Source organism: Melopsittacus undulatus, chromosome 6 (assembly GCF_012275295.1).
Source record: "Melopsittacus undulatus isolate bMelUnd1 chromosome 6, bMelUnd1.mat.Z, whole genome shotgun sequence".
NCBI lineage: Eukaryota > Metazoa > Chordata > Aves > Psittaciformes > Psittaculidae > Melopsittacus > Melopsittacus undulatus.
This window is the reverse complement of record NC_047532.1, coordinates 84,925,346-85,069,524: the sequence shown is the minus strand read 5'-3', so window position 1 is coordinate 85,069,524 and position 144,179 is coordinate 84,925,346. Positions and strand designations below refer to the sequence as shown.

Here is a 144,179-nt window from a genome sequence, read left to right as displayed (position 1 = left end):
CCACTGTGCTTCAGCTGGGCTTGGTTTTAGGGTGCTCTTGGCATCCATCTCTGACTCTGACACATGCATGTAGGTTTCACCTTGAGCAAGTCACTTAGCTTGCCTCTTCTTCAGGTTCTTGACCTCAAAACAGAGTCTGTAGCTTTTTGTATCTAACAGATCTCTGGTGAAGATTCACTTCTGAATGTTCTTAATGTGTTCAGGTTTTATTTAGTAGTTACTTTACAGACTAACATCACAAATAGTATCTGGATCCTTAATGTGTTGAAATGGAGTTGTTTACATTACATCTATCTTGACTCCACATCTGGACAAGGCTGAGGTCCTACACAGCCCATACTCTTATTTCCCTGAGACAGAAGATCAAGAGCATATGCTTCAACACAACCACGATGTGCAATGCGTGTGGGTGCACCATGGAGTACATATGCCCTGATACTGTGAGGTGAGATGCTGTGACATGCAACACCATTTGTCTTCTCCTGAAGCTTGTCTTGTCAAGGACCTTAGCAGCTTTGTTACTCCAGGCCTGGTGGATCCAGAGCAGTCCTTGGGGTAGTTCTGCGGAGGCTGTGGGTCCTGCCTACATGGTTGCCTTCAGCAGCAACATGATAAGCAGCAGCTTGTGGCACCATCACACCCTCCCACACTGGGGATGACTAGAATGTGCAGTTGTCTTCCTTGTTTCCTAAACTAGTACATGATTTTATAGCCTGCGCTGGTCCTGGACAGGCATATGGATCTCACACACTTACAAAGGAAACCTTGGGAAATGCTAAATGCCCGTAACTTAAGCAGAGTTGCTAGTGAATTTCAGCTCTCAGAATTTAATCTCTTCTTTAATTCAAATATGAAGTATGCAGCCATTTTGCATTGAAAAAAGACTTTTGATTAGTTTTTGTTGTTGTTGTATGTCGCATTGGCTAAAACCATTGTCTAAACACACAGATGTTTATAGAGTTTTTACCGTGATTGCTTTCTGCAGTTTTGAAGCTGTTATTTTTAGCTCTCCATTTCTACAGCAAGACCTTTTGGCATCTTTGTGGAACAGGAGCAGTGTCCTGATTTAGCACAGCCCCACGATACTGACACTGTATAACCGAAGGAAGGAAATAGCTCCCTCGATACGTACTTTTACTGTAAGCAGCATAGGGATACTTGTAGAGGTTCACTGAAGAGCAGAGACTGTAAGTTGTGGAGTACAGTAGCTTTCCAGCAGAAGACAAGGGTATAGAGGTTCCAAGGGAAACAGACAGCCTTTTTAATTCTCATAATGCTTACTATTCTTTGCTTCCAGATGAGCAAAGCAGCAAATATCAAGCAAAGGATGATGATTTATATGCACAGCAATTGTTGGAATAAAGATCAGTTGCAGACCCCAGTGGCTGTTGCCAGCCTTGTTATGGTGGTAGAGATGTGAATGCACAGAAAGTAAATACAACTTAAAATTCAGGATACCCGTCACATTGTGACTCCAAATAGATCATTCTCCTTTGCAGAAATGACTGGAAAGCTTCCATGGGCAGTTCCCACAGGCAGCAAGGGAGCAGGACCTGTGGAACTGTGCTTGCATAAGGAGCTGTATCACCAACCCTGAGATGCAGCTGGCATTTTGTTTGTTGTTAAGTAACACAAGAATCTATTGCAGAGAAAAAGAAAAGGAGCACTTTGTATCACTGTAGATGCCAGTCTTGCATTAATAAAACAATAAATTAAATTAATAATTTATCCATGGCTGGTTTTACTTTCTGGGTGGCTTTTGGGTTTCTCTTTTTAAACACTAGTAGAAGGACATTTCCATTCAGACTGAACTGGAGTGAAATGACTTCTCCTATAGATAAAACATATTCAGATGAGCGGCATGCTTTCCCCACAAAGCTAACTGCAATCCCAATTAACACTTCTCAAAACTGATTTTATTTTTTTCCCCCTACTTCCTAATGAGGTTTTTTCCTCCCTGCTGTCTTGATACAAAGCTTTATGCTGTATGAGTGTGTTCATATGGTGCTTGAGTGCGTTATCTGACCTTGATTGGTGTTTTGGGAGCCAGTTAAATAGATTACATAGAGGTTACCTTGACAACTGTCTTTGCTGATTTAGCAATGCAGTTCATTCTTGGGCACAAGACTCTCAGCAACTGTGGAATTCCACTGACTTCATATTAATCATTAACACAATGTTCCAGGGAGGCTCTGCAGAGCTAGCAATAAGGACTGTATTGAAATTAATTTTTTTACTGGGTAAATGTTATAGACCAAGATATGTTTACAATGTGAAATGTTGTTCACCGTCATAAAATGAAAATATACGTTCCTGCTTATTTTTTCTCTCACTTCTAGTTTCAACAATAATATTGGAATACTAAATCTCCTGTCATGTCTGATGAGAAAAGATGGTCGTTTAAATGAAACTCTTTCTTTAACATTGATCTTACACCATACCTTCTTTTAGGTCTATGCTGTAACCTCGCAGGCATGACAGATAGTTAAATTCAGTGTGCAAAAGCCTATGAGCCTGGAATCTGATCTCTATTAACTTCAAGGAAATAGCTTCTGATTTACATTGCTGTTACATATCGGTCAGAATCTGGCCCTTGTCAGAAAACGTTTGAAGGAAAGACAGCTACTTCCTTTGTCAAAACTGTTGTCAAAAATTGTTTAGGATAGTCTTAAACATTAAAGATAGTGTGCAATCAGGGCTTAGGGCTTTGACTTTAAATTAGTCTTTTTCTTTCATGTTCCCAGCTTGACCAGAATCTTGCAGGAGGACGTCAGGATTCTGGGGCTGTGTTTTGCAAGAGACTGTAAACCTTGTGGAAATTAAAGTTTTTTTAATGAATTAAATATGAAAATTAATAATGTAGTCAGAGCAGGGGCCACACCATGTCTTTTCCTTCTGATATGATATTCAGTGTATCTTGTAATGTCTTGTTTGTCCTCCCCAGTTCTATGTGCAGTGCTGTACTGCAAATCGAGCTGGTTTTTGGGTTGAAAGTACATAGCTGTGTCATAGAATCATAGAATCATAGAATAGTTAGGATTGGAAAGACAAAATGTTGCGTACACAGTCAGTGAGGAGCACAGTTGAGGTCTGTAGCACATGTGGAGGGAGATTGTATGGAATTTATACATAGACATATTAGCTTAATACTTTTGTTAGTGCTATCAGGTAGTGCAATACTAAACTTTAAATTGCCATCATTAGGTTTCAGGGTTAGTGCATTATAAATTAGAGTCACTTGTATCTCCTAGAGCAGTTGTTTGCAAACTCAGAAGGACACAATTAATCGTAGTGTCTTCAACTCCTGATTCTGAAATTAATGTTTGCCCAGTTTGAGAAATCTTTTCTTTCAACTGAAATTAAACTGAAGAGTAGTTCCTCTTAGCCTTGTTCTTCCTTTATTTTAGTAGTTTGGTGCTGGGCCAGTACCACCGGCATGAGCCTGTATTCTGTTTCTGGTGAGGTCAGGACACACATGGCTAAGATGGGAACTGCTGTGGACCCTGTGGCCATTGCAGCTACTGATGGTAGCTCAATGCTACCAAGCATTGACACTCAAGCAGTGTCTGGGAATGGTCTTGTGCTGTCTGCAGTCAGGAAGGACCTTTCACTTACTTCAGTGCGGAGGACTCCATTTGACCACTCAAAGAGGCAGCGCTATCTAAAGGGATTCCAATTTTTTGGGAGGCAGGTATCTACTATCATTCTGTAAGTGGCTTAGTGAGGCATTACAGTTGCCTTTGTACTCCTGATGCTGCATGCCCAGTGCTGCCTTGGCACACTGATAGTACTTGAAACAAAACTATTCCACTGCAAGTGGAATTGCTTATGGACTGCTTAAGGAAAGGAGCAAAACTTTGTTACTAGAGATTCTAATCTGTCACTTTAAAAGATAGTGAATGTTTCCAATATATGCTCCAGGGTGTTTCACGATTGGCAGAGCTGATGTATTTTGGAGGCCTGTAACCCTGCAAAAGTTCAGAAGTAACATGCCTGGGGCTTCTGACTTTAACTTACAGGGTTCAGGTGATAGAGGTTTCCTTGACATGGTTTCTCTCTTATATTATCTGGGTTTGACTATTGAGCACAGGGGTTCTGATATTGACCTTCCTGGAGAAGGGGCATGGAATAGATAAAGCATAAAGAGAGAGAGGGTTGGTGGTGGGGTTTGTGGTTTTTTCTTTGTTTTTATTATTATTGCAACTAGGACAAGGCACAGGTTCCATGAAAAGAAGCTACAAGCATGAAACATGTAGCTTCTGCTTCCAACTGCCTTTGACTCATCTGAAAATCCAAGGATCAACAAAAGTCTTATATTAGAACGAGATCTATTGCCGACTGCTTTTAGCCTTATGTCATTTTTACACCCATGTACTCTTCCTGCATGCTGTGACCTCATGTGATCAGAATCAAACCCATTTCTCCCATCTGCCATTCTAACCCTGCAGGAAAAACAGGGAGATATTTTTATCTTTCACAATAAATATCTCCTTGCTCATCTGTGAATCTTCTGCGTAAATCTGGTAGCCCCATGCACTGAAATTGCCACATTCCAGCAGTTATAGGAAAAGGGTTTTTCATAAATATCAAATTTCCACTGGTAAATAAGAAAATGTAATCTGATGTCAAGTGTCTGCATATCAAAGTTTAATGACTAGTCAAGACAAACATCTGTGGTAACATCTGGGGCATATATCTGCTTTAGCCATTTAACCAGTCGAGTCAGGAGTTTCAAGGTAATGTCCACTGGGCTCGAGAAAGTTTTTCCAAGGTTACTGGATGCAGTTTGAACAGACCATCTTCTGGGATTAATGGATGTTTATGGGGTTTTAATTTCTGCAGAGGAGCAAAAAAGCAGACACTTCATAGACTTGGATATTATAAGAGTAACTCATTGATTATCAGGAGGATATTTTGACTAGATACTATAGAATTGTTAAATTATGAGCAACAGCTCATACAGTATAGTTTCACAGGGGGTGCTCAAAGCTACTGAACTATTGAAGTTATGCAAAGAGTTAAATAAGGCTTTCTCTGGGCTGATGAAGCAAATGGCTCTGGAAACTGTTAATTCTTTTCCCAGAGAATATTCCTGTAGTATTAGGGCATGGTTCCTAATGGGCTTTGGACTAGAACAAAAGACATGTTTAGATGCTGATGTTGAAGACTGCTCTAACTTATGCTTGAGGACTGTCTTAGCAATTAGCTTGGGATCAAGGGATTTCAAAAGTCACCTTTGCACCTTCTGTTTTGAGCTACAGTGTGCATTTTTATCTTGTGTCCTACATCATACCAGGGTAGGTGATTGGAACAGTAATTTATTGTATTACTTTTCCTTACACACCAGTAAATAGAAAACATTTTGTACCTTTCAGTGATTTACTCTTTTGACATAACTTCAGAGTTTAGGATTTGTACAGTGTTTGGGAGGAGGACACCTTTGCAGGCTTTTGCCATTATATATACTTTTTCGAAAGATCCTTAATGGAACAAGGTAATTCCACCTGCGTGTCATCATTCAATGTAAGGGAAAAGTTGTCAACAGATTATACAGGGAGATGAGCAGTCTGATCCCCTTCATATTAAAGTGAGATGTATGTGTGCTATTTCCTTACATGTCACCTGGAAGGTTTCCCCTGAGTATTACCAAGTCATGCAATTAACGCTGCTGAATTACCCAAGAGAAGCTGTGCTTCTAATTTTCTACTACACTAAGACTGCTTTCAGCCCCAGACTAGCTTCAGTACTGGCTAACAGTGGAAGTACAGAACACTAGGAAAACTAATGTATGTGTATGTACAGCAAAGGCTCTACCAAATCAAGACAAAGCACTAGCTTAGAATAAAGAATGATTTCTCTGTCTCCCCTTTATTGTTTTCTCTTTTTTAAGGGGGTTGGGAAATGGGAAAGAAGAACCTCTTAGGTCAAGGTTGAAGACTTTGTAACATAGAATGACAAAGCTTGACTGTGATGATCTACAGAGCACCTGTCCTGAGGATCATAGAATCATAGAATAGTTAGGGTTGGAAAGGACCTTAAGATCATCAAGTTCCAACCCCCTGCCATGGGGGTTAAGCATGGAGAATAAGCTCTACTGCTGCACTCAGTGGTCTTAAAGGTCTTCTCCAACCTGAATGATTCTATGATTCTAAGCTTGCTGGTGTCCTGAGAGTTATTACTGACTACAGCTAGGCTCTATCTTGATCCCACTGGAAATCCCTAACAAAATTCCTATTTATTTCCATTGCTGCACAAATTGGCTCATGTAATTGTTTCAAGATTTATTTGATAATCCTAGGAATGATAGAAACATCTCTATGCAAAGAAAATGTGTGTGTTTATGATTCTCCTCTGGGTTCTAATTTCTCTAGAATCAAAGTCCCTGTTCCCACTTCATGATGGGAATCAAGAACCTAAATCTTCATTTCAGCCTCACTTCTGTTAACACCATGGAGAATTCCCTGACAAGACAGATGTCTGCAGCCACCAGGAGCCGTAAACTGAACACTTAAAAATAGAAAGCTGCAGAATTTATACATATTTTTGCAAATCAACCTTTTCTAACTACCCCTCCTTTCATAGCGGTGGTGGTTAGCATTGAAATCCAAGTGTACTTCAGCAAATGATAAAGCTGACCAAGCAGCCCAGGAAATTCTGCAGCGTTCTGCAAATTGCAGGAGGCCCAGGGAACGAAATCACTGCATGCCAAATTTTCCCACTGATTTCTGTTGTCTCTACTTATCATCTGTAACGTTAGGAATCCATTGTGGGGCACAGTATCTTCCCCACAATTCTTACCTAGCTAATAGCTTGATTATGTGTTATGACTTTGTATTCTCGTTCAACATAATCTACTCTTGAGTTAGAAAATATGACTGTGCCCAGAGAAACATCCAGCCCTTTGTTCTCCTTGTTCACAAATTAGTTTGGAGAAGGATCGCCCGGTAGTGTAGAAAACCTGAACAAGATCTGCTAAGATCTCATCCTATTCAGATATGCTTTCTGTTGCTGGAGGCTACTCTTGATATTTATTTGGAACGAAATAGTGTTCATTCCCTTAAAAAAGAGATCATTGGTTCCATTCAGGACTTCCATGAACCTCAGACAGTGTTTATATAATGGGTATTCAAAACATGACAGCTACTTCTTAACATCGTGTAGTTTCTCTTACCATGGGCTGGGCTTCTGTTTTACCAATCAGAGGTCTTCTGTTAACCTGGCATCTTTTGTTGTTCTTTTATATATTTCTCTGTGCAGTCATTTCCTTACCTGCCTAAGTAAATATTGAAGAGGAAAACCTGCAGAATTTTCCCTTGCAATAAATTCCTTCAGCTTGTCTTCCAAAGACTCACTCCTGCCCCATTCCTCACACCTCAGGTTTGGATACACCCATATAACTCTTGACAAAACCCAGTGCTCCCTTCTCTGCTTCCCTAATGCCAGCATATGGACAATACTGTGGAGTCCATGAGCAGGTCCCTGTAGATGATTTCCATTTATATCTGATGGCTCAGTAACCCTCCATCTGGGGACTTCTCTCTTGTGTATCCCATAATCTGTTTCTCTCTGGTCTCACATTGCTACTAGAGGGATCTGTAACAGATAGGAACAAAGTCAGGGGACTCTTTAAAGTTACTCATCCCTGAGTAATTACTGAAATGGCTTCAGACTCCTGCTCTTTCACATCAACATGATTCCATAAGTCTCAAGGTTTAAAAGGGTTATGGTTCTAGATTGTAAGTACTGGGAATAGAAATTATTTACATGTGGGTATCTAAAAGCTGCAAACTTTGTTACACTGCCTTTGCGCTGTGCCATTTTCACAGGCCCTAACCATGCTGGAAGCTCTCCTGTCTTCAACACTGCCAAAATTGATACATCAGATTTCAAGTAGGCTAAAATACTTATATCTAGAACTGCTGTTTTCAGGCTCTGCACAGATATAAGTGCATTTACTTTTAATGCTGGTAAGTTCTGCTCAGACTTTAACTCAAGTATGCCAAATGTTGAAAAGCCACAGAGGATTATTATTACTTTAGTTATATAGATCCATTTCTCGTGCGCACAGAAGAAAGTAGAGAGAAGACACATTCCAGAGGGGGTAAGAACTCCTTCACATAGTGAAAGCCTTGCCGAGTGCAAAGTTGCCTTTTCAGCAAACTTCTGTCTGCATTCTGTGAAGATATAAATTTAGGATTTTCAGGTTTTCACAGACTAAATGTATGTAACCATGGTCTAAACTAGTGCCCTTTCTTCACATTTAACTTAGTGCCCTTTCTTCTAAACAATGTTTGCCAAAGGAATGGAAACATTGAAGGAAACTGGAGGGTAAAATATTGGGTAAAGGTGAAAATGCAGAATTATTGACACCCCTGCCCCTCAGGAAAACAATAACACTAAAACAAACCACAGCAAACCCACGGCATGGCAAACTGCCAAATAAACAACTGCACAGATGCACCTTCCAGGTGTTGGAGACGCTCCAGAGAAGGGCAATGGAGCTGGTGGAGGGCACGGAGCACAAGGGTGATGAGGAACGGCTAGGGGACTGGGGGGGATTTAGTGTGGAGAAGGCTCAGGGGGAACATATCGCTCTCTACAGCTACCTGAAAGGAGGCTGGAGGCAGGAGGTGCCTGGTCTCTTCTCCCAAAGAACAGGAGATAGAAGAAGAGCAGCAACCCTGAAGCTGCAACAGGGGAGTTGCAGGCTGGAGATTAGGAAGCATTTCTTCACTTCAGGTAAAGTCAGGCATTGAAAGAGTCAAGGGAAATGATGGAGTCACCATCCCTGCAAGAGTATACACGCCAAGTAGTCGAGGCCCTCAGTGACATGGGTTAGTGGAGGTATTGGCAGTGCTGGGGAAGGATTGGATTGGATGATCTGTAAGGTCTTTTCCAACCTGGTTGACTCTATGATTGCCCAGAGCAGCCACGGTATACCCAGTGGCCATGGGCACAATGGTGCCACCATGACAAAGCCTCAGTGGTCACTGGAGATGCCAGGCACTGTTTGGGACTGTTTGGGACCAGTCAAGGGACTGGGCGTCTCCATGGAGACAGCCGGGACTTTGGAATGTATGGGGGCTCCCCGTGCCCAAAAACCATTGTGACGTGGGGGGTGTGTGACACCATGGTGACCGTGGGGTATATAAGGAGGCAGAGCCCTGGAGTAGCTCAGTCCAGAGGAGCAGCCTCCCTGAGGAGGCAGCAATTTCCCTGGAAGCCTCGGGCAGTTCAGCGTCCCAGGACGTGGAAGATGTCCAGCGGTAAAGAGGCGAAGGCCCGTCCCCAGCCTGCTGAGGGCAGGCCAAGCCGGAAGAGAAGGCGCCAGGTGAGGGGCCGCTGGGAGCTGTGTCGGTGCCAGGGCCGGGCTTGCCGGCACTGTGGGGGTCGCTGTGCCGAGGCAGCCGCCTCCGTCACACACCTCTTCCTCCTCCTCCTGCCCGCAGGTGGCCCACAGGCAGCCTGAGGAAGCGCCGCAGGGCAGCACGAGCCGGGGGGCGTCCCACCATGGGACCGCGCTGCCGCCGGTGCGCTACCCGGAGAGGTTTCGGCCGATGCTCACCCAGCAGGTAGGGAGCCCCAGGGAGCCCCAGGGAGACGGGGCCGAACGTCCTCCTGAGCCCGGGAGCTGCTGACGGGCAGGCGGGAGGTGCAGCAGAGAGCAAGCAGAGCATCCCCGTGCCGTGCCCCGCAGGCTGCCCGGGCACGGCGGGGGTGCACTGGCCAGTGGCCGTGGGCTGCGGGTGGCCAGCCCTCTGCACAGCCAGCTCTGGGAGCAGGCGGCAGCTGCCTGGGCGGCTGAGCCTTGCCCTGCAGCTGGCAAGGGAGCCCAGCTGCCCGAGCTCAGACAGCTGGGACCTGGGCTCAAGGGACACTGGCACGCAGCCACTCTCCTCTGCTTCTCTTGCAGATGGGCAGCCTGCGGCACCAAGTGGTGCTGCCCCCCATCCCTGAGGCGAGGCAAGAGCCGAAACTGCATCTACCACCGTTGGTGAATTTTGCACCCCGGCCACCACCTCTCTCAGCGAAGCCAGCCGTCCGCTCGTGCAGGCTGCCGCCTCTGACACCGCCAGGCTCTGCAGCTTGTGGCAGGACCACGGTCAGGAACATCAGCAGCGCAAGCACCAGCCCACGGCAGCTTCGCAGCGCTGCTGCTCAGCACAGGGCACGTCTCCCTCCTCTGTCACCGGCACCAGACTCCTCTGACCTTCACAAGTGGAAGGCACCCACACATGCACCTGCCCTGCACAGCACCAAACCAGGCACGCTTACGCAGGTGACAGCCGTGCGGAAAGAGAAGAAGCCTCTGGGCCAATCTGTCAAGTTGGCCCAGAACACCAGCCCGCAGCAAGTGAAACGTGACAGATCACCCAAAAGCTGTCGTATGGCAATGTCGGCTACAAGACCTGACTCTCATCTGGCTGCAGTAGCTCAGGGAAAGCACAGCAGACCCACTGTCTTCCCAAGAGCACAGCAGGAACAAAGGGAAGCTGCACTGACGAAGATCCGTGGGACAGGAGTTGGAACACCCCACCTTGCCCCAGGAGCAGACAATAGAAAAGCAGCAGCTTCTCCCTTGGCTGAGTACTCCCAGCACCCAGTGACCAAGGTACACGCGGCCGGCACCAGGGGTCCTGAGACACTGCAGGAAGACGCAGATGTCAGCATGCATGTGGGAGTGACATCCCCGCTGTCCCTGAATCCTCTGGAGGAGCAGGACAGGAGAAGCCCAAGCTGCAGACGGTGGAAGGTGCCCAAGGAAAGGCAACCCACGCCCGAATGGCTAACTCACTTGCCTTGGGAATGGAAGCTCTTCCATCTGAGAAGAGACAATCAGTGCTCCCATAGGCTGTGCAGATGGTTTCGTCAAGTCATGGGTGGACTGGTGAGTGTCAAGGACAGGATGGGACAGCACAGGGGGATGAGCCTCCCTCAGCTTGGGGACAGCTACTGCGCTGCTGAGCTGCAGCACGCTCATCCCCTGCATCTCACTTGCGTGATTACAGGAGGAAGTGGAGGTCTCGGTAGAAGAGGACGAGGAGGAGCATGAGAAAGAGGAGTGGAAAGATGCCAGCAACAAAAGGCATCAGGAAGAGACTACAACAGAAGACATCTGCCCAGCTGCAGAGAAAGAGGAGCACCTCACACCTCTCACTGCAGTAGCACAAGAGGAGGAGGCACCAGCACCACTGCCCCCTGACTTTGATGAGCAGGAGTCAGAAGCAGAGGAACAGAAAAAGGCATTTGCCCTGCTCAGCCCCACTGCCAGTGAGCTGGTGCTCCAGGAAACAGCCAGGCGCGTAGCGAGCGACGTCCTGCGCAAGGCTATGGCTGTCATCCAGGAAATGGATGAGCAGCCTCAGGAACAGGGGGACACCGACAAAAGCCGTGTGGATGTGACAGTGCCAGCAAGGAGGCCTGCAGCAGTTCAGGGCACTGAGTCTCCCGTGCCTACACAGCTTCAGGCAAAAGCCAGCAAAGAACATCTCCTAACAGTGGCATGTGAGGGTGAAGAAGACGTGGCATCTCCCATGGCTGGAGACCAACAGGAAGAGGCCAGCAAAGCCACTGTCTCCCCCGCAGCAGGCGAGAGGAAAGGCACAGCTTCACTGACAGAGATCCCTGGGGCAGAGGCTGTGACACCGCACCTTACCCCAGGGACAGACACAGGAGATGCCACCGCTTTTCCCTTGGATCACGTCTCACAGCACCTGGTGACCGAGGACTTTGTGACTGTCACCACCGACCCTGAGGCGCAGGAGGCAGGTGCCTCCCAGTCGCTGAGTCTGGCAGGGAGATTCGTGGTGCTCCCCATAACAGGGCTCGTCAAGGAGCAGGTGAGTGCCAAGGACAGGATGGCACAGCACAGGGGGATGAGCCTCCCTCAGCTTGGGGACCAGCTGCTGCGCTGCTGAGCTGCAGCACGCTCATCCCCTGCATCTCACTTGCGTGATTACAGGAGAAAATGGGGGTCTCGGTCGAGGAGGAGAAGCAGGAGCATGAGAAAGAGGAGTGGAAAGATGCCAGCAACAAAAGGCATCAGGAAGAGACTACAGCAGTAGACATCTGCCCAGCTGCAGAGAAAGAGGAGCACCTCGCACCTCTCACTGCAGTAGCACAAGAGGAGGAGGCACCAGCACCACTGCCCCCTGACTTTGACGAGCAGGAGTCAGAAGACGAGGAATACAAAAAGGCATTTGCCCTGCTCGGCCCCACTGCCGCTGAGCTGGTGATCCATAAAGCAGCCAGGCGCGTAGCGAGCGACATCGTGTGCAAGGCTATGGCTGTCATCCAGGAAATGGATGAGCAGCCCCAGGAACAGGGGGACACCGACAAAAGCCGTGTGGATGTGACAGTGCCAGCAAGGAGGCCTGCAGCAGTTCGGGGCACTGAGTCTCCCGTGCCTACACAGCTTCAGGTAAAGGCCAGCAAAGAACATCTCCTAACAGTGGCATGTGAGGGTGAAAAAGACGTGGCATCTCCCATGGCTGGAGACCAACAGGAAGAGGCCAGCAAAGCCACTGTCTCCCCCGCAGCAGGCAAGAGGAAAGGCACAGCTTCGCTGACAGAGATGCCTGGGGAGCAAGTGAGTGCCAAGAACAGGATGGCACAGCACAGGGGGATGAGCCTCCCTCGGCTTGGGGACCGCTGCTGTGCTGCTGAGCTGCAGCACGCTCATCCCCTGCATCTCACTAGTGTGATTACAGGAGGAAGTGGGGAGTGAGAAGGACGAGGTAAAGGGGAAGGAACAGGAGAAAGAGCAGGAATGGGAAAAGGACATGGACCAAGAGGTGTCCCAGCTGAATGATCCAAAGCTGGTCACCAACTGCACCATCAGGATCAAAGCCTTGGTCCGGGAACAGGACCTTTCGACCATACAGGACATTAATGTCAACCCTTTTGTGCCACAGCTCTTGCAGGTCACCCCCACGCGTTCTCAGGAGGGGTCCCATGGCTTTGATGAGCAGGAGCCAGGTACGTCCCTGAGCCAAGCGGCACCCAGGCTAGGCCGGCAGCAGCCTGCGCACAGGCTCGGCCGTGCCCCGGCCTCCCCTCCCTGCACCAGCGCTGAAAGCCTTCGCTGGAAAGCCCCCAGGGGAAGCCGTCGGTGGCGGTTGCCCGCTGGTCCCCCAGCCCCGACCCTACAGCTCTCCTTTCCCCGCAGGCACCTCCGCCCCCCCGGACAAAGGAGCATCCCAACAGCCACGACCATCTCGCTTCAGAAGGGCGCTGAAGACTCTGCGCAGGGCTTTCCGCTGCTCCTGCATCAGAGCACGAGTGGACGAGTAGTGCTCCACTGCCAGCTCCAGGCCCGAGGGAGCTGCGCTGAGGACATGGAGCTGCTGCCTGCGCTCGCTCGCTGCGCACACTTGCTCGGGCCAAGAAATCAGATCCCTTTCCCCCCAGCTCTCGCCTCTGCCTGCTCCTTTTCCCTCCAATTTGACTCCACTTAAATCAATAAAGATTCTTTAGGCAAAGGCTCTTCCCAAAAGACTTCTCTTTATGCCCCAAGGACTTTGTTTCCCTCTCAAATGCCAGACTGAGTGCAATTGCCAAATGAACAATTGTGCAGGTGACGCGGCATGGCCATAAGAAACTTTATCCCCTTCTACAGTATGTGAAAGTTCAGCCTGGGCTGGGCCAGCCCTGTTGCCAGATCCTCCGGTATTCACCAGCCAGGTGGCTTTTGCTAAATGTGTATCCCAGGCTTTGAAAGTCCCACCACCCATTGCTCCCAGTGTAGTTTTGAACAGCCCGTTGTACCCTTCAGTTTTCCCAGAGCCTGGTGCATGGTAGGGGATGTGATATACCCACTCAATGCCGTGCTCTTTGGCCCAAATGTCTACAAGGCTGTTCCAGAAATGAGGCCCATTGGCTGCCCGGGCACGGCGGGGGTGCACTGGCCAGTGGCCGTGGGCTGCGGGTGGCCAGCCCTCTGCACAGCCAGCTCTGGGAGCAGGCGGCAGCTGCCTGGGAGGCTGTCACATGTCATCATGGACATGTGTGTTTTCATAGTAGGTGCTGTGTTCCCGCAGCCCTTTGAAAACGCACTTATTTACACAGCTGACAACCTGGTCCACAGGTCATTAAATGCTATTCATGACTTTGTTTCCTAGACTGACAATAAAATAACTTTGATGCACAGTTCAGTGTGCATCAGTCCTGTTGATGTAGCCTTAAGGGTGTTCTGTGTAATTTCTATCTTTCATCTCTCCCAAAAGAATCTCCTTTAGAGCTTTAGTTTTTGTTACTGTTTCTTTAATCAGATCGGCACATTCGCACTCTCGTAAGCTTGTTATTTCATGTATCTCTCAATTTCCTTAGCTTTTTTAGTCACTGTGGTGTAAGAATAAATAATTATTATCAAAGTGCTTTCATAAAAATGATCTGTAGGGTTAAATCCTTATTAGAGCAGCATTATCAGTCATGATTATTATTACTATTACATATTAATTATTAGTACCAAGATAGTGCAGCTTCCAGAATTATCTGAAGTCAGTTAAATGTGGAAGTTTGTATTTTCAATGGACATAGGACGTGATAGTGCGATTATACTTAATCTTATATATTCAGTTCAGCACCTGCAAAGAGCTGACGATGTGCTCAGTGCTGTGCACGCAGAACTTGCTGCCTCCAACATCCTTTGAGAAAGGGAAAGGAAAGAGTTGCATTAAAATAGGCCTTTTTTTTTACCCTTGCTGCTGGGATCCAGGAGTTCAGTCTTGTTTCTAGCTCTGCCATTTCCTGTGTCTATTAAATTTTGTGCTTTGTCATATATTTAATCTTTCTCTGCCTTAGTTAATTGATGTGCATGAAGTATGTTACATGAATTAACCAGTGTGAAAGATTTTGAATTACAGGGATCATATAAAAATGGATATTCTTTTACCTCACCTGAGAGGAAGCTGTAGTTTCCATGGGTTGCCATAGCATATGGCTGTGTAGTTTGTACTTCTTCATAGATGTGTTACCTGTTTGGTTAATGTGACTGGGAGGTGACATGCTGGGCAGACTGTGTACAGCATACTTCTCTCTTTTTCTTTTATCTGAAGTGATACTATTACTCCTTCCCTTTGATGCAGTAACTTAGTCAAAGCTTCAAGAGACATAGGATGAGAAAAGACTGACAAATGAAACATTGTTATGGCAGGTGTCATGAGATAGTGCTCCTATATAAAGTCTTCCAAGTTGTTTTTTCCACCTTATTATGTGAGCAAACGTTCAGTCTTGGGAAGACATGCTGCGTTTGTAAATCTTCTTTTGCAAGGTCTTGGATAGAGAAAGTCAAAGAAATAGATTGCTTTGTTGCCTGAGCCCCTGGATGGTGTTATTCTGGAGACAGTCCCTCCCCAATAGACAGGCATTAGTACTTGGCTAAATTCCTGAACAAAGTCATTCCTCTGCTGTTGCCGTCTCTTCCAGGTCTAATTTTGCTTGTTGCCTTCCCTCTTTAGGTCATGCCTCAAATTTATCATCCCAGGCTTTTAAGAGCAAAGGCTCTTCATAAAATACAGAAATCCAACTTGGGCACAGACTATACCTGCAAAGCAGGAGGCAGGCTGGGTACTGAAAAAGGACAGTCCCGGGAGCCAGCATAGTGAAAGGGAGTTAGTGAGGGAGCTGCAAGCAGGTGCCCTGGGAAAGAACAGCTTTTCAGTGTGGCCTCTGAGTGCAGAGGTATCACCTGGGGTGCTGCCATTCTTCTTGAAGGTCTGTACTCAAAAGAAGTTGACCCTTCCCTACCAAGTGAGGGAAAGAGCCTTTTTTCTTCTGTTATTTGGGCATTTTCTATGGAATGGGAAGATAATGTCCCTCTGCCGGATCTGGAGTATGGAGTTAAATGTAGGTATCCCATTCTTCACAAAGGCTTTTTGAGCCCTGTAGGCTCTTCCAGTCTCTCACGGTGACACTGTTCCAACTTGCACACCAGTAAAATACCAGCGGTTGAAAGAATTGCCTGATGATGTGTCCCAGCTTTGTCATCTGCCATGCGAGTGATGTAACCATTGGTGCACAGGATCTTCCTGTCATAACTTTTCTGTCTTAAAAAGAGCCCAACACTTAAGAGATGGAAGAGATCCGAGTGAGGTAGAGTAGGGTTTGAAATGCTGATCACCCAGATAACAGGCAAATACTGTAGCTCCTAGAACATGATTTTTAGTACATGTTTACGAGGTATCTACTAAATTGGTCTATTTTGGTTAGTAAATAGAAGATCCTAAAGTCTGCTGTGCTGAGTAATCTGATCTATATGCTTGTCATTATTATGCCATGGGGGGCTTGACATATTATGGACAAAATGGGTCTTCCTTTAAGGCACCAAACTCTTCTTGTATTCAGCAGCATTTTTTGGACATGCAAGGAATGCCAGAGCAGGCTGCTGAGAACAGCAGCTAGTCATTTTAAACAATCTGAACTTTTTGCTTGACTGCCCTATTTAAAATGGGTACCAGTGGAGCAATAGATTGGCATCTGATACTAGGAAAAAGTCCTCCGCACTTAAGTGCTACAGCAGCAAAGTGGTTTTTGTAAATCTCTGGAATTAATAACGACAGCTATTTGAGAAGAGAAACAGTATCATTCATACTGGAAAATATTCTCTTCCCTCCCACAGGGGAAGCCTGTGTAGGTGTGGAGCTGTAGTCTGGGAAATTAAAACATGCAAATTAAGAAATGCAAATGTAAAAGAGAGGCATTGCTTGCTGCAGTGCTCTGAGGGTTGTCTTGAATAGCAGCAAATTAAAGGAATGCTATGTAATCAAAGTTTATATCAAGCCTGTGAAAGAAAAGCACCATTATCTCTAAATATAGTGATAGTACTCTCTGCTCCTGATCTTTTACATTGTGTACATATTACCAGTAAATTACAAGGATACTGTATTATAGTTTTCAACACATCCTCGATGAAAATGCACATTACCATTTTATGTGCCACTTTAGTCTGTTGTATTGAAACGTTATGATTAGGTAGGAAACAGTAGTTGGGCTACCTTCTTTTTCAACCCAATTCCTTCAAGTTTCTTCACTCCATTTCCCTTTGCTGCTTCCCAGTTGCAGCTGTTCGCTGCTACTGTTAATACAGTTTAATTACATAAGCTGCACTGATCGTATGTAAGTTCAGGTAGTAGATATGTTCTGTCTTGCATATCCCCTCTCAACTTATCCATATGCAACCTACACACCTTTTCTCCACTTCACACCAACCTTTTTGTGGTCCCATTTACAATATTTCCCACAAAAGACCAAGATAGGCCATCAAGGGAAAAATAAATGCACTTATTATCTGTTCAGTATTTCAGGGTAAGCACAACACATTATGGGAAGGAACATAAGCCACATGGCTACTTAAGAACTTCCCAGCATAAGGGTACCCTGGGCAATGTCCAAATGGTTTGACAGAATAGAGAGTGAGCAATGTGGCTGAGAAACAAGAGAGAGAATCAGGCAAATGGTGCATCGTCATGACATCCAGGTAACCTGTTGGTCTCCAGGTCAATATGTAACTGGTTTGGAGCGTGGTGAGATCATTGCCAACTGAAATGAAAAGTAAGCTAAGATGGTAATTACAAGAAGCCTCACTTCCTACAGCAGAACCAGTCGGGCACAACTAAGAACAGAGGCACAACCATAACGCGTGTAGCTGGGAATTTCACCAAAGGTAAGTTAATGCTATTTAAGTTTTGATTCTTTTGAAGAGTGTTATTGCATTATGGTGTGATGACTTCTCAAGTTTCGTTATGTTTTTGTGATTCTTAGTATTCTTCTTTGACAGAGAACTCACTGGGGCCAGAGGTTTGTACATAACTATCTCTGGGCTCCTGCAGACATTAGGGGGAAAGTCGAATATAAATGGAAGTTTCATGGAGCCTTCTTTCCTCCAAAGTTTCAACGGAAGCTCATAACCACAGCAGGCCTTAACATGAATGCTTGTGATGAGTGAATTCAGAGTCTTTCAGCTAAAAAGGTACCTGCAGCTTAGCTGTACACAGAATGCAGGTCTGTGGATTTGGCAGGTTGAACAAATAAAGACTTCAGCAGAATCTCTAGGCACTTGAAGAAACTAGGCCAAGCACACCCAGGTAGATAGGCACTGAATAAAACACCTTTTTAGACCCCCATTTTAATTAAAATAAAGTGTAACTACCCTATTGTGACATCAGTAGAGTTTACAACTCTTATCCTCATTTATTTAATCAGTTGAAACAGATAAATCAACAAAGAGCCTTGCAAAGTCTCCTAGATTAAGAGATGAATCTCAGGTAGCCTTCACCAAATATGTTAATAAAACAGAATTAGCAAAATCCCCCAAATACCTCTATGGATGAAATATACTAAAGCGGTTTGAAGACAGCTCTTAACAATAGTTGTAACTAGCATATATCTTTCATTTAATACTGTTATGTAGATGATGCTGCTTACTGCGCTTTCGCATTAGACAGTGGATATTTTAATTCAGCCCTGGACTGAGATACCCTGCAGTAGAAAACAGGTGGCATTTTCAGCAGCTGTTATCAGATGATGTGGTGGGGTGAGCAAAGATTCCTCCAGGGCTTCTGCTTGAGCTCCATCATATTTCAATGACTTTCCTTTTCTCTTGGTCTGCAAAGAGGGAAGAAAACCCAGAATTGTGTTTGGGGTGGGTACAAAACACTCACTGTTAGGACTATGAATATCACTTATGATGTGATCTTTACTACCTCTGAGTGATGGGGAGGTGAACTTCTCCAATCCCAAATCAATTGCTGGAAAGAACAATCATCATCACTGTTTCTTTACTCACATACTGTGTCTTAACAGACATTCCTAACTAGCCTAGCTCTGCTTCCAGAGTGGCAGATCATTAGAAAAGGACTTGTTTCCATGATCATTATCCCAACTACTTCACAGTACAACACATGAAATGCAGGTCTACTTCTCCTTTGACATTTTAATAGTAAATGGAGATGAACACTCAGATTTTACAACCATCAGTGTCTCTATAGAGTGCATTTAGTAGCCTTGAATAATTTCCAAATTGTCTGGCTTTAGCTTCTCAGATGATTCCATTACTCTCAAATTCAAATACCATCATAAAAGCTGCTGTAACATCAGGGGTCCTCAAAAGGTCTTTGTCCGATTCACCTAACATTATCAAAGTGCTTGTAACTGGACATTTATGTTATATTCCTAACTTTAGTCTATTTTTAATGCAACTGGAGCTGTGAAAAGATGGGAAATTTCTCAAGGTCTTAAAAGGATCTAATATATCTTTTCTATTGGGTCTTCTGTTCTTTTCACATTGTCTCTTGCTCCCGACAGCTAGAGTCAAGTCCTGCTAACAGTAGTTACTGATTTTATGGGTGTCAGTATTTGCTGTTCTGCTGCCTTTAAAACTGCTGAAGAAGTTACTGTAGTTATTATCATTTCTGAGGGACAGCACAGCCAAAACAAACTGAGGTGTCAAGCTTGTCATTTTTAAACCAACTAAATCATATCTTCCTGCCCTGACACAATTGGAATTACCCATGTTTCCTGTATTTTAGTGCCTTGTTGATTTCAGGAATGCCTGGCTTGTGTTTCTTGCTAAAAGCGATGTGCTGAAGCACATCAGCAGGCATTGAAGCAAGCTTGCATTGAAGCACCTACTTGGTGAAAGGATTGAAGAACTTCTGCCTCTAAAGCTATTAATCTTGTAATTCCCAAGCACAGAGAAATCAATGTTTTGGAAAGTCAAATTGTTCATAACAGAAATGTGGGTGGTGTCAGTGCAAAAAAACCCATATTTACTGGAAAATGCAGACAAATGTATGTATTTATGTGGTATTGGGTGGCACGTATCAGAAGTGTAACAAATACCTCTAGCAAGAAACACAAAGAGACTTTTGTAAAAGCCTGCTTGACCAATGAAAGGGGAAAACAGATCTAAAACCAGAAGAAGCAGAACTGTAAGAAACAATAATCAAATACACACTAACTAGAGCTGAGCTATAGTGCATAACCTTTTCCTTCAAATGTGGATTGAAATACTTCCAAATATCAATTAATCCCTAATCTACCATGCATTTCCTGGTTGCTTCCTGTGCATTATTAATGGACTGGTCACCCTGAGATGAAGGTAGGAAGTAAAAGCAATTAAATTCCTCTCCCATCCCTGCAGATACAATTGACCTAGAGGATTCAGCTAGAAGTAAAAATGGAAAAGGACCAAAAAGGAATAAACATACCCTTCTTGCCTGAGCCAGACTGTGTAGGTTTAAGAACCAGTATGCAAGAGCAACAGCAAGCTCCCTTTATATGAAACATCAAATCCTAAGATCCAGGGCTGATCAAGGAAAAGAGCAGGTGCCCACTCTGATTTTCTCCTGATGTTGTTCTGTAGCTGAATGAATACTTTGAGCCAGAACTCCAGACACTGATTCATTTTTCAGTGTAGAAAAGCAAATCCCATCTGTCTCTTGAGAGGCATTGATCCCATTTGAAGAAACAATTTTAACTTCATGTTTTTGTGCGGGGTGATGGCCACAGAATTCAGTAAGGCTCCTGACTGTATAATGTGTTTAAGTCTGGTCTGAGAGGGATACAGTCATCGTAGCCTGCAACTATCATACAAATCAGTCAGCAAGGATAACAAGGAGAGCTCTGTGGCTGCAGTTTGCACTCCAGTGTTAAAGATTCGTGTTTTTTTCCACAGTGTTGTAATGCCAAGGTGAAAGTTTATCCTTTTGCCCTGTTCAGCATCACTGGAGATAACATATTAAGCTGAAATAAGCATCTTTCCAAATCACACTGATTATCATTCTTTTTAGGAAAAGTCTCCTACCTTAACAAAGATTATGTTACCTAATTCAGGGTGTAGGAAGAACTAACTGGTAAGGGAAGAAGGAGAAAAATACTGACAGTGCCTACATAGCACAGGGAAGAAAGTGGAAGGAGCATCATGCAATTTTACTAATGCAGAGGGCCAGTTCTAGAAGTCTGTGAATGAGGTCCTTGCCTATAGCCACCCCATATGTGACTGGAAGTATTATGTCACTGTTTCTTCTCCCACTATTTCTTTCTTGGTCTTTTAGAACCAAAAAGTCTTTGGGAGCACAGTAGCTCATTTGAATGGCAGGGAGAAGAGAGAAAAGTTAGAAGAAAACATAAGCTAGACTTCCTTTTATGCTTGAGATCTAGTAAGACAGCTGGGCTTTTTTATGATAAGAGGTCTCAGTGGGGTGGCAACAGGAACACAACCGTTAGAACCAGAACCAGTGGCACTGCCAAAAGAGATCCTTGATTTTCTTGAAGCATTATTTTGCTGGCCATGATAAAGGTTTTGACATCAATGTATGGTTCTCTGAACCTGTGCTGGTCTCAGGTGGGTCTGTCGCACACAGCACCTGCCCTTCTGGATGACTCTTGTTTTTGAATTGAAAACAAATTCATTTGATTTGATTTCAAATGAGCACCCAGCAGTTTTGCACAGGAGCCCAATGTCTGCGTGAAAAGGAATGTTTCAAATACAGTCATTGTGGGATGGATAAATCTAGAAACTTCAAGATTAGGAAAAGCAAGGCTTTAGGGTCGTTGTAGGACTCTGACAGGGAGGAGGAGATCTATGTCCAAAGCAAAACCAGGGAGCAGTAGAGCTAGGTAGGGGTAAAGTGAAGGAAGAATGTTCCTAGAAAGCAGCCAGGGCTTTGCTGAGCTATTGGCTTTCCACATTGACATATTTATTTATTTTGTTACAGTTCATACCTACCAGAAAAAGACATTTTGAGTAACCAAAGTTGGCATTTCTTTTCCATTTTCTCATTGTATGCATTTTTTCAGAACAATTTATGATACAAAGGGCAAGGTTTTATGAACAAATTAGTTTCTGCATAAAGACATCAATTATTTGGCCTCATTTAATGGGATTTCACTAGCTCTTTTGGGATATCCAGATGTTGCATTAAGATACACAGTGACTGAACTAAGTACGGCTCTCCTTGACATGAAATCCTGATGCAGTCAGGAAAGCTCCATGAGTAGAAATGAGAGCTGACTCATGCCGAAAGGGTGAGTTGTGCTCACAGTGGAGTAGTTTAGTATGACTGGAATTACTGGAAATGGGAGGTGTTTGAGTTGCATTGTAATTAAGAATGGCAATGGAAACAGGGAGTGCAGAAAGATGGGCTAATAGCTGAGACTGAAGTGACTGAAAAACCACAGGCAGGGTGCAAACTGGTATTGTCATAAAATGCTCAAACAGAATGATACCAGATACTGAAAACTATGCTTACATGGCAGCAAGACCAAAGTAAGAACTGAAGAAAAGCCACATAATATGAAATTTGGTTGATTCTGTGCCTTTTAATGAGATCATTGTGTCTGTTCTTCATAACAACATAAATTAAGAAGAAACTGTACACTCTAATGTTTAATTTCTGTATGTTTCTCAAACTGTTTCTATAGCGATTTTTTTCCCTCTTTTTCTTTTAAAAGGACAAAAAGAAATTGAGATCATGTTATATTCTAATCACTTGTCAAAATTCACTTTTATAAATCATAGCTGTTTAATATTAAAGAATCCTTTTTATGCATATACAGTACTATGTTTTACTGATTTAAAACTGATTTTATTAATATTAGCAAAAATGTTCTCATAGACAGACTAAGCTCTTGTGCTGTAACTCATATCCCAGCTAATTATGGCTCAGCTCTAAAGTTATAAGCCCTTGAAAAACAAGGTTTATAAGAGAAGTATTGACACAGTCTTAACTATAGCCATGTGAATGGAGCCACTGTAATATTGTTTGGAAACAGTGCTCTAAAAGAGAATCTTTTATGAAAAGAGATGCCAGCTGTTCACTTTGGAAACATTTATTTCATTGGCTCATGATAAAATTTGCTGTGGAAGATATTCTGAAACACAGCAACTTCTTAATTTCATTACAACCTGCAGTCACTGAGAAAGACATGATGCCTACGAGCTGTGAGAAATTACTGTCACCATGTCTTTTCTTATATCACTTTTCAATAAATATATGCATTTCCTTAGAATAATCTAGGCTGGACATCTAGTATCCCCTGCAGAAAACACATGATAGACCATTTTTATTTCATTTCTGAAACAAAGATTTTCTTTCTATTTGAAAGAAAAGAGGCTTAAGAAAGCTTGCTTTTTAAAGATAATTTTTGGCTTTTGGCAATGATTTGCCAGACAAGAACTTCTTACTTTGATGTGAGGAAGCAGAAGCCTACAACCATGGCTAGAGTCTCCTGCCAACCCCAGCTGAGCTACACAGTTCAGGATCACACTAACCACAAGAACCCAAAATCTGAAGGCAGAGGTAGGAAAAATACGAGTGAAACAGAGAAGAGTGGGTCCTTTTGACTGGCTCATGATCTGCAACATGGAGTCCCATTTCAGAGTCAAAAAGGTTTGCTGGTCTAGGAATGAGATCAAGTCTGGGAGTGCTGGCAGGAGAGATGCCACAGCTGAAGATGCTGCTCCAGTGGTATTTTTCTATAGAGAACCTAACACGAAATAATTGTCTACCCTCAATAATAAGCTCTGTCTGTTGTACATTAAATGAAGCTTGCTCATCTCACAGCATCCCCTTGTCCCATAATTAAAGGATAGTTATTGAGTTGTATAACTCTCTATATGCCCTCATACACCTGGGTATGTTGTCCTGAAACTATATCCTATATATACTATATTCTATATATATTATGTCCTATTATAGATCATATTTTAATGATGCAGTGCTTTGGAGATGCAGGGGAAGAAACAACTTCTGTTTACCTGCGTTATTTTTCTTTAACACATGGTGTACTGCTGACACAGACCAGTGTGCATTCGTTCCTTAATGCTGCATCTACTTGTCCTTGAATAGTGCTGATGAACTTCTCCTACTGGCCAGAGTCTGCTGCTGTTATTGACTACAGCCTCTATCCTCTGCCATGTCATTGAACTTCCATCACCATTGGCTTCATTAGCAATTATTGTTTTGGTATATAAAAAAAAACCTATGTCACATAATATGAAACCAAACATTCCCATAAGGGTAATCTAGCCATAATATATCAAAGTGCTGAGAAAATATCCTTTGTCTCAGGTCATGTAACCAATGTGGCTGTTAAATGTTAAAAGCAGTTATATAACTGACATTTAAAATGTTTTATTGAAAACCCTTAATGCTACTGTAACTAAAATGACCTTTAGTGGAGTAAAACACATCACACCTTAAAATGGGATTTGATTAAAAATATCAAATGTTATAATGTGCTCATGTCTGTACTTGGACCATCCTCTCATACCAACCCCAGAAGCAGATGCACATTAGCTTTGGCTTATGAATGTTAGTTTCAGCTTAAACTTACAACCTAGTTACCTTACAAAGAATAACTGTTACAGACCCAAACATGCCTGCAAATATTTGACATATAAGCACTTTATTATTGGTATTTTTATGAACATCTGGTATCTTTAAGGCAGATGTTCCCAAACATTTGATCTAGGGTGAGTTGGCTGATCAGAGGATTTTCACTGGCTTCTTGTCTCTTCCCATGCCAGGATTAGATATTCCCAAGAAATAAAAAACACATCCATTAATCTGCACTGTAATAGAAGAAACCATAGAATGCAAGAAAGTAGAGAGGTGGGTTTACATGTTAATACAAAACCAGATAGCCATGAAAATCATTTTCTCTTAAGAGACTGCTCTTACTAGAAGTGATGTTAAAGGCCTCACAGAGCAAACGTGCATGTAAAAATATATTAAATGTCATGTACAAGTCATATACTGCTGATGTCTGGAGTTCTGAAACACAAAACCATCTGAACAGTGAGAGTGGAAATGCTTTTGAACTCAGGATAACAGAGGTAGGAGTAGAGCAGATACACAAGGCGGGGGGAGAAACTAAAAGATTCTCTGAATGACAATGGAAATGAGAGATACTCTAAAAACAGATAAATGCTCTCACTGAGTCTATCTGACCCACTGAGAAAGATAATCCTTTTTTCACTTTCAAGTACTCTGAAGAGGGGTCGGTCAAAAAACCCACTGCAACCTATGAAAGATCTTTTTATCTTTCTACCTACTTACGTGTCTGTAGCTCTTTCCCCACAGCTTCATGACTACTGGTCATTCCAAACAGATTATTACCCTCATTATTTTACAGTTAAGAAGTTGAGTCATATAGGAATAAAGCAAAGTATCCAAGATCACCAGGAAAGCCTGTGATAGATAGAATCAGGAGCTGAACAGAGTCCCTGACACATGCTTTCATTACATCAATACTTTCTGCACCCTATACTCCACCCCCAGTGCCTATGCAAATATCTCACCCATATTGACCTGATATCTGCAGGATGGGCAAGACATCTGTTGTATACAGAATTGTCTGGAGCAGGATTCAGGATCCCAGAGGATGAATTTATTACCAAAGAAGATGATGATTTGCTGATAATGTGGATGTGTTTATAAGTGAAGTGTGTGACAAAAACAGACATACAGCTTTGAAAAGTCTATACAGAGATACTGGGAAAAGGTTTATTAGAGATATTAAGGAAACAATGGACTATTAACAAAGCTTTATTATAAAATAAAACCAAAAGAGATTTAATAACATCTCCATATCTATTCATACCTTCAAAACTCATCTCTACCCCAACAAACTTACAAGATGCAGCCTTTTAAATACATTGGTGGACATCTACCTATTGATCATTCAAGGCTTCAATTTAGCAACAACTGTGGCAAATTAGGGAGAACCCTGAAGGGAAGCACAGCTTTGGAGGCTTATTAGGTACTGTGTGGGAAAGAGGTTGCAGGTGTGCAAAGGTTAAATAAGAGGAAGAGCTTGGGGGCTACAAACAATCCAGAGTATTGGAGGAGTCTGGAATGGCAAAGAGGAGAGATGGGAAGCACAAGGTAAGAAACTCTAGTAAAAAAGTATTGTAATGCAAGTTGTTTGAGAAGTGATGCTTCAGGTATCAGGTTGTTTCTCTGGAGCTGGCATTTGACTGTGAATAGTATGGAGGTTGACTGCATGAGTTATTACTAGAGCTGCAATACATAGAAGGGGGTGATCTTTGGAGCTGCTGGGGTGCCTTAGGAAAATGTTTCCAACTTGCAGGAAGCTGAGTCCTGTTAAATATGCTTAAAAACATAGGGAAGGTTCTGTTGTTGAACAAAATTTCTGGAATTTAAAACCAATCCAGTGCAAGAAAGAGGGAAACATAGGAGAAGCTGAAAATAACTCTACTTGTGAGGATCATACTGAAGAGTCAGATCAGCATTTGTGTTCACTCAGACCAGGACCTGTCTGACAAAGACTTTCTTTTTGCAAAGTGAGAACAATGGAATCATGCATGCAAAAACTGATTGTTTGTGGAGCAGAATGTTGTCTCTTGACCAACAGGAAAAGGCAGATGTAGGGAGTGTGAACTAAATGATGCTTAAAACTGGTATGTCTAAGCAAGAAGAAATAGGAAGAAATAGAGAAATGGAACAAGCAGAAACAATAATATCCATCAATAAACAGCTCAAAAATTCCCTGGATAAAATAGCAGTTATAAGGGTGGTGGCTTCTGTATGTATGAGGTGCTTGGTTATGGTTGAGATATGAGCTAGGTTGCAATACGTTACCCATTTTGGTGTCTTTGTGATCACCTTTAAGGTCCTTTCCAACCCTAACCATTCAACAGCTCTATAAATGAGCAGTAACAACAAAAGAGGAACAAAATGCATGTAAGAAATGTCAGTGTGGAGCTGGGGAACCCAGCAGCTTTCCCATGGAACTTCTCCTAAAAGGAAAATGTGAAATAACCCAGAGAACAGTAAATCCTCATAAATGTTTATATGCTAAACTTCAGTCTCTCATGTGCACTTCAATCCTCCTCCACTACAGGGCCCTAGGGTGGAGCTGGCAATTAATCTACAATTGCCTGGGAGGGAGCAGTTCACAGCTGAAGGGGCTCTGTGGATTGTAAATTTAGCAAACAAAGTGGAAGTCAGAGAGCTGGTAATGAAGGAAGTGCCAATAGTTAAAGCTATAATCATCAGAACTCTAGGGCAGATAATCGACACCTATATGGCAATTCTCAGTTCAATAAGTGAAGCTACCAGAGTTGCCTACCAATGCTGTTGAGCTGTGACTGCAACTGGCAGCATCATGTAACTGTGACAACCAGATGAGGGGGGGGGAGAGAGAAAGGGAAATGCATATATATTTCCTGTCTTAGTTACTGAAGGAGTCTGGGGGATGGAGCCCTATATTTGAAAGCTGCAGAGAGAGCGTACAGTCCATTTTGGATACTCCTCATCAACACCCCAGGGATCTGCACACACATATGCATACAAAAGGATTAGACAAAGGAACTTCTCTTTCCTACCATGCAAGTGGCACCAGAACCATATTCCTTCTGTTCTTTAAATAATGAAGTCCAAGTACACATACAGAACCTGGAGGCATGGCTAGCCTCAGTTCTAGCCACCAGTGTGGAATTCTGCACTGCAATGTTCACATGCTCACATTTTTACCATAGCAACCTCCACATCAAATTTAATACACAGAGACATCCCTTCTCTTGCCTGTTTAAAGAGCCCTTGTTAAGTGGTTTTGCTGTATTTTAGATGCCAAGATGTCGGGAAGATTGATGGAAGGGTGCACAATCAAACTTGCAAGGCGAGCCTAGCATCTAGCTCATTATGTAAGAGAATTAGCAAGGCAGTTCTTTTGACATGACAGTCCATTATGGCAGCTGTCAATCATACCTCAGCATATGCTTTTTTGTCCTCTGCAGTGATTTATGGTTTTTTTTGGGTTTTTTCCTTAAAGAAAGGTTGTTCCCTTCCTGTTCATCAATAAGGCAGAGTATAAATGCTTTGTGTGCATGCACGGTAGCTAATGCAGATCTCGATGGGCAGTGCTTTCTCCACAGTGATTGCTGGGTGAACATATTATTATGCATGCATGTGTAATCCTTACTCATGTGGCTCTTTGTCCCAATTATATGTGCACAGAGGCTTGAATCTGCTATTGCTTCTCATCTATCTAGCTGTTTTGGCCCTTTCTTGGGAGATGTCTTGTGCTTTGGACATTTTGGTGCAGAAAGTCTAGGTTTACTGCCTGAGGAAGATCCATCTAGAAGGGCTGTGTATTTATTCATTCCTGCTTTAGGAGAGGCAAGAAAACCTTGCACCAACAGTTGTCTTCAAATGACAGTGATACCAGAGTAATATAATTTTTCATAACAATACTTCCATATAATGACCAACACTCACATAATGAGCTAAGCCTAGAAGATGGTTCAGTGTTGTAGTGGTTGGTAAGTGGGGAAATAAAAGTGTGGGGAATCTCGTTTCTGACTCTAGTTTTATATCCTTCCTGAAGTATTCTACAACTGAGCTATCTCCAGTTAGAAAGGAACTGGGATGGAAAGGAAATCATTTCTAAAGAAGTCTCTTTTCATCTCTAAAACAAGATCTGAGAGGTGGGAGGGGGAACTAGAAAGACAGATTGCCTTTGAAAAGTAAAGTTCATCTGTAAAGCCACATCTTGACTGGAGTGCTCATTTGAGAGAGATGGTAACTGGCAGTAATGCATACAAGGGAGCCTGGGAAGTTAACATCTATCAAACAATAGCACATTTGCAAACATAGAATATGTGTTCAGTTAGCATTATCCTTTTGTGTTCTTTTTAAGGAAAATATCCTCTGCATTACAAGGCAACTCGTGTAAGTTTTACCTAAAATCTGGTATGCTGGGGAGGGACTATTCATTAGGGACTGTAGTGACAGGACAAGGGGTAACGGGTTAAAACTTAGATTGGGAGGTTTAGATTGGATATAAGGAGGAAGTTTTTTACTGTAAGGGTGCTGAGGCACTGGAATGGGTTGCCCAGGGAGGTTGTGAATGCTCCATCCCTGGCACTGTTCAAGGCCAGGTTGGACGAAGCCTTGGGTGATATGGTTTAGTGTGAGGTGTCCCTGCCCATGGCAGGGGGGTTGGAACTAGATGATCTTAAGGTCCTTTCCAACCCTAACTATTCTATGATTCTATGATTCATACATGTAGACCAAGCAGCACAAATGAGACTAGGTACACACTTTACTAAATGTGGTTACCTTTATGGTTTCAAACAGATAAATTGGAAAAGAAGCTTCTTTCCCACACATCCATCTTTCTGCCGCTCCTTTCTTAGTATCTGTCTCTCTTCTGCCCACATAAAACTAGAGTCTTCTAGTTTTGGGCAACATGAAAAACAACTACAAACACAAAGCTGCAGCAATGGGAAAGAGGTAGCACATCTATGCCAGTAAAGATGAACCTCCAGCAGGTTAGTTGACTGAGAAACCAAGGTTCAACACAGTAAAATGCTCTTTTATCTTGGTTATCACTTTTATTAGGGTGAGTGGTAAAGTGGGATTGCACTCGAAGAACACCGTAGGAAGAAACCTTCCCAAACATTTGCTTTCTCAAAGTAAATGTTTTCTGAAAAGTCCTTTAAAATGTTCTCCAGTTTCTCTCTTATTTTGTCTGGAAAGGAAGAATGTGTGATTTATTTAAATAATCTGCTCAGTAGCCTTGAGAGAATTTATGTGTTGCTTGTTTTTAATGCTGTTATAATGGTAGGTAAGACTGGGGCATCCTTGTACATATACAACATATAAATATAGATAAATTACACCTTCTGCCCAAGGATCATAGAGATCAAGGCTTCTGTCCTGGAAGCTGCTGACTGAGGCAAATACTCTGGCTCATATACATTGACAATGATTTCAGGGGGCTCTCCATAGCCAAAGTTTAAGAGGCTGTCCAGAAAGAAGAACACATCTTGGACAGTTGGTATCGTATGTACTGGCCTTAGTCTGGCATTTCTGCACAAATGGATTGAGCATCACTGACTTCATTGGTGCTTCTCAGATGTGCAGTTGTGTGCAGGTGTTTGCTTCTGACCTAACATTCTTTTCCACTAAAAATAAATAAATGGTGTCCTGAAATATAAACCAGGAGTCATTCACATTATTCTAGCTCATTGTAGGTTAGATTTTTTTTTTCCTTTTCATTTATTATTTGATATTCCTTAGATACTTTTTTTTCTTTTTTTTTTTGGGGGGGAAGGGGGTGTAGGTATATATATATATATAGATATACATATAGATATATATATATATGTATACATGCAACCTGTTAAACAACTTCAGGGATGCTTCGTACTACTATTTCAACCTGAGCCAGCCATGTGGCGACTCTTCTTCTAAGCCAGTCTGCAATGAAATCAATAGGAAGTATTCTATTAAATTTGCTTGGCTTCTGATCAGATGCTGCCATTGAAAACCACAATACAAGTGGCCTGGTTTTTGTGATATCTACCATAATGGCACAGTGTGGTCCCAATCCTGCAGTCTTACTCTGGGAAAATCCCTGTTGACTTCAATGAGAGCTTGTCTTAACTAAAGATTTCACAATCAGGTATGAGAAGCAATGAGCATACGCTGCCCTGTCTATTAGATCCTGCAGTCAGACTACTTCTGATAGGCTTCTATAAAGTGATTTTACTATGGCAATCTGTGCTTGCAGAAGCACCTGCTCTGTTAGTCTCTCAATTCTTCGCTTAACAAAACAGCTTGATAGCACAGGTGAAAGAATCTGAAATGTTTTAATTAACTAGCTTGAGCACCGTTTGATTTCTTTCTCCCTAGGTGTTTCAGATATTCTAAACTGCTCTGTGACTGCCATCAAACAAGATCTGAATGTATGAAATAGGCTTCTGTAAGAGTAAAACATGCTGAATATATACTGGAAAGTTTACATGGGGCCCCCTGTAAACAATGTTTTTATACAGCTCATTATTGTTGGGAGATCTGACTGGCAGTATTTCTTAGGTTGCAAGAATAATTCTAGAATCATGGGCCAAATCTTATAGCTCTGAGTTAGTCAAAACTCCAATTGATGTCGGGACTTTTGGTTTGGGGCTCATCTTGAGCTTTAGAGAATGAAAGAAAAGTTCAATGGGAAGAGCAACAAAAAACCCACCTGGGGTGGGGTGTGTTGAAGTATTCATCTTCCAGGTAATATAAGAATATGTGTTTCAGTGGGCTGATGTACTGAAGCAATTGGAGCTCCCAGTCATAAAGGAACCTCTCGGTCATACACTGGGACAGTTACTGCAATGTTGCGGCCACATTAGCATAGCTCAGTTTAGCAGGTCAGTGCTGTGCACCTACTGCTGCACAACAGGGATCAAAGGCAGGACACACGACGGAGCACCAGCAATCTTCCTGTGACAGCCCCCACTACTGCCACACCTTCCCTGGCTGTGGAATGGATGAGCAGGAGATAAGGGCTTGTTGTCTAAGATCATAGATCATAGAATCATAGAATAGTTAGGATTGGAAAGGACCTCAAGATCATCTAGTTATACCTTTAGTAAAAAGGTAACAACTAAAATTCTCCTGTAATAACTTGCCTCCATAGCCTCAAATATCACAGTGCTTATAAAGGGATGAATGCATAACGATCTTGCCTGTACAGCAGCAAAGCCACAGTGTACATTTGTGGAATCCAGGATTTGAATGTGACTTGATCTATATAGAAGAAGTTTTAAATGTTCTATACATACTAAGTAGTACCAGTTACCAAGAAATCTTCAATAATCAGTAAAGTGCTGATGGGATTTAAAAAAATCAGATTTGTTAATGAATAATGTTTCTCTTGCAAAATATATATTATGTGCATTAAGCTCTTAACTGTGGAATTGCTCCAAGCCCTGGATAAAAAGTAGTATGCACTGAAGATGCTGAAGAATCCACATCACAGCTGGGCTCCTGCTCCCCCTTGCTCCTCAGTGTAACTCCTGCTGGCTGGGTACTGGACCTGGTGAGCCCATTCCAGTTTAGAGGAGCTTTGCCATGTGCTCTGAGCAGGGGAGACATTGATCTCCTGCTTCCCTCTAGTTCTTGGTGGGACTCCAGTAGGAGGAGCAAAGAAGATTATTTTTCTGGGGTGGGTTTTTGGGGTTTTGTTTGTTTATGGTTTTGTTGTTTGAGTGGGTTTTGGGGTGGTTTGTTAGGTTTTTTGGTAACTTGAAACGGAGGGTAAAAGGATGTTGACTCCTGAAAACAACAATTTAAACCTAATAGTGTTTCCCATATTGCTGATTACTGATGTGTCTTTCCCTAATGGTACCTTGTTTCTTTACTTCGGTATTTTCACCCTTCAGCTTAGCATTATAAGAAATTAACCAAAAATTGGAAGTTTGCTGTAGATCTACAGTTAATTTATTTAGTCTTGAGCTGGTTTAGCCTGCTATTTCTTAACACTTATTTTCATCTTGAAGTTCCCTTCATGTCTTTTTCTTGAGTGGATTTACGAGTCAAATACATGTACAGCTGAGCATCACAATTCTCCAAACTGGCCGGTCTTTTCTACAGTAGTACAAGCTAGCTTTTACAATCTGACTAATGATAAATCACAGTACTGTGTATGAAACCAGTCATTTAATTGCAATGTAGAGCAGTGGGACAAAAGTAGGAAGTGAGGTTTTATTTCTCTTTGAAGTTCAACCCTCAATTTCTCATTTTCTTATCAAGTTTTCAGTTTCATCTGCCTTTGAAATACAGCAATTATATAAAACACTGGTTTGAACTATGTCATAGAAAACTGTGTGCCAAATTCTTTTAAGGCCTGGAAGTACATATACAAATAAGATGTGAAACCATATCTAGCTTGAGGGGGGTGGAATGCAAACTAGAACATTGAATCAGAGTTAGGCACTTAAGGAAATAATGAAATCTAGAATTTACCAAGTAGGAAATCAGGTACTGAATCCAGGTATTAGTGGTCAATTCCTTCCTCAATTTGGATGGCAAGACACTTGTGCAATGTTTTTAATATATCCATTTTCTTCCACAGTGATTTAAGATGTTTTTCTTCTCAGGGAAGACTATTATGGTCTCAGGTTGGACTATCTGAAAGTGTCTTCCTTAAACCACTGTTTCACTGCTGTGAATTGTAACTTTTGTTGAGTCATTCTGAAATCTGCTTGACTTCAAAGAAACAAGAGACATGCCTCACTGGGGTGGTTTTCCCTGCGGTGCCTTTGCTGCTGGGCTTTGACCCAGCAATCTGAGCAACCCGAGGGCTGTGCCCATGCAGGGTGCAGGCAGGCTGACAGCAGGCTTGAACTATCAAAAGCACCCAAGCTAGTAAGCTGAGCTCAGTGTTTGCTGTCCCTTGCCTTGAGTGACACCTGGAAGCAGAGGTGGAGCTGGGTGTATGTGGGGACCCACTCGTGAGAGCCACCATAGACTTCAGTTACCAGCACATTTCCCCTTTGGTTCTGTTGCTCTGTCCCCCCTCCAGCAGTGGAACCATTACCTCCTGATCCCTGAGCATTACCTGGACAGCAGGTAATGATCCTCTGCTGCCTGAGTGTGATCAGAACCTGTGTACACACAGCTGGCTGGGGAGAAAGCAGTCTCAGGTGAGAGGTGATGCTAACAACCAGGACTCCTGGCAATATTCAGGCAGGCTCTGTAGTAAATGCTCTTCTCTGCTTGCAGTCACTCACTCCTGCCCTTTCCCAGCCAGTGCTGGGAATTGCCCTGCTCAAGTGGTGCTAATGCAGGAGTACACTGCTGGCACGCTAGCCCAGGTCTGTGAAACAGCCCTGTGGGTTTTTTCCTCTTAAAAAGAATAAAATGAGATTCCTTAGGGCTCTCCAATGGTTCCACAGGTCTGCATCAGCTAGTGACACCGCAGCCATGTGGCACCAGGGTGGCATGGCTGCTTCCCAGGCAGGGCTCCAGCACCAAGCACTCATCCAGCTAGCAGGGGAGCCACTGGCGTGTCCCCATGGCAGAGGTGAGGAGCAGCACTGCTTGTGCAACCAGGCTCCTGCTGACGCCTTAGCAACGTGCACAGTGAGTGAGGCTGGGCATAGGGCCAGCACAGAGCAGGGTCAAACGCATGCTGCAGACGTCACCGTTACTGACTGCTCTTCTCCTGGCCTGGAGCTCCTTCCTGGTGTTATTTATTCCTTGTGGAGCACACCAGCTGAATGCTCTGGTTTATCCCCAGCAGGACAGGGCACATCCCGCGAGGAGGAGCAGAGAGTTCACTGCAGCTCCAGCCAAGCTGGGAGTCTCTATGGGGTTGCTGTCAACAGTAGCTAGCAGGGCTCATTTGACCAGGGAAATATGACAAGTAAAACTTAAAGAAGGGGGCAGAGAAAAACCTGTCTGCTCTGTCCGAAGCAGAGCTACGTAAAACTGCTGTTTATTGGGTTACACCGGCTGCCAGAGCCCCTTTTTCCTACTGTAAAGGCACATAGGAACCAGATTGCAACTAAAAACCTGATCATGAGTTTACTGCTCTGAAGTCAGAAGGATGGGCATTGTTGAAATGAATGCATATGTGATGGATTACTTTTGTTGTGTGTACTTCTCTGATGTTGATATTTGGGTGGCACATTGAGTATCTTGCACAGATTCTGCAGTTAACTTCCTTCTGCTCTGAGATTTCTGTGCAAGTTTATTTGACTACTCTTCCTAATCACTGTAAGGCTTTTATTTAGCACCTGATACTGTGTCAAGTTATTTCTATCTTCTGTCTTCCATATACACTGCTCTTGAGAACAGATACATAATGCCCCCACCTCAAGAAGCGCTGCAGCTTGTCCTTCAGGTAGTTGCTCTGCAGCCTCTGTGCCACAGAAAGGTTTTCAGCATGTTGCTAGACTGATACCAGTTTTCTGCAAGCTTTCCTCATAAATCCAGACTTGGAAGAAGTCCATTCAAGATAACTTCTGACCCCATGTAATGCTTTATAAATACTCAAGAGGCAGGGTTTTTCAGGAGAGAAGTCACACTACCTATTATTAAGTGTATGAGCAGTCAGCTCTGACTGCTTTTTACTCTAGTGTTAGGCGCTTCTGAAGTCTTATGTTGGTAGAACCAGGATTTCACGTTTCTGGTAGACAAAGGATGCTTTCAGCTGTTCAGTTCATGTTTATCAGCATAGTCACATCCATACCAAAATTACATGATTTCATTTCTTAGTCATGTTCTTGCTTGCAACAAGATGCCTCATCCCTAATATTCCTTGGGTAGCTCTGGAATCTTTATGTACAGTCTAATTTGCTTTCTGGACGTAGCGCTGAAATACAAGTAGGTGCCAAGCCATAGTGCCAAGCTGTAAAGTGCATACAAAGAGCAGACTAGCTCCTCAGCACAGTAACTAGTACTAGAGCCAAGAGCCTGTGTACAGATTACATTTTTGTGTGGACTGAACTATGCTATAAACACACAAGAAAAAAATCCCAGGTCAATGAGAATACTGTTACATAAATAAAGCCATATTTATTTCTTTGCCCTAAGAAAATGTTGTGAAAAAACATTGAGGGAGATCAAAGAGGCGAAAAAACCCACCCTAAATAAAGCAGTTATAATTGGTGAGCCCAGCTTCCCTTGTATAAACTGGTCAAATGGGAAAGAGCAAAACAAGTTCTTCAGCCCTTCAGTAATCACAACTGAAATAACTAGCTCCAGAGCACACAAGAGGGGAGGCTATTCTTAGCTATGTCCTAACTAACATGGACACCTTAGCTAAAGGTATAGCTATAGCTGAACTAAGCAGCAGTGAGGTCAGTGAGTGGTGCTGGGTTTGTTTGAAAGCAAAGCTTCCTCTTTTGTTAAGAACAGATAGAAATACCTGAGAAAAAATGACTTTTAGAGTACTTTAAGAAATGGGCAAATCAGATCTGACAAAGTAGTGATGTGTACGACAGTGAATGCAGGACAAAAGGTACATTGGGGAGTTCTCAAGACATCTTTCATCAAAACAAAGCCAAACCCCTTGCAATATATAGAAAGATGTTTTTCTTTCAAGCTATGGATATTTCCTACTTCCCCCTCTCCCTTTTCCTGGCACGCTTTTCCCAGTCAGAGGAGTGGGAGCCTCTCCTCCATCTGCTTGCAGCTCTGGGGTTTGCTTCCACAAGACTAGCAGGGAGTAAAGTTGCTTAGAGTTCATACTTGCAAACAGAAAGTGTTTTCTTTCAGCCCATGTGTGGAACAAAATATTGAGGTCTTAGTGGTGTTCAAGAAAGGACAAGTAAGTGCTCAGAAACAGGTCATGAGCTTATCTACACTGATATTAACTAGGATAAAAATCTTAAGAGATTTAAATGCTTATGATTCACAGCATATGTAAGTACTTGATTGATGAGACTTAAGGAAGTATTTCCCTTTAGGGCAGGCTTTTCCATAATCAACCGTTACAAGCACACTTCTGGTCCATGATATCAGCCTACAGGGATAGCTAGTATGATCCAGGATGGCAGTTCCCATGCTCCTGCCAGGTGAATCCCTGTTCTGAGACATGCTTACTGCTAACCTAGAGTCCATTTTAGGGTTTCCTCAGGCAATATGATTGCTTTCCACTTACTACTTTTCCCATTTTAAGCTCCTGCCCAGGTAACCTCTTTGAGAAACCTCCAGAATTACTGTATGGATTGACTGTTGATGTGATGCTTGCACGAGTCACTGGCTAGTAGGGTGTGACAAGGGGTGTTTGCATACATGTGTGTTGCTTTTAAAGACCAGGCTGTGGACTATACAGAACATAATGTCAAGAGGAGATCCCAGTTAGCCTGAAAAAAAAATCTTGGCTGTATTGGGAGGTTACTTTAGTGTCATAGGATCAGGTAGGTTGTATCATCTACTTTGGGCAGGGGCTCACTTCTGTAGTTGTCACTTGCCTTACTTCAAGAACTGGGACTGGCCGGAGAGCACATATGATTTTGAATTAGTATGGTGCTGTTAGATCAGCAATACAACCTGTCACATAAGATAGAGATCCTGTCAGGCTGCTGCTTCTATGCTGTGAAACTAACGTATGGATACGTTACTAGGGTTGTTGGATACAAGCAAGTAGTAGGGGATCAGCAGCTGGTGCGGACACCCACATCTCACACATCTAAGGAGTAGCTTTGTACACTAATTGAAACAGTTCAGCATCCACAGCAATGTGATCTGTAACAAGTCTCCAGAACCATGAAGATATTAAAGGTTAAAATCAACTCTGTTTTCTGTTTACCGATCTCTGTGATCCTCTCACTGGGAATACCAAAGTCTGCAGTTGAAATGGAAATAGAGTTAAGAAGTATGCTTTTGTCTGTGTTTTCCTTGGCTAGAGGTTGAAGTGAGTACAGTGTGCAAGTGTGATGCAGTAAAGGAGGCTTCAAGAAAGAAAAGAGCATGCAGTGTGTATGTTAGGGATGTAAATATCACTAGAGAGCTGTGCTGCAGAATGAATTGAAAGGGTTATAATGGGTTTCTGTCAAGAGGCTGCCTAATGGTTAGAAAGGCAATACATGGTTCAGATTAACAGTTCAAGTGTAGAAATGGCAGCGGATGGAAAAGTATTGATTTATATTAGTGACAGTAGAAAAATAAAGGAAATAATTAAGCTACTACAGCTGGTTTCGTGCTAAAAGAGCAGTGTTCACTTTCTAGTTACTTGCTGCTACTGGGTGTCAGGGTGGCAGCAATAGAAATGCCTGTATTTCAACCACTGATTTGCATCTTTGAGCACCAAATTATTTAGTACCTATCAACACTGACTTTAATGGCATTATTTTGTATTCACCTAGTGCTACTGGAGGCAGAATTTTGTCTTAATGAAAAAAAGAAACAAAAATCTATATTTCTACTAGAGTCTCTCTAATAGCCTAATTCTACTCACCAAAGCAGGACAAGATGTCAAAGATGAACCATAACCAGCTATATGCTGATGAGTCTATACTGACCCTGGATGGCTTCAAATGATCGTGAGATCACTCCAGTCTGTACTGCTAGAATAGAGTTTACGTGAAATGGTGACTCGCTAGGACAGGGGATTCCAAATACCTGTTATTTGGAATATATTCACCTGATATTTCCATTTCTGGTCACTTAAAGCACAGTGTGTTCCTTTGTGTGACCTGTACAAGATCTGGCTTTCTGATTTAGGATTTGTAAGTCACCTGTATGGGGACTGCATGTAGACTGAAAGGTTTAGGGATGCTCCCAGTGGGTCTGAGCCCCCCAGTCACCCAGAGTAATGACCTTCTGCACAGGCAGCTTCCTGAGAAATCATGAGGGTCAACAGTGTGTTGCTGGGTCTCTGCTTTGATTGGGATAGCAAGACATCTGAGGCATGAATCTGAAATGGGAATGTGTTCCTGTATCTCCCAGTTGAACCTGAGTTTGTGGCATAACCATCAGTTAACCTCTAAGCTGAAGAGCTGCACAAGGACTGACCTCCTGCTCTCTTACTCCCATTCTCTCCATCAATTTCTCACCTCCTTCTTGAGAAAAAATGCTGATGTGAAGCAGGCCAGGTTCCAGTTTAGCTTCATCTCCCCCAGGGCAGCGTTCTGCCTTCTGTTTCTTGGAGTTTGGACAGAATTTGTCTTGCTTAAATGCAGCATTTCCTATGAGTGTAGTTGCATGATGGAGAGGTGTACCTGAATGCATCTTGATGTCCCTTAGTCTTGTATTTGATGTCCAAACCAATAAAGGCTTTGTAAATTAAGGTTAGAACTTTAAATTCAATCCAGAAATTATTCAGGAGTCAAAGACTGTGAATCGTGTTGTGCAAAACTATGTGATACCTTCATGAGCTTTCTTTCCATGCTTTACCAGTAAGATAGCTGCATTTATGCTGCAGTGATGTTGCTTTCTGGCAGAAGGAGGCCTGAAGGTCCTTCCTTGTTGGAATACATGGGGTGTGCCCAGTGCTAGGAGTGTTGCAGGCAGGCATGCAGCTGACGTGTCCTGCCATTTTCCACCTGCCCATCTGTCCCAGTAAGGGGCAATGCAAAGCAACAAAGATGACTGGGATTTCTGGGGGACCCATGTTTCTTCCTAAAGGAATACTAACACTGGCTGCTGTGAGCAGATGGGATCTGTAGGAACCCCAAGCTCCATCTGTTCACAATAGACTGGATGAGCCCAAGATCCAGGGCACAGCTGAATAAAGTGGCTGGCCCAGCACTGTCAGCTGGAGGTGAAGAACAAGTGGGTCACAGCAGCAAGATTAGAAACCAGACAGTAAAGCCTTTTCCCACTAGGAATGGCAGAAAACACTTTTCACCGCTGCTGAAACAGACTGGTAGTTGAACCAAAAGTCCAGCAAGGCCACCTGCTAAATACAACTGCATAGCCTTTGAGCAGCCTGATTTTACCTTCTCAGTTGCCTATGGTTGTGGCTGTGCTGAACAAATCATCTCACCGGCTGCAGCGCACAACCTTCTACTTAGTGGGTGGAGCTGGCACAGCAGTATTTGTAACCTCAGAAGCTTGAATAACCCAGTTTTTAAATCATAGTACTCACCAGCCTATGCAAAGAACATATAATTAGAGCAGCCCCGACTATTTCTGTTGAAACAGCCCTTGCAGCTTCTTGTTAGTTCTGATAACAGGAATGTTGCTGCTTCTGCACTAATTGCTCTAACAATCTTCTGAGGGCTCAGTCTTGCAGTCAGTACATACAGTTCCTGCTGAGCATGCTGCTCTTAAAGCAAAGGGACTGTGAGCCCTGGCAAGAACAGGGAGCAGCGCTGGCCTATGTGCTGCAAGTCTTTCTTATGTAAGAGGTAGGAAAGACATTACCATTTATTATTGGTACACGTCTTCACCCTCAGACATCTTCGCTTCCATCAGGATCTCCACAGCTAACTTCTATCCATGCTCATGAGCTCAGGAGCAGTCTTTCTCTACTGCAAAAAACAAAAATAAGCCCCCTTTTCATTCATGTAAGATTGAACCTCTTTGCTCATTTACTTATTACTTCATATGGAGAGAAGATGCTAAAGCTACTTTAACTCTACTACCTGTGACATGTTTGCAGGTTGGGAAAGCTTATGCCTTATTTTGGTAGTGATTCTCAGTTCACACCTGGTATTTCCATTGCTGGAGCACCAGGGCACAGTTTGCCTCTCCATAGCATAAATTCCTAGGGCTGCTCAACCTCCAGTGAGGCCACATTTACAACTGAGCTAATCATCTTGCCACAGCAATCTCAAACTGTAGTTTTGCATGCACAGAAGACATCAGCTCTGTACCCTGCAATGCCTAGAACCATCAGAACTTTGCACACAATAGGCAAAGCTTCCCTTTTAGAGCCTTGGCTGATGGTAGGGTCAGGCTAATGCATTAGTAAGCCAGGATGCTGCCCATGTAACACAGATCAGAGTGGTGTATTTGAAATACTTTAACGCTAATTTATCAGTAGCTCTGTGTGGGGAATTTGCCTGAGATGTTGCAATCATCTGGATATTTTAACAGAGTTTCAATAGATGTGTGTCAAAATCATTTTGCCATCATCTTGACATAGTAATGTAGTCCCCGGTGACTGCAGTGACATTATTTTGCCATCATCTCGATATCATCTGTTACAGCATTGTGGTCCCCATGCTCTGGCATTGCTTAGTGCTTTGCCTCATTATATTATTTTCATAAGCTTGTTCTGAAATTAGTGCAGAATAGCTGTGCTTTTCCTAGCAAGTTACATGCATAGGGGGAGTTCCCTGAAATCAGAAAAGATATTTCAAGTATACGGATCCACTATTTTAAGAACACTCCAGATTTTTAATGTTTCTCCTTTAAATGACCAAAATGTTTAATTTGTGCAAAACTGCCAGAAAAATGTTCATTTAGGAGGTAAATTATATTTTACTTGGAGTTTGGCAGTAGTGCTGAAAACTGGTTCCAAATCATGCTTTGTTCAGTTCTCCATCATTAAAAGCAACATCAACTTCCTCTTTCTGGGGTGTACACTGGAAGAAACATTGCTCATTGCAGCCTGAAACAGCCACATTTGTATGTTTATGATCCAATGACTCCTGTGTTTAGGACCCAGCTTTTGAATAAGCTCAGTCCTTAACTATATAATTTGAAGTCCTATCACAAGCATATCCCGAATATCTTCAAAGGCACAGCTGATGTTAGAAATGTGTGTCCCTGCCCATGACAGGGAGTTTGAACTGGATGATCTTTAATATCACTTCCAACCCAAACCATTCTATGGTTCTGTGAAATGGAGAGTCTTGTTCAACTGTCTTGGATAGGGAAAAGCTTGAGTTTGGGCTTAACCTGGCCAGATCTAGCCAAACCATCATAAACTCAGACATTTGTTGTGGTTAAGTCTAACCACAAAAAGCTTCTTCAATGGGATTGTTCATTTGAATATGAAGTATGCAAGTAGGTACTTGGAGAACCAGAGTGCAAGAGACATGTAAAGATTCCCACTGACTTTAATGGCTTTAAAATGGCTTCAGTAGCTTTACATCAGGTCCTTAGAGAGCATCTATGTATTAATACTTGTAGAAACAGGAGGAAATGTTGCGCTCAGTGTATCAGTCAGTGCACAATGCTAAGCCTCTGGCAATCCTGCAAGTATTGGAGTTTGCAGCTTAAGCATGGAAAATGCTGTCTGCAGCATTTCAGCTCTCTGTGAGCACTGGAAGTGAGGAGGTACAACACTGACACAACCAGAGAGCAGCTGATGCAGGACCTGATGCCAAACAGCAGTTTGTATTTTGCAACCTTTTGTAAATTGCTGTAGGGTACCTGCTTCTTAACACCCTGCCTTGGTGTTGCCATGTCTGTGTTCCACTGGGTGTCTTTTGCCTTTTTTAGTTAACTACATTTTCTGAAGAAAACTGAGGTTAAAATAGGCATTAATCCTTTCTTTCCTCCTTCACAAGAGGCCATCAGATTGTAAACATGAAGTTGAAAAAACTGAGTGATTATTTCTTAAACACTGGCAAAAATAGCTGGGGTTTCTTGTTTTTGCTATTGATGTTGCCCTTTTCAGAAGTACATACATAGCAGGAGTTTTAAAGTGTGTTGTCTCGCATTCCAGGACTGATCCTTGCTGTATTGTCTCTTCTTTGGCTGCCTTTTCATTTCTCTTCAATTACAGCTCCCTCAAAAGCTGCATAGAAAAAGATGCAAAGGAATAACACAGTCTATTATTCTAGGCTTTCAGTGGTGATAGACTCCACTATAGCAGATATTCAAATAGTGACTGAACTATCACTTCCCTCAGAAGCTGTTCTAACAAATCATCACCACCAAAATTCATGGAGTTAGTTAATGTTTAATTGTGACAAATTATGGGATGATATGGAATCACTTTTTATTTGAAACTAGAATAACCTCATGGCTCTGTTAGCTGTATTAAATCTTTATTAGTCAAAAAATGAGATTGAAATCAGGCCATTCATACCCTGACATCTGCTGCGCCTGCAGATGAATACAACTTTGTGCTTCTTCCCTACATTCAGTGGGTTGGCAAACAAATAATTATTTTCTGTTTCTATTTTGTTCATACAAAGCCACCAAATCTTGGTGTAAATACATGCGATAGTAAATCTCCCATTGTCTCTAACCAGAGCCATGTCTGGGTCTATCTATATGCGAGTTAAGTCTGTCTTGAAGAAAGCTGCCCAGTAACCCTGTTAGTTTGCCAGCAATCATAAATGTGGTTTATTTTATGGAGCGTGCTGAAAAACTATTTGTGCTAGGGAAAAAGTTACTGACAGAAGCAGCTGCTGTCCCCAGGATGAGAAAGCAGGCATGGCCATTAGCAATTCCTTTGTCAGTAGAAGGAGCAGCTTATCTTCATAAGGCAGTCAAGGGAAGTCTGAATTACTATCGGGAAAGCAGGCGAGTAGCTACTACAAGCTGAGTGGGAGGAGAAAGAGAATGGGGGAGTAGGTCACAGGGACTCTCATCTTCTGCGGGTAGTGAGAGGGGAGTAAGAAACTATGGAAATAGGGTCAGTGTCAAAATGAGGATGTTTAAGAGGCAGCAGCAGTGGAGTGAGCAGGGGCAGGAGGTAAGGGGATGGAAGATCACATGAGATAAAGGAATTGGGGAAGGGAAAGTAACTCCAAAACTCAAGGGTCATCTTCTGGTTCTATAGGGTTTTGATAAGGAGAAGCATTACTTCTGGACAAGAACCTGTGCAATGCTTCAGCAGTTGTGTTGGTAGGAGGCAGGTGCTGCAGGAGGAGAATCTCAGAGGGTTTTACTGCTCCTCAGTAAGGAAGGGGTACCTTAGGGAGATGGGCACGGCTGCTGCAGGGGAGGAGAGGTTTGCATGAGGAGCACTTCTTGTGTTTCAGTGTAGGTGAATAATTGTCACAGTGGGGACAGGCAAATAGAGAGCCCCAAAGGCAGGGAATGCCTTTGTGAGGCTTTGTGCTCACTGGTGAGATGAGGTGTGTGAGGAGCGGCTCAGCATGAAGGAAGGAAAAAGGGCTTTTGCCCTGGGCCCCAGGGCTAAAGCAAAGCACAGTGTTTAAAATGCTTGGCCAGGTTCTGCTCACGTCTTTCATTTTAAAACAATGAATTATGGTTATTCCTAATTTATTGCTGGACTCTCAGAGCTGACAGATGACCAGTGTTGTTTCTTCTCTCTTGGACTAACCCAGGCAGCTCTCTCTGTATTTCCCTGAACTACTGCTGCCAGTGTCATTGGTTTGAATCCTGCAGCACCAGCATCACTGCAGTCAGTGCTGATGTTGAGGCAAATTTAACATGTTAAAAAACCCACCGTAAGCCAGTGGAGGGCTGGGTGGCACTGTGAAATCAGGAGCAGACACATCCTGCCAGCAGCTTCATCATCTTCTTGTTCTGTTGTCTGCATGTCTGCATGCTCATGAATTGGGGCTTTCCTCTTGCCTGCTACAAGTTTAAGAAACTTGGCCTGATATGCCCTAAAAATCATATACTGAAACAGCAAAATACCCAATGCATCCTCTTTATGTCTCAAATCCACTACAGGGTAAGCAGAATGGAGGAAGGATTTATGATTAAATAATTAGTTTGACATATCCTTAGCACATGTTTTATTAGTATTTAACTAAGTATTATTAATTGAATGAAATACATTGTGTAACAGAACGCACCTCCTTTACAACTGTCACCCTAAGAAATATATCAGTGGTTGTACATGAGGGAATGCAAGAATTCTTGTACAATTTTCATTTGCCAGCATTTAATTTTCTCTGCTGCCTTCTGACCTGCACCTCAAAATTAGTATTATTACACCATTGTCAACTCATACTGTATATGTTCACCTACATTAACTTTCTCATTTATTGGCAGCTGTGGCTTTCTACAGCACTGTGTCTTCAATATGCAGAGATAAAGTTTATCAGGAGCTTCTGTGGGTGGTAAGAACATGAATATCTTTGTGACTGTGAACTTAGGGATCAAGATTTTGGAGACAATTGTAATAGACTCAACAACTGTGTCATTCAGTGTGCTCTGCACGTGGCTAGGACCAGGTTTAAGTGCATTTGTCACAGGGTTCAGTTCTTGGCTAGTGGCCAGTGATGCAATGTCTGCTTCATGTGTGTTACCTACATAAAGATCATGCTGATGCTGGAGCAGGGCAGGAGGTATAATGGGTAGGACTTGATCTGCCACATGAGACTGTAACTTGTGCTTCAGCATTTCTGGGGTTTAATGACAGTGTTCAGTACTTTCCCTTTCCCTCTGAAATGAATTCTTAGCTAGAGCATGGAGTGCAGGTTATGTTTTCTCCCAGCTGTTAAATGTCTGGGAGCATGGAGCAGAACTGTGCATTGACTAAAGCCCTCTGTGGCCTTCAGAAGAACTTCCAGGCTGAGCCTGTGGCCACAGGTACAAGCAGTGGATGGTAAATCCTGGAATCTGTGCTACAGTTTCATAGGGAAAAGGCTGCCAGTTTAGCCCCTGGTTCAGTAAAGCATTAAAATGTATATTCAGGTACATTCAAGAAATTCCTGCAGGAGGGATCACCTCTCTGCTTGAGGTGGAGCACCTGCTTAAGCACACAGCTGAGGCTGTGACACCATGAGAGGGACAGGATGGGGACTGACATCCAGGCAGGGATTCCATTTTACCAGAGTGAATTATCCCTTCAAACTGGTGGAAAAATAGTCCTAGTGAAGTGCATTTTGAGAGGTCATCCGAGTCCATCTGCAGCTATAAAAGCATGATTTCTGGTAAGTGTGAGTCTCACATACTCCTGAACACTTCCAAGGAGGTAGGCTCTGCAACCTCCCCAGGCAATCTTTTCCAGTGCTTAACTACCTGAGTTATTACCAAGTGTTTCCTAATATATAACCTAAATTTCCTGTGCTCCTGTTTAACCCACTTCTTACTCCATCCACAGTGGGTAAGGAAGACTGCTTACTACTTTAGTGCATATGTATAACGTGTAGCCCTTCTCAGTCTTTTCTGCAAGACTATATGGGAACATTCTTCCCAGTTCCCTTGGAGCTTGTGCTTCCTATACCTCTGGTTGCTCTGTGTTCTCTGCCAGATCTTTTCTGTTTGGTATCTTCCTTTGAGGCTGAAATGTGTAACCCTAAACTGGATATGCTGCTCCAGGTGTCAAAATTGCATTGTATTCTAAGCAAACCTCCTCAGGCTCACCTACCATCACCCACGTGGCCCCTCTCTATTTTACTGTGTGTGGAAAGTCAGTCACACAGTTCTAACTAACAAGACTGCAGTAGAAGTATTGCACAGAAGCAAATCCAGGGCAAATGCCTGCAGAAAGGCACTTACCAGGCTTCCAGCTTGACAGAGAGTTTTGTGAGTGGAGGAAGACTGTATTTTTCCCAGCTCACTTATGACCATGAAGAGGCTGATACTGAAAAGCTTTAATAATATTGAGATTTATCTATTGCTTGTCTCCTATTCCCACTGAAGGAAATGAAACTGGTTTAACAAATTAGTGTTTTTGACAAAGCCATGTCAGCTGTTACTCATCTCCTTGTTATTTCCTGAGTGGTTACAAATAATGTGATTGTTTCCCTATTTTTCTGAAAACTGACCTTCACTCACTGCTGTTTAATTCCCTCTTACAATCTTTTCTCTCTCCGTAAGGAAACGCACTATGTGCTATTTTTCTGTCATTGGGATATTCACCCATCTTCAGTAAGCTCTCAAAGATAACTAGTAACAGCTCTCAGATTGCTTCAAACAGACCAGTAGGATACCTCAGGACAAGCTGTATCTGACCCAGCCAATTTGAAAGGTCTAATTTATCTAAGTGCTATTTAATCTATTTTTCCCCTGTTTTTCACATGTGTTTCTGCCCCTTTGTCACTACTGCTGTTTCCTGCCTGATCTCATTTGGCTTTTTTGGTAAAGATTGCAGAAGAAAAGCTTTAAGCACCCAAACTTTCAGCATCACCTGGCAACAACTTTCCCTGTCTTGTTAGATAGCAGGCCAGCACTTTCCCCTCATCTTCCTCTTACTATGAAGTCTATTTGCAGCGTGTTTTCTTGTTATTCTTTCTGTGCTGATGTGTTCCCTGTTCTCACTTGACCTCCTTGATTTTGGCCTTACACAGTCTCGTCTTTCATACTGGTCTTCAGCAATCTGACCTAAATTCTACTTTCTAAGCATTTCTGGTGTTGGAGGTCAGTGAGGGGTTCATGATTTAGCTAAGGTGGTTTCTTATAGCACTTCTGATGGTTTTGCTGCTTTGGGATAATTTGCACTTGTGCTCTTAATAGAACTATTTTAAGGAACTGTCAGCTACTCTGAGCTTGTTCCCTGCAGAGTATTACTTACCAAACCTGTGAGTTAATCTAAGCTGTATTTCTTCCAGGCTGTTTTCTAGTTTGCTGTTAGTTTTGCTTTCCAGGGCCAGTGGGTTTTCTCATTCTGTGATAACTATCACCCAAATCACCTTCTATTTTCCTGTATTTCTAAACCTGTTTCTCCTGATTCTTAAGATTAAGCAGCCTTCCCTTCAGTTGCTTCTCCAGCCTTGGTAGAAGGACATTGGCAGCATGGAATTTGTGTCCTGGGGTACCCTGTGTCCCAGCAAGTTCTCCTCTACCTTCCCTGCCATGTGCCTCCATCATCTTCAAGCCCATTGCACTCTATGTATGATTCATCTTCTTGCCCTCCAAAACAAGTAGCTCTGTCCATCTGTTCATTGTGGCTTTACTATAGACACCCCACACCCCCCATCGGGACAGCACCTGCATTTGTTCCCCCCTGTTGTTATTAGCTAGGGATTTTCAACTGGTTCATCTCTTTCCACATTTTATGCTGTGGAGTGAATGTGTCTATGGACAGTATTTCAGCCCTCTTCTCCCTGAACAAACTCTGTTATCTATATTAATATTCTAGTCATGTGAATTATCCCAACGAGTTTCTCTTGCCAATTAATTCGTAATTTTGAGCACGTATTAAAACTTCCAAGTCCTCTTGTTTATTCCCTGTATTTCTTGCATAAGTTCTTGTGATTACTTTTTGTGATTGCCCCCAGCTTGTATCAGAAACAACTCTGAAGCCAACAGGTCATGTTTCACTGTCATTTATATGACTGTCAATCCAAGTGATCCCACTGTCTGGCAAGAAGTTATTTCAGATTTACTTGCGTGAGAGTAAAGGCAGAATGTGGCCCATTGTAATGAGTTCTGTGTGAAATAGGTCTAGGGCAGGAGGATTAAGCATGTTTCTCTAATTGCTAGATGTGTTATATTGTATGTAATCAGTGTAGTGGCAGTAAAATATGATTGCCACACCCAGGATATTTCATCACGGAGCCTTTTGGATCCTATAATTGTCCTTCCCTCGTTACTGCACTCACATTAATAAGATGCAGGGTTTTGCATAATTGGGAATATAAGTTTGGAAAACATTAGAGAACTTTGAGGTGTGCTCGCAACCAGGCGACACCACGGAGCTCGTGCTACAGCAAAGCAGAAGGATGCAAGGTAGACAAAGTTGGCTTTTGAGGTTTTACTACTTTTGCTGTGTGATGACTGGCTTTGAGCCCACTCATTTCTTGAATACACAATAGGGAGTTGGGCAAGACTGCAGAAATAAATTTTATTAACACACAATCACTGCAGCACCAGACAGAATAATCTCCTTTAGTCTCCTCTAGCTGGCAGAGTCCTCTTTGTACCAGGTCAAGTCAATTAGCAGTATAATGTATGACAGGTTTTATTCAAAAAGGGTTTAATTAAAGTTTTGTTACAAAGCTCATACAAACTAACAATCTGTCTTTTAGGGATATGTATTATCTAGAAATTGATTTTTAACTTAAACACTAATTTACAGACTGTCCCCTTTAATAAGTGTAATTCCTTGGAAGATATTAAGGTCCTCCTGCCCCAGATAAATTCAGGTCCTGATTCAGCAAAACACATAATTACTAAGGACTTCAATGAGGCCACTCATGCACTAAAAGCTGGAGGTGTGCTTCAGCACTTGGCTGAATTGGGGCCTTTCAGTATAACCACTGCCCTGATTGCTCACATTGTTCAATTCAGCCATGTCTTTACAGGGAAAGATACTTAAAAGAATTAGTGATGTCTTTAAAATATCTCATACAAGCCATTAAAGATGGGAACTTTTCCTTCTGCTAGGTGTAGGTGATTTGTCACTAGTCCTGGCATCTTCTCAGTTCTTACATCTAAATACAGTGGTTTACTCATCACCTGGCACAAGAGATCACAGGCTGGCTCCCCAGAAGCTGTAGCTAGGTATAGCTGCATTAACTTAAATGGAGCTAAGTCAGTGTATGCCAGTTGCACCCCAAAAGTTTATTGAAGTACATTATCTTAATGAAAACTAGCTTTGTTATTCTACTGATTGCTAACGAAAAACTTTCAGCTTATTCTTATCCTTATAAATTAATAATATTCCCAAAAGCTGAAGAATATGTCACATTTTAGGATAACTTATAAATCATTATTGTATATGACCTATTTATTTTTTTGTTAGTCACAAGCTATATCATTTAGAGTAACAAATGGGTGGATAGAAAGGATTTCTGTGTAGAAAAGATCCGAGGTGGTTTTCTGTGTCTCTCCTGGGCAGTGTGGTTATATTACATCCAAACCTCTGGATAATTAGTTTGTTCCATGGCCAGGGAGGCAGGCATGCTGGGTTCTGTAGTCAGCCTCAGAGACACCACAGAACCTGCTGCATGTTGATAGGATGTGCAGGAGCCAGGAGCGATGGACTAGATCAGACACTGTCCCTGTGCTATGAGCAGCACTGGGACAGACCCAGAAGCACCCAATTTGTCAGCTTATACCTATGGAGCCACAATGATGCCCAGAGATTCCATGAAGCCTTAGAAGGCAGCTGGTTTGTCTTTGAGAAAGTTGTGCCTTTTTGTTGTGATGTTTATTACCAAAGCAAAGCCCCCTCATTTGTTATTTTTACTTTCTAAATCTCTGAGACACATAGAACAGCAGGTCAGGATTTGCTTTGATTAATCTTCTATCTGGTTCTATTGAGTTCTTCCCCATAAATCCAGACTGCAGCTTGTAGGGGGTTGTATGCTTTTAAGAAACAGTCTCAGCACCAAAACACTCAAAGCAGCAAGCTTTTGTTGCCCTCTTCTAAGTCTGAATAGTCTGAACACCAAAATATAATTCAAATGCTACTATTTTGGCCACCTTCTGCCTGAGCCCAACAGAGATGAAGCAGGGAAGGCAGGTGTGTATCTGAAATGTGTGACTGAAGAGTGAAATGGGGGGCAAGCAGAGGGAAGGGGAAACAAGTGCATTCAGAACTGTAGAAGGGAATAGAGAAATCCTGTGTTACAAGTCCCACACTGATGGCTGCTGTCACAAGTCACTTGATTAGCCTTGGGTGATATGGTTTAGTGTGAGGTGTCCCTGCCCATGGCAAGGGGGTTGGAACTAAATGATCCTGAGGTCCTTTCCAGTCCTAACTATTCTATGATTCTATGCTTTCAGTGAGGCCTCTGACACAGTAAGCTGCACAGCCTATTTCATCTAGATGGCCTTACTTGTTTTAGCAAGGCTATTGGGTGGGGATGACTGGCCCTAATATACATCACAGGCTGCCTGCAAGCTAGAAGAACAGGCTTGCTCATTTAAAACTGAACCAAGCTTTGAGCTTATGTTTGCAACAGGGGAACGTAAGAAATTAAATAGTTTGAGGGGGAAAAAAATCTTAAATCTTATAAATTCTCAACCCAAACTCTTCAAGGCTTGTCCAAGTGATTCTGTGAAGATGAATGCTCAGTTGTTCCGCAAGTTAAATGCGTGTCACTGAAGGCATATTTTATAACACCCAAAAGTGCCTATGATTTGTTCTGGAGGTCTGACCCATGCAATTAAACAGGAATATTTTCACTGATTGGATTTATTGTTGGTCAGTCAAGAAGTGTGGGATTCCTTTGCATGCCATTTTACAAGCTTGTGTGTGACCCTGTTGTTGACAGTATGTGGGATTAAGGGAGAGATGAGTATTTAAGGATTTAAGTGCTATTTCCCTGGCTCTGTATATACACACACACAACTAGCTGTAGTGGAACGGCTGTGTTTGAGTGTGTGCAAACCCCTATGAGTGTGAGCACCAATGGAAGGTGGATGCTGAGCAGCAGGGTGTTGGGGATCAGCTTCTGTGCTGTCTGATGTTGCAAGGTGCTGAATGCCAGCCAGTGCCAGGTGACTAAGCTTTCAGGTACGTGAGTAAGCTGCAAGGTCCCACTGTGCTCACAGACACTTAAGTGTGTTCTTAAAAACACAGTTGGGTTTGGGGCCACATAGATCAGCATTGGAAGGGTTCAAGCCCAGAACTGTAAAGCAGAATAAACCTCCATGTGCCTCATGCATTAGCCCACTCTTTCATCCACCCTTTCCTTCCCTCCCCTCCAGAAACAGTCTCACCCAGTTTTACTGTACTGTAATGGAAAATAAGAACCAGAACAGGCTTGGGCTTCCTTTTCCGCTTTTTCAGTGTCCAAATAGGTCCCACGGAGCTTCTTACTGAGATTTCACTTCTCTCAGCCACAATGGGATGAAATGCACACAGCATGAACCCTGAAAGACAAAGTACAGCAGAAGGCAGAGTTGCAATGAGAATTAGAATATCTGCAAATGAATTTAGCATCCACTGTCCTTTTAATGTTCGGAGTGATCTTCCTCTGGAAAAAAGAAATGGAGGTCGACACACAAACTTCCTCTGCTTCCTGGAATTCTTACATATTTTCACTATGATAACATGATTTGTGTGTGTGTAAATGCGGAGAGCCCCCCTCCCCCTCGGCCCTGGGAGGATGCCTGCAGCATGAGCTCAGCTGCTGGGCGCCAGGCGGGTGTCACACACTTCCACGAGCAAATTCACAGTGACATTAAGAAAGGAAGATCTGGGGCCCTGGTCTCAGATGTGTTCGCAGCGCCCGTGACACTGCTCCGGCAGAAAGGGCTGTTTGTTTGGTGCATTAGCACATAGGTACCCATGGAGAGGGGTGGAAATACGTGAGCAGTCCTGGGGTCTTCTTTGGTATGGACACAGAAATGGGTTTGCTTTTAGGTTAGCTTTGACTGAAACACAGGTCTTTGCAGTTCTGCTTGTCCCTGCCTCCTCCCTCATATATAAATACCCTTGGAAAAATAAGGTAGCCCGCAATTAACCATAAATTAAGTCCTTTACAGGTTTAAAATAAATAGTTGATGGGAGCTTAGGAGGAGGATCTGGGCACAAAGCATGTCTGCATGGCATGGTGTGCATCTGAGAAACAGAATTTAAATGATTTGCATATGGCCACCTAAATATTTAATGGGTTTGCAGTTTAGGAAAGCAGGCTTAAAACAGCGCTGTGCAGCCTGTCGTCTTATCTGGCTCTGCTGGCTATGTTAGGTCAAGCATGTTGTTATTTTTAGGCCTGATCCTGGAATTCCAGAAGCTGTCGGGAGCTCTGGGCACCATTTTAAAGGGAGGCTGCTCCGCGGTGGTGTATCTGCTTGCAGCTGCAACCAGTACACAGACTTCTAAAGCTGCTGGAGTATTCGAGGCTCTTTCAGCCTGAACCTGGCCATGCTGTTCCCTTGACAAAGGAGTTTCACACTAGCACGGCATCAGTTCTCAAGCTGCCTTACAGCCCCTGCTTTCTTTCCCCATCCCCCATGGCCCACTATGTACATGCTCCCAAACTCAGCTGAGCATTGGGTGAGCGTGCAGGGCTGAATGCACATTCACAGGAAACAAAACCCTGAGATACTTTCAGACACACACAACACTTGTGGATGGCTGCAGGCAGGTGCAGTGTTTACGCTTCAGATGCCCATCCAGTTCTACAGTGCAGGATGGGGGCATTCTGATGAGGCTGCTCCCGAAGGCCACAGTGAAATATTAACTGAATGGGAAAGCTAAGTAAAAAGAAGCAGCTCTTCTCACTGGAATTGTAGCATTCTCTCCTCTTCACATTCTTTTGAGCTCATTCATTCCTTTGAGCTGCAATAACAAGTCAGTTCTTTGTATACGGTGATACTTGTAATGGAGAAGAGAGAGAAATTCTCTCAGAAGCAAAATCCTGTCCTGCTGTACTTTTTGCAGTGATCACTACACTTTTCCCCAGCCACAGACAGGTTTCTTCCCCCTCTAGGCAGGCTAACTCTTTGGCACAGATACCTGATCCCTGTGGTTTAGAGATCAGGTCTCCCATTGCAAACATGCATCCAAATACTCAGCATTTCTGGAGCACTCGCTCCAAGTACTCCATCATCCAAACACAGAGGGTGAGGAGGCAAATAGCCCTTGGGTTTCTTAGTATCATGTAGAGTCAGGTTTTACTGGCCCAGTCCTGGTTATCAGAAATTCCTGTTGACACCAATGGGAATTTCAGGTGCTTGAAAACCTCTAATATGTATGGATCTCTTCATTCATCCTTCAGCTGCAGCCTTGTCTGGACAGGAAGACAGTAACCTTTAAAGAGCAACACTTCACAACCATTAAGCAACTACTATTTTATGCATTTGTATCACAGTTGGCTCCAAAGCCAACCTTGGCAAGTGTCTGGGAGTTTCTCTTGAGAATCATTTTGTCTGTTCATTCTGCTGTTCTGTTTAAGGTGTTTAAGCACTGTTTCCCTGATCCTTCTTCATTAGAGGTAATTGAATTGTTTCAAAGCCCGATCATTGTTTGGCCGAGTCCTCCAGTCAACAACCCACTGATTGAATAATTGCTCATGAGATAGGGAGACACAGAAAGAGAAGTTTAGCACCATTTTCTAGCAGTCAGAACATTGTCAAAGTGCTTGGCAGGCCACTGATTACATTGTTATAAACAGCTAAGGATTCAGATGGTGATTTCAACTTCCCTACAACTTCACTGGTGACTTAAGCAACAACATCCTTTGCACAGGCTCCTCACTTGGGGGAAAAGTATTCCCTGTAGTTGATTTGGAAAGAACTGTGCAACCCCAGGTGCCAGCCCCTTCCTGCAGGCTGCTGAGCAGCTCTGCACTTGTTCTGTGCTAAGAGATTTCCTTTCACCATCCCCAGTAAGACAGCATTTACCTTCTGCCTCAAGCAGAACTGCAGCTCAGCCATGCCAATTATAAAAGATGTCTCCCAAATATGTATTCTTGGTTTCCAGAGTGACTCTGAGGTGCTACCACACCTATGGTTAGAGTGGCTAAAAGTTACCAAGAGGCAGTGTGTGGTCACAGAGTCACATACCGTGGTGATGAGCGTAACATGAATTGCTAACTAGACAATCAGGAACACTTAGATTCTCAATCCAGAATCCCAAACTGACAAAGGAAAATCTCTTTCTTGTGTGGGTGAGTTGCTGTTTGGCTCTCCTTGTGTTGCTGGGAAGTATCATACCTTGCTTCTCTCATATATTTTATGCCCAAAGATACACTTACCTGCTGTTCCCCCTCTTTGGACTGCATCGGCAGTGCTTGGAGGATCGGTTGGTCAAGCTGAAGGGGTGGGTTCTCAGTGGCTGTCAAACAGGGATCATTAATACTGAAGATGTGAACTATCATATTCAAAGACAGGACTTTCTGGAAAGGAATGTGATAAGTTAACATTGTACCTACTGTGTTTATATCACAGCTTAGCTGGCTGTATCAGAGGTGAGCCCCAACTGAATAAACTGCTCTTAGCTGCATGCTGTTCAATTTCATTGCTGTTAACTTCAGTTTAGCTGTCTGGAAAATACTTTCTCATAGGCCCTACAGAACTTGTGATCTGTGTTCATACTCGTATCTTACAAAAGCCTTTTAAGATAGTGTGAATCCTGGTGGAGCTGCTTTCATCCTAGGACTGCTGCCTCCCCAAAGCTGCAGGATCATTGCACCAGGAACTGTTACAAGATCTATGATAAGTGACCAGAGGGCAATGCAGCTAGAGCAGTGGCAAGAGCGCTGCATACAGGGAAGGGAGTACAATAATTTGGCTAGCAGGCTAGGGTTAGGGTCATCTGTGCTATAGGTATTTCAAATTCATCCAATTAAATAATATTAATCAGTGGGGGTTCTGTTTTCTGGAATAGTTGTGGCTGTTCTTCCTTGTCTAATAATGGATGAATGCCACCAGCTTCAAAAGTGATTTCTAAGAACTGATTAAGGAATATTGGTCAATTTAAGGAAGAATGAAGTCCTACGTATATGTTAATACATCCCCACAAGCACAGAATGGCTTTTTGTTGTTCTCTGTCTGGAGTGTGAGCAATTTATAGTCTCTTACTGCATCTGATTAGAGGATCTGATCCTTAAATTGCAGCAGTAGAGGCTTGCGATTAAGTCCAAAGTTTGCAGGCTCTATCACTGGATGGATAAAAAAGAAGTCTTCATCAAAGACTCAAGAGATGCAACATTTAAAATCCAAAGTCAGATACAGCCAGAAGAAAAAGGCGCGATCTTAAGCAGATGCATGCCTGTCTTGGTTCAGATTCACAACACAGAATGAAGGTAAACTGCATTCAACATAGATATGTGGGAAGAACTTGGCCCTGTACAGCTCCCTCCTTGGTACTAACCAAGATAAAAATACACCAGGATTACCAGCATCTAGGAAACCAGCATATGGTGCTACTGCAGAATGTAATACTAATATTTTTTTTCTCTTTTTGTGCAATTCCCCATTAATCTAGATGCCATTCATTCTCTGCCTGGATTTGTCCCACATTTTTCCCATTGAAAGAGAGGATATGCTTGAATCAATTTAATTGCCAAATGTTTTGTTCAAATAGCTGTGACAGAAATAACTTTTAGTAGCCAGGTTAAATAGTCCCCTTCACTGCAGCAGTTAATGCTTATTGTTGCTGTCAGCCCCTCTGGATTGATTAGGGATCATACTGCTGTTAGTGGCTTGGGGATTTGCAGTGCTTCCTTTTCTCCCTGACTCTGTCCTTTCTGTTTTCCTGCAAGAGCAAGATCTTGCTGTAATTTGGGAATAAGTATTTTCAAATACTTTTGGGAAAGCCGGAGTGCTCACAAGGAATTGAGGCTCATTTCTAAGCCAGCTGAAAGGCTTATTTGAATGAGCATGTCTGATCCTTCACTAGTGTAAATAGCCATGCTTACATGGGGCTATACTGCTCCCATGAAGTAGGCATCAGCCAGGTGACCTCCCCTACAACTGGAAATCATCCACCCACATTTTCAGTCCTCCCCTGGCAAAGCACAACTTCCCTCAGTTTAATGCATAAGCTGCAGTTGAGGGTGCTCTCGATAGCAGCTGGTGCCCGAGAACTGCAGAGCAGGGTGATCATCATCACCCTTCTGATGGGGAAACACCTTCTTTGGTCCAGTCCCAGCTGCACTAGAAGGTAGGGAGAGAGGCTTTTCATGTACCTCACAGTCTTTACCTGCAAAGGTTAGACTGGCTGCTCATAGGAGGGATCCACCCTTTTCTGTTGTTCCCTGCACTGTACAAAACCAAGTGAGGATGAAGTGACAAGACAAAAGAAAATGCAATGTGTTGATTCTGTCATTTCTGCCACTGCTGTCAGCCCTGAAGCTTTTGTATTTTAGTAAACAGAACGCATTATGACATGCAAGTGACTGGAGAAAAGTGATGGCAAACAGAGATTTCTTTTAGGGAGAAATACATAAAATCAAAACCATGCTCTGAACAGATATAGGTATGCACCAGAGAGAGCGTGCAGCAGAACTGTCAGGGTCCCTCATCAAATCCTACAGATGCTATTGAACTTTCATAAGCAGATAATGACTGAGCCGTAGATGTCCAAAACCTCCTGGGCTCTTGTGTTGGTCTGTAAAGTCCTTGGTCAGTGGACAGATAACCACTGCTGAGCCCATGGGACAGTACAGCAGGTCCTGGTCACACTGGCATTCAACAAGCAGTAGGGCAGAGACAGACCCACCTCCAGCTGGGAGTGTTCCCCTTGGGGGAGCAGCAGAGTGAGTAGCTGGGATTGGAGGCATGAGCATGGCAGAAGGACCAAGAGAATGACTTAAGGAGTAGGAGGGACAAATGAAACACTGTGCAGTGATGTGTGAGGTGACCAGGAGCAGGGGATGAGCAGTGGAACATCAGGATGCAGGGGTCAGGCTGAGAGGACATCCATGCCCAAACTCCTAATGGCTGACAGTGATATTATCCTTTCTTTCTAATCTTTACAAGTGCTGACAGTTCAACTATTACTTGCAGCCCTAATGAACTGAGTTACTATACCCACCATCCTTTTGCACTTGCATGTTGTGTAACTTGCTCGTGACACATCTGTCCCTAAAAGTAGTTAAATTCAAGCTGTTTGAGAAGCTGTATGAGGGTGTACCTGTCTCCTAATTTAAAGATGCTCCATGAAATCTTTAGAGTAATTTCCTTTTAGGGGGTGGGAGAGCATGGTGCAATTGCCTTCTTGTTAATTTTAATAACGTATATTTCTGCATGGGTGCCATAGATGTGCAAGCTGTCCTGATATCATATTGAACATAAGAATGCATCTTAATAGCTGGTACTTGTTCCTGCACTGAGGGGATGCAGGGCTTTATTTTTTGGCTCAAGAAGCCTGACACTAGTTGAGACAACACACATTTCTGTACAAGGCAGCAGCCACTAGCAAATGGATGCATATTTATATGACAGGATACGCTCAGTAGCCCTGGGAAACCAGGATTTGAAATCAATAATTTCTAGTAAATCACAAACTGACATTGGCAGCATTCTAGTCTGACTGACTCTGTATCATCACAGACACTCTTCCTTAATAAACAGAACACACGATATTTCATGCATTGGTTTTGCATTTTCTTGACAACTGCATAAAAGTATAATTTCCATGCTGGATCCAAGGGATCTCTGACAAAGAGAAGAGGGTAACATTTGTTTCTGTGGGCTTATGCTTGTGAATCTCAGGGCCAATTCTGCCATCAGGTAGTTTATGAATATTCATGTAAATTGTTTTGAGTTGAAGAATATGTAACTTTGCCATGTATCTGGCATGGAAATGATAGTTTGACAGTCATGAAATAGAGAATGCTTTAAAAAATAGCATCAGCTCTAGCAAAGAGGACAACTCTAGGAATGAAAGGGGAAATTAAGGGAGAAGGATGTGTGTTCTGTGAAAGAAGCAGGATTATGTGATCCTGTCTTAAAACCAGTGAATATAGAACCATTTTTGCAGACTTAAATATTTAAAGCACTTGGAATCTCTTGTATCAGGTATGGGCCAGAATCTGACTTTCTGTGGACTTCTAGAGGAGTTGAGGCAGGTCCGCAGGTTTCTGATCATTGCATATGTGCATAAACTGTATGATCCAGCAGTGAGAAAGCAGCAAAGCTAGAATTATTACTAAGCCTTTTTTGCATTATCATATCTTCTGCATGGTGCCTTACTTGCAGTCAGGTACCGAAGTCAAATAAGTGTCATATTGCCCAGGCCTATTGCTAACTGGGAAATTCAGAAAGCAATGCCTGTCACTGTTTGCTCCTGATCCAATAGCCCTTCCATGGGCTGGAAGCTGCTTTTGTGCCCACTTGGCTGCTGGAGCTCTGCAGCAAGTGACAAATGTGAGAATGCTACTGAATATAACACTTGGGAGAAAAGGCATCTCCTGGGTAGTGACAGGCATTGCGAATGCAGGCTCATTTAAATGATGCCTGTGTACTTGCACGTATACTTCCAGTTGAGCTTATGATGTCTTTTAGTCTTAGATGGAACAGAGGCTGCAGGTGAAATGTGCTGCAACCTCAGCCCTGCCACCCCATGCTCCAAAACCCCAATGCTGTCACTGGGAAGGCCAGCGCATGGTCTGTGGTAGGCAGAGCCAGCAGCACCCACACAGGGAGCATGCTGTATACAAGGGAAGATGTTTTGTGCACAAGTCAGAGCTGGAGAAATATCATTAATTAGCAAACCTTTTCAATGTATCATGGCTAAGAATACAGCTATTAAATGTGATCCTATGTTCACTTGTACTGTCTTCTGTATTTTAAATGGAAAATCTTATTAGTTGCAAGACAATCAGGACTGAAATGACCCAAAGCCCCATACAAAGTCAGTTAAACACATTGGTCATCATTCAGCCTTTCTATAACAATTTTTTGGGCCTTGATGAAGGTTTTGAGTAGTGGTCTTCAGTTTGGGATGTCAGTAGGACTGGGATTTTTCCGCATGCAGGACTAGATCACACCAGTGCTGATGGTTCTGATGTATGTGTGCTTACCTAAGCACTCCAGTAATCCCTTCGGTTTCTGAGAGTCATACAGAATGTTAAGCATGTGCTTAAGTGTATCTCTGAGCTGTGCAAATAATTGATTTCTGTATTTAAAATATAAGTGCTGAGTAGATGGATTTGGAGCAAGTATTTGGCAGGTGGACAGACATTAACAACATGATTTTACATTTGGTAAAAGCTACATACTTTATGCTATGTACCTTCTTATGAAAATTACTAAGTGTTATCTCTTCATTGCTAAGCACAGAGATTCTGGTTAGATCTATGTCTGGTTTTCTGTACCACAGACAAAATCAGCAATCACTTTGATTTATATGATTTCCTTATTTAGTTCATGTACCTACTGTTAGCATGTCAGTCCATCCTCTGATGCTTTCATATAGATGTTCTTCCATGGACACTCATGTAAATAATGACCTGCTGAAGGAAGAGTTGATCCGGAACTCTTTCATGTCCAGATCAACAAAAAGCCATGCTTCAACCCATTAGCTAACTACTCACAAACCAAAGCTGTTTCCTTGAAGCTTCCTATTTTCCTAAAAGTAACATTTCTCTAAAAAGTTAGAATTGATACATTAACAATTATACATATTTTTCTATATGACCTAGGAAGTTACTTAATGTAGCAAGCATTATTGAGGAAATGCAATTTGTTTATTGATGCAGTTTATCTGTTTTCAGGCATTTCCCATATGCTTTTACTAGGTAACAAAGAACATCCGATTAAACACACTAAAAAATGACCTGAGATATTTTACTCAACACACGGTGTTACTGATGGTATAATGGGTTTCAGAAATGAATTGAAATTTTGCATGCATTAGCAATCTCATCCCCAGTATATTATAGTGTACGATGGGGGAAGTACACAAAGGACATGAGAGCCCTTCTGGTTCTAAGTATCAGACAGTTACAGACTGAGCTTAGAAACTTAATACTTAGATACTTGCTAAGAGGCTTGCACTGCTCCATGCTATTTATCCTGCAGTCATTCAGTAAAGGTTTCTTTTCTATCTTTCGAAGCATCAGCTCTTCCCCATGGTCAGAGACAAGATACCAGGTTAGGTAGATCACTGATCTGGCCTAGCATAGAAAAGCAATACTGACCAGTCAAACTGAAGAAGGTTTACCTAGACCCCTATCTCTGCCTGAAACCAGTTGCTACTAGATCCTTAGGGAAGAACCTGCTTTGTACACAAGACATGGGCAGGGAGTGTCCATCCTCCCCTCAGGTCCCCTGCCAGCCTCCAGCAGTTAATGGTTCAGAACCAGAGGTCACATCCAGACCTTTGTGTTAAATAACCCTGGATTAATTTGCCTACCATAAATACCTCCAATCCTTTTTGAACCCATTTACTCTAAAATGTCCATTCATGGGAATGATATCCTCTGTGTAATTTAATGCTTTCTGAAAATGGGTATCACTGATATCTCCAAGAAAATACTGTCTAGGTGCATCTTTGACCTGATAGGAATTCTTACATTCTTATTTATAGTATACTGACTTGTGATTATGCCACAGTTGTCTCTGTTCCTTGAAAGCAAACACATTTACTGTGTTCTTCTATCAGCAGAATAATTTCTTTATATATATATATATTTTTCCTTATCATCTTTACATTTGGTCTAACAATTACCTTCACTGTGGAATGGAGCTGTCCACATCCCAGTTTGTATGTATCTCCCTTGAATTTTACACCTCATGCTCACATGATAAGGGCTTGTGTTTGGGGTAGAATTAGGACAAACTCACATTTTAGCTTATGAAGACTTGTGTGTATTTGTTGCGGTTCGTGTGATTTTACTCCCTGGAGCTTTGCTTTCCATTTCAGCTCCCTGTAAGCACACATACTACAAGTGTATTTCAGCCAAAGCCATCAATTTCACCTGATTTCAGGCCAAACACGTGCAAGCAACAAGCATCACATGCTTTCCATTCATCTGATTCTAGGTAGCTGACAGATTTGTGAATCCTTCAGTGACTCCATGATGAGTCCTTGCCCTGCTCAGTTGTTGCTCCCCTTCAGTGCACAAGCCATGCTGCAGAGCAGCCCTTGTCTGCTTGAACTTCTGCTGTCCTTCCTGATGTCAGACACAGCCAGAGGCCAGCTGGGAGCCAGGCATGGCTCTCCTGGGAGAGCAGAGTGCCAGCATGCAGGTTACCTGGATGCCTGGTTTGAGCATGTTTAGTTCACACCAACCTGAAAGATGCAGATCTGTTCTCTAGCCCTTGGCCATCTTCACTAGTGCCTGTTGCTCACACAGCTTGTCAAGGTTGTCTTGGAGTCTGTGATCCTTTCACTTGGTGAACATAACACTTGGCAGTTATTTGGCACATTGCAGCTTTCCAGATAGTGGCTCTCTTTTGGTAAAAGGATACTGCTTTTTCAAAGACTATGGAGTGCAGGACAAGCATTGGTCCAGTCTGGGTGATGGTGGGAGGGAGGAGGGAGAGTATTGGTGAAGAGTTAGGGTTTAATTGTTTGGTTTGGAGTTTGTCTTGAGAAAAGAAATAGTTCAGTGTGCTCTTTTCATCAGGTGCTTATTTTATATCCAGTTATGACTTCCCACCTTGCAGACTGGCTTTTGAATGAGATCTCTCCACTTGGAAAGAAAGGATGCTAGTTTTGTTAGAGAACAAAGCCAATTATGTTTTCTATTGATATTAAAGATGCTAAGTGAAATATGGCAAACTACTGTAAAACTGATAAAGAACAGAACTAATCCCAGGCAGTCAGGCCCAGGTTTGATGCCCAGACTTGGGGGAAGTGTTCAAGGTACCTCAGTACACTTTAGCAAGCCTCAGGCTGTGGCCGTAACAGCCTTGATATCCTTAGAATTGCCTCTTCTCTGCAGAATCCCACAGCTCAGCTCTTCAAAATAAGACAGAAGCACAATAATACAATAATAAAATAATCTTCAATTTGCTTAGGGTTAAGCCTAGCCTAGGAAGATAAAATACTGCCCTGAAGAAGGCAGTGAAAGTTTAGTCATTGATTCCAGAGCAGCCAGGGATTCCCCCAGGTCAGCTGTAGTAAAGATGCTTAAAGAAAGGGCTCATAATTTAATCACTGAAGACAAGAATTTCAGCTCTGCAATCCCCTGTTTAGCCATTACCCATTGCTGAACACAAGTGATGTCTGCAAGGGTGTAACTTTTTGTTAAATGCTTATACTGCCTGGAATTAGGCTTCTGTGCACACCTAGACCTGTCCTTGTTGTGACACTGTTGAGCATCCCAGTACAGACCTTGAACCTTGGCCTGATCAACCCAGAGCTTCCTTTTGGAGAAGTCATTTTGTTTGGGTTTTATGAAGTGACCAAAGCAAATGACAGTCCTTGGGAAATGCTGCCAGAAACTTCAGGTGTCTGGCAAGAGTCATGAAAGATGTGGTTTGTCCAAAACTTCTGGACAGGTGACTGGTGTGCTCCATAGGGGCTGCATAGAACAACCGACATGGACCTACAATGTGTTCATCATCTGATCATGGTGGTGTTGGTAGGACCAGTATATCTACAGAATGTGGGAATCCCAGTGTCCCCCACGTGTTTCATACACATGTATTTTAGTCCAAATCCCTTCAGGCTGAAATAAGGGAGCTCTTGCATACACACATCTATCATCAGGGGAGTGTTCGAGGCACTGTGTATGGGGCAGACAGCAGCACCTCCTTGCAAGTGGAGCTTATGGTGCGCCTTCACTGAGCTTGCTTATTCTAGGTGACTCCTGCTCAGCATGTTGGCTCTTTTAGATCCCATGTTGATGCTCTAATGCTGTGTTTGAGCCTTGGCATTTCACGCAGGGTTATAGATTTGATCTGGGCAGCCCAATGATACACCTCCCCATAGACACTGCCCTCAGAAGTTCGTACTCCCACAAATTCAGTACTTTTTACTACTTTTTCTCAACAGAAAAAAAAATACATCAGAGTAACTTTAAACACTATACAAGACAAAATCAACAGAAAAGAAAACCTCTTCCAAATGATGCAAACTGAAGTAACACCAATGCTGCTCAGGGGAGCCAGCCTGTTGTTACAGCAGTGACAGAGAAGTTGGAGGCCTCAGCAGAGGTGAAAAACAATGTCCCTCTGCTAATGAACTGGTATTCCTGATATTTATCAGCTCAGAGTTCAAAGATGGGTTTGGTCTGTAGGTTAACTGCAAATTAAAGATGACTGCTGTCTGGAGAGCTTTCAGGAAAGTGAGGCCGGATTGTGGATCCACCTGTATGTACTTGGCCACAGTAATTGGGCTTTATTCAAATAACTTCTTAATGTTATAAAACATAACTTACTAACATTAATATTTTAGGAATTATTTAAAAATGTAGATACTTTATTAGAAATGGTTCTGTGGCTTCCACATCTCATCCATTGAGTCAGTGTAGCAGGATGGGGTTTCTAGCATCTCCAGTGACAGGAGTGACAACTGTCCTGATTTAGCAAGGTTATTTGTTTCTGGCCCTGGTGTGCTCTCCTAGCTGCCTGCAGCTTCCTGTTCCCCATCCTTTCTGCACACCCAAGGGGAGGTTGGAACAGGTTCTGAGCTTTTGATTGATGGTCTGTCAAAATTCATATTCAGAGATTGTAGCAAGCATGTTTATAGTCATATGAGAAGTGTGTGGTTTTATGGGAGGTCTCCTTCAAAGTTGTATCTGTCTTCAAAACTACAGGTACATAGCCCAAAAGGTGAGAATGAAACAACTCTGCTGTTTCCTTCTCAGTAACCTGGGTTCACCTGTGCGAGAGGATTTTAACCCTTTTATGAGTGTTAAAAGTATTGTATTGTAATGTCATAAAGAGACAGGAAACTACACTTTTAACATGTAACTTAAACCTTTTCATGTCTTGGGCTCTCTTTGCGGTGATTTGTACACTTCAACTTGGAAGAAAAAGATATATATTACCCATTGACTGCCTGTCTTTTTGGGGTATACTCTACTTTGGAGTAAATGAACATGAAGCTCTGCAAAGAAGGTGCTAAACACGCCAAGCTGCTGTTTGCATGCTAAATACTGTCCACGGGCTGCGTGGTTTTCACCTTCTTGAACAGAAGGAAAAAAGTAAGATCATTGGGTCTGTGAGGTTTCCAGCTTCTGAAGAACGTGTTACTTCCCCTTTAAGCTCGGAGCCGGTCGTGTGTGTGTATGTGTGTGTGAGTGTGAGTGTGTGTCTCCTCCTCTTTGAGTGACACAGCACTTAGATATGCCTATCAGTAACTTAAACCCCACAAACTCCACCTTCTAAGTGAGGAAGCTGTGGGTTGATGGAAATGTAGTGAGCAGATTGAGACAGACAGTGAATCATTAGCAAACTGCAACGCCAGGATGAACTTGTCTGAAACCTAAAAGGAGAAAACAGCCGGAGAGTCCTTCGCGGTGCTGGGTTTTGCTTAATACAGCCAAAGTGGATCTAAAAGCCGGTTGATTCCCAGTCCAAGATGCTGCTGGTTTCCCAGCGGGTAGAAGCACCACGCATGGAGCCTCATATTCCAGTAAGTAGCATTTGCAATTGATACGGTCTGGAAGAGTAGGAGTTGATTTAAAAGGACTGAAGCACTCGGAGGAGTCGCTCGCCCAGGCGCTCTCCGCCGGGCGAGTAAAGTTTGGAGACCCGGTTCGGGGCATCGGCCGCGGCCGTGCGGGGCTGCGGAGGGCTCGGGGGGGACGCGGCCATGGGGTGAGGATCCCCCCTCCTTTCTAGGGAGGGTTGGGGGCAGCCCTGGAGGGGGACGGGGTTCGTGGGGTGATGTGCGGTGTGGGCTGCGGGGGGGACGCTCCGAGGGTCTGTGTCATTGCTCGTATGGCGACGTGCGGGGCGGATGCTGCTGGTCTCGGCCGGTGGGACCGGGGCTCTGCTGGCCCATGGGTCCGTATGTGCGCGTTGTCGGGCGGGCAGGCTGGCTCAATCCGGGGCGGGGGTCCTTTAAACTCCCATTAAACAGGGAGGGAAGGACAAACCCAGCGTCGTAAGGGGACTCCGCCGGGAAGGTGTCACACGCAGAGGGGCTGGTGTTGGTCCGTATCGTGATGGTTTATTTAGTAACTCCCTGCCGGGTTATTCGGGGAGTGTGAAGCGCGTGTTGTAGAGGCAGAATGTGGAACAAAAGGCTCCGCCGAGCCCCGGAGGAGCCTTGGGTTGTTCCCGAAGGGCGAGCGGAGCCCGGCGTGAGCCTCCCAGTGCCGGTGCCGAGCGCGGCTTCAGAGGCAGGGGACGGAACGAACGCGGTGCGTTTTGCTGCTCTCCCCGCGACCGCGCGTGTGTGTGAAATAAAACGCGTGCTGACTCACGGTTTAAACTGTTTTGGTTTCTCATCCTGTGATTAAGATCGGGGCTTAGAGCGATTGTCGGGTAAACAAGGCGCTCGTTGACTCGGTCCTGCGTCTCCTTTCAGAACCCCGCTCAAGAGGCGAGCCCTGCGCCGCCGCCTGCCCCGGCCTGTTGCTCGGCCAAGGGGCACCGCGGCTTTTGTTCGGGTTGGGCTGGCAGGGGGTTGTCACCAGGGTGACTCGAAGGGATCCCGGGGGGAACGACAGCTTCTTGGAAGCAACCAAAGCTTCGGTTTCCTTTCACACCGCCCCCCCCGGCAGAACAATAAATTAAAAGGCCGCTTTGTTTTCCGCGGTGCTCCCGACGGGGGGAGGCGGCGGGGCCGGGAGGCGCCGCGGAGCCGTGCGCGGACGCGTGGTCACCTCGTCCCTTCGGAAGCGGAGGAGCTATCGGGGACCTGCCGCTTGCACGGAGCCTCTCCGCACGGAGCTCACCACCGCCTCCGGCCCCGAGAGGGGGGGGAACCGCTTGGTCCCTCCCCCGACCGCCACTGGGGACGTTAAACTGCGTCTGGCCCCATCGTCGCGTTGGGGGCGGAGGCACCGCCCCCCCACTTCCACCCCCCCACTTCCACCCCTAGCTGCCGCCGTGCGGCCGCCCCGGCTCGGGCTTGCTGTGTGTTCGGTCGGGGTGTGGAGCGCCGGGAGGAGCGAGCTGCTCCCGGTTATATAACGCGAGTGTTTCCCTGCCTGGCTCTGTAATCCCACGTCATGACGAATACCCGGGGGTTGGAGGGGTCCCGGAGCTCCCCTCCGGGCGGAGTTGATGGGGAAACAAACCTGCCGATGTGCGGGATGGGCCATATGGTGTTTCTGGGGGAGAGGAGATGGAGCCGGAATGGCCTTGAACCTGCGGGACCCGGCAGCGGTTTGCCAACCCCCCCCCACACTCATGTGGGCATCCCTCTGTTGAGCGTGTCCTTGCTTTGAACGGTACCCCAAGCCCGGTGCCCGTCGGAGCGTATTCACCGTGCGGCGGGGGCTGCGGCCGCGCTCCACCCGCTACAGGCGGCAGGAGCAGAGGAGGGACACGCCAGCACCTAAAACACAGCGACATGGGTTTGGCACTGACCATTTTCAGTCCCCGCTCCTTGCCATATGTTTGGAAGGAGGGGGGAGGCAGTTTGGGAAGGATGCTCCGAGCTGCAGGGAGGCGGTGGGCTGGGGGAGCGAGATACGCGGAAATTCCATGTTAGGAAAGCATTAGCAAGGGGTGACTTCTAATGTTTTCCTGCCACTGACGTTGACAGTGACACACATGTGTGGGTTGAAATTGGAACGTCACTGAGTTTTTAAACTCAACCAGGAAATAGGCTGTTGCTCAGGGATAAAAAGCAAATAGTGTATATTGCGAGACAGGTAACAGGCAGTTAGCAGCTTCTCTTGAGTGAGGGAAAAGCTGTTTAATGTTTAGAATTGAGCAGCTCCAATTGAATTGAGTTTTTTACTTTCAGAGGGTTTTAGTATCTTTTTAACTTGAAGTTTTCAATCTCTTGATTTTGATCCTTTTAACTAATTCTTCGGAATCAGAAAAGCAAATATTGACAGGGCTTCACTTTTAGTCCCTTGTAACTAAGTTGTTTGAAGACGCAGAGTCTCTTGGATTTGTTTTAAAGCTAAGGTTTGGGGGGTTGTTTTAAAGCTAAATGGTTTGGGGTGAATAGTAATTGCAAGAGACTTTTAAGCTCTTTTTCGTTGTTTCCTGTTACACATGTAGGGGTATTTTATAAATACGGTGTTTGGTTTGGGTTTGAGTTTTTTTGTTTGTTTGTTGGGGGTTTTTGGTTTGTTTTTTACTATCCTTGTTACAATGTGGCAGCATTCAGAGATTTAAAGTTGGATTAGGGAGCTGTTGTGCTAGCTGCTTCCTGAACCTACAGGAAGATTTGGCAGGAGTTCATGATTCAAGGTGTCAGGCTGACTTAAATCGTCCCTAACCTGCCTGGAGGCAAGTGTAGGACTAGGTTCGACCTAGGAACTGGCTTCATGAGAGAGGAAAAAGTTAGGAAGGCAGAAGGTAACACAAGGGCAACAGTGAGTAAAATCCCTGAGTTGTCCTGTAGGTTAAGTAGAGTGCAGCTCACTGGTTCCCAGTCATTTAATCAATAAATGTTCTATGTTACTTGCTGTTCCGATGAAAGTCTCCTTAAAATAACTTTTATGAGTACATAGCCATGGGAAAGTGAAGTAAATCTTGCAGAAGCTGTGACAAAGGGACTTATCCAAACCGGGGAATGGAGTAGTAGCAGATTGTCTGAGCTCCTTAAATAGGAAAGAGCCAGGATCCCGGGTTTTCATTGTTCCCTTGTGCTGGCTGCTTCCGAACGTCAGCAGTTTTCAGCATTCAGGTGAAGGTGACTGTAAGTTCCAGTTCATGAGAGATAGGTATGGTCTCCAAATAAAGATAGCTAAATCAGTTTAAATGATGCTGGCACCTCTTCAAGGAGCCCTCTTTATATCTGATACATTTGCCACTCACTTCTTTAAGGAACAAGTAATGTTGCACACTGCTGTTTTTCCTCTATGGGAAGAGCAGGAGGGTAACTCCTCTGAAGCTTTTTTATTCTACCTGGTGTTCCAGTTTGACTTGCTATGTTAAAAAAGAAGTATTTTGAGCTGAAGGAAGCAGACACACCAAGGCGATCCGCTGGACTGGTTTATATCAGTATTGATTTTTTAAGGGGGGTTGTGTTATAAAAGGGGAGCTTTTATCCCCCTGAGCTCTTTGGCAATTATCTTCTTGCCATAAATGTTGATACGAACATAATGGATGTAACTAAAAAATCTCCTTATCCCAGCAGAAAAAGCTGACTGTTTGTTGGAGCAGAGAGAATGCTGAGAGTGTGAATAGACAAACCCATATGTCGCTGGTGAGAGAGATAAATGATGGACGAACAGGAGTTGGTTACTATGGATCAGCACAATAAACCAATTCCCGTCATACACCTCTCTTAATAATATACCAGTTTCAATGGCATTGACGGGTAACCTAGGTAGCACCAGTCAACTGTAAGTTTTTCAACTGTTCTTTTATACATCTCAAAGAACAGTTGGGACTGTTCTAATTTTTTCAGATGTTGAGTGCTAAAATTATGCAAAACTTCCTCCTTTGCCAGGGATTTTGAAGGGGAACTTTAGAGCATTGGTGTAAGATGCCTAATGCACACAATGCTGTTGTGTACTCACAGTCAGTTTTGGTTTGTGCACCTGTGTAAAAAGGGCTCACTCAAAAAGGCAATTGCTTATCAAATGCATGAAGAAACTGTTTAGGCATTTAGTAACAACCTCATTAGTGGTGTTTCAGATTGGATCGGATATTGGAAGATTCTGGAGTATTGTTTTGAAGTGAAAATAGCTAAAGAACAATGCTGGTTTATTAGGAAAAGAACAATCAAACAACAAAACAAAACCCAGACCCTGACCCTGTGGAATAGGCAGTGATCAATATCACAGTTTTAACTTGCTGTAGCCCATTTCAGATCTGCCAGCTGCTGAAAGGAAACTTTGCAAGACAGTCTGTGCTTGCTTTGTCTCCTTCCTGTGTTCTTTACTATTACTGCTAGTGCTTCACACAGAAAACTGGAGTCTTTGTCAAAGGTTTCACTTTATGGGTTTGTCTTTTGGTGTATATTTTTCACTGCAGTTGCTGTGGACCAGCCTGTTTGTTCTCTTCAAAATGAAGGTATAGCTCAGGGTGACAGCATAAGCGGGGCTCATGGCTCAGGGGATACAACTCCATCTTTTTCCAAGTCACCAGTTGTGCTACCAGAGCAGGATGCAGTCAGAGGATAGCTAGCAAATGTAAATGAGCTATGGAGAGTCTTTATTCCTCTTGGGAAGCCTCCTCACTGATAATGATTTCCCAGTTTTAAGTGGAAGAAAACGTATTGCTAAGTCATTATTTGCCTTCAAGGGGAAAATACTTATTTTGTGCAGCATTTACTTGGAAAGTTGCAGGAGCTGTTTTCAGAGCTGTTGACTTTGGTGTGCATCTTGGGTGAGCTGAATGGTGTTTGTTAGACTGGGTGGTAGGAGAGGATACCAGCCTTTCTCCTACCAACACCCAGCAGTCCTTTTCTGTTGTGCCCAAAGGGTAGAGCAGGGAAAAGAGTTGTGGGTTTCCTTCCTATTGCAGCCCAGCCAGTGACACAGGCTATGCCCAGGGAGCCTGTGCCCAGTGGCTGTTTGTGTGGGGCCAGTGAAGTGCCAGTGGGGCCCTGGTATGGGAAGGTGCAGGGGGATACAGGATTTGGAATGGCCCTTCACATCTCATTGCTACAGTGAGCCGTTGATCTGTGCTTACCTGATTAAAGGGCTCCAGCTTACAGGAGGCTTGGGTGGCCCACAGGCTTCCAGAAGTGCTGTGGACTGACCGCAGCTGCTTTGGGAATGGGCTGGGCTGAGGAGGGGAGACCAGAATTTGTTGTTGTTCCCTGTCCAAAGTGAGGTGTCACATTATGACGTGTTGAAATCTGCTCTGCTTTTCATTGCAAGGAACTTGGCAGTTTTATTGATAAAGAAGTGTTACATAAGTACCCATCAGACGTGTCCTGATTTGTTAATAATTGAGGATCTGGGTGGTATAGAAATACCAGTGATGTTAATGCACTCCCACACTGATCTGCAATCTCTGCAAGCCCCCTGCTTTGTTATAGTTGTAATACAGGCTTTTCCTTTTCTTTTCCCCTTTGTATTTACCTGGTGATCCAACCACCGGTGCTGCTTGCATGGTCCCGTTCAGGCAGGGACAGCTGGGGGTCAGAGTATCGCAGACACGATATAGATCTCCTCTGCAGGCAAGGGTATTAACTATGTTATTGTTTCACCCAAGGCAATCTATTGAGTAGCATCAGGGGTAGCCTGGGGGGAAGCCAGTTTTTTGTACCTTCCACCTTTGGACATAAGGTGTAAGTCAAGTGGGATGGATGTGGTTTGAGTCAGTGGATTCTGTGCCACAATTCATCAGTGGGGGGAAGTCAGGGTGCTTTCTGCACAGCACAGAGCAGGCACCCTCCAGTTGCTCCCCTTCTGATAGCAGGGTGTGCATGCACAGGTTTAAAAACCAGCTACTTCTGTCAGGCCACAGTTAGAGACATCAGAGAAAAACATTTATTTCTGTTGACATGCACAACAAAGAATTACTTAATGGGGTATCATCAGCATGATTTGCTGCCTCTTCTGTCTTGTGTTGGTTTTCCTTTGCATTTCAGTGGAAGTTTCTTTTTCCTGGGATTAAGTGCCTCAGAACTCCAAGCAAGTTCAGGAGTTACACCTACCCAAGACATAGCTAGTTATTGTTTTCAGAGTAGCACAGCACATTTACTCTGTTGTGGGCAATGAAATCCATTACCTGCATTAAAATCAGAAGCAGCAAGGTAACTTTCTAGTTATGTTGTGAAATATAATGCCATTGTTTGCCTTTATTAATGTCTCGAGGTTGATTATATGGTGGTTAGAAGCCTGTTCTGCTGTGCAAAAGACTGTCCTTAATTTCAAGTGGCTGGTCCTGATCAGGCAGTTAGAGCGGCTGGAGCAACAATTGCTGGGAGCTGTAAATCACATTTGTCACAAGATCTGCCTGGTAGTAGTGGCTGCTCAAAGACTTACTCCAACTTCTCAGCATTTCTCTTGGTTGGATTGCACTGGAGAGGGACTTGCCAATCTCGCCTGTTCTTTGTGCCTAATTCTGAAAGCCTGGCAAGCTCCATGCTACGTTTTCTGAAGAGGACCCAGCTTTACTAAGCTGCCTGTCTGTCAGGGATTAATTTAACCTCTAATTACTACATTTTCTTCACAGTTTGCTGCACATGAGTGTGTTATAACAAAAGCACAAAGAAGTATGTCATTTTATTTAACCACTACTCTGAAATCAATTTAGGGGGTATAGAGTCAAATCTGACACACTTGGTGTTAAAATAATTGTGCTGGCATTAGAATTAAAGTACATAATCTTGTTTCTAATGATACAACAGTACTAGTGTAAATAGTGTTGTTAAATCGTTAGTCATAGTCACAGTATCAGAAATGATATCCAGTTACAGAGAAATGCTCAAATAAGGGTGGCAGCAAGTTTACCCAAAATAATTCTTGGCTCCCCAAAATAATGCCTAGTTTCTGCTTGATTCCCCTCCACCACTTGGTTTTAGGATTACATGGCTAAGAGTAGTTTGTTGGTTTTCCTAAAAAGGTCTTCCAAACTGTAATAAACAAACATTTACAGTGGCTTGGGTTTCTTCCAGCCCAGATAATGATTTTGTATTTCATTTCTTCTCTTTTCAACGTGCAGCATTTTGGAAGCGGTACAAAAGACCATATGTCCTCTTCTGCCTGCTCACACTGACATCGACAATGCCGCAGTTTGTGTTGCATTGAGAGCAGCGTGTAGTCTCGAAGGAAGGCTGTTCCTGTTATGAAACAGGATGACTTTCTTCTTTCCCAGTTGTGCTCTGTAATATTTACAACAAAGGGTTTTTTCCCCTTTGGGAAGGTTTGGATTGGGAAATGCAGCTTATCTCCAGGTTAAGTAGATATAGCTAAAAGAACTGTTGTTTATAAGGAATTTGCAGTCACTGTCTCTTCATTCTGCCCCATGTCCATGACCTCTGAGCAAGCTTGTTGGAAGGACTTTGGAAATGTAGTTTCTCGCACAGGGTTGGACCTGCAAAATTGTTGGTTGTGTTCTGACAATTTATTTCTAATGGAAACAGAAGGTTGGTTGTGTATTTTTGTGTCATGCATTCAAACATGGGCCCAACTCAGTAATTCTCCTTCAGTGAAAACTGAAACTGCATTTAATGGGAAGCTTCCCCTGAAGATTCTCCAAGGTCAGATAGGACACAGTTACAAAGTCAAATCCCACAGTCCCTTTCTCAAAAGGAGAATTAGTGTGTCATCGCTTGTGACAGTGATGATACAGGATTGCCAAAAAGACTAATGGAAGGAGATTGATTCTCTTTATGGTAGTAGATCAGGTTATACCTCTGAATTCTTCCTTCAGTTCTCTCAATTCCCAAATTGTAACCAGTTACTGTAATTATTTACTCTAATTACTTCCAATCTACAAGTACATTGAACATAAATTAAGATCAACTGATGTAAGAGACTGGATAGCTCAGTAAGCTGACAGTAAGGTATAGAGATGCTTTTCCTGATGGGTAGTTACATGGGATGGCTGTATGATAGTATGTGGATTGAGCGCAAAGTCTATGCTCTAATCTTTGTGACTATGAGTTTTCATACAACAGTTTGGGCATTTCCTAAGGTAGAAGCCAAACCTGAATAATGTCTACTCTTATTTCAAAGCTGTCAAGGTATTTTTGCAGAGGGTTTGAATATCTGTAGCCCCACAGGCCTCCAGAGGTGGAAGCAATTTTTGGAGTAAATAGTGAAACAGGAATAATGTGGGTTTACCTTAATCTTCACACTGAGCATCCTTAAACAGCTAAATATTCTGTAAATCATAAGTGCTTGCTACTAGCTGAGCTCTTTAGGAACTTTGATGTAGTTGGAAATTACATTCAAAATGAAGTCAGGTATGTCTTACTCTAAGACACCCTCAGTGTGAATGATGGGTTTATTTCTCTGCTTTGGCTGTAATGCCAACATGGGTGGATTTCTTTTTGTTTTGCCTTTCCCCTGCCATCACATCAGTTATCTTCCTTTTTGCTGAAACTTCAGCATTTGATATAGGGAAAAAGAAAATATTTAAAACCAAAAATAGCATCTACTCTCAGGTGTGTATTTTAGCCTTTCATTCTCCATCACAGGTCTTCATAGGGTAAGTTTTGGGCAAATGTAAGTATTTTTACAAATACATTTGTCATACACAGTTCCACTCACACATGAGAAGCTTTTCCCCATACATTAGTATGTAACATTTAGTATGTAAACATTTTCATTACTTTAACAATAATTATGTGACATTCATTCCCTGTGGTTATCAGAATAGACACCGAATATAGTTTCATTTTGCTTTGACTAATTACTTTAAATCTTACTAGGATTTTAACAATTCCAGATTTATATATGAAAGTAATTCCTGAATTCACCTGATATTTCAGTAACCCAGGAGATGAGGCTGACAGGTACTTGTAAGGACTTCGCTTTTCCTGTTCCTTTAGCTTACTTATTTGCTTAATTAACTGCATTGACTTAAATACAGTCACACAGACTGAGAAGCACCCAAGTACATACAGTCTTGCAGTCAGAAATACAGGCGAAAGGTTTTGATCTCTGACTGCCAAATGGTGACTCATTAAAAAGGAATTTTTGTTCCTCCCTTTTCCAAGGGTTACTAACTACTAAGCAGTAAATACCTAGTTTTGATGCTACTGCACTGAAATGCCTGACATTGTTGGTGTAGTAAGTCCTGACATTGTTGGTGTAGTAAGTCCTGACATTGTTGGTGTAGTAAGTCCAAACTTTGCAAGGTTATTTGATCACAGGCTTCATGAAGTTTTGTTTTGTTGTTTTTCTGATTAAAGAAACATGTTGGGGGGTTTTCTTCAAGCTTTACCATGCCAGTTTGAGCACAGTCTGAAGAGGAAGATGTTTGGATCTTAATAACAGAGGATCCCTTCTATACTTTAAGCAGTGGGTCATTCAAATCATTTTTAAGCACACAGGACCATGCAAGCTCTGATTTCTTTCTAATTTTGCATTGGGTTAACATTAGACAAGGACATTGGAATTTGTCTAAATAAAAACAAATCTCTTTGTCTTCCACACGAAGGGTTGTGTGCTAAGCATTTTGTAGCACTATACTGCATAAAGCTGAAAATAAATTGTACTGAAGAGGCACAGTCAAAACCCACTCAAAGGCATGCCCGTTTCTCAATTTCCATATTAATCTTGACTCTCTGAGCCATCTCCTTTGTCTTCCTGTTCTTACCCATCCTATACATTTGATGAAAGGGCACAAAGGCATCTTTGAATCCTCCATCTCATCCCCTCTTCTTATTTATGGATTGGTTGGTTTGAACTTTACATAGTGCTGCAAGGATGTTTTCTTGGTTGCAGCAACGCTTATGTTTGACTTGAAGCAGAAGGAGAGTGCGTTCGGGCTTTTCAGTCTTTATGAGAAGTGAATCTTGGTCCCTGATCCCAGAAGGGAGATCAGCCTTAATTTCTAGTGAAAGTCCCACATCTTCAAATAACTTCCCATGTCAGTTCAAGTTCAATATTCTTGAATTCCAGAGATAGAGATGAGTCAAATGTAAAGATTACGGCAAGTGTGAAGGATGCAAGAGAAAATGTAGATGTTTCTTCTGATGCCACTCTCCCCTCCCCTTCAGGTCTCCTACAGTCTGTCACTTGTAACTGAGTGATTTGATTACTTTGTAGTGTTAAGCTAAAAGAATAAATCTAAGTGCCTTGGGAATGGGGAACCAATCCAGCAATCAAAGCCAAACAAGTTAATAAAATGAAGCATTTCTGCACGGTGCTGCTGCAGAAATGCTCCTTCCAGAAAAGCTTGGGGGCAGGCGTGACTATTGGACCAGTCAATTAGTGTATGTTCACTGTACACACTGTCATTAATTGGATGCTGGGGGGTGTGCTCTGTGTTTCAAAGGAGAAATGTGTATCTTCTGTTGGTTACAGATTATGAAGATCTCACGTGTTGCAGGCTGAGCTGTTCATTGCTCACCCCCTTGCTTAGGAAAAACTTAGTTAGGCAGTCTTAATTGCCCTTTCTTTAAAATACTCTGGCTTTACACATCTACAAATGCTGGTTTTCCCCTTGCCAGCTCTTCTCTCCCTCTGTCCCAGCCCCCAAAATCTAGCCAGAAATAGAGCATTTGAGTGACTGTCCACAGAGGCAATTATAAACCCAAATTATCCACTCAGACTGGTTTCTGATGCCCACGTGCCAGGCTCTGTACAGTCTGGAGTCATTTGTAAGGATGGAGTGAATAGAAATATTGTGAGCTACAGCAACAATGCTGTTGTGTAAGAAAACCTCTACTACTCGCCTGTGTGGATGCTGGCGCTTGCAGATAAGGACGGGTTACTTTACTGGGAGTCTTATGCCAGTCTGTAGCTTTAATTTTATCACACCTAAGAATGGCAGTAATGGTGAACTAATGAGTAAATGACCAATTCCATCTGCCCATGAGTCCTCCCTTTGGAGCATCTCTGTTGGTAATTGCACTTCTATTATTTCAGGATTTAAAGTGGTCACCCATATTGCAGCCTTCAGCTAGTCCAGTGAACGTCCCTTTGTTGGCGTTCACACCCAGAACAGAAACAGGTACAGGTCTTTGTATGAGGACAGCAGAAAATGCCATTTGGGTACTTTGCCATCTGCTACACAAAACACGGTGAGGCCAACTGTTAAACTTCACATAGAGCTTAGGGCTTGATTAATTTAAATTACCCTCCTGTTGTACATGTTTGCAATGCCGAGGGAATTAGGTGGCATATATTTTCAAGAAATACATGTTCATTATTAAGAAAGGTTAAGCAATAGCATCCAATGGTCATTTCCTTTTGGAGCAGAGCTGTGTCTGCACCGTAATTTGTTTGTTGATGCATCCTGCTGGATCCCAATGAGGAGATGGACCAGCACCGCAGGTGCTCCTGGCCCAGCTACATGGGCTGGGGCTGCCCCAGCCACTGATGGACAGCCAGAGACCTTGGGGTGTAGAGGTGAAGAGGTCCAAAGTACGAGGAGGCAATGGTAGGGGAGAGCGAGCAGGGATGGGCTGGGACTGAAGGGAGAGCTGAAGAACCTGGTCAGGTCCAGGCCCTTTACAAGCTGGGATCTCTCATGTGTCTGGTCCACAGGTCCAGCTTCTCCTATTGTTTCCACTCAGGGTTTCTTGTATGCGAACTCCTGTGCTCCTTCTACACTGACTTGCAGACACTGCTTTTCTTTATCTCCATTGTTTTCTTCAACTTTATGACTCCTTTTTCCTTCTACCCTTGCTTTTATGCATTGTTGTGGTGGCTCTGCTGGAGACATTGGATTACCTTAGCAGTGAAGAGAAGCTCCTGGGAGGTAACCCTGTGTCACTTCTTTAGAGGCAGGCAGAGCTGTGGCTGCACATCTTGGCTTGCCTTGTGATCATGTATTGGTTTGGTTTATTCTGTTGGAAGGGCTTTGGGTGAGTACAGTGCTGGAGCAGTCCCGCTACTGAGCAGCTGACTGAAGCTGTCCAGTGTGCAGCTGTGGTACATACTGGTTGGCTTTGAGCTGGTGCTTACACAGGGACAGAAGTCATGGTATGTCCTTGCTGCTGTCCTTGTGTAAATTCACTGGTTCAGGCAGGAACATTGAAGACCACTTTCACCTGGCTAACCTGCTGCTTGCATGAGCTAAGTTTGAGCTGCAGAAGTTGCTTAATACATTAAGTAAATAATCTGGCACTCAACCCACATGGTGCCCAGAGCAGTGTCACCAGCCTTCCTCGTGCCAGCCTCACAGGCCTGTCTGTGTGAGATCAATGCACCTTGCTGTGCCTGGGAAGCTGGTTCAGAAGATCAGCTGAGCTGCTAATGAACCAGATTCCCAAATCTCCTTCAACAGGAATTTGGGATGTTAAGGTGGCCTCGGATTCTGTCAGCTTAAGATGGTAATGTTCTGTTTTACAGCTGGCTCTGAAGCATTGTAGCTTCTCTGAAGTAAGGAGATGTAGTTCAGTGTTTATAAAGGCAGACAGGAAAGTAAAAGGTTCTTTGGCTCTCTCTGAAAGCTTTTCAGATGCAGAGAGAATGAGTCACTTGACATTTCTTTATTGAATAGGAACTGATTTACAAGTGTGTATGCTCCAAGATGAATGTCAGTGGAAGAACTCCTATGGTTTCCTCCATGACCATGTTGTAAATGGGCTTCAGCCTGTTTAATGTAATTCATTCTGCGGCACTTTGCTGTCTTTTGAAATGGAAGCATCATCCTTCTTATGATCTTATGAAGGATAACAGGCCGATTATCATGGGAGTTCTTGATTAGCTCTAATACAGCTCTACTACTCCAGGAAAGCATAGTTCCTGAATTACACCAAGGAAGACTTTTCAAGCACGCATCCAAATCACTGTACTGGAGATCCTGTTGGTAGGTGTGGTGTCTATGATTAATATTTACTCAATGCCTTTCATCTTCTAAGTGCTTTACATAGAACAAGCATTCCATCTTCACAAAAGCTGTACAAGTTAGGTGAAGTAAGTTTTACTGCCTCTGCTTTAGTAATAAAGGCAGAAGAACTGATGCAGAGATTAAAGTAGTTTACAAAGAAGGCTAGTGCTTAAACTGTGTAATTTCTGGTTTCTGTTTCTACGTCCAGACTGATTCTTCCTTGTGAGATGAAGCAGCAGGACAAACTTTTGAGTAAGAGCATCATAAGAACCTGATGAGGCAACTGAGCAGATATTGCAGCTACACCTGTAAGATGCACTCTGCCTTGTAGAGTGATTTGCAGTGCTCCTTCCTTGGCACTACAGTCTCTCAGCCACCCTTATTGGAGGCATCACCAGAGACTGCTGAGTTGCAATATATATGGACCTTTTCTTAGATTAGTATAATGACTCAGCTTAGTCACTGGTCTGGCTGGATTGGTCTCTTAGAGACATAAGTATGTGTTGAGATTGTGTGGAGTAAAGAGTTTCTGCTGGATTGATTCTGTTGAGTTGCATGCATGATTTAACTCAAGTCACTGACTTATTGGAGATGTTCCTTTGGAGATGCACCAGAAAGTGCTTAAACTGTATTATTAAATTTTAAAGTGGGCTTGTTAATACAGAGAAATTATTTGTTCACCTTTGGCTTGGATAGGGCTACTTGCAGAGTGTATGCTCAAGTGCATGCTGAATCAAGGCCCTGGCTAACAGCAAAGGCTGTGTCACCCTGAGCTGTAGACTGCAGAGAAGTCATTGGGGGCCCAAAAGTAGGTTTTGGTTTAAAGAACTTCTTACCAAGATGAGCCAGTGGACAGAGCTTAAGATCTGAGGAAATCCTTATCTGAGAAGCATCTGACCTTTTGAAAGAGAAAAAAATCTCCTTTGTAGATGCGTACAAATTGTGTGCACTCTCTATCAGTTTGTACAGTGGGGTGTCTGGAACAGGAATCCTCAACTGGGGGACTCGTGCTGGCCAAGCCAGGAACTCCCTTCCCTCTCTATGGGGAAGAGCAATTGTACAGTAATTCCTTCAATCCCACTGTAATGAAGGAAGAGAAGATGCCCTTGCCTGAAACTGGAATCTGCTCAGAGATAGTGGCCTTAGAAGCCACTTCATTTAGTCTAGATTTGACTATAAATTCAGTCTCCTGTTTCATGCGGAGTAACAATTTTTACACTGCAGTGAAGAATCACTTGGCGAGAGAAGGGAGACAGGAGAGCAGAGCAATGCAGCCCTGCTTTCCTTGTAAGGCCATGGTTCAAAATGTGTAATTAGTTGTTACGAAACGGTGGCTCTTCTCCTTTGAGCAAGGAATGATGTATCAGCAAAAGATGACTAAATTGATGTAGCAAATCAATTCTATGGTAATCCGTTTATTTAAACTTTGGTACTTAATTTTATAAGCTCTTCTCAAGTGTTTCTCTGCTCCCGTTCATTAGCCAGTATTCTTTTACACTGTTGCCGGAGGTTTGTGCTGCAGACAGCAAAATAGTCAGGACACGCCACTTGAAACTGCCTCGAAATGTAATTTGAGCAGGTCTGCAATAATACTGCTAAAAGAAGAGCTATTTAGTGGCATTATTAATGGGCAAAGAGTTCAGGCAGGATTATGAAAAAGTAAATTTTTATTAAGAGTGGAGGAGCTAGAAGAATGGACTGATTGCCCTGAGTCCTCTGGGCCCTCGAGCAATCAATTTTCCTTTCTGGTATTCAGTTACTTGCTAATTGTATTGATTTTTATCAAATATGTGTACAAATCAATTTTAGTGCTGTTAAAAGCTTCCTTACTTCCTTGCAGGCAGTGCTGCTCTGATCATTCTCATTGTCTTCCTTTATTTTAATGCTTTTATCTTAATGCATATTTTCATTAGGACACGCATGTTTTCCTTTAGGACGTTTGGCTGGGTAGAGATTTTACCTGGATGCTCAGGGTTGGAGCAAGCAGACATCATGGGGATGGACCTCTGAGAACCTAGTGGAACTGTCTGATGGAGTAAAAATTGCAGGAAAGGGATGTGTTGTGTTGTAGAATGGGTGGGTGCAAGTGGGCACATAGTGTGACCCCTGAGGAGAAGGAAGCACTGCCAGCTCAGGAGGTGAATTGTGTTGTGGAAAGGTTGTAACTAAAAACAAGGGGATAAATGATGAACCTGATTCACTCTGAATAAACATGAAAATGAAGCTGGGGTTACAAAAATGAAACTCCCTTTTTATCATTCTGGTCTCTATCATTTCTGAAACCGAGTCAGTTGGGCACAGTAAAGTGTGGATACTGGAGACATCTCCAACCAAAGTGAACGTATCGAGCTCTGAACAAAATAAAACAACGTTCTCCAGTTGTGTTTGTTTATGCCTGTGGCGATTTAAATGGTTCCTGTCAAATGTACCTATTTTCTGAGCTTGCACATACTCGCACTTTCTAACATAAGCTGTGCAGTTTGGAGTTGAGGAGAAGCTCTCTCTGTGTGTGTAAGTCTGAGAAATCGGCTGTCGTAATTGAAATGTTTGGAGTATGTCCAGTGCTGCTGGAGATGGTGGTGGGGACTTTGAACTTCTAATGGTGCAGCAATAGTCATGAGAACAGGGAGAGTTAAAACTCTGCTTTTCCTCTTGCTTATGACTTAATATTACACTGCAGAGTTTATGACACTGCTTTCTGCCCTTATTGCTAAGGTACTTCAAGAAAAAATACTCTTACCCTTTTCTTCTGGAGGGAACAGTTGTATTAGCAACTGCACGGGTTTTTATGCATATCCAGTAAAATACACTTGACATTAAATAAGCTAGAAACATAAAGCGTTTTATATTAAACTCTGATCACTCTGGTGTTTTTAGTTTTGTTCTACTCCCTGGTTACCCTGATGTTTCTTCATTGCACCATGATCCCAGCTAGGAAAACCAGCAGCAACCACAGGTCATTCAACCTACCTTGTCTGCTTGTGGCTACTCCCAAAGGCTGTGGTATGAGAAGACATATCCAAAGCCTCCTGCCAGTTCAGATGGCATGTAGGAACCTGGGCTGGGGTTCCCTGGGAGGCCCAGACAAGAGCTCAGTAAGAAGCAGGTGTTGTCTGTGCCCCCATAACATGACTGTGCCGTGCTCCCTTGATGCCACGACGGCTTTTATTGCTATGGGACGCTTGATGTTTTCAGACCCAGTGTAGGCACCGCAACCATAATCATCAGTATAATGTTGTAGAAGCTGGTTAGGAGAAACCAGTCTTATTCTCCTTTGATGTCTGTGAGCAGAGAGATTCCTTGCTGCATTCCCAGCTGGAGCAAGGGGCTGTATTCTGCCTATGTGACAGGCAGCTGGCGGGCACTGTGCCCCAAGGGCCGAGGCTCCATAGGAGCAGAGCCTCTGACAGTGCTGCCTCTGGCTCAGCATCAGCTCACAAACTGTGAATGCAGTTTTGTCATTAGGTTTATACAGCACCTCTTGTATGAGGAATCACAAACTGGATAAGCTGTATGAGGGGTCATTATAACACAGGGAAGATAAATGTACTGGTTCTGCTGGAGGCTGTCCTCAGGCTGTTTGTTATGTGTCTCTAACACTGTCACTACATCACACACTTCCTCGATCTCCCTATTACCCTACAAGCCTGTCTAATGGGATCCTCTGTTGCTGATTCCAGCTTACCATGACCTACTTTCTTCTTGTGTCCCAGCAAGCTGTCAGGAGCTATCAGAGCACTGGGAGCTGAAATAAACACTCACTGAGGGGAAAAGCAAGGCTGTCTCTGGTGAATTTAATTAGCTTTGTTTAACTGGCTTGTTTGCTTTGTAAATCACATCATTTTTAGTCAAATTTAAGGGATAAAAAAATCTGTAATTAAAATCAAATGATGCACAACCTTATTAAAAGTCAAGGGGTTTAGAAGTTCTGCACAAAAAGTCATTTGGTTTGTAACACATTTGCAGCCATCTGAATATTTGAGGGGAAAGAAGGATGAATTTGAGCTGCTTTTTGGTTTGGGGATCTTTCTTCAGACAGGAGGGAGATTGTTACTGAGTCAATATCTTTACTTTTCCTTGAATCTGAGGGGAAAAAAATAGCTATTTTCTTTTTTAAATCAAGACTTGAGTCTTTTCATCAATATTGCAAGCTTGCTGGGTAACATTTCTGAATCCAACAAAAGATTCTTACTGTTTCTTTCTGCCCTGTGGCCTAAGCATCACTATATTATCCATAGTTTGAACCCCTGCTGTTGTGTGAGGCCATGGTTTAAATCATGGCTTCCCTCTGCACTTTTGTTGCATTTTAGAGCATTAGAACAGAAGCCATTGTAATTTTGGCTCTGCCAGACAAATGAAGCACTGACTCGGCAAGTCATCACTGGGTTGAATGTGAAAGTGCTTATAGTGTTTTTATCAGACAGTGCGTTATGTCTTTCAGGTGCTTTACCGTATTTCAGTGTGGCACATATTTCTTTTAACAATTGATGTTCTTGCTCTTGTAAGCGTAGGGTCTAATCCTCTTGCTGTTGAAAATGATAAAAGCCCTATGAATTCCTAATATGTCTTATCAAAATCTGGCTAAAACATAAAATGCCTGACCCCAGCTTCTGATTCTTCTTCAGTAGAAATATGTTTCTTCCTTGCACCATGCATATTGATAAAGCCTTCTGAGCACATGGCTTATAGAAACACACCCGTCCTTGTGCTGAGCTGCAGCACAAACAGAAAAGGATTAAAGGACCACTGAGAAGAAATAGATATGGATGAACTTGCAGTGTGCAAAGAGGGAAAATACAGGGTAAAATGACTACCTGAGAGTACGAAGGGAATTCAAAGTGTGTTTCACAAAGCTGCAGTACTTCTTCCAGTCCTTTGGAAAGGGTGTACGATTGGCTAACCTGTAGTACTGCACTGAGAATTACTCATGGTAATAATTTAATTGGGAAATATAATGAGCAGCCTGATTGCTCAATGGCGTCTGAGTAACTCCTAACTTACTGATCACTGCAAGGTTTCAGAGAAGGAATAGAGAAATATCTTTTCCTCAGTAGGTGTTTTGGAGGGTCCCCTGGTATGTGTGAGGCAGGAAGCTTTCTGCTGTGACAGGGAATGGAAATCTGACCCAAAGAAACACATTGTTATAGCGGGGGATAGGGTGAACCATCCGTAAGCTGTTGAAGTCAGGTGTGAGTGACAGCAGTGGAGAATGAGGCAAGGAAAGCTGGGATATTCTAGTTGAAGAATCACGAATCTTCAATGACCCCACTGATTGGAGACCAGAACATTTGAAGTATTATGACTTCAGAGACGTTGCTCACATCCTCCTGTTTTACCAGATCCTGTCTCTCTTTTGTGGATTGAGGTCTTAAGTATTTTTGGCATCTGTAGTTGAGACGCATAGAGTGGGAGGAACACAAGTACTCCTGGGTCATTGCTCCAGGGGAAGCAGCTAAGGTGCATATTGTGAAGCTTTTATCATAGGCATGGAAGTAGACATGTTTTATAACCTGATCAAGTGTGACCATCAAGAAGGATTTTATGGTCCTAATACCCTAGCAGAAGATGAGTGGTGGAGCAGTGAGATAATGAGGGAGCAGCTAATGCTCATTTGGACCCATTAGCTGCTGAGTGCAGCTTCCTGCAGCTGAGAACCCAGTGTGAGGGCAAGGAGACTTGGGCGCTGTGGGAATTTAGTGTGTTTAGCAACAAACACATGATGAATAGATGCGTGCGTGTCATAGTGCCATAGTCCCTCCATTCATCTCCCCAGCTGCCAGGGGAGCAGGGAGCAGGAGGGCAGCTTATACTCGGAGGGCACATTTGCTCTTGGTGTAAATCAGGAGCCAAGAAAGGACCTACCCCAGCGCCTCCCTCTGCACTTAAGACAGGGCCTGGTGTGTTTTGGGCACCCCTTTAATCTGAGCAATAAGCACTTCATTGTGAGCGCCTCATATCTGGCAGAGGTTGTTCTGTTCAATGATGCTTTGCTTAGAGGACACCAAAAGGGGCAAATGTTCGCTAAGTCTTGAGTCGTTTAACTTCAGTCAACCTCCTCCTACCCACTATTGACATACCAAGGGACCCAATGAGGCATGTTTAATTACACATGCGCTGAGTTCACAATTAGACTGCAGACAGTGATTTTTCTTTAGTTTATTTCTTCTTCCGACACAGCAAGGAAAGATTTGATCCTGCCAAAGGCCCCATGAGCAGGGCTGGGTTTGGGGTTTTTGTCCATTTTAAACGCAAGTGGAATGTTTTTATCTTCTAGGTCAAATGATTTAATCTGATGCTCTAATGTTACATGGTTTAGCAATCTTGCTTCCCTTCTGCTTGTAATGAGTGACAAAGTTATGGCTTCTTGCTTGATAAATGGGTTAACAGTATTCACAAGGCAGGTAATAGAAATCCATATTAATAGGTGGAATTGGCTCTTGATGCCAGGCAGGAGAGTCTAATGAAAGTATTATTGTTTTAGCTTCCAGCTCCTTTGGAAGCTGAAAGCTAAATGCCTGTATTACATTCTTATTACCTATTTATCACACCATATAGCTGAGTGAATATTTATTAAATCACATTCATGTTTAATGCTTGTTTGTATACTTTCCCCTGACTGTGTTCTCCAAGGAAATTGTCTGGAAGCATTTCAGAAATGCACAACTATTTTCCCATTCTCTTTTTATAAAGTAAGCCCATTGTTGCCAACTGTCAATATACAATTGGCTTGGAAATGAAATTGTTTCCTGCTAAGCTGTAAGAACCAGCTAAACCTGCTCTATTTAATTTAGGAAATAAATATTTAAAAATCTGAGAAACACACAGTGTTCTTGGGTAGTGTTGATTCTATTCTAGTGCTTGAAAATACCCAGGATCCCAAGAGTTGGGCTTACCTAGATTCAGCTTTAATTTAGCATTAAATTGCTTCATCAGGGATTTTAGATATGACCTGCTGTATGTTTGTGATTCTTTTGAGACTATTTAAAATAGTACCGAATACCATCAAAGATAATAAATTAGGAGCCTGTTTATTAATACACCTACTTACAACTCTTCCTCAGTTTTGCATCCTTATTTTCTTCTTAAGCAGCACTTTCAATTCATTCCATCCAGATGAAAAGAAAAAACAAAAAAGAAAGAAAATGAAACCCAACCAAACAGAAAAACTCAAAGGCCCAAGCACAGCTCCAATATTTCTGCATAGCTTTGACCTGGAGAGTGCTTGGGATTTCAAGGGCTTTCTGCACGTTATTGGAGGCAATAGGCTTTCTTTTTCTTCTACCTGTATTAGTCACAGCTCGTCCCCCTCATCAGAGCACTGTGACCATGCAGCATGGTGGGGTGATGTGGCTTCAGGCACAGTGTGAGTCAGGAGAGGACTGTGGCTGGTAGCCAAGGACTCCTGGTTGCATCTCTGTCTCGTCTGGAAGAGTCACACCACTTCCTTTCCTGACCCAGCATCCTGCCTTGATGCCTGTGTCCTGCACTTCCAAACCAGACAAGAGGGATGCCAGGCTTTTCTGGAAGCTGTATTTACTGGTCCTGGGCTGCAGACACCCATGGCTGGAAATCTGTGCCAGTTTATTTATGCAGTCCCAAACAGGAGGTTTGACTTTCACACTGAGAAAGAGTTGTGGCCATCAGCTCAATGGGCAAGTGGAGACCAGTGATGAGTGACATTCCTCAGGGGTTGGTGCTGGGACTGGTGCTGTTCAGAACCTTTGTCATGGACATGGACAATGGGATCGAGTGAATCTGCTGATGACACCAAGCTGTGATGGAGTCAACAATGTTGGAGGGGAGGGATGGGATCTGGAGGGCCTTTGACAGGCTGGAGAGGTGACCCATGCATACCCCATGAAGTTCAGCAAAGCTAAATGCAAGGTACTGCACCTGAGTCGGGGCAATCCCAAGCACCACCACAGGCTAGGCAGAGAATGGATTAAGAGCAGGCCTGATGAGAAGAACCTGGGGATGTTGGTCAATGAGAAGCTCACCATGAGCTGGCAGTGTGCACTTGCAGCCCAGAAAGCCTGGGATTGTGACCAGCCAGTCCAGAGAGGGGATTCAACCCCTCTATTCCACTCTTGTGAGACCCAATGTGGAGTACTGGACTCAAATGAGAAAGGGTTTTTTAATCAAAGGCTTTGATAGCTCTTGTCTGCTTGAAGTTTAAGTTCAGTGGAATAGTGTATTGATCTATCAGTTCAGTCAGTTAAATACTGATATTTGAACCATGCTTAGTCATATTAAGAATAAACAAATAAGTCAGAGCTGCTACATGCATTCAGCTCTGCTGTGCACATAATGCAAACACGTCTGTAATGAGCAGGTTAATCACTTGATCACTTTTACTAAAATTCTGCTGCCACTGCCTTTAAAGAGCTGATCTTTATCATTAATGGGCCCTAAAAAAAGCACAATGAACAAACTTTCAAGTTCCAAAGGCTGAAAAAAATCCCTATAAAAGAATGTCATGTTATGCTGACATACCTCATTTACATTATTAAGGCAGCAGATCAATTCAAAACACGGTTGTAATAATCCTAACAATTAATGGTGGGATGAGAAACAGTAAATCAGTCTCCCAGAGTATGTGGGGTATATGAAAAGGTAGTGCTGTGAACAGTTTTTAGCAGGCTTACTGGGTATTGAAATTGCAGCTACCCTGCATCAGCAAATATTACTAACATTAAATAAGAGCCACCGCAAGTGTTCCTTAGCTTTTATATATATAAAAAGTATATACTCTAAGAGAAGTTAATATGTATGTGTGTGTGTGTGTATATATAGAGAGAGAAACTCCATCTTTGTTAAGCATTCTCATTGTCATGGGAATAAGCTCTTTAAGCTGTTATTCTTTCAGGTTTAATAATCTTAAGTTCCTTTTCAGTACTTGCACCTCTGCTTTACCTTTGCATTCACTCAATTTGATAAAGGGCCCATGGAGTAATTAGTTTCGTTTCTGCTTATGGCTGGTCTCTAATAGTTTTCATTCTTTTGGCTTCTCAGATCTTGGCCAGTGCTTTGGTATGTTTGCTGTAAGCACTGCAGGGAATGATTGTTCTCTTTCTGTACCCCAGTAAAATACACTGAAGCTCTTTACTGGTTCCCATATGTAACACCTTTAAAATACACATCTGTTTCAGTCAGAAATTCATCCAGTGCTTTTTAACATCTTATAGAAACACTGCATTAGATCCTTTTTTATGTTGTGTAACAGTACAACAGATTTTATAGCAGTGGAAGTCACCTGAAAGACACCCATAATAACACCAGTGTTTTCTGACCTGCCTTAGTTTATTTTCTTATGCCAAGCATCTGTGATTGCCTGTGTTATTTGTTTGCTTATTGAAGTTCTTTAGGATGAGACTTTGACAGCTGGTGTTTAGGCAAGTCTTTAATCAGAGTTCTTATTTTCTGCACTTGCTTTCTTACTCTCCAACAGTTTGTGCATATTTGAGCTACGTGAGTTTGGATTCTGTCCTTGGAAGTCAACGCGAAGTGCTTAGCCTGAGGTAGAGATCTTGTCGATCCTACACGTAACATGAAAGCAGTTCGTGGGACTGCAAACAACAGCACAACCGCTTACAGGTTTAATATGTTTGGATAGGAAATGCCCAAGAAAAGGTATTTCTGAGCCCTGTGTTGTTTAAGTCTCACTGACGCACAGCCAAGGGCCTGAGGAGAAGTGCAGGAACAGAAGAGCTTGACAACACCGAGTGAGGGGAAACTTGTCTGTGGAGCATTTCTGTTGAGACAGTTTGTCGGCTGCCTATTGATTGCGCAGCTCATCGGTGAAAGGTCAACAGCTCTGCTGTGCTGGCAGATAAAGATAGAGGAATGGCATGTTGAGGTCACATTGGAAAGGAATTCAGTCACGCTAAAGAAAGAGCATTTTAAACCTTTATTTACTCAAAAGGGGTTGTGACGTGTTGAGCTTGCACATTTACAACCCTTCAGTGCGAGATTAAGAAACCTTATTCTCGGCTTTCCTTAGGAGTTTTCCCCTTTGCTTTACGATGGTTTCAGAGTTGAACAATTTTCAGCTTCTCACTGCATTTCCTTGGGCCTGCTTGTGTTTCTTGCAAAGCATTAGAAGGTATTTCATTGTGCAAAGAAAAGCTGATCATTTGTTTTGAACTAGCAAATTCTGAAGTGATCATGCTCTGATTAATTTATGTCTTTTACCCTTTTTTCCTCAAAGTGCCTTTAGAGTGCTAAGCATTCTTTATGCAGTTCATTTCTATTGTGTTTTGCTTTTACCTTACTTGAAGGTAACTTGCATGGCAGAGCTGAGTTTATTTAACACTTCTGAAAGGTAAACTGTTTATGTTCAGGACAGGGTTTAGATCGGAGGGATGCAGGTCTTGCCTAACAAGGCAGTTACACTGTTATCAGCTGGTGTATGCTGGGGTTTAAGCAGGCTGGGTAAACCCACTCCTTTTTATTTACCTTCATTAGGAGCCAATGCAAGTGAAATCTATGAGGCCATTATTATGCTTTAGAAAAATTATAGAAACATATAGAAAACATATAGAAACATATAGAAATTCACACTTTAATCTGATGCAGATTTCTTGGGCAGGTAAGGTTGAAGTAGATGTCTTGCTGTTTTCTGAAGTGGGAGCCAAAACACCTTCTGATAAGCGTGATACTTAATGCAAAGTCCTGGTCCAGACCTTCCCTGTCACCAAATTCCATATAATCCCTGGAAGTAGTGCAAAATCTTCAGTACAGGGAACTACATTCAGACAAGGATTAACCTTGTGGAGGCAGTTCTGCAGTCCCTTGGCAAAGTGTGTGGCAAAGAGCATGCTTGTTCCCTTTGTTGGGTTTGGCATGAAGGCAGTATGAGAATAAGATTTGCTTTTATAGATGTGAGAAGAGGTTTGTATGTTTGAGACAGGGTTGCTTTGACTGATGATTTTAATATTGCCTCTTATTCTGGGTGTCTCAACTCCAAAATTACACTCAGAAAACATCCATGCCTCTTTCTCCAGCGACTCAAAGCCCCCGAGTTTATGATCAGGGTAGATTTTATTAATATTTTAATATTAAAACTAATAAATCCTGCCTGTTAGATCTTCTGAGAGCGCTCAGGTAGTTTGCTTCCCTTTGTTTCACCTATGTTTCGCAGTTGCCTTATCTCTGCTCCTCTCCAGCAGCCCACGTATGAGGGTGGAAGGTGATGGTGTTCTTCCAAGCTCTGCCCATAGAGCAGAGTCGACCAGCCAGAGGTGGTCATAACAGGAGAGAGGCATAGAAAAGCTGCTTCCAGCTGTTGGTGTAATACAGCTGTGGTGGGGGCTGCATTTTGGGTGAAGTTTCTTTACTCTGGGGAAGAAAGCTTTTCAGAGGCTAAGACTGGTGTGATGCTGAGTGCAGGATCTGTTTGCTGCTAATGTATGGCAATGCTAAGACTTGTTATAGGGCTTCTGAATAGTGGAGGAGAAAGGTAAGGGATGTGTATTACATTAGATCAATAGTGACTGTAATAGAAAAAGGCCAAAGTAAGAATTATTAAACTGAATTTTAGTTTAATTTATTAAGAAAAAACTAGTCTAGAAGAGTCAAGGGATACACTGCAACTTGCCTGCAGCTGCTGAATCACATCCTGCTCCATCCAGAAGTAGCTACATGTTGGCACCTAAATGCTGTTGAGTCACCTCTGCAATATGAACTGGTAATTTACATTCATACACTACAAAAGTATCTCTGTTTTTTTATATATATAAACATGTTTATGTTAAAACCCATTTTTAATGATTTAGATTTATAGAAATAGAAATCATTAAATATAAATATAAATCATTAAAAAACACTTTCACAAGGGGAAAAAAAAAAACAGCTACCCAAAATTCTGGAAGATGTTAAGATTTTCGTTGGCAACAGGCAGGGACACCTTTGTGAAGAACTTGCCCTGTGTAGCCTTTGGGAGAAGGTGCAGAGATCTAATACCTATCTAGCAGTGTTGGCTGGTGCTGAGGGTGCTGGAGTTCCAGCTCCCTCCTTTCTCATTATCAGCTGGTCCCAAAACCTGAAGCAGAGCCTGGGGAGCAGAGTCCTACAAGCACCAAAGCCCTACAACTACCAGCAGAGTAAGTTGCCAGCACTGTGCCCATCCCACCGTGACTGTGTTTCTGGTGTGTGTGCCCTGCTCTGTGCAGAGAATCAGGCCTTTGTCTGAGCAACTCCTTTCTCCTTTTCTTTCTCAAGTCTTCAGCTGGCGACTGGGAAGGCGGGAGGCACGGGGGGAGCCTGCAAGGGTGAAGCAGCCCATGAAAAGCAAGCTGCTGAATAGGCAAATTGTTTTATCTGGATGGGTGTTGTGCTCCTGACTCTGTGTTGCAGGGGAAGGTACAGTGGAAACAGTGTTCTGGCTCCTGGGCCCCTGTTCCAGCCAGCACATCACTTTTTCTCCTGCTGCTTCTGATGCTCTGGGTGTGTTATCCTTCTAAAATACATTCAGTGCTGGTGACATTTCTGTTTAGTAATGGCTGTGTTTACACACTGCAAAAATGGGAACTAGTCTCAAGGATTCTGCACATTTGTGTGCCCCTGTGAAGTGGTATTTCCTATGGCAGTTGACTACAAAAAGGTCCTGTGTTTCCAACGTTGTTTGCTTAACAGTGGAAAGAAATCTGCAAAGTTGTCGATAAACCATATACGTAAGCTTTAAAAGGAAATTGAAAAGCTTAGGCTTGGAGTGGGGATCCTGACTTGCTCTGATATAGTCCAAATCTCTCACTTTATCCTTCAGAAATACTTTAGGAATAGCTGAGGCTCTGGTCAGCCAGTGGTCACTTTCATAGCCCCTGTAATCCCAGGCTCCAACATCGAATGTGCTGATAGTCTCTGAAATGGAGAGCTGATGCCCTCTGTATTATGACAGGTCATCAGGCATCTGTACATGCTGAAGGGATTTTGTGCTGTCAAGGCAAAAAATGATGTATAATTTCTTAAAAGAAGAAAAAAATGATGTTAAATTTAGTACCTCAGCTCCAGCACTGCAGGGAGCAGCAGGAAGGTGGGATGTTTGTGTCCAGGCAGAAAGAACCCTGATAAGTCCTGTTGGTTCATGGCCCTTGAAAAGAGAATTCCTTATCTGATGTGACTGGGATTTTTTCCCATCCTAAACTGTGTCAGTGAGATACTGAAACGTTCATCGGTGGCTGGGGAAAGGAATAGGGCTGTTGGCTTCTTTTGTGCTGAAACTGTGATTTAAGAGTAATGGGGCTTTAGGGCTGCTGCAAGTTTTCTGGCTTTTCATCTGAGAATAAAGTGCTATGGCATCCCCTGCTCAGAGGTGGGAAACAGCGAGCAGGACTCTCCGCAAACACAATGGCTCTATCTCGCTCTATTATGCCACAAAGGAGTGGCTTGCTTAATCTCTGAAATTAATAGAGCAGAGAGGAAACGGCTTTTAAAGAGATGTGTGTCTGCTTCCTTCCTGTGCATAGCACGGGGAGCCTGGGGCTGTGAGGTAATGTCATTTCACATAACTCGAGGGCTCTTCTTATAAAGGACAATTACAGTAAGTGTAGTGAGCCTGGAATTTTTGACTTTTCAGTGGTTTTTTTCTGCTATGGTGGTGGGGATTTTTGCTCACAACCCAGGACATGGTTTTAGTGCAAAATGATGCTGTGAGAGTTTGTCCCACATTGGATTTTCAAGAGATACTTACTTATTTGTTTGGTTTGGTCCTCCTCTTGTTTAGTGACAACAGAGAGAAGCCAGCCTGCTGCTCCATTCCCTGCCGTGCCTAGTACAATAGTCTAAACGTGTTCTGAGCCATTGTCCTAGGAGAAATATCAGTTCAACCAGAATCAACAGAGTGTATTCTGGTAGAACAGCTCCTTTTTCACACTGTGCTGGCCCTTTATAGCAGCGCTATTCTTGGTGTGAGCCCAAATCAACTGATAAGCAATGGAATAGATTTTTCTGCACATGGTCAAGGATGCTTACATCTACCCGCATGTTTTTAGCTTTAGGAAAAAGACCTAGCACTTACACAACTACACCCCACCTAGCCATTGTTGCTTCAGAGACAGTGGCAGAGGAAAAGAGACTGGCTTTTAATTGCTTCACAGAGAAAGATGGGAAGAACAGAAGAGATATGGTAGGGACCAGGGCTCCTGGGTACTGTGCTGCTTCCAGCCCCATTGACTTGGGAACAGGGGGATGGTTTGCAGCATGTGTCAGGAGCTGACTTGAGTTGGACAGATAAAGCTTTGCTCTGCTTTTGTTACTTAACTTTTGTTAATAATTCGCGTGTGATACCACACAGTAGAAATATCCCTCCAACACTGCATTTTAAACCAGTCTAGGACAGCATAACGTAACCCAGCCATGTTGTGTATCTTGTGCACTTATTCAAGAGAAAAGGTGCATAAAGCACTTGGGTTCTGAGTCACAATCAGAGGTAATAAAATTACTACGTATAAAATGCAGGGCAGTTTGTTCCCCAGTAGCACATGATGTATTTTACATATGAACAATAGGAGGTTACCTTGCAGAAAATGTATTTATGATGTAAAGATTCTCAGTGCTGGCAACCCTCTTCCCTCATTTATTACTGGACTCACCACAGCAAAACTGCTGAGCTCCAAGTGCTTTTTCAGCTTTCATTCAGCTGCATGATTTGTAATGACTGTGGTGAGCTCAGGAAAGGAGGAAGTTTAAATCTGGGCAGTTGTACATCTATCCACAGTTAACGAGGCATCTAATTCCTCTGCAAATTCAACACAGCTTTACCACAGTCCTGGCTGTAGCTTCAGGGATGCTGCACTAGTTTTCAGTTTGTTTCTGTACCTTTGCTGTTATCTACGTGTGTTAAGAGCGATCTGTTTTGGAATTTACATACCTGAAAGATCAGATAAAGAACTGGCTTCGTATCAGTGGCCCTCAATAACGGCAAGGGAGGCTCAGCCACCTTCTGCCTACTTGACTCCACACTGCCTATGGATGCTTCCAACCAGATACTGAGATCATATCACTGCAGTGTCCTTTTCCTCTTGAAGTGTTTGCAGGAGCACCAAGTTGCCATGTGTGTCTGTCTGAGCCATCACTGTAACACCTTGTACTAGATTTCCCTTCCAAGTGTCAATAAAGCTTAGGTTCAGAGCTACTGCAAGTGCCTGGGAGCAGAGACCATCTTTTCTTCTGGTTCTGGGCTGGTATCTAGCACCAACAGTTGTGACCCTCTCTGTTATGCAAGGAATTACTGTGATTGACATAACACTAAGAATGGATGGCAGCACAGCACAAGGTGGGATGACTACAGTCTAAAATAGAAGATGGCAGAATGAAGTTCTCATGCTAAATGCCAACGTAAAATTAACATTTAACCTCCCCCTTAGTGTTTGCCTGTAAATTGGGTGTCATTGTCTCTGTTGGCATAAGTTTTAGAGATTGTTGCAGCAACATTAACATGATTGAAATGCACTGCATAAAATGATAATATCCATCAAAGCTTTCTCCTGGTGGGGGCCTGGATCATCCAGCCCACAGCTGGGAATGGTGTTCTTTTACTTGTTCTATTATAGACATCTAGACTCATACAATCCTCAGACTTACAAGAATGTGTCTGCAAGGTGAAATAATAAGTGTATACCAGACAGTCTGCAGTATTATAAGGCTATTTAAATGAGAAGAAAACGTTGGGGGCAGAGATGAGAAAGGAGGGAATTATGTTGCTTGTAATGATTCTCTTTTTCACCTTCCAGTGAGGACTTCTCAAACTGGTTCAGGGCCTTGACTTTCTCTTCCTAAAGCCAGGTCCAAGCATCTTGGAACAGATTGGGTAGAGAGGATTCCCACCACATCCTTCCTTGGACTCTTCTTTTTGACTAGCCCTCAATGCAATTTCGATGTCAGGTTTCACCAACTTGCGGCCAGAGCTTCTCTGAAATCCCGTGAAGGTCTGGGGTCCAGTGCATGGGGGTTGCTTGTTCCTTACACTTCATAATGCCTTCTGTTCCTATGCAGTCACTGTCTCTCTTTGGGGCTCCCTGATACCTGGGGACCCATCCAGCTGCCTGTGATATCTCTGCCCCTTCATTTTCCTCAGCTCCATTTCTCTCCCTGCTTATAACATAGAGTTAGAGGGAGGCTGGGCTAGATGCAGGCTCTGGGCTCCTGTGCCATACACCGCAGGAGGACCAGAAGACAGGCAATTTGCATTTTAATAACTCCCTCATTATGTATTTGTCTGATCTTGTCAATATTTTGCATTTTTTAAGTTCTGCTGACCGCAGACATTGAGGGCTATCAAGTCAATGATTAGATTGCCTGTTTTTAAACACCTCCGTTATAAATCAGAGCAGCCCATTTCCATAGTCCAGTGCCTTGGTTGGAAAGCAGCTAGATGTCCTGGAAAGTCCTAGATGTGGAAGGGAAGATTTGAGGAAGGCATTGCACACAGATTTACCATTGCTAGGAATTCCTTCATGAACACACTGGAAATGTGGGAGATTGATCCTTTTTCAGGAATAAAACTTACAGAAATTAAACCTTCACCACAGGATGTAGCCTCACCTTGCCTGTCAAGTGAGTGTGCTTCTTGATGTGGGATTGCCACAGGCTTCACCTCCAGTTTATTCCACCTCTCTAATGAGTTTGGGGTTTTTTGTTTCACCCAAAGCTTGCGCTAATGGCAAAAACACTAAATGCAAGTTGTACTTTTAGGGCCCCCTTTCACTTGCAAGCACAGCTTGCACTGCAGTTTATGCTAGGTTTACCTCGATTGTTGTCTAAGGCTTTGGAATGATAAATGTTTGTGTTAGATGCATACTTTCTCTTCCATGTAGTGCAGTTACTTGTACTGCACATGGGGTTTGAAACAGGTCAAATATGGTGAGTGCAGACATAATAAAATCTCTTTATAAGCACAGGTATGTGGAAGATGAGAGTAAGTGCTGGTATCATTATAAAAGATGTGGTGATCATTTCGTTCTCAAAAGTGCTGTGTGTAGATATACAAAGGAACTCCCACTGAAATCAATAGGAAAGCTTCTAGTTGTTTCAGCAGCTCAGGTCCAGTTATAAAACAGAATAGCACAGATTATTGTGAATATAGAATATTGCAAAGACAGATTTCAGAGGGGAAAAGTACAATTTCTGCCTTTATTTTAAAACATATTACTGACAAGGGCTGAGACACCCAGACAGAAACATGTTGGACACATGAGGCAGGGAAGAGCCTGGATCCCACAGGATCTGCAGTTGGCACTGGAGTGTGGCACATGGGTCCTGGGAGGCCATTAGCACAAAGGTGCACCCAGGAGGAAGTGAGTACAGGAAAAGGCTTCTTTACATGTGTATCAGGAACCAGTGGAAAGTTGTGTGCAGATGTGTTGGAGAGAGAGGCAAAGCAGCAATAGAGGTTGCATTATTACTCTTACTGTAAATAGCATTTTGTTCAGCATGGAAAGACTTCCATGGATTTTCCTGGGGTTGTTTGCTGTTCTCACATGACTCTGTGGTGGTTGAGATCATTAATGAACCAGGTTTCTATTAAAAGTATTTAGTTATTTGATGGCCATGTGTTTCAGACACTGGGAACATATTAGGTGTTTTGAATGCTCCTGCTGCTCTCTTATATGGAGATAAACACATTTTTAAGAGATAACAAAAATTCCTCCTTGTTCTTGGATTACCCTTAGAGTTAAGCACAAACCATTAACAAGTAAAGGAAATGGACCTGAGGTTCATTTTCCTTCCCTCCCATTCAACTCATGAGCTTCTACACATTTTAAGGGAAAAAAAGTTCAACCTCTTTCCAAAACCCAAAACTAAGACGTGGCAATGAGAGATCCAGACTGTGGCAATGCAAGAACTGTCTAGGAACACCGTTGCAGCTCTGCTTTGGCATAATTAAATGGGCAGTCCCAGTGAGGTGGTGTTGCAAGAGCTGCCTGAGGCATGCTCGGGGCACAGCCCCATCCCCTTATCGGCCAGCAGAACCTCATCTTGCACAACAGCCTGGTGAACAAGTGGGTGACACAGCACCTGGTCAGCTCACACTGCACTTCTTGCAGGGATTGTATCTTCTTGGCTGGGTTATGGAACTGTGCTTTGCCCTTTGCTGTCACTGCAGCTCACTTGAAGGCAACCCAGTAAACTACTTCCCTGCAATTCAATGTCATGTCTTACATTAGAGATGCGGTATTGTAAATGAGCAAAGTTTATTTTCAGGGAGTTAGTCACATTGACACTTCTGGCTTAGTGTCTGTGTTGTTACAGAACAGATTTGTCTTGCAATAACCAGGAAATACCATGTAAGGGAAGATGCAGTGTGCTGATGGAGAGAAAGCTTCCTTAAATGAAAAGACTACCTCAATGTCACCCCATTTCTCCCATGTGTTATTCTTGGTGTCTTGCTGTGTACCAACACAAAATATCTCACACTGGGTTCAGTATTGTGAGTTAATTCTTAACTGGTGGTGACCAACTATAATACAGATTTGATTCTTGGAAAGTCATTAGCAGTACAATTGGCAGTATTTGGAAGGTGCTGGGTGGTCAGTTAGGACCTGTAGATTCTCAAGTGATACAATAAGGCAAGTTTTCTTGGAAGTAAGTAGAAGCTTCGGAAAGGCAAGATAACTGTCATAGAAAGAATGGATTAATCCATGAGGACCATTTCTTTTCCTTATTGGAGGACTGATAAATTGAGGTACATTTTTCCTTTAAGGATACAGTTGACATTTATCTTTCCCAGTTCATGTATAATGAATAGGGAAAGAAAAGAGGAAAATCGTGTTTCAACTTAAGGTGTTTAAGAGGAAAAGAGGGGTATTTTTATTACATTGTTTCCTTACTCCCTGTTGTCATTTACACCTGGATAAAGAAGATATGAAATGCTGCCAGGTTAGAAAAGTATTATTTTACATCCACTGTCCAAATGATTGTGTAAAGAAGGAGTAGGTCTTTGTTGATTTTCTGCCTTGCATTTTTTAATGGAAGCAAAATTAAGATGACTGTAACAGGGAGAGAGAAATATAACAGCTGAAACCTCCTAATACATGTGCTTAATCATAGTACTGCATCAGCACTTCTCACATCCGCAGAGGTCCAGGAATATCAGTTCTTTAACAGTCTGGGTGCTGGTACCAGGAGTAAAAAATAGGTTGCATTTTTAATTCTTATTGATCTTACAAAATTCAGTTAAAACCACAGTTTGTCTTAGATGTGAATACAACAAACATGAAACAGGGTATCTGCCTTTTGCATTAAAAAAACAGGTAGTGTGTTTGGCTTTTTATTCGGTTTTGGCTCCAGAACTGACTCAAATGTTTGCATAAGAAAGGCTGCACTAAAAAGTGCAAGGTCAGGCCTTGGTGTGCTGCTCAGATGTGGCACGGAGGGAAGGGAAAGAATGCTGCAATACATAAGGTTGACGTTTCCTGCTCATTTCCTGTATCATGTGTGACTGAGAGTGTGACTCTATCTTAGTGACTGAAGCACAGGAAACCAGGTACAGTTTCTTTGCAGTCTCCACAAACAGCCTCAATAAGCAATAGGATCATTTTGAAGAACTGGAGCTCTTACTCCAAAGCAACCACAGCAATGGGATGAGGGGTATGGGGCTGGTATGTGCTACACTATGATGTGGCACCAAGGGCACTAGTGTGTACTAGGAGAGACCCTACTGAAAGTTTGTTTCAGAAGGGAAGTTGGCTGTCCTTTAGAAGCTTGGCAATGAGAGACTTGAGAAATGCATTCTTGATGCCAGCGATGTGTGCTGGAAATACAGTCAAGGACCAAAGCTAAGCTGGCAGGAGCTTTGCATAGTGGTAAGGATGAAGGAGAGGGGTTACAGCCATGGTAAGCACATGGAAGTGCTCAAGTTAGTCCATTTGAAGAAACTGTGTTCCCTTCTAGAAAGCAGTACCTGACATCCTCTGTGCCAATATAAAATGGTTACCCTCAACCACTGCACTAAAGTGGCTAAACTGTTTCAATCTCCACTGTATTTCCAGTCAGTCAGCTCTTCTCAGCTGGAGTTCAGCAACTTCCACATGAGGGACTGTCATTTCTTGTAGAGAACAGTCACCTTACCATGCCTAAGACATCCCTGTTTACCAGCACTGAATAAGCTAAGGGGACATCCTCTCAGTAAAATTCAGCTTGAGATTGGTCAAACTACCTGGGCACAGTGCACACAATGTCCTGATGAAGTCCCAGCATGGCCCAGCACAATGGGTCACATTAACACAGTGCTCACCCATGGTAATTAGTCCCAGAGATAGCTCAGTGCAGCCTTGGCCTCGGGATGTCTGAGCCCTAGGGAAGCAATGTGGTCTAAAGTGATGAAGTGACCTCAGGCTGCTCTACTGGAATGAAGTGAATCTCATCTCTTAGCCCACGGATTAAACTGGTGTTGCTTCAAGTCCCTTAACACCCTGACACTTGAAGGTGGATGCAACACTGTGCTTAGTGCCAGATCAGAGCACTTCCAGCAAATCCAAACTTTGTTCCCAGTTTGCAAGGGCCTTGCAGTTCCCCAGTAACACTGTAGTGCTGTCCGGACATGACAGTCGTTTCCTGATCGTTACAGCAGTTATATCCTCACTTGACTGTCTAACTGTAACTGAAAGAGGAAGTTCCTCCTGTTCTGTCAGAAAACATTGAGCTGCCCACCCTCCAGCTCTGTATTTTAGGAGATTTCATACTTCCTTCAGGTCTGCAGACTGTGGTGTGAATGGTCATGTGTGGCTATGTGTGTCATGAATGTCATGTGTGGTCCATCAGTTGCTACCCAGGAGAGTCAGGCTCTTCCAGCCCCTTGTCCTTGAAGGCAGATAGGGTATCCCCATACATGTGTCTGCTGGTGGCTGGAGGCCTCTGGGGAGGAATGGCTGTATTCTTAACCCACTGGATTCGATGACAAGTAATAAGTTAATATAGAAAGAGTTTTACCTTTGCTTTACAGCACTGGGAGAAAAGCATGCTCTTGGGCTTGAAAACGTTTAGGGGAAGTAGTGTAATTCTTGTGGGTAAACTGAAATGTCGTAACTAAGAGGCAACAACTATTTTTTATTCATCTTAAATGAGGTACCTACAGTTTAAGTGTTCTGACCTTTCAGGAATGTGTTTGCTCAACTCCAGACACTAGAAAATGGAAGGGTAATTTTGTGTTGATGTTCAAAACTATACAGTGAGTTTTCCTGTAATGTTTGTTCGTAGTAAAGGCTAAGTCTTGCAGCCCACAGTTTCCAGTTGAGGAGCCCTGAGTGGGATGAGGACCATACCCCAGGATGTCAACCTCACATCCTGGGCAGAGGGGAAGTCTCTACTCATTTAAAAATTAAGCCCTGTAAGAAAAGCCTCAGAAAAAGCAAAGCCACCCGCAGGGTTTTTTTCCTTTTATCCTTAACCTGATGCTAATGTTACATAATGTGAATGCTTTGAATGATTAACTGTGATATTCTTCATTGAACATGTGCTATGCTTAAAAGGAAAAAATAACTTTCTCCTTTTTAAGAAGAAAAACCACAGAAAGGTATTGTAGATGTAGCATACAGTACATGCTGCTGCCTCTGGTGCATCTCAGCCTTGCTCTGGTTACAGAGCCAAGGGGCATCCTTGCATCTGGTTGCAGAGCCAAGGGGCCATCACACCTCTCAGACATACAGCCATACCTGTGGTAGGGTAGAGGAAGCTAATGAACACGTTTTGTTTGGGAATTCCTGTTATCATGTAAAGAATTTTAATAACAGAGTGTTCAATAGCACGTTGTAATGGGAGAGAAGATAAGTGTAAATGGGGAAATGAGGAGCCCATTTGTGAAGCACTCACAAGGCCTAAGGTTTTCTTAGTGTTTTCAGGTTATCTTATCCCCTGAAATTAAATTGGAGCCAAGCATCTAGGCTCATCTGCAAACCTCAGCTAAGGCACTTAATGAAAAAATAGTTCCTTTACATAATTCCTTTCCCTTCACCATTAACAGGATATATAGGATTCCATCAGTGCTTCCTCTGTAAATCAAGCTATCAGAGGCTATTGTCTCCATATGCAGCTCCAGCTCAGTGTGGAAAGCATTTCAGATTTGTAGCTTCAAAGGTCACTCATCTGATTAATGCTGCCATTCCCACGATGAGTCGTTTCTCTCTTTGTGGTAAACCTGTAGTTTTGAAACTCCTCATGCAGATGTCTCTAAAAACACTTCCTATGCACTCAGCCTTGACCCAGCTGCTCCAGCTGCATGTTGGAGCTTGTGGTGCTGCAGCCAGTTTCAAAAGCTCCCCTAGGGAATGTCAGAGCAAGCTTGGGGCCATGCCCCAGCTATCCAGGAGTCTTCCACAAGATAGTCTCACTCCAGTCAGCAGGAAGATTCAAGCTCTTCCCCACCATTCAGTACATCTCTTTATCCTAGGGTTTTACAAAGAGACCAGGACCCTGTAAAGTATTCCCAAACAGAGCAGCATCCTTCATTCTGTGTGTTCAAAACTACCTCCTCTGTTATGACAGATAACTGCAGCCCTGCTACAAAATCTGTAGCAGGGATTGGTAACCCTCCAGGATGATACTTGGCACTCAAGAGCTAACACATGTTTTTGTTACATGAGCATGAGTCTAATAAAATGGCTCACTGGTTTAATATGCCTCTTTGTAAAAACAAGGTGCAGTTGGATTTAGACATTGTGATCACTTGGCAAGTTCAATTATTAACTTCTCTTGCAGGGTTAAGCTTTGACTAGAAATTTGCCATGAACCTATGGGCACATCCTGCTAGGAAACAACATCAGAAATCCTTCACTGTCCTTCTTGATTTATCTGCACAGTGCAAACCTCGAGTGCAGAGCTGTATTTTCCCCCGAGGAAGTCACAGCAAGCTCCATTGCCACTCCAGAGCAGAATGCTCTCATGGTTTAATGTTTTAGTACTTTGACACAGCTCTGCTCCACTCAAGACAAAGCATCTAAGGAACCTTTGGCAGATCCTGCACTGGCCTGTTATATAGTCTGCTTTCATCATGTTTTGGAAGAAAACTTGAATGTGGTGAAGAGCCCGAGCTATGTTAGCTATGTAGTGTCCTGTGGGATTGTTTGTGAACACAGCAGCTAAAGATAGAAGTGCACCATAGAGATGCTAAAAATACTGTCCAGCTCTACAGTGGTTGTTTAGCATTTGCAGCGCTATAGTTGGCCTTACACAGACACAGGGAAGATGCAGTTCTGCAATTTGAATATGCAAATGAAATCCTGATCTTGCAAATGTGCAATCATATGCTCGACTCTAAAAAGACCACTTGTATTGCAGAAGTCAAGCATTGGCAAGATTAAGAGTTTAATCAGTCAGATACATCACAAGTTAGGGTGATTGCATGGCAATGTGGAGACTTCACTTCAAAAAGCAACCAAAAAAAATCACATATTGTGATTAAGATCAGATTTAACATTCCACATGTTGATACTTGGAATCGTGTTGTCTGATAAATCATCGCTTATTAGCACAGTAGGTTGCAAACAGTTTCTTCTTTACATTTATATGCATGATTTAGTAAACAGTATTTTAATATCAGTGGGAACACATGCTATGCTTCATAGCTTTCAACTGTGTGACCTTTAGAGGCAGAACAAAGGCTTAGAAATTAGAGTTTACATAAAACTGAGAAGTGTAGAAAGCTTAAAAGGCTGTGTAATTCATTTCTGAAGCAAGAACACCATTTTCTCTAACATTGTTTGCACAAGTCAGCATTTATGTTGTCAATTTGCAGTGATGAATGTGTGATTAACATTGCTTCTAGGACAGAGGGGAACTGGTATCTATAGCGAGTCAAGAGGTTCTCTGGCTAAAAACCAAGTAACTTCAGCATTGCAGTTTCAGCTGGAGATAATTTCTCCAAATCCTGTGTATTTTTTAATTCACTCCTTCAGTTGATAATAATGAAAAAGCAAAGAGTGAAATCCCATCCCTGCTGAAGCTAGTGTCCCAAAGTATTGATTTCATTGAGGCCAGGATTTCAGCATCTTTATATAGGGCTTTAGGGCTGGGGCAATAGTCTGTGTTTGGCTTGGAGGTTTTAGTACCACAGTTTTCAAGAAGCACTTTAAAGCCCTTGGGTATGTAACAGCTACTGTTCAAAGCACGTGTGTTGTAGGAGCCAGAGCTGTGTGCTGGTCCAGTCATCCTACTGTTCAATGAAGCACGCTCCTATTCCAATTAATGCATGCCGAGAATATTGGAGTTGCTATATAGGTAAAGATGAAAGTGGTAGGATAAAACAAAGCAGTCAGAAACAGATTAAGCATGCACCACCAGCCTCCTCTGCTTTCCAAAACATTTCTGCTTCTGGCTGGATAAAAACTTCTCTCTACACCCACATTCAGTGACAGACTCACTGCATTGACGATCCTTTTACTCTAAGTGAGGCTGGTTTTTATGTTTCTGTATTAATCAATACCCAGTTCATTGTTTCATTACTTGAAAGGCAGAGGAACATCCAGGAGGCCAACAGAGGCCCTGGATGGATGTGTAGGAGAGAGTATGTTCCTTGCCCATTTGTTCCATCCTTCTTAGGGCAGTGCTTCAGTTTCTGATAGCACTTGGGAGAAACTTCAGACTGCTCTTTTAAACGTTGTGTCCCCTGCCAAGCCTCCAGAAGAGCCCTGCATGCAGTAACACATTGCTTTCCAGTGCAGCGAGCTAACAGAAGGCTGCTCAGCAGTCAGGCGTAAGGCAGCACAGTGGGAGCCTTTGGGTGCAGCCACACAGGTGAGGCTGTAGCTGTTATTCTTTGGGAGAGTAAGTGTGAGTCCTTCAGCTGTTGTAACAAAAATGCTCCTTTTCCAGACTGAAATCCCATTGTTCCTTATTGTTCTGAGCATTGGAGAGCTTTTGTCCCCAGGTTTGACCTAATTGAAGGCTTTGCCTCCAGGCTGCTAATTCCCTAGCTGTACCTTTTGACAAAGTGGAACCTGCAGTTTTATCAAGTCAGGCTTTCAGGATCTTGAAAACTAATGCAGTATGTAGCTCAAAAGAAGTGTCAGCCTGGATTTCATTTGGTTATCTAGCAAATGGTAAACCTACCTCATAATTAAGCAACATACACAGCCTGTTTCTTACACAGCTTCTGTTAACTTGTGGTCATTGCATAACTGTGCCAGTGTTAGGGGCTGAAAAAAGAAGAGAGAAAAGTAGCTTTCAAATCCCAGTAGACCCAAGTAGCAAAAACATCACTTTTTGCTCAGTGGAGAGGATCTGCAATTCTCCAGCCTAGCTATTGCTGTGAGAAATTAATGTAGTCTGCAAAATTACTGCAAAGTGTTCCATAGGACTTTGAAATTAATGGACTATAAAAAAAGATATAAAACAATACTGCCAGTATTAAAACTGAGGTAAGATGAGGTAATACTGATGGAAAGGCGCTGAGTCTAAGCCTGATCTTGATTTATGGCCAGATATGAACGAAATGCTCTTGTACTACAGCTTAAAAACTAAGAGGCAGAGAACTTGTTCTGTCTTCAGCTGTCTAGTTAATAACACTTGTCATTAAAAGGAATGTGGAAGTTACAGCCAAACAATATGCATGACGTGATTGCTGTAAGTCTTCAGATGACTGATTAAGAGGCATCTGTACAGAGATCTCCTGCTAGCAGTACAACACAGGAGCAAGCAGTAGTCCTGTTCCTCCAGATCCATTTGTCAATAGCAGTTTTTCTCCTAGAACAATTTCTATTCCAACAGTGCTGTTAATACCAAAAGCAGATGAATTGCTCAGGAAAGACAAGATGGAAAGGCCCTGAACATTTGTTTTGATAGGGCAGATCTCTGTTGGTGCTTTGTAAATGAGATTGGTGATTCTGCCTGACCTGAAAAGTACCAAAGCTACTGGTTCAGGATGGGTTTTTCCTTTTTGCTTTTCTGTAAGTGAATGTTACTCTGTCTCTTGTGTGCAGCTGGCTTGTGTGGGGTAGCAAAATAGGTGTCTTCTTGGCAGTGTGTTTCTTCTCCTTGAAACTAATCCTGCATTGGTACCTTCACACGGATATTAGTGATGTTGCCTGTAATGTACACAAGGGTAATTAGAAAAACCTTGTTCACAAATTCGCTGCTTTGTAAGATAAAGCAGGATATAGGTCACATAATTCTGTTATGAGCACAACTGCATTCCCACAAATCGGTATGAGAAAATCATATTTGTAGTATCTCCTTCCCTTTAATTTTTGACTAAGATTAGAAATAATAAAGCTAATACCTTAGGCTCTTAGTAGTCCAGGTTGAATTTCCTGTTAGTTTCTGTGGTTTAAGCTTACTGTAAGATCACATCTTTCCGGTTTTGTATTGTCATGATGCTTTGGATTGTCGCACTTACTAGCTGAACAGTGCAGTTCTGAGTATTTGCAGCCAGGATTGCTTCCTATGCTGCACAGTAACTTGGGGAAAGAGGCCACATAGACAAAAGAAGTGCCAGGTCAGCAGTCACCATTGAAAAGTTCACATATGTTCCAGAGTCAAACAAGAAACCTCTGCAAGAATGCAATGGGGAAGGGAAATTGATGGTAGCTATGGAGCAACTGTGCAAGCAAGCAGAACCTTGTAATGGGCTCTGCTATGTCTGCCAGCTCAGATCTAGGTAGTACATACAGGCACAGGAGCAACAATGCTGGTACTGTGTTTTTGCACTCACAACAGGGAGCATCACCGTATTATTAAGGGAAAGCACACACCTTGTCTTCGTTTTCTTCTAACACAGCTTGAGGTTCCTGATTTATTGAGGGAATAACTGGAGATCACAATGAGCGGTGACAGTAATGGGGCAAAGGATCACAGCACGCTTCCATCAACACCACTGATGTTTGTGGTACTGATCAAGTTCTAGGAATGTAGCAATGGTGTTTAAGTGGTTTACAAGTGCGTAGCTTAAATAGCACCTTGTTTTAAAGGAAGCAGATTTCTTATTGCCACTGTAAATTATAGACTGGGAGATGCTGTATTTCCAGGCAAAAGTAATCCACATAATGCATGCAAGCTAGCTAATAACCACTGTCCTTTCAAGGTTAAAATGACTGCTTATATCCCCAGTTCCTCTTCCTTTATCCTCCCTTCCAGTTGCCTGTTTCCATGAACGTGATGAATAGAAGGAAGTCTACCCTGTGAATTTTCCCTATTTGTAATCCTTTCTCTACTGCCACACCTCATTACAACAGCTCTGCCACCTTTCCAGCCTACAGATACTCATCAGACCCCAAAGCAAACTTTACTCTGGTACTCTTTAGCTGAGGACTTGGGGTATTGCTATTTTTAAGCATGGTGAAACATGTCTTTGGTAGCTCGGAATCACAATGTGTTCTCTTTCCCGACAATGTGAAATGACAACTTTATGTCCACCCATGCTGAAATCATTTGAAATCAGAAGGGTCAAACAGCCCAAAGCAGTAGGAGGAATGTGATTTTAGCTTATGTTTAATCTTGGTATGGAGAAAGTGAATGGTGGTTTTAATTGCTCGAGTCTCCTTGAGTTCTCCTTGTAGCCTGAGATGTGACTTTGATAAAGCATAGTTTATGTTCCTCATAGTCAAGGACTGCTTTGGCTACTCACTGGTCAGCAGGAGGCATTTTTTTCCTGGCTTCAGATACAAAACGTGAGTGTTTGTTACCAAACTGCAGCCAGTGTGCACTAATGAAAACTTGCACATGTGCTAAATGCACTTAATGCAGTGCCAGGTTCTGCTTCAGCTAAGCAGGATCTTTGCCTGTGAGCATCTGGGGTTGTTGCTCATGTGCGAACCAGCCTTCTACTGAAAGCAGCACATCTGATCATTCAAGAAGGGCTGCAAGTAACTGGTGCCATTTAAAAGGTAGTATTATATCAAATCTACTTCCCAGCCTTCACACACACAGTCAAATTCTAACCTCTTTTTCATGCACTGCCCTCAATGATTAGTAGAACATTAAAACCTATCTAGAGTGTGGATAAATGAGCAGTGAAGAGCACAGACCTTTACAAATTGTGTATTTAAGGCACAGAAGAAACATTTATGAAGTTTTCTTGTTTTATATGGAAAATTGCCAGTTCCATTTTCTCATTACACGACCGTTTTTGTCAGAACAGATAGAAACATTTTGGGCTGATGGGCAGATAGGTCTCGCTGAAGCTTGTTGAAGCCAAGGAGACTGAAGTCTTGATCGCTGAATGCTGCAGTTTGCCTCTGGCAAATACATATTTCCAGTTTTGGCAGTGTCTAGTGCTTGCAAGACACAGAGAGTGATGGATTCTCTGGTCAGCTCAGTTGAGCAAACTTTAAGCTCAAGTTTTATACTTTGCAAGGGGAAAAAACCAGATTGAAATATATCTTGAAAAGAAATAGTGGAAAGAAGCCTTCCCTTCCCTTGTGCTGCTGCATTGCTCAGCCCTTCCAACAGAAAGTAATCTCTATGAACATAATTCAGCTATGACAGATCTTAGCAGCCTGTTGCTGACCTGGATTCCCCAGGTTTCTGAGGCCCTGGGTTCTTGCTCTGAAAGGCTTTGGACAAAGCTGCCACAACACTAGCAAATCCCCATATCTGTAGTGAGATGGAAATTGTCCCCACCTGCCCCATCTCCTTTTACTATTGTTTCTCTTTCTTCAGTGGAATAAAGGGAAAAGCCAACAGCTGGCATTTCCCAAGAGTTACAAGGGTCTTGAGACTCCCAGTGAAAGAAGGTTACCTGATTCCCTGTTTGGATATCGCAGTCATGGATCCATGGATCCATTTTGTGCTATTAAATCAAGAGAGTCTCCACCAGCGATGGTGCATGCTAGAGGCAAGGGAAGGCAGACCAGCCACAAAGGAGGGCACCGTGCAGGCTCTACAGACATCAGTTCAAGGTCCCATCGGGCTCAGTTCTTGCTTGAAGAAGCATGTAGGTGTGGGAATCGCTGCTGTAGGTTGGATCTCTCAATAGCAGTGAGTGGGGTGGGGTGCCTGCAGATCAATAATCATCACCCTGCAGTTGTTGTAAATCAAGGCTTGAATCTCCTCTGGCAGGCTGCAGAAGCCAGGATGAGGCACAGAAATACCTTGCCTAACACATTCCCTCTCTCTCATTTCTGCATTGCATTGACCTAAATAGGAATCTCTAGTTTGATTTGGCTTATTTCTGGTCAAGGGAATTGCTGCAGGAGCCAGTCCAGAGGTGTCCTTTCAATTGGTTATTACAATTCAATAGAACCACCTTAATGTGTGCTTATTAACACTCTGATCTCTGCTTCAGTTTTTGCCATGTCCACCCTTTCTTTCTCCCTTCATTGAGAAATAGTAAGTTACTCAAGGTCAGCACCACCTCCTGAGTTTGGAAAGAGCCTGATGCCAAAAATGACCTGAGTGGGCAACTTCAGAGAGCTTGGTTTAGAGAGGGTGCAGTCGAGGACTAGTTTCACTAGCCGAGGCTGCCTTGTCTCTTTGCACAAGAGAAGCCTGTGGAATACTCTGCCCATGCGTCAGGAATCAGTTCTGTGCAAGGAGGTAGCATTGAACAAGCTAGATGTTTGTAACCACAGCTGTATGGCTTCCTCAGATGGGGTGGAGTGAACAGCCACTACATATTCTTGTTACCCTGCCATTGTGAAGTAGCAGCGCTACTTGTTTGTAACTTGGATCTCTCCCAGAAAGACAGCCTGATGGGTTTGAAAGGATGGTAGTGCTGGGATCATGGCACTTGCACTTATAAAAACAAACCTGAGATAATGGAGGACTCATAATCGGATGTTCCCCAGACTGGAGGGCCTGCCTTTGTTTTCCAGGTATTCCCAAAGAGAAGTGAGGCTGTGCATGCCAATGCATTTTAATGAATCTTGACAAGGTCGCAAGAGTCCCTTTGTTGCTTGTCTGCTTCGTCCTTGCTTGCAGATATGAATGGAGATTTCCCATACTTAGCCATAACAGCCTCCAGCCAGCTTAATGTGTGTGTGTGTGTTCTGTGTTTCTGGAATATTTCTGTTCAGTTCTCAGCTATTCAGTTTGAGCTGCCCAATATACTGATCAGCAGAGAAAGGAAAAGAACGTATTTTGGTGATCGTCTCGTTTCTGTTGATTTTGTCAAATAGCATAAGCTGTAGGCTTTGAACACATGGTCTTGAAATGTTTTGAGAGCACTGGCTGCATGATCTGGTACAAGCAGCTTCTTCAGCTAGTTACATCAAAAGCTCCTGGTGCTTAAAGCTGTAGCACCTCACTGATGATCTCCTGCCACTGTTGTTGTCAATGTATTTGTATGGAGTCAGATGAATGTATGAGTGGGGAATACTGAACCCCAGCCAGCCCAAGAACAGATTTCTTCATGTACCTGATACTTTATGCGCCTGGTGAAATGCTGTGGTCTGCTTTTTTCACCTGTGATCTGTTAGAAGCAAAGGGCTCATGATACACAGGCATCCTTCTAATCAAAATTATCCTATGGTTTCTTTAGTTGCTTTAAGGATGGTGTCTTCCTCTCAAATGTGGGGCTGTAGTCAGATCTAGCAATGCTACTGAACTGTGAGGAGTTCCACCTGCCTGCACCTGGGGAAACTGGTGTTCTGGATTTTACAGTCCTGGTGCAAATGTTCACCTGGAAACAGAGGGCTTGTTTTCCAACAGAACATGACACATCAGCTAATTTCACTGCCTCTCTTACGGCCAGGCTCCTTGCGTGGGCTAAGCAACAACATCCTGTTTAAAACCTATTTAAAGCCCCAGTTTTGGAATGCCCATGCCATCTGAAAGCTGTGGCCTTATTTATCTGTTTACATCTAGTAATAGTCTTGGGGAAACAGAGTTTTGTTTTCCCATCAGATTTATTCCCCAGTGCAACAGTTAAAAAGCTATTTTTCAAAGTGTGTAGAAAGCCCAAATTTTTCCGCACTAAATCAGTGCATAGGAATGTCCTATGGCAGAGGCAGCACTGGCAAGGACATGCATGCCAGCATGTCAGCTGGCCAAGTGTGGGAGATCCCCCACCACTTCCTGCCTGAAGGTTCCCAGGGTGCAACTTGGGAACATGCTGTGTTTATTTTGGATGTGTGAAACCCCTGTACAGATTCCCTATACGTGTCTGGGTTTAAATGTGTGTAGTTATGCTCTACCGACATGTTTCAGCCTACACAGGGCAACATTTGTTGAAACATGCAGCTCTGGCTTCGTTTTAGCACAGAAAATGAAGGAAAACAATTTCATCCATCATTAGACCCACAGTTGGGAGAAGATTTAGGCCTTGTTCCATTTCCCAAAGCTAAGCAAATTTTGGCCTCATCAGCCTAGAGGAATAATCACATCTCTGATGCTTCAGCTGTCTCTGGTGAGCTGTGAAGGCAGCGTCTCGCAGACCAGCAATTCAAACCACACGTAGCACTGTGACCAAGGAGGGCTGTGGGGTAACCTCTGAACAGCGGCTGAAAGCAGCGCTCCAGCACTGGCTCTCACTTGCCAGTGGTTTTTGAGTGTAACCCATGTGAAAGCAATGCAACTGGAGGTCACAGGGGAGCAATACTCATTGCTCTGGTGAGGGGTAGCTCTTAGAGGGTAAGGGGAAGAAATCCATGTCAAAGGGTCTTTGCCACAATGCCATGTGAAACTGCTGCATCTGTTGGTAGAGGGGAGGTAAACTCCTCTTAAATGCTGATCAGCATCTCCCTGCAGCATGCAAGCCTGCTTTTCCATCTGCCATGATGATCATGGACAATTAGCTTGTATCTTCTCACTCTCCTCCAAATGTCTGGGTAGGCTGAATGCTAGTATGGCAATGACCTGTACTGATCCTAAACTGCATCTGTAGCCTAAGCAACTGTAAGCACAAATCTGCAACCTTCTCTCTGCCCACTAAATCAGAAATAAGTGATGAGACAACACTTGTGTGAGTCTGAGTGAGCTACTGGGCAGCTCTCCCATGTTGGAATAAAGCATGTTCAGGACTGCTTGAAAATAGGCTGAATGTAGTGGGGAGACAGTGGCCTTCTTTGCAGAAGGAGCCACAGAAGGTACACCCAACTTGTGCCCTGCAGCCTCCACACACCCTGTGGCTATGGTGCTCTAAGAGCACCAAAGTTGCTGGCTGTTGTGTAGCAATTCTCAGGCAAAACTGTGGTGTGCTCAATCATTGGTGTAACGTTTAGGAGTCAGTCATCACCCACCACAGCCCTAGAATGCACCTGGTTACACTGGGTTAGGTGGTGGGGCTTTTCTGGTGATATGAGCTGATATTAGATGTGATCTTTTTTCATGGCACTAGATGACTGGGAGCCCTTGCAGTTGTAGGCCAGAGCAGGGAGAGGCTCTACTGGGAGCTGCCCTAGAGGAACAGTGACCTTCTATGGTTTTCCCATTGCTGATTAGCTACTTCTCAAAATGCTACATCCCTCTATTGATAAACAAGAACGTAACACTTATTTCCCTTAACTTGAAGCAGCAATGTTAATGTCTGATTAATCCTATAACAGACAGGTCATGCTTCTTAAGACTGAAAACCACAGATGATTATATTTGGAAGAGACTGCCGTATCATGCTGAATTAGTATTAGAAGTGTTCTCAGTTTGAAGGCAGATTTTTTCCCCTAAGATTTGTGGATTTACAACTTTACAAATTCTTGTAGATCAAGATACTTATTGGATAAGTTTTGAAATCACTTCCATTTTTGTGAATGACTTGCAATCCTTCACAAGAATAAAGCCCATACTGCCTTAGACTTAGAAGAATAAACAAAGACTAAGAGGTTATTTACTGTTTCTGAAATCCAAAACATCTGTGAGTTGGAGGCTTGAAAGTCTGTTTAGATAGATAGTTGAGAATTTGTTTTGGTTTGGTTTGTTTAGAAAGTATGCCAGTTATTTCAGATGTCCTGCCCGTAAAGAATGTAAAACAATTCAGTTGTCCCAGGTCTGAATTTAATCTGAGTCACTGGCAGAAGGTCACTGAATACAGTCCAGGGTTTCATACAGATCTGCCATTTAGACCTAAAAAATGTCATCATAAAAATGTAGCATGTTTGCTGTGCAGGGAGTATAATGTCTTAATTGAAATGGAACCAGAAACTATTTAAAACACTCCTATTACAGTTCATATGCAGACAGTACTGTATAGTTTTAACATCTGTTGTAAGGCCAATATGTGAGATTTAGCCTTTGTCTGACTATAATTCTTTTGATTTCAGTGAAGTTGCACCCACTTAAATCCTGATTGAATTTGTCTCAGATGATTGGTTTTTTAATTATATGATTTAATTTTCTTTATCTCCAGCCCAGTGTTACAGTGTGGAGCTTCAGAGCATGTTAGAATAAGGTCAATAATGGATCCTTTCTTCTTCCTTCTTTATTTTCACAGTTACAGGGATCCATTAAAAGGAAACTGGAAGATGACAGCTCTCCTGCCTCCAGCGGTGTGCCTGATGTCATCTTCCCAAATGACAGTAAAAGACTTTGTCTTGATGATGTAAACCTTGCTATGGGCCAAGGTACCAATCCGAATGTGGCGTGTCCAGAGATGCAAAGTTCTTCATTCTCCACTGGTCACGGTGCTTCCTCCCTGGGAGTCGCAGGTCATCCAGTGCTCCTTGAAAACAATCACATAAATGGTGGTGGCATCGGTTCCCCGTTTTCAGTGCCACCCAACACCGAAATAAATCAGAAGGGATCAATAGGAGCGCAAAACAATACCATTGTCCACTATGATGAGAAAGGAAACAGCTTGCAGTCTGTGGACCAAGAGCTGCAGGATCTATTGGAAGAGCTGACAAAAATGCCTGATCCTTCTCCCAATGACCTGGACCTGGAGAAGATTTTGTGCAGCAAGGCTGAAGAGCCCCTTGGGCTGAGTCATTCTCAACCAAGCATAAGTACCACCCCAAAGTCCTCCCCACAGACCTCCCACTTGGAGAACCATGTTGCTAACAAAGACTTTTCTCCGGGTTGCAATCCGACCAGTGGAGGATCTCCTCAGATGAGACCATCATCTGCTGGAGCCAACTTCCAGGTTCCTTCCTCAAGCAAACCTGTTGCATCACCCATCTCTACAGCAGCTCAGAGCAAGAACCAGCCACCACCTATGCTTCCAGTACCCCTACCCAATCTACCTGGCTCCAACTGGCATGCTCAGCAGCTAAAGCAGCTGGCAGCTAGCAAGCAGGTGTCTACTACTAAGCAACAAGTACAGCCTCCTAGCTGGCCAACTATGTCTCCTCCTGGTCTCTCTCCACCTTACAGGGCAGGATCATCCCCACACCATCAGCCTTTCAGTCCTCAAAACGTAATGGTATCTGGCATGCCTGCTAATAATTTACAAGGAAACAACATTCAGAGTCCTCAGAACACCCTGCTTTCAAGCATGACTTCCAGCAGCACCCCATCCAGCGGCCCCTCTCCTCCCTATGGGTCTGAGAAGCTCTCCAGCCCAGCTCTGAACCAGCAGCCCTTCAGCCCGCAGAGCTCCATGCTGCCCACCCTGACAGCAGCCAGCTTACCAGCCAACAACATTAAAAGTCCACAGAACAACTTGGTTGCCAGCATGGCCTCTACAAATACTGGACCTTCTCCACCGTACAGGCCAGAAAAGCTCTCAAGCCCAGCTCTGCATCAGCAGCCCTTCAGTCCCCAAGGTACATTAATCTCTAACATCACTCCCACCAGCAACCCCACGAACATGCAGAGCTCGCTTTTTAAGTCAATGACTACAAACCAGTCCAAAAATATGAACATCATTATGCAACAGCCATCCACTAGCTTGCAGCCAGGTCTGGTGGCTGACAGCCCTGTTAGCCAAGACCAGTTTTCTTTCAATAACACCAAACCACTGTCTCACTTTGCCTCAGACTCAGCTACTCAAAAGATACCACCTCTGACAGCAGGACAAGGGCAGCAGTCCCTCATTCACTACCTGCAGCAGCAACAGCCGCAGCAGCAACAGCCATCTCCAGCTGCACAGCCACCCCAGCAGACTAACAACAGCCAGTTTCTGCAGCAGCAGTTTCGGCAGCTGATGCAGCCACATCGGATGCAGAGGCACATGCAGCCTGCCACGTTGCCATCTCAGAGCAGACAGGTGAGAACGTCTCTTCTGTATTACGTGGCTTGCGTGAGGATACTGAGTTGTTTTATTTCTTATTGTTACTTTCCTTGGTGTTTCAAATGCGGCGTCACTGAACTTCTGGGGTGTGCACAGTGTATGCATGGACAAGGCAATGACATGGTGCTGGTGTTGTCAGAGTAACTTTATTTCTTTAGTTGGGATGTCCCTTAATTCCACTGTGCATTGTCTCTTCTAGCCAAGTGGAGAACTTTTGTGCCATTAGGCGAAACACATTTCATGCCACTAAAATGGATTATTTTTATATGTAGAGGTGATTGTGATGGTTTTGACTGGGATAGAGGTAATTTTCTTCATAGAGCTAGCATGGAGCTATGTTTTGTATGTATTCTTAGTTAGCTTATACTGTAAGCTGTACAGATGTTCCTGTAATATGTTTCTCATCATCTTTTACTGAGAGTATCTTTCCTTAGTGCCCTTCAAGAAGTTACTCCCTGTGTTATGCTTCTGAGGCTAGAAAAGATCAGGTGGGGTGAGAAGTGAAGTTAAAATATGACTCCATATACAGCAGGTCAAACAGTACAGCTCCTGAATAGCAGAGGTATACTTGAAATACCTGTTGCTAGCACTTGCCAGGAGCAATGCCCTGCTTTGGCTGAGGGCCATTCCCCACCCTCTGTTGCTCTGTGATACCAACCCAGCCGGTAAATGCAAAAATGCAGCTGGCAGCAGTGAGACAAAGCCCTGATTCCTCTCCAGCAATTTCTCCCTGAGACTCAAGGAGAGGCACGAAGCACCACCCCCTACCACTGTGCATCAGACATACACTGTGAATGGGGACTTCAGGGCAAGGAAGGACATGGGGGCTCAGTCTGAGAGCAGCCTGGCTATGAGGAATAAATAGCTATCTTTTTGCTAGCAAAAATAGTATGAAACATTGAACCTCACCAGCAAAGCCACTTACCTTGTTAGACTGAACCAGCTTTGGAAGCAGAGTCCTTCAAGTTGCTTAGTTGCACACACAGGAGCTCTACCAACTACTCATGAAGGATTGAAATGCTTCTCACCCAGCAAAACAGAGTTTGATGTCTGAAGCTTTGCTAGGATTTGCTGGAGAGTGTGGTGCTTATCTGGGGAATATGCTCCAGAGCCTGGATTATTTTGCTCTTCTTCACTGCTAAGTGAGTGGTTCTTACAGAGGTGGATTTCTTCAATGTAGGTGACTTGGTATAACCTCGTCTTATGGTAGCAATGAGAAATACTGGGATAGTTACAGTTTCTTTGTAGTAAATCAATGAGGTGCATTCTCATTGTGCCACTTTAGGATCAAGTCACTATCTTCCAAGTTGCGCACACTCAGTACTCAGTATTTCAATACAGACAACTGGGCAGGACTGGTGACTCTCCAAATTTGCTTATCCAAATACATAACATGTAACAATATGGCATGGATAGTTCACTTTAAAGGGTTATCAATATAAGGCCCCTAATTTAATGAAGGCCTGAAGCAGTTATGATGCTATAAGCATGTGAAGAGCCTGTTTGTGTGCAGAGGGACCCAAATAAAACAGAGGGTCTTTCTGGCTTGGGATCTAAGAGTATGGATGGGCAGTGAGATTGAAATGAGTAAGTTGCTGCAGCTTCATGTATTACAGCCTATCAGATGGTTTGGTCAGGAGCAGCGTGGCTGAAGAATACTTTCATGGTGCTTTACTGCATCTCAGATGATGGCTAGTAAGTTGTTAACTCCAGTAACATGATTGCTTTTGATTGTGTGTCCATAACCTTTGAGCATATTTCTTTTTTCTGGCTCTGCTGCTGGGTGGAATTGCCACATCCCTCTGGATTCCTGAGGTTTCCTGTGCCCTAGTTTCCCTGCTTTGCATTTTGCATTTTTGCCTTACACCTCTGAACCCCTCCATCACTGATTAGCCAAAAGAAAAGGGAAAGAATTCCTGCACTGAGTCTCTTTAATTGGCCAAAATAGCCCTTCTTCCAGCAACTTTCCTTTTCTGCCTGTGCTGTGTTCTAGCTGATTCTCACCATTGGAGAGAGTTGTTATAATCCAGTGGCTATTAGTAAAGATCAAGGACAGTTAAGGCAATGATTACAGGTGATGAGCATTTTACATTTTCAGACTAGTTAGGTAAGCTTATGGTGCCTCCCTCATTTCACAAGGAACACTTATGCTACAATAATTACACACCAGATGCCAGTGCTTCAGTTGTACAGTCTGTTGAGCTGTGGAAGAAAGATGGTGGATGTTGAGGAGTGAAGCATTTTGTTAGGCTTTAATGACTTTACTGCAGATCTTGTAGAAGAAAATGGACCCTGAGTTGCTGAATTGAAGAAAAAATTACATGGAAAAAAATACTCTAGGTGGGAAAGCTTCAAATTCAGGTGTATTTGCTGTGTTGCTTTGACTCTAGCATGTTGAGCTGTTATTTGTCTGCAACAGAGTTCTTACTTTCATTGAGACATTGATACTGAAGTTTTGGACCTGACCTGCTGTGCACCAGTTTTACTCTGTTGTAGGAAAGTAGTTCCAATGACTGTGGTTTTCATTTCCAGCAGTGTACCCAGAGCTGAATTTGAGCTTTGCAGCATCTCCTTCCTAAGGCGGGTGATGAATGTGACTTTTCAAGCATGGAACAGTGTTTCATTTAAAGGCCATGCGTTAAGGGTTCAGAAGACAGGGGACACAACTTCACCATCTTCAAAAATTAGTAACCTTCTGGTGGGAAGTTGCCTTTTTCAGCCTCATTCACAGAAATTTGCTCAGCGAAACCCAGCAGCATTCCTTGGAATGCTTGGAAGTCATCCCCTTGCTCTATGTGTGTGTGTGTGTTTGTAAATGTGACTAACATTCACAAGAAGAAGCATAGTGCTTTCTTCTTTTGAGCAAGAGGTGCAGCTTTGTGAAGGGGAAGAATGTGGATGGTGGCCAGTTGGAGAGAGAACAATAAACCATGAAATCTGATCCTTGTAGCAGGCAGAGAGCAACATGGGGAAGAGAGCAGCCCTGGGACACAGCCCCGGAATGAGCTTTTTGCTGTTGTTTCAATGTGTATTAAAGCAAAGACTCTGCATTCCAAAAGCTGGGTTACTACCTGCAGCTCTACCACTCCTGTACTTCATGATGTATCTCTTCAGCATAATCAGTGTGCATCCCTGATCCTGTATTGCCTGGACAACTGGCAAATCTGATAAGGGCTAATCTTTTCCCCTCTGAAGCACTATGTCTTTATTGTTGAGCATTGACAGATATTGATTGAGGCACTGACGGATTGCGTTGTGTGATGTTGCAAAGCCTGGTGGTGCTAACATTGCTCTTGTGAATGTGTACAGGTTTTCATTTTACTCATGTAGGACTGACGCTTGCTGAGTGAAATTACACTCAAAGGTCTGGACTAATAAATCCACAATGTAAAGACAGTAGTAAATGTCAGAGAGTCAAAGATAGTCTTCAGAACTATCACTGTTTTCTGTGCTTAAGCTTAGCCACTTGACTTTATTGGCTGTTTCTGGGGGAATGAAAAGCTGCATTTGCCCAGGCAGGTTGAATGGTTGGGTATCTCCCTGATTTTCCTGACTAAATACAGTTTGGACTTGCACATCTCCTATTCTGGCATGTCAGATACACTGGGCCCAGTTCTGCCTTCAGCAATGCTGATACTGCATCACCGCTTCCAGAAGAGCTCTTCTTTTGCTCTCACCAATATAAGAACAGACAGAGGTCTTTGTGAAGGGAAAGGAGGGTTCCCCTGAGGGCAGGAAAATGAAGGGTGATCCCTGCAGTTTAAGACTGGAATAAAAGAAGCCCTTTGGGTGCCTATTACTTTTCCAAGCCCAAGTTTGTCTGAGACTTGAGGGTCTGAGGGAGGAGGGACAGTCCTGCCCACTGCCCTGTGTGTAAGATGCTGGAAACCAAAACACAACTTAAAAGGTTGTTTTGTTGGGGGGATGTAGCTAATAAATAGCCATTGTTTGGGTGGGACACACTGTGCATTTCTGAGCTCCGCTTGCACTGGAGGAACTGAATGTGCTATTCTTAGAGCCCTCTGCATTCCTGCTGACATCCAGATACTTGTATACTGGATTGTCAGTGAAGGGTATATTTGTTTCAGCTCCATTGCCAAAAATAATGGCAGAGGAAAACTGATAGGAAAAGAGACAGAGAGAAAAATAGTATAATTTGCAGCAAAAATAGTTGTATTTTACTACATGTGGACAGTATATGAGATAGTGAAGAGCATACTGAAGACTAAGAAAACCTTTGAAAAGGACTTGACAGTGTTTATTTAACTGTGGTAAAAGCAGCAATACAGTATCTGAGTTGGCAGAGTAAATTATAGGTTGCAGAGAAAGACCAAAACCCCTGAGCAAGATTCAATATACTGGGGGGGAAAAGGGGAGTTCCTGTGAGTGAATTAGACAAAAGTCTTGTTTCTGAGCATGAGTTCCCTAAATATAGACACAAAAGTGAAGAAATGTACAGATATAAAGAACAAACTGACCCCGAGCTTGGAAGTCAAAGGTTAAATAGATATAATGGAGTACAAAATTGTACTGGTTCTTATATTAATATAAACAGAAAAGTTAATTCCAGGGGCTGATTCCTGATGTCCTGTGTTGTGTGAGGTTATTGCTGCCCATGGAAAGTCAGTGCACCATGACTGATAGGTGAGACTGTTCTGATTCAGCAGCACTTCAGGTTTATAAGCTCTGATGCAGATTGATTAAGAGTTTGGAGAAGCAGAGAGCACAGCCCACACAGCATCTAAGTATACACAGTCCTCTTGTAAGTACAGGGAAAATCATGTTTTATTTGGGATTTCCATGTTGTCACAAGGAGTCTTCCTAACACATAAACCAACTACAGTATCATGTGTTACTAGTAAGACCATCAATACTGGTCAGATTTCATCTGCAGTTTCATCCCCATCCCCCCTTCTTCTGTAAGTGTCAAACTTACTTTAAAGCCACTATGAATGAAACTGATGGTATTTGTCTTTGTTTCTCCCTCTCCTCTTTTTTCCCTGGAAAAAAAGTTTTTAAGATATTGGTGGATTTTTTTTCTTTTACTAATGCTGTGGAGAAGTAAAACAGATTTGGTTTCAAAAGGCAATGGTAGCACAATACCAAAGCAAAGCCTTTGTGGGAGTGGAGAGCTTTTGAAGGCAAAGCAGCAAGCCCTCCAGCTAATTAAGTGCCTTTGAATAGGCGAACAAAGGAAGCTGGTGATGAATCTGGATTACAGAGAGCAATAAGGCCGAGCCTAGAGTCTGACCTCTCCACAGATGTAAAAACATCTTCTTGAATGGTCATTTCTGAATTCCTATTTATCTGTGCACTTGCAACTGCGTTGTTACCTTTCCCAAGACTGGAGATTCTCCCTGTGTTCAAGAGGCTGAAAGGAGCTTGACTGTTACTGTCAGACTGGCATCTTGTCCCTTCTCCTCCCCTGTGAATACATACTGAAAGATGAGTTTTGGAAAGTAAGGAATAAACTTGGGAAAGGAACAGGGTGCTTGGCCTCAACATGCCAACAGCAACGCAGCGTTTTCAGAACAGTAATCAAGATAAAATCTGGGTTCACATCTGACCTTCTTCGCCTATTGCTTTTCTTGCAGTGTGTTTTAAATCACCTGTATTGTCATCATCTCTCAGGTTATAGGTGTTCCAAAGCATTTCCCTGCTATGGTCTAGTCCTTGTAGCCATGTCTTAACCTTCCCAGTTCTTTGGCTTGTATTTAAAGATGTTTCCAGACACTGATATTTCTAGCAGCTCTGCCTAGTGCACTCATCATTCCTTCCAGTTTAGCCATCTGTTGTGCTCAAAGTGCTTTTGGACACCACATAGCACATCATTATGGGGAGCAGTCTGCAGAGGAGAAGCTTGTAAATAGACCAGACCCTTCTGAACACCACGTGGGGATCATCCTCCCCAACCTCACCATCACCCTCCTTTGGATCTGAAATTAATATGAACACTAAACCAAAGCTGCAGCACCTTCCTCAGTCCAGACAGGTCTTTCCCTTAGTTATGACCTGTTTAATAAAATGGAAGATGTTTTGCCAGCAATTTAACACTTGGGACATATATGGGAATATATGGACATATATGGGAATCTTACACTGGACAAAAATGTCCATTTGGAAAGAAAGAAAGAGACACGGAAGGTGCTATAAACACCCGAAAAGGGTGCTGGAAGGTGAAGACAGTCTTTGTTACCTGCAGGACTATGAAGCGATGGTGGAGGGAGGGCTTATGTATTGTCCAGGGTTTTGGTGGTGAAAGACAAGAGGAAGGAGTACTCTTGTGCTGTGAACATGTGGATGGAAATGTGACTTCTCCTAGATTTCATTAAGGCATTGCATTTCAGCCTGACAAGATGCTTTAACAGGTTCCCTGGTGCCCGGGACACAAGCTGTGTGGCAGTGTTGTAGCCCCCAGCTCTGTATGGGGAGAGCAGAGCAGAGTGTGCATCACACAGAAGTTCTACATTAACCCAAAAAAACCCTCTCTTGCTTCTGTGGTTTTGAGTTTTAAGCAACAGACAGTTGTTTCCTTCTGCTCTGCAGTGCACGGTGGGAGAGGAACTCCTCTACAGTGGTGATATCATGCTAAAAAGTGTGTGATTCATTTGATGTGAAACTATATTCTGGTACCCATTTGAACCAAAACCACTCTGATCCTGACAGCCTGGGTGGGCAGTTTCTCTTGGGTTTTCTAGGCAGCTTGGTAGCCGTATTCACAAGTTCCCCTGGGCTAAACATCATCTGAATCAGGCCCCAGCTGCAGGTTTTCTTGCTTTCTTTTTTCCCGAGGAACCTCTTCTGTTTCTTTGTTACCACAAAAAACCCAAATCCATCCATATGCACAAATCTTTACATTAATAAGAGTTGAGCAAAAGGGTTTGAACATATTTTTTCCTCAACTGTGCCCTTAGATGCAATGAAGCTATAAACAAGCAAGGAATCTAGGGGAAGACTCAGTGACCTTCGCACTGTTTGGCTTCATAATGAATGCCATAACTTCCTTCTTGTGTATCATTCTTAAAAATAACAACATGAACAGTGGTTGCTGATGGGCAAAACATGCTACTTGCATCCTCATTTACAATTAGTGCACCCATAATTCTTATATTAAAAAGGTGCGTTCATGGCATAGTCTCCTGCTGAATAGCAATGAGGAAATGGTTTCTATAACCCTATTGTATACCCAACTTGTTTCATCTGTGCTGTTTTAATTAATATCCCATTAATACCCATTAATAATATATATATACCCAATAATATACCCATTAATATCAGAACATCTTAATTCCACTTTTCCCCCACATTTGTGGAAGATAAGTTTTTTGTTGTCTGTGTTTCCAGTATCTTTCCTAGTAAATGACAGTTTTGGGGGCACTTATTTTGAACTAAAGCAGGCTGGCTTTCAGTAAATGTGCCCCCAAACCATGCCCTTCTTACTGCCTCAAATGTGATGCTTACATTAACAACTGCCTTTAATACTTTTTGCAGCGATACCGTGAAAGCACCGTTTGTACCCGTGAATTTGGGGGTGGCATCTACCTGGTATTGTCTTGTAGCAGCCTAAAATCACATCTGCATTTCCACCAGGCAGAAACAGTTACAGGACCAAAGCCTAATTTAACAATTAGACTAAAAAGCAAACAGACAAATAAGGGAGTCCCATAGATGCTGTTAACCCGTGTGCCTGGCGCCGTTCTGCAGGGTGGGGTGGCTGGAGCAGCCTACTGTGTCCTCCTGCTTTCAGTCATTCTGCCTCTCTGCAGTGAAGGCTGCGCACCAAGTAAGAGTACAAACATGTTTTCTTTCAGATGCAATACCTCGAAATAACTTTCCTGGTAAAATGAACTCAGTCTCTGTTTTTTCTTCTTCTTCTCTTTGGGCATTTTGGAGAAATTTCAGCATGTGGGTGGGGGAAAACAAAGCCACAGCTGTAAACAGGAACTGATATTGTCTCCATGTCTGAATGGGGAGAGAAACTGAACTGGCCTTGGTGGTTCCCTCGTGCATCTGTGAGTCTGGAAACACTGGGATGATTCACAGTTTGCTGGTTAATACAGGAGCAAGCAAAATGGTGTGAATTAACGGCCATTACAGAGCTGTGCTGGATGGCAAATATCCCCCTAGAACAAATGATGTTTCACAGAGACTGCTTAGAGAAAGAGGTAATGGGTCTTAAATACAAATTAGAAGCAGCCCCATCAAAGCTGTTAACATTAAGGTTTGAAAGCCAAACACTATCATGAGCTGTCTTCAAAACTGTACATTTAGGAAGTGTATCAGTCTGGCATGCTGGCTGTGTAATATTTCTTTCTTGAGCACTTTGTACTATTTCAAGCAGCCAGCACTAATAATTGATAGAAATCCACAATCAGAATATAGCATCTCAGGGCTTTGAAGGATAATCACTTTATTGCATATCTGGTTTAATTTTTGATAGCATACAGAAAGGCAAATACTACCATTATCAGTATGTAATTCTTAAAAAGCACTACTGTTGACAAAAGTAATCCTATATTACAATTTAACCCTTTTCATATGGGAATGTTAAAAGAAGAAGATAAAAAATTGCATTACTGTAACATAAATAATATTCTCTATAAAACCCACAAAATTATTTAACATTTCTTATTGAAGTGATACCTTAGATCAGTGTCAGACAGACACAGATGTGCATGCAGGTTATGGACAAGCTGTGCCAAGCTATTTTTCCCTCTTACAGAATTGATGAGAGACTCACAGAGGGTAAGCCCTGTAAGGCAGACAAAATAGTATAATATCCTAGTCTAGCCAAGTAATAGCTTGATCTTGTAAGGATTCAAACACACGCACCTAAATTTGTGCAGTGGGAGGTCATTGTAGGACAATGACAGGATTATTTCTGAGAGCAGAGTGAATCATGTATGTGCACAGTCTGTATGCTCAAGAAAAACTAAAGGTGGAGGAGCAGGATGCAGCAAAGGGCACAGTTGTCATTGGCAATGGCATATTAGTGCAAAAAGAGAGAGTTGGAAGCACTTGTTCCTATATCAGCTCCAGTTTACATTTGGATTCTTTTTGGCTTTTTGGTTTTGTTTTTCCTGGGAGTTAGTACCAGCAGTTTGTACACAAGCCAAACTCTGAATAAGTTATATTTTCATCAGTCCAGTGATTATTTGCAGTCCTCTGGCATTTGGTTTCTTTTTTGCAGTCATGGGTTGTGAAAAGCATTTGCCCCTTGCAGGAAGAAAAGCTGCCCCCTCGTCTCAGGCATGGCAATAATGAAAGCGAATGGGGAAAAACGAGTTCTTAACAAAGACTTTTGTGACTGTTTCTTCCCTCTCCAGAAAGATGAGGACATGTTATCCTGGGATAGCAGCAGTATGTATCCCTGTCCTACACAAACCCATTTCTTTCCCTAATTAAATACTCAGGGCTTTTGGAAGCTTCTCTTTGCATAATAAATGTCTTTAATATTTCCTTTACTCTCAGGCATTATTAAGTATAAACTGTTACCGTACTGGATTGAAGGGTAGTTTACATGGCACTTGTATTTGGATAGTCTGCTTTCTTTTACCATTGCTCCGAAGGGTATGTTTAAGCAATGAATGGGTAATCATATGAGCATTAATTTTTGTTTCACACAGCCCCCTTTTCCCCTCCTTTCTGGCTCCGTCAGTACACTTTCCACGTCAGCATTTTAGTTTTCTAAGTAGAAATGTGGCATTTAGCAGAATAGATGTATAACAAGAATGAGGTACTTTTTTCTCCTCTTTTTCTTCTCCCAAGAGATACCCTGTGACTTCCTCTATTAGTCCATTAATCGCCGTAGCTCAAAATTCAGTCTGATCAAAGGAGCAGAACGAGGTTGAAAAGTGCAGATTCTGGCAATTGACTTGACTGTTTAGATTCCCTGCTGAGCTCATTTAGAGCTGGAATTAAGCTATTCCTGCCTTTTCGTCCCTGCCTTGGTAATAGTGCTGTGCCTCATGCCACACAGGGAAGTGCCGAAGGCAGCGCAGCCATTCCCACCACCCGGACTCAACTTGCACCAGGGAGCAGCCTCCAGGATCTAAAACACCGAGTCTTTCTGTGCCAGGAGAAAGCTGAGTAATCTTGTCTTAGTTTGATAAGAAGGTCCGTGTTTAGATTGCATTAGTCGACTGCAGGAAAAGTGGAGAACCGGTTAACTGAAGGTGCCAGAGTGAATACCGATGGTTCTGTGGCTCTGTTTAGGTTGGTTGAACGTGTTGTGAGTGGGAAGGAAAGAATTAAAACCAAAAAGTAAAGGGGAAATTCGTAAACAACATGAAGTTTCTTGTAAAAGTTTTCTTCACGGTGTAATGACTCACTTGAGGAATACAGTTGGTTTTAATGCCTATTTATATGTGCAGTTAGAACTGGTGCTGCTTTCTCTCATTAATTGTCTTGTTGGGTCTTGTTTGCTTAAGGCAAAAATGCAGACTGCCCATACCTGTGTTGTTCGCTGCAGATTAACATCTGATTTTGCAATCCTACACATCTCCTATTGCTGCAACCAGGACTTACAAGTTCTCCAGGAATAGCGTCGGGCTCTTGATGTCAGTTGTGATTCTGCAGGTCCCCAAAGCGTGCTAATATGTCTCAGACTGAGGTAGACTCATTTGATGCGCAGGTTCATATCTCATTAAAGTGAAATATTGTTAGTGAAATGTGAATGGCATTCTATTATCAGAAAATATTATGTGTTTAATGGCTTAAGAGTGCTTAAGGTCAGCAAGAAGAGAGAAATACTGGTAATATCACCATAGACTGTGTGGTGGTCCCGAAATAGGGGTAAATCTTTAACTGGAAAAAGTTTTGCTAGACATGTTGCTGTTATCCTGTTGGTGTTTTAGGACTTTGTCTAAATCCCCAACATTTATTTATGTTGTATTTTACTTTAAAAAATGCCATTTAGTAAAAACTGTTTTTATTAAGAAAAAACGTTTTCAGTGAGGGGGAAACAGACAAATCCATTTTGTGCCCACTCCAGAGCCTGAGCCTCCTATTCCTACATAGGTGGCATATATCTATATGGCTATAAATTTTAATTCTAAAAAGAACTGTGACCTTTATCAGGGACCCTATGTGGAGTAAGATTAGAAATGAACTCATGACTTAGGTGTACAGCTCCATTATAGGTTGACACTATATAAAAGTACTGTGCTTTAGCTTACAAAGGTTTCCTCTTACTTTACTTTTTCTTACTTTAAAAAGCCTTTGCCAGTATGGAAAGCTAAAATCTTGCTCACTCTGATTTCTTTTTTAGTCTACTTATGATAACAGTATTGAGGCTTTTCATAAGATGAAACACTCTCTAGCTGCATTTAAAATACATGGGTTTGCCTATTTCTGCCTTACTGAAGTTAGAGGGAAGGTACCCACCGGCCGTCTAGGTTACTGTGGAACTGAACTGAAAGTAAAGTTGAATTGTACTCTGTTCTCCTCACAGAGCCTATTTTCTCCTTCTAACTGGGTACTAAAAGGCTTTTTACTGCTGCACTAACATTTTCCAAATAAAACGTTTTTGCCAGTTTCTGAAGAAAGAGAAGAACAAGTACGTCCTTAGACATGCTGGAAGGAGTCCTGCCCCATGGATTATAAACTGAAACAGCTGGCAAGAAGAAGGAATTAAAGTAATCCCTGACATTAGGAACATGGAAATTAGATGACCTGTATATGCCCTGTGTGAGTTTCTAACCCAGTTGCATATGGGCCCCCCCTTTATTGCTGCACCTTTATGGTGCAGAAAACAGAAGTGCAGCTATTCAGCTGGGAAACTGGAACACATGCTTGAGAATATCATGGACTTTAAATGCATTGTATTTTTAACAGTAGCTCGTGATTAGAATGACAGGAAGGAAATGAGCAGAAAACATCCTATTCTATCTCTATATAAAATCTTGCTTGTGAAAGATACAGTTACCACCATAATGATTGGACGCTAATTGATTCATTGTGCTGGGAGACAAGTGCTGAGTGGAGGAGCCAGCGGGGTCATTTTGTTGCTCCAGCTCCAGTTGGGTTGTTTGCTGAGGAAGGGCAGGAGAGGGTTATAAAGCTGCTGCCACTACATTCAGCGCATGTTTTTCTCAGAAGAGAAGAGCCACCGCCAGCCAAGATCTCTTTCCTTTGGAAACTGTGGCTGGGAAGGGCCCCTTTGGCTCAGCAGACAAAGTGGGCAGGCAGACAGCCCCTTTCCTGAATCCCAGGCAGGCACCAGACGGCTGAAGGAAGAGAGGCACCAGGCTGAATTAGATTGCCTCCTGCTTTGGACAGTAAGGCAGAAGCAGGCTTAATTGCTTTGCAGCTGTTCATTTTTTCCCTTTCTCCCTCCCCAGCCCTCCTCTCCCTCCTCCCCACTGACCCCAGTGCAGCCACAGCTCTTACCCCAAGGAAACCTCCCCAGCTTGCAGAGATGTGTCAAGGGTTTCTGGACTCCTTTTATCAGCCTTGATATCCTCCCCTCAAGTCCAGCAGCAGACGAGAAGAGAAAGGAAAGCATTAAGGAAAGAAAGAAGACTCTTTGGTGTAACCCAGTGATTTATGCTTTTGTCCCGGGTTAGTTGTACACTGCTGCTTGTGGCAAGGGGCAGGCTGGGACAGGGCACTGATGGGCAGATGCCTTGGGTGGTGTCACAGGGTGTCATTGCTGGCATCCCGTTGGAGTGGACAAACACAAGGAGCCCCCTGCGATGTGGCACTCCCCGCAGCAGGATTTACGAGACATCCGAGATTTCCTCTTCGGAGCTGTGATACCGGTTACGGAGCTGCTGCCAGGCAGCGTCAATGTCAGCTGGGGGTGATCTGCTGGTGCTCTCACTGGTAAAGGAGTCTCGACACTGAGATGTTCTTGACCTGACTATTAAAGGGAAGGCTTTTATGAACTCGGATTGCTTGCAGGGTTCTTCAGCCCTTTAGAAACGGGCTCATGCCAGACTCACAGATTTGCATGTATCTCATCATCCCAAACTGTCTGAACCTCATGTTTGTTCAGGAAATGGTTTGTTTTCCTAATTGCTCTGACTCCAATCCTGGATTTAAAGACCCAAAACCGTGTTTTCATGCCCTAGCACCGAGGCCGCTGTCAGCCTTCAGCTCACCTGCTTTAGAGAGGGGCTTTGCTGTGCTGTGGTTTAGCCAGCCTTCCTGGGTCTGTTCACCTCCAGCAGCAATGTCAAGCTAACCCAGTTTTGCAGCTGGTATCAAGCGCCAGAGGCAAGCTTTGTACATGTCTCTTTAATTCCTGCACTTGTAGAATTTGGTGTACATTCTCCCTCCGGTTCCACTGACTCACACAGTCCTTGGGGGTGGAGGCAGGGGGAGAACAAGAAGGCTATAACCCAGGTCTCATTTACTCATCTGGTAAAGCCAGTTGTCAGTGAGCCTTCCCCCTCTCTGTCCACAAAGATTATCCCTCTCAGGAGTCTGTTTGGCCTCACAGTTACAATTATGGCATCAGTAGTTTCGTACTTGGCTGTTCTCCTGGGCCAACTGCAGATCCTCTCTCAGAGTGTGGTGTCTGGGTGAGAGCATTAAACATGGAATGCCCGGTGAGCCAACAGTGTGAGGCAAGGCACACAGCCCAGTGTTGTTTGGGAGCACGGGCTGTCATGGCATGCTGCTCTATTGATATGGGACATGTTTGCTGCTTATGTTCTATGGTATCCTTTACAGCATAACAGGTAACCAGTGCAGATTTGTAAGGCACAGAACTATAATGGGGATCTTGGCTCAGGGCCACTGGAGAGATGGAGGGTGTCATTCCTGGAAAGGTGCATGGGTACCAGGTGCTTTGGTGGTTAGAGGCATTTGTGTCTGTAAGAAATGGATTTAGAGGAAAGGTACAGTAGCATGTAAGTGACTATTTTCCCTATTCTGTTCAACATGCAGCCTTACAAGAGCTCTGCTGGTTAGATCTGAATTAAAACCGGCTCCACAAGGTACAAAGGCTCTCGAGCCTCATTGCCAAGACCGGAAATCCATTGTGGCGTCCTGATTAGTGCTGGTGAAATCGGAAACCTTTCTCAGGGCAGATAACAATCTCACAAATGAAAATATAACCTGTTAATCCTGAATTTAACAAGGATGGTTATGCAACTCCAGGCCAAATCCAGGATGCGTCCTATGCGTGTGCCACTTGGTCAGAAGGGATTTGCTGATAGGGAAGGGTGGGATTGTACCCTCTCCCAAAAGCATCCCCTCCTGTGGCGAGAGACAGGAGAAGGGGTGCTGGGGGGTGAGGCTCAGCATAGAAATCATGGGTCATGTGTCAAACCTGACCCCTCTGAAGCTCTCAGCTGAAGTATCTTAAGATGGGGCCTTTAATGTTCCTCCTCCTGTAAGTCCTGAAGGAAGGGGTGATCTGGCGAGACCATCCATGCTTTTGCAGTCTCATTGTAGTCCCTTTAATTACAGGTAAGAATAAGTTCTGGTTTTTTCCTATGTTAATAACCAGTTCCAGGGTATAAATAACTCTGCAATTAGAACAAAACACCTAACAATTTACCATTTGACACCTATACAATCTGCCCGAACCTTGACTGTGCAAGGAATTGTTTCTCCTGCCTGAGTATTTTAGGATTGTTTTACAATGGATGCTCCAGTCATTAAGAAGTGCCAGCCAAGGTACGTTGTGGGGCTGGGGAGCAGAGAACGAATAGCTGTGCCTGTGCTGAGGCTGTAGAGAGCTCTCATTTTGGACATGCAGCCATGGTTTGTTTGAATGCTTCTGTATATTGACCTTTGTTTGTGAAGAAAAACACAAACAATCTGGATTGCTTTATTGTAGGACCCATTAACTCCCTCAGAGACTTTGCAGTGTCTGTTAGTAAGAGCAGCACACATGCGGCCATGTACTGCAGTCTGAGCTCTGCTGTATTGGGATGTTTGCAGGCAGATGCTGTATGGCCCTTGATTTGTGCATTTGGAAGAGCCAGACTATATGTAAAACTATGTGGAAATAGGCCTGGGGACTCTAATCACACTGGCCAAGGAGATAGGGGTCATGGGGCGAGGGAAGTTCACCTCTCCTTTCAGTGGGGAGGCATGAAGTGCTGTCTCCCATTTCCAAGAGACAGTGATGTCTGATGTGGAGCCTGCAAATGGAGTTGTTTAAATATACAAGTGTGCCTAAAAATGTAAAAATAAAAGCAGTGCTATTTTAAGGCTCTAGAATCAGGGATTATAAATAGCCCAGCTGGTGTGTTACTCCTGGCTGGGTGTGCTGGTCCTAAAACATCACCACAACTGTCGCTTCCCTTTGAAACAGCTTGTTGGCTATTGACCGTGGTGGTGGAGCCTCCTCCACATTTCCATGTTCTCTTGATAAGCACAGGGCAGTGATAAGATGCTCTTCAGGCTGATGAGTCCATCACACAAGCCTCCACTGGTGGAAGCCTGTGAAGCTGGGATTCAGGGGCAGGGTGAAGGGAACCCCTCTGAGCACCTCCTCTGGGGCCAGGGCTGCTGAACCCCTGGACTAAAGGCAAACTAGTTGAGTGGTAAAGAGCTGGTTTGGGACTTGAGATGTGGGTTTAGTGCTCTCTACTGTCAGCCTGCCTCTGGGACTGGGTCATCTTCCTGCTTCCATCATTTAGGCTCCTCCTGTGGCCAGTGGAGGAGAAGATGTTTAGAAGGTAATTCCACCTCACCCTAATGTGCACCTCTGAGATATGGTGAATGGGTGAGGGAAGCCTGGACAACACACTTGAGCTTGGCCCTTGTGGGCTGGATGTACCTTTATTCTCCGTCTTTGGAAGCAGCAGCAGCTGTGCTGATCCAATATACCAAAGTCTGAAGTTGAGTGTCATTTAAGTTCCTTCAATAGCTGAATCCTTGACTTTCTGACTCTCAGAAAGCTTGTTTCTGGCTGGTTTTGCAGTGTGGTGGCTGGAAAGAACTATGTTTGATGGTGTTCTGCTGCCTTGTTACTGCAGGCATGTGGCTGGGGGACAGGTTCTTCTCTGGCAGTTGTTTCCAAGAGGAATTTTGGCTGACTCCTGCATGGAGTAATGATATGTTTATTTACAATGTATGGAGCCAGGAGACATCTCTGGGTGATAGGGAACTGGTAACTAGTAAACAACAGAAGGCAAGGTTTGCATTTGACCTGTAAGAAGGGTTGTTTTGGTCTAGAGAAAACAACTGTAAAACCAAATAATGGTGGTGCTCTAACAGGTCTGTAGTGGTGAATCTCAGGACAAGGTGCAAATGTATCTGCTAAGCCCCTGCACTGGTAAGATGGCAAAATCCAGGTTATTCTTATCGAGGGAGCTCTAAACAGCTTATACTGAGGAGGTAAAGAAAAGGGAGCTTGTTGGCTTCTGCTCTTTGTAATAGAAATGAGCCAGGAATCTCCTGGTGCAGCTGGGTCTTCCCCAGAAAGGGGGAGCTTTTGTGATGTTCTCTCAGTGGAGGAAAGCTTGCAAATAGGCAGTGTCATCATCAATAAACCCTATCAATAACATCCTGATATTTGAAGGTTTCCAAGTGTTCATGCTGAATTCTTCCTCCACAGCTTGTTTGTAACATAGAGGAGCAGCACATGATGACATGATGCTCCCTTGAGCAAAACAAGCCACTTGTATTTTATGGTGATAGAGATTATTTCCATCAAGAAATGAATGGGGACAGAAGTGGTGACAAATAAGATCTTACAGGTTCAGAACCGATAAGCTGACAGCTCCATTTTCAAACCTGGGTGTCTTGAATTAACCACCTAGAAGTATCATTTTGGCCATCCCCTGTGGGCACGTGTATTCCCTGCACTGCTGACAATCAGGGGGCTTCTTGAGAGGCCTGGACATGGGTATGGAAAGTTACAGGTCAGAAATTGAAGCACTTGCTCCAAAGTGAAGTTGTTACTTCAGTGTGAAAGCAGAGACTTCTCCCACTGCTGGCTGTGGCCAGAGTTGCTCCTGGCGGGCAATAGAAGGCCTGATTTAATGCTCCATGTCTTTTCTCTCTACCCTGAACTCTTAATTATGCCTGCATTTCAGTGCAGATTAGCAGCTGTGAGGAGCCCAAGCCCCCCTGGGCGCAACGAGTGCCCCATCCCTTTGCCTGGCCCTGGGCTGTATTTACAGATGAGCTCCGTAGCGAGGATGCGCACACACACGCACACTGTTACGGCACGAAGCAGCTCAGTTTGCTTCTTATCCCTCCTCCCCCTCGCCTTCTTCTTTCTTATAACCATTGCAAAACAGGAACAAATGAGTGTGTCGCTTTAAACCATGAAACCACTTAGTCCGTAAAGACAGATTTGGCGTCTTTGTGCTGGTAGTGACAGCCCAGCCAGCACTCCATAGTGATCCCACTGTTCTCTCTCTGCCCTGCACCCCGCCGCCGCTCCCCACCCCCTCTGAGATTTGCCTGCCTCTGTTTTTGTGGTTGGTAACCAGCAGAAGAATGGAATGGATTTAATGATTTGTTGGCTGCGGTGCTGGCGTGATTAAGTCAATAAAGCTGCAAGCTGAAAACAGTGTAGTTACAGTATATGACTTTAACCTTGTTAATGCATGTTTATGTCCTCCTGCCCACTGTATAGCTGTACGTTGCATAAAGAAGATCTGACCAATCTTTAACCCATTAAATAATTCATAAAGTGAGAGCAGACATCAGCTACTTGTGGAGGGGATCAGTACACATGGGGTCAGCAATAACTTTGGCTCCCTGGACCATATCCAGCATGTTTAAACTCTGGTGATGTCACCAGGCAAGCTTCTAACCTTAATCATTTGGATGGAAACAAAGGGAAGTTAACTGTTGACATGGCTGTCTGCAGAAGAAACATTTGCTAGTGCTCTGCAACATCTCTGCCTTGCAGGGAACGTGGATTAGCTCCAGCCTCTTGCTTCCTTAACACACTTACCTATTCCCTTAGAGCAAATGTGTCACTGGCCAAATATTCAGAGGCACGTTTCCTAGAGTCCTATTCTCTTAAGGGACAAAGACACCAAAATCCCACAGAATTTCAGGGGAATGTTGGCTGACTTAAGAAGATGATACTTAGAGGTGCCTGAATGTTTTTATCATCATGGATATCTTTTTAATCAAAGGTATCTCCTGCTGTGTAAATGACAGACACATAATGGGGATGGAAGGGGGCAGAAGCCAGGGATGCAGGAGAGGATGCTGAGTAAAGCAGGACTGTTCTCACCACAGTAAAAGCTCTCACAATGAAGCATCAAGCAGGACTTGAAGGATTCTCACCTGTAGCTACCTCAGCCAGCCTCCTATTCCTTGATTCTCCAGGTGTAGCAATGTCTGTAGTTGTTGCAGCAGCTTCTTTTGCTGGCACTTAAGGAGCAAGTCATGGGATCACAGGACGTGTTTCCAGGACATGCTGCGCTCCGCTGGTCTGTGCAGGGAGGTTAGACAGAGGCCTCAGGGGGACCATTACAACCTGGTGTAGTTTAGTGCTGTTCTGAGATGTAACCAGCTGTGGCCGGACCAGAGGAGGGATGCAGAGAAGAGGACATGACAAAGTCTTGTGTGTTGTGTGGAGCAGAAAAAGCCCTTCCACCTCTCATAGGTGAGCAGCATGAAGTGCAGTTCTGCTGCAGGTCTGTGGGTCATAACCTGAGGGCACTGTTTCAGGAGGCTGAAGATGTAACTCCTCCCACTGCCCCAGGAACTGACCCTCATCCTCCTACTCGGGGAGTAACTTCAATTCCTTTTGAGGGGAAACTGAGACAGAGAAATGAAGCAACTTGTCCATAGTCATGTGAAGAAACTATGTATGATGGAACTGGGGACCAAACCTGCTCATGTGAACCCAAGTCCATGTGGCTGGCTTTTATCCTGTGACTCAGCCACGAAACAAGCTCACCATTCAAGATCATCTCCTTTAGAGGTAGCTGGGCAGTTCACCTTTAATGATCCCATTTTCTGCGTCTCCTTCTGACAAATTGCATGCTCACAGCCTCATGAGCTAACCCTGCACAGCCCTCTAAGATGTGCATGTCTTCATGTCTAGGAGTAGTGGGGCTATTAAAAGCACCCAAGTAAAGACTCTCACATGGTTATATGGGAGCCAGATGGCTGCATCCAGCAGGGTGTATCGCAGAATCCACTACATCAGCCCAGTAGTGAGTTTTCCAGGTGCCAAAAGAGAGGCACCTTGTGCTGGAGTTTAGAGGTGGGACCTTCAGTCTGCTGTTGCCAGCATCTGCAGCCAGTGACTGGAGGGGAGACTGACCCCCAGAGCTAGAGCTGATTACCCTGAATCACTCACTTATTCACTGTTTCTTTATGGGTGTGCTAATGAAGACTCTCAAATTAATTCACCCTGCTATTTTTTTCCCCTTGGTTGATTTGGTTTTGCCATAATCCAGAGCAGCAGTCCCTGCTTAAGGGAAGATGCTCCAAATATGTGGCAAATCAAAGCTGATCTGAGTAGAAATCCCATGTTCTGTTTGCTTTGTTTTTAGCTTGGAACATCTTGTCATGCGCCTGAAAATCTTTTCTTAGTGGTCTATTGATTTCAATGCATGAACCCACATACACCTAGTGATGTTTTATTATCACTCACCCACCATAGGGTATATAGCAGCTGGTAATTTTTGTGTGCTGACTGCATTCTTTTTCTGCTTGATGGAAAGCAGAGTCGCTCCAAGCATATGCTAATGCTGAATGGGGGGGTCCCAACTTCTGACCCATAGCTAATATCCTGCAAGTCACATGAAGCTACCAAGGATTCTTGAGCCGGAGTTCGAAATGCCTGTGTTATCAGCAAATAAACACCATTAATTGCTTCTAATATGTCATGCAGTGGCTAAATGACAAGATCCTTATTAATATACGTGTATATCAGCATTTTCAGTGTGTGTGAGGGGGAGTATGAAGTGGTAAAATGATTTCAAATTAGGGGGGAGTATTTACAGGAAGGCATAAAGAACTGTCAGTTGAGGAAAGCAGCATTTTATGTTCTTGTCCCGTATGACCTTGCTCCAAGGACAAACCAGAGCTTGATGAAATGAAGCTGCAGATGGCTAGTGATCTCAACTCTGTAATAATGAAATGACACAAGAAAAAAATGAGACATCTACAGTTTGTAAATACAATCTGAATGGAAGGGGAGAAAAGGGATTTTTAAGGGGAGATTGAGTTGACTTGGTTACAGCAGTTCAGCTCTGGGTGTTTTAATAATCATTTCCATTTAAAAAAATAATGGAATCACACCTTGTTCCCCATACTCAAGGTCACCTTCATGCGTTTTCCTGCATCTTGGTTGTAAAGATTTGTTCACAAGGACTACCTAGTCACAGCCTACTTTGCATCTATTGTTTTAGCATGTTATTTATCACTGCATTTTGTTGTGTAAGTCATGGTGGTGATTTTTGGCACTTGATTGGGCAGACACTGATACAACCATTTTAGGTGTTTGTATAGGTTCATCTGTTAGGAAATAGTAAGCTTGTGAAAGGTTTAGTACTGAAAAAGTGATGTGATACTCGATGCCAGGGTGTGCTTTGTTCATGCACTCACATGGGAAATGGGGAGTATAAGCTGTTGGGTTTTGCATGTGAGCAGGTTTTCATGCAGAGTGCTTCTCAGAAGCGGTTAGGCAGGCAGCTGCTATTGAAAGTTAACAAGACATAGACATCTGCCTCTGCAAATTGACCCTTTGCATGAAAGGAAAAAGAAATACATGGAAACCTTAACTTAGAGAAATCAAGGGGTTCACTGAGAATCAGTCAGAGGAATCTGTGACTCAGAGCACCTCACTGCCATTCACAGAGCTTTTCAGGAATGGGCAGAGGACGGATTTCTCCCATTAGCTCAAGAATTCCCAATTTTCCCCTTGTTAGAATGAAATACTCACTTCTTTTTCAATCAGCTCTTTCCTGCTCTCCCTAATACAGACATTCACCAGTCAGTCATTGCCTTTCCCTGTAGCAGTTTCTTCCAGGTGTCAAGCTAACCCAGCTCCTTTTGAATCTCATCGACACCTCTGAGAGCATGCCTTGACATAACACAAGGATTACTTGAGTCAAACCACTTTATAGATAGGAGATGTTGTAGTTTGTCATCACAGCTAGCACAACCTTGTAGAGACAGGCAGAAAGACTACCAGCTGAAATTGGGTGAGCTAAATACAGTTTTAGATTATCTCATTGAATTTATAGGCAAGCTGCCCTCCATGGGAACGAAAGCACTGTGTCAAGGGCTGCAGAATCATCATAGCTGTACAAGCCAAATATGAATATGTTGTTCTTTGCAGAGGATTCAATTTGGGATCTTGGCTCTATGTTGTATAGACAGGTACAAAACATCTCTGCATCTTTAGGTATTTAAACAGATAGTTTATGTTGAAGGATGGTGGAACAAAGCTGTTGTCTGGGCTGCCTTTGCCTATGGCCTTGCAGTTCCTCTGGGCCAAAGGATCTCTTTGTAGGGGAGCTCCTGTTGCTGGAATCTTGCTCGTACCTCTTTACAAGCACCACAGGCCCCGGGAGGTTGTGTGTGTCTGTGATCCACCAACTCTTCCGTCCAGGTTGTGCCTCAGGCTCCTGGCTGCTCCCAAAGACATTTGCTATGTTCTTTCTAACAACACGGTGCTGGTAGCAGCATCACAGCTTGATTTCAACCTGCCTGCTGAAGGATGCGTTTTCATCCAAGAGAAGAAATCACTGTTGCAATAATTCACTCTGGATTTTCTGTTGTTCTGTTGCTCTGATTGCTTCTGCTCTTTAACGTCATGTTTTGATGGATGAAAACAGCTCTGAAGATACTGGTAGAGTCTTTGCATGAAAACTGTATCTAATTTGATTAGTGTTTTTAAGACAGGAAGTGGACTCAGTTTCCATCTTATTAAAATTCTGGGTGCATTTTTAGAAGCACTTTGGATACTTCGATGGGATTTTGTTTTGTTTTGGACAACGTTCAATATAATGAGCAGCTATAGGGAAATTAGTGTTCCATCTGCTTTGCTTGAAGGGAGGAGACCCTGACACAGTCAGTAGGCAAGTGAAGTGATGTTGTCATTGCTTCTAGCACAGGACTAGCTTTGAAGAAAGCTGTACATGCTAGTGCTGTATGAAAAGAAAGACAAACTTTAAAGAACTTTGGTTTTAGAAACAGAACCATAGCCTCATAGATCACTTGCAGTCTTCAAACAAAGCCTTTTCCTGACTGACAGCCCCCAAGATAAGCTTAGAAACTTGAGGCTGGTAGTATTTCACATGCTTGTATATCAAGTAAATGGGTGAAAGATGGTTAAAAAAAGATCCATTGAGCAGCAGAGTTTGTTTTATCGATGTTCATACATTGGGCTAAAACAAACATGCAAACAAACAGAAAGCTTTGGAGCCTTTCTGAACTGAAAGGCTGTTTTATCTTGAAGAGCATCTCTGAATTGTGAGCAGAATAGAGAAGAGAAGACAAGGAGCATAGGCAAGAAGCATAGGTAACCCCAGACTTCTGTGTGAAGTGGATGATCATGGCATCCCACAGACATTGCAATCCTGACTGGGTTGACACCATCATTCTGCCAGACCATGACCCTGGATTTTGTTGGCTCTGTTTGTATGCATTGGCCAGACAGATTCACCATCTTAGTATCTACTTGGATTAACAGCTGTGGAGGCAATGATCCTCCTTTGTAAAGGTGGTTTTCTATGGGGCTGCACAAGGTTGCTAGACATCAGGAGTCTAGGTCTGGCTTCTCTGTAGACCTAAACACGAAACTCTTATACTGTGAAATTCTATGGGTGAGGCAACTTTAATGCTCCTAATGTTTTAATTGCTTAGTTTGTAGCATTTGTAGAGTCATTGCACCTAGGAGCCCTAGACAGGGACTTCAAAGGAAGGTGTTGCCCAGGCATCTACCAAGTAGATGCAACACCTACTCGACAGGAGACCATGCAGGCAGGCAGGAGCTCAGGGAGATGCAGAGGCATTAGGTTGAAACCAGCATTTGCATTTCCTCAGCAGAGTACAGAACTCCCTGTATGTAACAGATGTTCTTCAAACACAGAACAAAACTGGGTTAATGAAACTTCACCCCACCCCTAGAGAGCAGCTGCCCCTCCTGGGGATACAGACCCACTTCAAGTCCCTGGCTGAGCACATCAGTAGTACGAGCTCTTGTCAAGTCCAGGGCTGTGTTTTTCCTCTCTTATTCTTTATTTGCTCATTTGTTACTGTGATGTCTTGGTAAACACTTCAAGTGTGTTATCTTTGGTTACCAACAAAAATAGATGGAAAAAGCAATTTGTCCCTTTCTTATATTTCTAGCTTGAAATATAGTCTATATTTCTTATATTTCATCTCCCTTGAGCAAATCATTTCCTTCAGTCTTCCCCTTTTATGCCAGGGTGCTGTGGCTCATCTCAACCCTTCTGGTTTAAGCTCTATAATGACTGGATTCAGACTGAATGCCCCATTGAAAGTGGAGGGAAGATTTCTCAAATCAGCACTGTCTTTTGGAATGGAATCCATGTTTCACATGCAGGTACTATAGGCACTTTTAATTAGACGTGTGTCTGTTCTTCCACTGCAGCTAATACTTTCAGTTAGGAAATGCAGCTCTTCCCTGGCTCTACAAATATCTGCTGAAATGTGCAGAGCTGCCTGTCTCTCTCTCAGTAACCTTGCTGTGACCTGGTTATCTGTTAGAACCACAAAGAATTCAGTCTCTAATTAGTCCATCTGTTAACTATTGAAATTCATGGCTTAGTTTTATTGTCTGTGTCTGTAACATAATGCTGAATGGTCTCACCTGGCAGCTTATTTCTTATAAGGCAAACGTGCCTTTCCAAGAGCCATTTTGGTGCAGATAACTGTCTTTTCAGCGTTGGACAAATGACTCTATATAGCAGCCTGCAGGCCCCCTCATGCCCTCACTGAAATAAATTGTACATCTCCAACAGCTCTGGGCTTAAGTCAATACAATTTAACATGTATATTTCTTTGTTATATTCTTTGGATTTACACCGTAAGAGCAGATGGGAAAGTTTAATAATGATAAATGAGTTTAGTTTTTTCACATACCCCTAAAAAACAATGAATGCTCTTTATTAAAGATCAGAAGGAATTTTACAGACTTGCCAAAGAGTGATTAAAGCTCCAGCTCAGATCCTCAGAAAGTCTTGCTTTTAAACTCTTTTTGGACTGTTTGTTAATGAGGATTCAGAGGAATTAGAGGCCATAAATTTCTTCATTCTCGCTTAAGTGAAGCCACAAAGTGATTGCTGGGTTTATAACTAAGTGCTGAGGACTGGAGTTTATCAACAGAACTATTCATCTCCCTGCTTATTTACTGCAGTTGTGCATCTTGTACATAATCAGATGATGGGGCTGGGCAGGTCAAGCCTGTGAGTGGATGTTTAGAAGGATGTAGATTCATAAATGTACATGGCAGGTTGCAGTGGGACTCTTTGCACATTAAGTGGTTGCCTGAGTGTTTTATTGGGCCAGACCCATGCGCACTGCAGCTGGGTGCAGTGATCTGCAAATGGGTTTGCCTAGCCTGGACAGCCTCCCATCAGTCACCAGCTGGGATGAACTGGTTTCACTGGGCTTTCACAATGACAGCCAGTGGCTGGATACTGACACAAACAGTATATGTTCCTTCAAACCTGGAACCTGATTCTTTTCTGCTTTGCCCTCAAAAGTAGTTCATGAGATACTAAGTCAAAACCAGGAAGTTAACCCCGAGTGCCTTTCTGAACAAACCCTGACGTATTTGAAAGCCCAGGGAGTGCTGCAGGAGGTCCAGACCTGCTGTGTGACACTTTCCTTAGCAATGTAAACCCCTGCTCTCCAATTCTAGGGCTGTGTGGTGTGCTGTTAGCGATTCTGCCCATTTGATGTTTTAATATAAGAGTCTTTTTTTGAGGGAAAAAGGGCAAAAAAAACTGATACCTACATGCAAACACTTTTTTGAAGTTAAAAAACAAGAATCCCCGTGGCCATGTATGCCCTGCAGTTTAGCTTACAGTGGGCTCAGATGCAGGAGCCTTTGGATGTGAACACACACTTCCATCATTCCCAGCTCCAGCACTAGAATCCTCCTCTCTTTGCTGTCTTCCTGGATTTTAAAGTGAGATAGCCCAAACTATAGACCAGTTAAGATGATGGCTTGTGTGGCTTGGCCTTACTGTGGGAAGGAAAGTGATTTTTCTTAGGGAGTGATGAAAAGGGAAAATGTTTAAAGTTCATTAACCTTTGGTTCAGATAGCAGTGTCCTTTAGACTACACCAGAGCTATTCTTAGTCATGACGTTTAAGTAGTTACTTCTTATTGTAAGAGAATACAGTAGTTCCCACTAGTGGTGGAAAGGGAGAACTTTTTCTTTTCTCTCTTTTTTCCCCCTTTTTTTTTGGCTTAACCTAAATGTGAACTGTAGAAGGCAAGATTTTTAATTCATTCTTTGTCTTCCCATCTACACTATTTTGTCCTAATTTCCCCAAAAGCAAAATGTATATCTATAGATTGTTCCTTTAGTGGCTAATTATGTGTTATACAACTTTGCTCTGAAAAACTCAGCAACCCATTCGGTGTATTTGCAAATGAACTTCACTGATTGTCATTATTGCTATAGGGTGCCTGCAGAAAATCCCATATAATTAAGCCGTTGTACTGCCGCAGCACAAGAGCCACAATTAGTAATGTGATTTACACTTCTTTACCCTTAATAATATGGAAAAATCGACATTATTTTCTTGATGATGTTTAGGAGAAATTAGAATGAGGTGGACATGATTAGGAAAAGAGACGTTAATGTTATGACTTGTTAATGCAATAGCTCTGAGCAAGACATCAGGATGATTGTCCTTGCACTAAACTCATTTGCTTCAGTAAGCACAGACCCTCTGCACGCAACAAGACAAGTTTGGAGGAAATTGGATAGATGGCAGGATTTTGGTGGCATGAACATTTCAGTCCCTTTCATGTGCAGAGTACACAAACTGAATCCCTCCACTTTCAAATATTCCCCTAGAGGCAATCTGCATTATTCAAAGCTTAACTATGGCTGCAGAATCCTGTCTGACATGAAAGCAGAGTGCTAGCTTTACATGAACTTTCATATTTACATCTGTAGTAAATCATATTTACTTTTCCCCTCCCCTCCCTCTTTTTCTGTGGGAGAGAGGAGGTAAAATGGGTAGGAGGGAAGGGGGAGGAGGAGAGATGTCCAGCAGAATTGTAAGCAAAGCACCAGTAATAAAGACTAGTCTTATGAGACTGCCCATGAATAGGAATGATAATGAGAGCAGTGATGAGCTGCAGGTCTGTGTCTTTTAGTAAATTATCTAGCAGGCATTTACATTTCATCAATTGTAGTTTTGCATAATAGACAGAAGTGCTACAACAAAGGGAGGCACCATAAAAATGAGTCATTTCAGTGACCTTCTCGGTAATCAGTCTCACAAAGAATATCTTGTAAGGAGTTGGGTGATTCCTCATAGTGAAGCTGCTGTGGAAAGGTGCCCCGGGCCCAAGAAGCTTGCCTGGTGACAAATGCCTTCCAAGGCTTTCTTATGGCCATTCTGAAACACAGCTCGTATCCTGTTTTCCCCATCTGAGCATGCTTCTAATTGTCAGATGTCAAAAGGCAACAACGATTTTCTTCTTGCTTATCTCCTGATAACATTGATTCTCAAACAAAGGATGTGGGCTTCCATTCCGAAAACAAAGGAAGCATGGCCCAGCTAAGGATGCTGGATATAATATACAAACTTCTCCCTGCCAATAATAACAAAAGATCATAAATAATGCAGATGCTGGATGTGAAAATGGAGAAAGGGGAATACACTGGTACTGCTGTTCCTGGGTACAGTGCTCACAGGATCTTGTCTTCAGTCAGGCCTTGACTTCTTCCCTAGTTTTCCATTTGTATTGCCCTGACTACCTGCCAGCTCCAAAGCCTGACCATTCTCCTGTCCTTTCACAATTGGCTATCCTTGTTTGTCCACTCATGGAACACTTAATTCCAGGCCCATCTCTTCTTTCTTCCTTTCTTGGTCCCTGGTCTGAGGACACCTTTTTCCCTCTTCTGCCTTTGGTTTGCTGTTTTCTTTCCCTGTAGGCTTCTCCTTTACATTCAACTGCCAAATCCTACCCTCATGCAACTCTTCTTTCCTTTTTTCTTTCAGTGTAACAGTTGGGGAACTGGTGGGAAATGTGACGCTTTACTCACATCCCTTCTGCCAGCCAGGCTGCCATGTGACTCCAGTAATGGTAGTGAATCAGTCCTGTAGCCTTGGGCTAGTCACAAAGGATTTTGGATTAACTTCTTTTGCTTCTCTCACTCCTTGTGCTGATCCTCAGAAGTCAGAGCAGTCACCTGCCCCTCACTGTCCTCGCCATGACATGCAGGTCCATGTGAAGGCACAAGGTGTTTTGGCCTTGGGACAGCCAAAGACCTGAGAGAGGGCATCAGCAGAGAGGTTAAGGGCTTCTGTTGTTATCTCCCTGATGAGATTCATTTTCTTGTTTCATCTTTCTTGGCAGGATCAAAACCCAGGGATTGTTGCCAGACTTCAGGAGCCAGGCTCCATCCCAGGCGGAGGCTCTGTGCCGGCACCAGCCACAGTGAATGGGTACACGATGAGGAACCATCTACTGAAGCAGCAAATAATTAAACGGCAGCTGATGCAGGTATGATGCCGGGTGCCTCTGTGGGCTGCTCTGCTGTCCACCTCACTGGGAAGGACAGGACTAACTGTCCTAACAGGAATGGGGAAATCACCAGTCAGCAAGCACAGAGGAGTGACCCTGGAGCTGCTGGCTTGAGTCAGACTAGGGCTGAGTCCAGGATGTCATGCCCAAAGGAAGCCAAGGCCAAGTGCTGCTCAGCAAGTCCAAGTGCAGATCTGCCCACTAATGTGCAAGGGAAGGATTCAGTCACCTCTGTATCATTGCCGTCATCCTTGGTCAGCCACGGAGCTGGGAGGGAAGATGCAGAGAAGGAGAGTGAGTCAGCCCCAGGAGAGATGTCCTCCACATTGTATTGCTTTTCTCTCTGGTTCCCTTGGGCTTTACCAGAGCAGATGTTAGACTTCAGTTTGTCCTGGACTTGACCGGTCTCTCTAGCAACAGAAGTCCCTGTATGAGTTTGTAACGTACTGTGAGCAGAGGTAGTGGAATCCCACAGACAAGCTGGATGGTGCAGCACTGAACATGTGCCTCTGATTTCTGAGCGTGCTGCATTTTTCCCCTTCAAAGAAGTGAGGAGTCTCATTTCTTTGGATGGGAAATGAGATGAGAAGTGGCTCAGTAAAACCCTCAACCTTTTGTCCCTGGATTGAGTACTTCACAGGGTGCATCCAAACGTAAATACAAGAGATGCTGAGGAGATGCAGGGTTTCCTACAGCCTCTGACTGTGCTGCACTTCCTCATAAGCTGGTGACACGAGAGTCTCCCTGTTTGTCCAGCTCCCCCTGGGGCACCTGTATAGCATCAGCTGAACCCTGCGCTTCCTAATGCAGGGCTGTTGTCAGGGCACCTTTGCAAGAATAGCATGTGAGCAATTAAGACCCAGTCTAAAATGAACTGTTTGGGCTGAGTCTCATCAGAGGGAGGCGTGTGTGGTGTGTACGTACAGGAGGAGTTGTTAATGATGACGGTGGCTACGCTTCAGTTGTCTACTGCTATTCTTGCTTGTCAAGAGGATGCAACTTGAATGTTATGCCCCTTGTTTTCCAGGAAAAGCAGAGACAAAATATGCTGGGAGTAACATCTGAGCAGAGGAGTTTATTTGCAGCTCAGCAGATAAATCAGTTTCAAGGTAAGGAGGGAAATGGTGTGCGCTGAAAAGCCTTGAGGAGCTAGTGCCTAGAGTCTGATTAAATACAGGGCACTTAATGATCCTCTGTCCTGGAATAAAAAGCATTTCTCATTTTATCACATATCATGAGATTCACCCATTTCCTTGTTGCTCCAGTAATGGCTGTTACAAAGAACACAGAAAGGCCCATGTAATGAAAGAGAAGAATGGAGCAGCAGCTTGTTAAGGCTCTGCCATGTTTCCAGGGTGAACGTGTGCTCACCAGCTAACATGTCTCTTTGTCCACAGCTGTGCAGCAGCCCATGCCCACCGACTGCAGCCAGGTGATGCCAGCTCCTCCACCCAACCACCGCATGCTGCCATCTAACCCAGCCATGCTCCAGAGCACCTTGGGCTCTGGCATGGCCCCAGCCACCGCCAGCCAGAGCAGCGGGACAATGGTGATGATTCCACACAACCCTGGCAAGCAGCAGGGGATTTTTCCACCTAATTCTGACTTTAACATCCCACTGCGGCCGAGCCAGAACTCACTGGGCATGAACTCGGGGTGCCAAACAGTACACAACCACTCTGCTGCGCGGCCAGGGATGCCGATGGGAGGTTTCAGTTCTGGGTCCTTAGCAAACCACTCTGCAACTCAGCAACACTTGAGGCAGCCGGGTATGCCAAGGGTCCCTAATGTCTACCCCAACTCCTCTGCCCAGATGTGGACACCGACCACTGTGCCAAGAATGCCAAATCAAAGCCAAATGGATACCAGCATGCAGCAGTTCTCCGGTAACACTCTCTTCTCCAAACAGAACACGAGGCCAAGCGCAGCGGGTCAGCAGTTCTCCCAGCAGGCTGTAGTGCCACCTAATCAGATCGCTCCCAGCGTCCAGGTCAGGCAGATGCAGAAACTGAGCATGGGTCAGTCTGGCCAGAGCTTGAGCTCAATGAGTAATCAGACCTTAAGACACAGTTTAACCAGAGGACCGCTGCCAGCTATGAATGTTATGAAATCAATGCCACAAGGAGTGTCCAGTTTTAACCAGCTCAATCCTGCCCCGGGCCTTGGCCCATCAAGCTACTCTTCCTCAGGTCAGCCACCCGATGCCTTCAACAGGCTGAGTGCCACCGCCGAGCTGCCACAGTACGATTTTGTGTCCCAGCACAACAACTCCATCATGCCCACCAACTGCAGTGACACTGACTTCCTTGACTCTCTCATGAAGAACAGCAGCAGCAGCAATGATGAAGAGTGGTTGAACAATCTGACAATGATAGATGACATTTTGGGACAGCACGCTCAAAGCTCTGGACATGTTTAGCTCGGAGAAAAGCAGTCTCTTTGTACATAACATACGTATGGCTTTTGAACAGAACAGACAGCCTGGGAAAGCCGGCGCCTCTTTCAATACAGAATGAACAGACTCAGCCAATTCTTTGACTGCATCAAAGTTTAATGTTGGCAGTTTTTCAGATGACTGTATATATTTGAATATTTTGTAAATTATGTTTTCCTAAACCTTAAATGTAGAAGTATTTATACTTCTTTGCTGGACTGTTTGTAAATAAATCTATAGCTTAACTTTTGGTTTTATTATAGGGATTTCATTATACCTTGTTATAAATATGCAAATAATATTGTTAGTTTCAGTAATACTGTGTATTACAGCATAAACTTCTTATGTTTTTGACATAACACATGAACTAGGGGTGTCATTGCAGCCAGACTAAGCAGGAATCAAATGTGGCATCTGTTCTCCCATATCACAAGAAAAGATTGAAAAGTTGCATTAAAGAACCCATAAAATCCATAAGAAGAGACTCGTAGCTCAGGCTTGCAGCCCAATTCTGGTATGTAGGTCCTATCTGGGCTCCCAGTGCATTGCCTGCAGAGATCCTGGGCACGTTATCAGCTCAATACACTCCAGTAGGTCAATCTGACGCTGACAACGTGCTGTCATTGTCCTGCAGCGAGTGTGTGCTTGTGATGTTCCCATTGCTGACCGGCGTGTGCACGCATGGTGAGGAGGTACTGTGCTCCAAATGGGCTATACCAGAGAGGAGGCACAGGGCAGGCACTGTCCGCCCTCCCTGGTGGAAAGGTAGCTCTGGTTTGCATACCTCTGCCATGTATATTTGTCGTGTACAGGTGATTTGTTCCTGGTTTTAAGGCTTTTCATCATTTCTGTTTTAATGTGAGACTTCTCTTTTTTGGTTTTTTTTCAGAGGAAAAGTCTATAAACATTAATAGTTAATTTTTGATGTTTTTCGGTCAGCTACTATTGTCCTATGTATATTTAAGAGTCTGTTTATAAAAGATTCACTGTACTGTAAACTTCTTACAATGACTTTGTGTAATCATATTTTAATAGTCACGTCATACTTCGCAATACATTTGTAATATTACGTCAGCTTCAAGCACAGAATGTTTTTTTTTCTTCATACCATAATAAACTGCCAGGGGAAAATTGCATATACTTGATGTGTTCATTTCTCATCTATAATACTTCATACCTGTAAATATCTGGGTTAATTTGATTTGTCCAGGATGCTACAATGTCAATCTAATCATGTGTACAAATGCACGTGTGCTGTTGGTAGAAATGGGCTAGGCGAAGGATTAAACCAGGCTTTAATTTTATTTTAAGATGGGATTTCTTAGCCACACTCTCATTTTTCAATGTAATTATAGGTGAATGTGAAATTAATCTCTATTGGGGTTTATTTTTGCATAGCACCATGTTTATTTAAGCGACAGTTCTTGTTTCTAAATGCCCGTTTCAGTTGGCCCATCAGAAGACCAAGCCATGCCCAGCACGAGGTGTAGTCCCACCTTGCTCATTCAGTTATGCCTACGAGGGCAGTGTCACTCCTTTGGCACAGAAATAGTCAGAGCCAGATGTCAGCTTCTTAGGGCTGATGAAAACCTGTCAGTGTTGCCCTTTGTCCTCGGCACACTGTGAGCAAGGCAAACCTGAGGAATGGTCCTCAACGTGCTCCATGCTCCAGGCCTTGTCAGTGAGCTGTTTGGCTTCATGATGGCAAAAGCAGGTCTTCACAGTGCAAGAGGCTCTGAGGACAATGAATCCTAACTGTCTTCCCCTCGAGAATGGCACGTACTTGTGTGAAACCAGGGCCAGGAGGACGGGAGACAGTTTTCCCAGCAAAGGAAACCAACCCCACCAAACAATCGCCCACAACAGGCTGTAGACCTCAGCAAGCGTCTGAATGAGACAGAGAAGCCAGCTCACCTTCAGACAGGGGAGAAATGCCTTGAGTCCATCTGTGGCCAGGACAAAGGTGAGTTTGTTTGGCTGTGAAAACTGGCACTGCTTCAGCAGCTTTTCTGTCGTGTGCTGTGTCCTGCCAGGGAGCAGCATTGGCTGCTTTGTGGAGCTGTGGGTCTGACTGCAGCTCCGGAGCCAGCAGCACCCACCCCGCATCAGCAGCACAGCACTTGCGGTGGCAGACAAAGCTGCTGCCATGAGCTCTTCTCTAGGGTGTTAATACAAACAACAACAATTCCCTCTTCTTGTTCTTGGTTTTGTTTGTGTCAATGCATTT

General features: G+C 43.5%; 2 protein-coding genes across 2 annotated transcripts; both read left to right on the top strand.

Annotated features, from left to right (window-relative positions):
• Nucleotides 1–10,814: 10,814 nt before the first annotated feature.
• LOC115946161 (uncharacterized) lies at nt 10,815–13,293 on the top strand. Its single transcript, XM_034063815.1, has 3 exons — nt 10,815–12,421; nt 12,915–12,978; nt 13,169–13,293. The coding sequence occupies exons 1-3, from the start codon at nt 11,969–11,971 to the stop codon at nt 13,291–13,293; spliced, it is 642 nt and encodes a 213-aa protein (XP_033919706.1). The 5' UTR covers nt 10,815–11,968.
• A 50,254-nt stretch (nt 13,294–63,547) lies between these two features.
• On the top strand, nt 63,548–143,092 carry MAMLD1 (mastermind like domain containing 1). The gene is made up of 5 exons (XM_031048259.2): nt 63,548–63,954; nt 110,152–111,864; nt 139,351–139,497; nt 140,546–140,627; nt 140,916–143,092. The coding sequence occupies exons 1-5, from the start codon at nt 63,901–63,903 to the stop codon at nt 141,935–141,937; spliced, it is 3,018 nt and encodes a 1,005-aa protein (XP_030904119.2). The 5' UTR covers nt 63,548–63,900; the 3' UTR covers nt 141,938–143,092.
• The last annotated feature ends 1,087 nt before the right edge of the window (nt 143,093–144,179 follow it).

What these genes read in the sequence shown, in the direction of transcription:
- LOC115946161 (XM_034063815.1), top strand. Translation starts at nt 11,969, where the DNA reads ATGGGGGTCTCGGTCGAGGAGGAGAAGCAGGAGCATGAGAAAGAGGAG. An exon ending in CCGTGCCTACACAGCTTCAG is followed by an intron (nt 12,422 to 12,914) that starts GTAAAGGCCAGC and finishes TTTGTGCCACAG; the next exon opens with CTCTTGCAGGTCACCCCCAC. An exon ending in CTTTGATGAGCAGGAGCCAG is followed by an intron (nt 12,979 to 13,168) that starts GTACGTCCCTGA and finishes CTTTCCCCGCAG; the next exon opens with GCACCTCCGCCCCCCCGGAC.
- MAMLD1 (XM_031048259.2), top strand. Translation starts at nt 63,901, where the DNA reads ATGCTGCTGGTTTCCCAGCGGGTAGAAGCACCACGCATGGAGCCTCAT. An exon ending in TGCCATCTCAGAGCAGACAG is followed by an intron (nt 111,865 to 139,350) that starts GTGAGAACGTCT and finishes CTTTCTTGGCAG; the next exon opens with GATCAAAACCCAGGGATTGT. An exon ending in GCAGATAAATCAGTTTCAAG is followed by an intron (nt 140,628 to 140,915) that starts GTAAGGAGGGAA and finishes CTTTGTCCACAG; the next exon opens with CTGTGCAGCAGCCCATGCCC.